Below are 125,389 nucleotides of genomic sequence, written 5' to 3'. Positions count from 1 at the left end.
CGTACCTGGAAATGTGAGAGTTCTTGTTGGTCTTGCTTGCTGATTTGCCAGACTGTATGCTGTGTTTGTCACTGGGTGGACCCTGGTGGTTCTCTGATTTAGGTCTGTAGGGGAAAGAAACAAACACACACAAGACATGTGATACGAGCACAGCAGAGGTGGAGCCTTGGCACACTTAGTGTGTAATCTAATCTGATGGATGGCAACACGACTCGACCTGGTGAAGGTGTGAACACACTAATTGAGGCGAGGATTGTAACGCACATGTGGTCGGGGACCTACTAAAATCACAGTGAGCAAAAGTAGAAATGCAAATGTGGTGCCAACACACATCTAATCACATATGGCTGAGCATCGGTGCGTGCCTCCACACGATAACGCAGGCCACAGACATTCAGTTCAGCAGCTTGTGTGGAGGTTTGATTTCCAGTCTGCATCTGGAGAGGTCTCCATCACAGTCTGAATGTTTGCTGGCATTAAGAGAGCTAGTGCTCACTGATGTCAGGTATCGGCATGTTGTCTATTTCTCTTACTGAAACACTGAATGAATCACGGAAAGCAGATGCAAAAAGATTGTTCAATCCCTCAGAGTGATGCCTTTAGTGTTTGATAGGTCCCCTGGTCTTTGAAGGGTTCTGATCTACTGTCACACACTTCAAACAAGCTTAAAGAGTGAGTTGTTTTTCTGCCTTATTTCTCCATTAACATTAATATTAACATTACTTCAGGTGTACATGTAATCAGATACAGTGTAGTGACTGCTGTGATGCGTTCACTGACCTGGTCTTTTTGCTGTTGGGCTTCTTCGTGACAGCCAGGCTGATGTCCTTCTCTCTGTCTGGTTTTTCTTTGATCGGTTGCTCCTTTTCGCTCTTCTCCTTCTCGAGGACATCTACCTCCGGCCTGACCGGCTCCGCAGGCTCAGCCTCCGGGCGTCCCTCTCCGTTGGCTCGCTCTCCGTCGGCTCGCTCTCCGTCGCCGTCCGGGCGCTCCTTGTCTGTGCGTTCGCTCCGCTCTCTTCGCTCCTTCTTGGGTGGTGGAGGCATGGGATACTGCTGGGCCACCTGCTGGGCGACCAGCTGGGAGTTGATCCTGGGTTTCCTGTGGAGAAGATCCAAGGCACAAACATGGATTAGCTTCTCGTAGTGGAGCGGCGAGCTGCCTCTGGCCGCACGCCGTCACTGCTGCAGCTGACAGAGAGGCGAGTGCAGCTCCAGGTCTGAGGCGGGGGGGGAAGTCATAAGCCGTGGCTGCACCCAGCAGTCACAGAGGGTCGGCTTCATGCCGCCACTTCCTGGTGGAGCGGCTCCGTTTTGAGGACTAATCTCATTAGCTGGCGGTTGTAATAAAATGAATGCACAGGATCACAAGGTGGGACATTTGCAGCACGTCACTTAGGTCCTATAATCTGATTACAGGCAGGGCTGGCCCCATTTGTCACAGACTGAGAATCAGCTGGATGTGGTGTTGCTGCCGAGCTCGCCACCAACCACAACCGCTTTTCTTTCCTTTTTTTCTTTAGTACTCATTTGAAACAACAATCTGGATTTATCACTGATCATTCTCCAGAAGCAAGAGTGATCAAAATCACAAGTAGCTGTTACCAAAAAGGGGAGGTTCATGAGAGATCTCAGTATGAAGTAAACACCAAGGAGCGGCATTTCCCTGTCAGCTGTGTGCAGACCAACGAGGCCTCAAGTTGTGAGGGGAAATGCTAAACCGCAGCCTGAGCCAACACACACACCTGCACCATAATGGACACCAGCTGGCAGCGTGTGTGTGTGTGTGTGTGTGTGTAAGGGGGGGACCTCATCAGGGTGGGGAGGATGGCTGCAGCTTCCCAGAGACCAAACTGCAGCCAGCAACATGGATAAACGCTGGGCAAGCATGGTGAGGAGTAAAACCACAAGTACGTGCAAACTGGCAGGGCTCGACAGCGACTGGGGAGGCCTTTCAACCCAGAGCCCAACCAGTTAGACCAGCTCCCTGAGTGTACCTGGCCCTTCTGCAGCCAACTCTCCTCTTGGCAGGAAGAGTTTTTGTGATATCCCGGCGGGGCGCAAGAGAGGAGGGCTCTTGATCCCTGATCCCAGACTCTGTTAAAGGAGACCTGCGGTCAATCGCCGAGTGGAGAAAGTTGAGGAAACGCTGCTTGTTTAAGCATCAGTGCAGATAAACAAGTGTTGCTGCTGGAAAATGAAGCTCCCACGAGTCGCCCTGATTTCAGAGGCTTGCTGCAGAGAGCCGTTTTCAGACGGCGGCTTAAGTGGTTTCCCTCAGCGCTTCAATTTGGCAGCTTCATATTGCCCATCCAGTTACTGCCGTTTTCTCGCACTTAAATCCCCGCACATCTTCCACAATTTACTCCCCACTCCCTGATTCTCTCTACCCTGTGATAACTGAACACTTATAAACTCTGCACTTCGTCCACCTTAAGCTCTCGGTGGTCTCCTCCTGCTGTGGTCTGCTCCACGCTGAGGGGAGTGGGAGGTGGAGCTGATCAAAAGGCAATCAATCGGGGTATAATAGAGCATCATGTTGTAATGCGCGCACTACATGTCAATCAATACACCAGCTGGGGTGAATACTAATGAGCCCCGGGCCATTAGCTGCTTAGCGTCTCGGGGTCTGGCCTTTCTTTCCCTTCTGTCTTTACAGTGGACAAGCTTTTCCTTTTCCCATCAGGCACGTCACAATGTCTCATCTCAACTTGTCAGTAATTACTTCCTCTGCTAAATATTACGGACACATTTAAACCCCTCTTGGAGATGTTGGCAATGTTTCAATATTACAGACAGAAATCTCGGTCACTGGTAGATTTACATATATGAAAATATTTTGACAATATAGTATACCCAAACATTTATTAGCAGCTTATACAAGACATTTTTTTTGTACTGACAACATATATACAATATGTACGACAATCAAACGCTGTTTGATCGCCTTTCCTTTAGAAGTTACCTGAATGTTTGGAGTCTATTGGTTAAAACATACAAGAAAAAAGAACACGTAAAAAACTATAAATTCCACAACCAAAACAAATATATACATGTGCGTGTGTATATATATAAGATACAAAATAATTATTAAATGAGATTTAATTTACTTCAAGGACCACATACAGTCTAGTTTCATCTTGAGTGGACCAGACTGGTAAAATATTGCTATAATAACCTTTAAATTTACACTCCAAAGTTTTTCTTTGTTGTGGCCACAGTGTATGTAATGAAATGGTCCATATTTTTGCAAGAGCCAACAGTTAGTACTGAAAATGATTACAATCCCAACATAAAGTCAATTTTAATGAGATATTGTGGTGCAAAATACAGTGAAATGTAAAAAACTCTTGTATATATAATAATGTAATAATATATAAATCCTATATAACCTCCTTGCTTGGTGGGACCAGATTGGAGCCTTTTACGGGTCGGTTTTGGCCCATGGGCCTTATGTTCTCTGCTGTCAAGGGAACCTCAAAGTAACGGAGAGGAGCTTCACAGAGCAGCTCCCTGCTGCGGAGAAGCTGCGATGATTCAGATCTCCAAACTAATCTCCTCACACCACAACATCTGAATATTCCAATAACCGGGTCCAGGATAAAGCTTCGAAGGTGAAGTGAACAGCTCTGCAACATGGCGAGTGGCGCATAAATCGCACGACACAGCGAATAGATATTGAAATTCGTTGCCAACACTTTTAATAATCAAATTTTATCGATTTTATCGATTCGTTGTTGCAGCTCTAAATACAACCACACTTTTAGATAGAGTCCTCACTGAAGGTGAAACAAAGCAATGCCTTCTGACTTGTTTTCACCACTTCTGGAGTATATCCAGGCCTACCCTGGAAATTCAAACCAAACTTTCAAAGTTCACTGATCAGGACAGAAATGTGAAAGAAATATAAATAAGAGACGAATTTTACCCCTCCAAAAAAATCAAGTGAATGAGTTCTTCTGTTCATCCTAAACACCATATATAAATAAAGCAAATGACAGCGATAAAGCCACTGGTAATCTATGGGATATATCAGGCAGCCAATGAAGGTCTTGTCCAAAGTTTGTTTTACCAGAAAAGTTTTAAAAGGATTTGGTGAGTTTTGTGATGGCTGCTTGACTGGCTCAGAGAAAACCCAAAACTTTAGCTCATTTGGGGGATTCCCGATCTGCAGCAGTCTATTAAAAGTTGTCTAAAGAAAGAGAAGTGGTGAACTGTGACAGGGTCATGGGCGACCAGAGCTCATTTTGGCATGTGGGGTCTGATCCAGCAATCTGCTGCTGGCGGTAAAATAACGGGGAATCTACACAATACCAGACAGGTGGTCATAATGATATGGGTGATCGCCACACACAGAAACAACCAGAGAGACAGTTTAGATACTCTTTAATGACGGGATGATGTCGTGTTTATAGTACCAGCTGTGTGCAGTGAATGCTACATTTGTAAACCACGCACTGAGCTAACACTGCCATTGAAAGAAAATGTCACATTAAGCCAATTCTCTCAAGGAGGGTAGTTTTCCCCATCCCGTCCCTCTTCTGTGAACATCCCGTGGGAGTGGAGCGGCTCCCCAGAGCCCACGCCAATCCAAAGTCAACATCTTAAGGGGGAAATTGCCAGCGTGCCACTGGTGAGAAAGTATGAGCAAGAATTCAGGTTTCTTGTGGGAAGCAGCTCGAGTTACCTCAGAATACAGTCGTGATCACAGCTACAGTGCTGACATGTGTTCACCCACATACAGTATACCCTCATGTTTCTCCAACCCACAGGCCATGAGTAAACACACCGTGATCGCACTCCGCATCCAGCGGGACCAGAAATAATCTGGTTTGGCAGTGAGAGCTGTTAAGTTGAGGAGGTGATGAATGAGCGGCTGACTGGCTGATTGACTGACTGATAAGCTGCGCGCCTCCTTTGCCTGTTGATGTCCCGGTTGCAGCCGGAGATTTGTATGTGCGGTGGCAGGCGCTGCCTTGGTGATTCAGTGCCAGCTGTAAGTCAGCCATGAGTGGCTCCTGGCATGGCAGAGCCACCACGCTCTTATTGCCCCATCATTTATTTACTGACCACACTCGCAGTACTGCTCTGTGGCTCATTAACATGGCTGGGGCTTTAGCTGCGACACCACAAGTGTGTGCCACTTTATTTTATTAAACAGCAGTGGCCCTAGACAGCTGGATAAAGACTCCCACTTACGAAAACACATTTTGCATGAATTCTAAATCCATCACAGATTATGTTTAAATTATGGTTCATGCTGTTGAGCGCAGGGCGTAGAATGTGCTAATTAAGCTGAAAATTACTTTGCAACTGAGCCGCACTCTTTCAAACGTCTATAGAGCAACCAGAGGAGCTGGAAATGACACTGGGAGGAGGACCAGGAGTGAACCCCAGGGCCCAATTGTACAAATTGCTCCAACCTCCCACTGCTGCCAATATATTCCGGGGGAATCCGTGTGCGTGTGTGTGTGTGTGTGTGTGTGTGTGTGTGTGTGTGTGTGTAGGTGTCAAGTGTGTAAAGCCTGCTGTTGAATCATTTCCCACTGTGAGGGCTTACAGCATATTACCTCCCCTTTGCACAACAATAGGCTGTGACTGACAGCTCCTCCTATGCTTACCCCTAAATTCCACCATCCGGGGGGGTGGGGGTGGGGTTGAAGGAGGAGGACAAGTGAGGAGCCTCCCTCTGCAGGAGGGCCTGAAATAACTATCATCATGCTTAAAAGCTCCTAATTCAGTCAGACTGACACCCGCAGTTAAGGCTGCTCCACACACACAACCTGAAGCCGTCACACCTCTCACTGGTCAGGAGCCGTCTGCTGCGAGCACGACAAGGAGAAAGCTGTCGTTTCAGGGAGAGAAGGAGGGACAGCCGACTCCACAGAAACCAAAAACAATGAGTCCCACTGCTTCATAGAAAGGCTGAGTAATACGGAGAGAGAACAACCGATTGAGAGTCTGATATATATATGGGGGGGGGGGGGGGGAGAGAGGAAAGGAGAGCCCTCATTAACACAGCTCTTTTATTTGAAGTGCTGTGTTGAGGACAAGCAATTATTTCCTGCCAGGCTGAGTGAATGCAACAGCAGACAGCTGAGTGCAGAGAGGACACACACACACACACACACACACACACACACACACACACACACACACACACACACACACACACACACACACACACACACACACACACACACACACACACACACACACACACACACACACACACACACACACACACACACACACACACACACACACACACACACACACACACACACACACACACACACACACACACACACACACACACACACACACACACACACACACACACACACACACACACACACACACACACACACACACGTAAATAACCACCTCCACCTTGCAAAATCTTGTCATCCTTTGAGGTGTTTCAAGAACCTGAATCCTTGATTCATGTTCGTTCAGTAGTGACCCGCTGTCTCAGTCAAACACACATGCACAGGAGGACAGAGCGACCATCACAGCTTCTGCCTGGAGCTCATCCCTCACATCCCACATGTGAGAATGCCACAGGGATCCAGTTTGATCACCCTGGCGTCGTGTGACGTGCCAGCAATCATCCAACCGATCGTCTACATGCACTTGTCTGTGTCAACACTTTGCTTTACGCCTTGATCATTATGTAGAAACACACAGCGCCCTTCCCCTCCCCCTCTGTCAGTGTGGAGGGCGATGGAGCAGAGCCCAGAGTTGCCTCTGCTGCACTGAATTTGTTAAGTGGTCAGCTGGTGGATTTATCTGTGTGCTCCATTGTTCTCTACGGAGCGGCCGAGATGCAGGGTTTCAACACTGCTGGGAAAGATGCGATAAACTGTATAGACTGCGTTGCGCAGTGTGTAAACTCACTTAAAATGAGTGAATCAGCAGAAAAATCAACTGACAGCTACTATCAATCATTGACTTCACATGGAAATCACTGTGGTTGTGCGGGTATCTTTACTTGTCAGTTATTTATTTGGCTAATACATAAACCATTCAATCAGAAACCAAGAACAATCTGACAAAGTGCTGTTAAGATACATGTAGGAAGCTGTAAAACTTTCACATATTGTACCAGCCACCCAGCACGTATAGCGACGCATTTAATCCCCAACAAGTTTTGTTATTATCTTGAAGACAAAAATACATCTAAAACTACAAAAACAATAAAACAAATGAAAGCAGGAGAAGGTTCTTCAATACAACACATGAGCAACCTCAGATCTTCATTCATTGACTGGGAGGATTGATTTGAAATATCAGTGGATGGTGGAGCTCAGGTTACCCTGAGAGGAGAGTGTGAATGTGTGAGTGACTGGGAGCGCTGCTGTCACCTCCAGCCATGCGTGGTGGAAGTAATGTGTGTGAGCGAGTGTACCGGGAAGGTCGAATGAGGATAGCACCTCAAGAGCAGCCTGGGGCTATAGCTCCTCTCCATTCATTCCCACTGCTCACCAGAGGCATTAAGCATTCATCCCTTCATCTGCCCCTTCCAGTCAGGATTTGGAGGGCTTAACGGTCACATCGATTCTCCCATTGCCCCCCCCCCCCATGTGTGAAGGCTAAAAACCGGAAAAACTGTTTTTAGTGGCAGCAACTAAATTGATAATCAGCATTTCAATGAAAATATATATTCATGTACTTCCGGAGCAACAATTGTGACTGAAGATGATTGCAGGTTTTGGTCAGTGATTGGCATTAAATATTACTGCTAACTGTGCATTTATGAAGGATAAAGCAGCCTTTTTCTGTTTCTTTGTCAATATAACAACAAGGGCGATGTGACATCTGTAATCTGACATCATTTTGTGAATCCAACTCTTTACAAGCAGCTTCATCCTAGTGTGTGTGTGTGTGTGTGTGTGTATGCACGCAGAGTGCATTAGCCCCTCTGCTCTCCCTGCTATCTTTACATTCTGGTCTATTTCTGGCAGACAGCTGAAGCCTGAAAACCTCTGCCGAAGGTTTCATAGTAAATGTTTGTATTCACCAACAGTTGCCTGGGAATCATTTTTTCCAATAGTGCGTTTGAGGTTTCTCAGACTGGAGGTGCATGTTTGTGTGTAATTACCAAAGTAAAGAAAACACACACATACAAAGGAGAAGGGAGGGGAAGAGATTAGATTAGCTAAGACAGTTTAATTGCTGGTAATGAACAAGACAAACGGAAGCCTTTGTTACACCACCCTGGTTAACCAGGATAACTTTTAGCTACGCCTCTGAAAACAGGTTACTACAGATTTATACTGAAACACACAAAACTTTCACAACTCACAACTGGAAAGTAATTGATGCTCAATGAGGGGGGTTTCCCAAGGATTAGCTCTTGTACACCCAGATGTTTCTATTAACACCTAAGACACTAATAATTTCAAAACGCAACACGATTGCTTTTGTGGTTGACAAACTGGACTGCCTGGAATTTTCCGCAACTCAACAATGATGAAACTTATTGCTGGTTGTAACTGAGCAAGCATGTTGCATCACTATTATCAAAAACCTTTAATACACATGTTAACACCTCAGTCCAGGCATGTCGTCTTCTTATATCTTAATAGAAGTGCCAAGTGTCTGTCTACATCGGCTTTTGATTAAAAGTATTTGGACCAACGTAGGTTTCTTTAAAAAAAGTATGATTTCAAAAAGGTATACATAGATCATTGTAAATCAGTAGCCAAACACCTCATGAGAACAGAAAAAAGAAAGAAAAATCCATTCTAATATTTCCTCCATGGCTTACAATTTACAACTACTTGTGAGCGACACTCTACTTACACTTGATGCCCAAAATGTTTATCCCAAACTTCCACGACAGACAGAGGGCTAAGAATTACCCAGGTCTTTCCTGTGGGGTGCCCGACTCTACCCTCATGTATTTTGCCTGTGAAGCAGTTTGTGGCTTGGAAGATTCTGGATAATATGAATATTATAATATGCCTGAAAAAAATGAAGTGAGACGGCAGTGCTTCATGTGCTGCGGTCAGCTGACTGTTTCACTATTCTTCGGAGAAACAAAATAACAGCTGATTGGTGGTGGCGGATCGACGTTACAAAGGGAAGCCTGTCGCCTCACATTGAGTGAATGAACCAATAGGGAAACATACATCTGAGTGTGTGTGGAGCAAATATCAATCAGCCACTTAATACAACACACTTTCTCTGAGAAAGTGCAGGTCAGCAATAAAAAGCTGTCTTTTCGCTCAATATCCATTTCTAGTCAATGAAAAATCATGACATTAGATTCAAATGTTTGCATGAAGGTTCTTTAGAGAAAAGGGCATAAAATATACTAAATATCATGTTTCTGGATTACTGACTAGTAGTGACTTGTATAAAAACTAGAAGCATAAAACAAGAACAAAATAAATAAATAAATAGTAGCATTAGTTCTGTGAAGTCGGATTTGGAAAAACAACCAAGTGGACATTTTGCGTTGAGATTTTGCCAACATTAAGCTAAAGAAAAATATTTTCTGATCATTCTTCAGATTTGGACAGCCCCCCCCCAAAAAATACAAAATTTATGAACTGTTGCATGATTTTAGGATATTTCATTGTGTTTTAAACTTGAACGCAACATTACAAATGAAATGAACAAATTAGATCACAATTGTACTTTTTTGTCAGTAAATTTAAACTGTTTTGGGTCTTTTTCAGTGGTTGTTTTCCCGGAAAGCACTTTTACTTACACTTATTCCTCAAAAATACATTTAGTTGCCCCAGCATTGAATGTCTGAACAGAGCAAAGAAGTTCACATGAGGAATTTCAACTTTTTGAAAAGTCAGCCGGCATGTTTTCTTCTGCTTCTATGGACAGGCTCCAGAAGTCACACCATCCAAGTGAGACATAAAGGAGGAAGGTAATTAAGTCTGTGATGGATAATCTTGGAAAGAAATGTTTCACTCTGCGTCTGCTTCTGTATAAAAGAGGCCTCACTCACACACTGACATATCTCTCCACGACTGACCTTTCAGACTACCAGCTGCCTGGGACAGCGCAGACGAACAACAAGTCACTGCAAAGGCACTGAGCACATTGGTGCTCCTTCCATCACTTCACTCTGCATCATTCATTTATTTACCTCCCTTCTTTGTCTGGTGCTTCGCTTTCTCCTCACGCCTCAACACCACCTTCCCTAAATCCCACTTTTCTGAGTCGGTCTCATCTGCCCCTCTGTTAGCCCTCTCCTGCTGCTTGCCCCTGGTGTGTGTGAATTGTGTGTGAAGAAAGCCCGGTCACTGTGTCTCTGCTGTTGTGTTGTTACGCAGCCTGGCTTGGACAAATAGAACACGGAGCGGCGCTTCTGAAGGGGAAGGCTCTGGTGTTCCACACCAGGAGAGCGACACCAAGCAGGCAAACAAAAGCAAGACGTAAGGGAAGCAAACACCAAGAGGTAGAGTCCGGGATGACTGCTGCAGCCAGGACTCAAATCTAAAAAGAACATGACCTTGGCTTTTACCTGAACGGACATCAACTGGATCAAAACACAAGGTTCTGATTCTGAGTTCATTCACTAACATCTGTAGTGAATGACAAGAGAATTGTTGTTGGTTTCTGTCCATTGATGTATGGATTAAACGGTGGAGCTGGTGGAAACAGAAGAGTCCGGTCTTTCTCGCTGTCTGGGTAATGATGTGCTTCGTTCTGCTTTAGCCCCTGGAGACTCTCGGCTGAGTGAGCATGTCCTCCCCCTCACAGCCAAACCCCCCTCTCTTCCACACGGGCAGACACAAATGTCCAGCCGCTGCGCTCCACTCTGTCCTTTTACTCTGTTCTTCTCCTTGTCCTCTTTTGCCCTCCTCTTCTCCTCACCCCTTCAGCTAACTGAAACTCCACATCTCCCTTAGTCCCTTTTTGTCCTCGCATGCCTCGTTCTGTATTTTCTGGAGCGTCCTCGCTCTTCCTCCTTGTCCTCATGTGCCTCCTTCCTGTATTATCCGGAGCCTCTTCTCTCCCTCGCTGTCACACTCATTTGCTTGCTTCATATTTTTTCCTGAATGGGAGGAGCCCCCAGATTCAACAGCTCTCTCTCTCTCTCTCTACATTTCTGTTTTGTCAGATTGCCAAATTGGCTATTGTATTTAATCACTCACACACTGCCAAATCCCATGAAGTAATTAAGAACTTTTAAATCCGGCAATTAACATGTAAAGATTAGGGCTACCCGCTCGTGCTCAGGGCTTTAGTGCAGATGCTGATAATGCTGGATAAGCAAAAGCAGTTTCCTCTGAGTGGGGGGGGGGGGGGGGGGGGGGGGGGGGGGGGGGGGGCAACGGGCCGTGGAGGAGGTGGGGGTGGGGTGGGTGGGCGAGGATATGAATTGAGCGCCAGCATGTCTCTCTTATGTAATTCCATTATCCCAGACAATTTGCCTTAATGTGACAGTGGTAGAATCCACAGATTATAATGACTCTATTCAATCATTGGAGAAGACAAGGCGGGCGCACATACCAAAACACACGCAAACACGGAGACGCACTGCAATTACTCCCCAATAATTGTCCTGCCTCAACACACACACTCACCCACAAAAGAGACACACTGGTATATTTCATCTGCTATGACTAATGAGTATCAGGCATGTTTCAGCCTTCGTGTTTTTTGCTTATTATCGCGTAATCTGTTTCCATGCTCTGTAGCTTTATGAGTTTCCTATTAAGTTCTTATTTTAAAGCCACAGACTAAATGCAATACCCATTTCCACCTGCAGTTGTGAAGAATTAAGGCTGCTTTAAGCTTGATGTGTCCACGAGCTCTGCACGGCTCCGTGCTGCCGAATCACGTTATTTTAGCCGCCACGGCCCTCCACGCGGCACTGTTCACGTGGACATCACCACTCCGTGCGCCTCCAAATTTCTCTGACTAGACGGACTGAAACATACGGAAAGAAAGGCGGAGCTGAAGAGGAGGAGGACTGAAGACTTGATTCTAAAGACACAAAAAGCATAAAGCTGCACATCTACACTGAAAACACAAGATTTGATTCAGAGATGCTGATTTGCTTCAGTGTCACACTTCAACAGAGGGAAAATTTAATTCAAAAGAATAGTTGCATGCTCCGGTCTGCGCTCCACTTGCAGGATCACCTGCTGGTGTCGAAGAGAAGAAGTCTACTTCTTCTGCTCTAATTTAATACTGCGGTGCAAGTGTCGGTGCAAGTGTAGTTGCGATGCACTGCCCCCTGCAGTTTGGGAGCGGGAGCCGGGTGTAGTATAAATGGTACACACATTCTCTCATGCTGATTCTGCACGTCACGCCAGTGCATCAAGCATAAAACAGCGTTTACAGTAAGTAGGTATTGCTGACCTACATGTGTTTACCGTTGTCATCTCCGATGTGTGACAGCCGTCTGCAGAAGCCTCAGGTGACTGAACAGATTTGTTTTCATTCATAGCACAGCCTTACCCGATAACTAAGTACTCCAAAAGCTAGTTGTCATTCCACAGAAGCCTGGTGACGTGAAGAGGACAAAGAACAGTTGTGTGGAAGAATGTGTCATATTCGCTGAATTCTGCTCAGAACAGCAGGTTGATGGAGCAGCATGCCCATGGGTATCTTTTTCTAATCTGATTCAGAAATCAGACGGTTCCATTTACATGAACACTGACTAAAGTCATCAGATTGATATATGCGCCAAGAATCTCATCCAACTTAGTGAAAAGAACAATCTACAGATATTTTTGCAATGCGATGCCGACCATTTGTGACGTGCACATAATCCAATAACCAACGTCAGTGTTTGTCTTGAGAGTGTATATCTGAAGAAACATTCACCATGTTCAAAGTCTGATCAAGGAGTGTTTTATCCGGCACCTTCACCAGGAGTCACGTGATGACATTACATAACTGACCTGTGCAGTAAGGATAACCTGACTTTAACAGCTCCAATCAGATCAGAATCTTCTGATAAGAGGCATTTACATGAAGAATTTTCATTGTGAACAGGCTTTTCATTCCAGCTATCTGCATCTACAAGAACACAGCTTCTGGCATTTAACACCTACAAATCATGTTTCTTGTTTTTTTTAAGACTGTTTGAACTCATTCTTATCAACAGACCTCTTCATTAGATTCCTCTATAAAAAAAAAAAAAAAATCATAGTAAAACAAACACACCGAGTAGCTTGGTTCATTTTGGATTTCTGTTTAAAATGATTCAATGGTTGAAACGTCCACACTGTGCTAATCAATTGCGACGGTTCAGGTTTTGCAGCCATGCAGCAACCGGAGCTTCAAATAAACTGAGCAGTATTTAACTTGTTTATTTAATGAAATCGCTGCGATGCATTTTGTTCACACGAGAGTCATCCATTTATACAGTTTGATATAAAGCGGAGATGAAAGAGTTGAAATGGTTGGCTACAGAGCAACAGAGCGCAGATAACAACACAGCAGTCAAAGAGCGAGGTACCTCAAGACTTCCTGTGATCCCCGCCATCAATCACGTTTAGAGGGCTCCTAATGGTTTCACTCTGGGCCTCGGGGCTGCCAGAGGTGCATACCAAACACTGCCACAAAGCAAACTCAGGCACAGCGAAACAGTGTCACATTCACACGGTGACCGGGTTCAGATGCCAGTAACATTTGAATATGATAGTAACCACTGCACGGGGGGATGCTAATGGAGGCCCTTCTCCAATTACCAAAGACGGGTGCACTGAATACAGGGACTGAACAACATGGGCTGCTTGGACTTGTAGATTAGCAGCGAGGTCAGGTGCAAAAAAAAAAAAGGGGGGGGGGCTCTTGTTTAAGAGTCAGAAAAGCGGAGGCTCGATTTTGCCTACTTGGGTATCATGTTTCATCACCGAGCTAGACTCGGTCAACAGGTTCATTAAGGCTGCGCTCGCCGAGTGAGGAAGGGGCCTCTCGCTGCATGCTGATGCCACCGCCAGAGTTTCGCTCTCATTAACAAACATTTTTGACTCTATTAGCACATAACACAGACGTAGCTTACCTTCCACTGGTAGGGAACAAAGTGTGGTGCAAGCCTCGGTAAGATTGTAAAGCACTATCTTTTAATCACTGTAAAATATGCTGGCTCTGTGATCCCAATCAACACCTATAGAAACAACTTGTTCTAATTGCTGGTGCCGCCCTGAACTTCAGCTCATCTTCTCCCTACTCTGCTTCAGTCGATACCAGCTGGCAGTAAGCATATGTGGACACAACAACAGTCATGTCACAGCGGCCACACAAATCTATACATAAGCTAACCCATCTTGAAGTAACACAAAATGATGATCCAAATTTAACTCCAATTTTGACTTCTTACCAGCAGCAAGGAACTCCAATTAGTGAGCACATGTGTCCTCGTGCATAAACGCTCATTCCAAGTAGAGCACCAGATAAAAGCGGTTGATACAAACATCCACACACAGCCTTAAGTGTAAATCATTTTGCTGAGAGCATCTCGCTTCGTCCGCTGCCTTGCTGGAATACATCAAACAGTGAAGAAAAAGACGGACTAATTAGCACCCATTTGAATAAGAGGCAGCAGCACAACTACACAACTTTAATCAAAGGTTTAACTGTTCAGATCAAACAGTGAATGTGTGACAACCACTCCAGTGATGTCATGTGCTGCCATTTACCAAATACAGACAAACTGGGCTGTTGCCAAAGCGCGTGGGGTGGGGGGGGGTGGGCAGGATGGCTATACGACGCGCTCGTCTCCGCTTCCTGCTTTCATGCAGCGTGCTCAGCCTACATCATCAGCTGTGGTCTTAAGATACACGCTGCTGGGAAAAGATCTCAGAGGGAGGGGGGAGGGGAACCAGACAAGTATGATGGACCTCAGTCTTTTTGGACTGCCAGTACACTGGCATTGTTGTGAAACTGCAGCCAGAAAGGTTAAAGAGCATGGGGACTTGTCAACAAACCCACAAATGACTCATCTGTCTGTCTTTCACCATGCAACTGATGTCATAAGCAAGTCGGAGCACTAAAAGAGTAGGTGTACGCATTCACCTACACACAAAACTGAAAGTGAATCCCAACACAATTTCATATTAAATGATGATTTCATCTGGGTTTCCCATAAGACGAGAACTTCTGCTGACATCATCGAAAAAGTGAGAAAAAAATGCCTGAGACACAGCATGGTTACTGTGTCTGAGCACAAACACGTGAATCCACTGAAGTGTTGAGAGAGTAAAGCAAAGATGCCGACTCAAGTTTAGATTGAAAATGAATACACCTGATGAGCATCCTTCTGTGTCTCACTGGGCTGGGCACAAAAGGTAAAAACAGAAAAACATTCTGTCACTGGCAGTTCTTTTAAGCAATCCCTTACAGTCCATCCTCATTCAGGACACACCTGATTGCCCAGTGCATTAAAAGGATCCCTGCAATCCTACAGGTAGGCGAGATGCTCATGCATGCATTCACCTTGTTTCACTCGTGGAAGCTCTCCGGATGGCTCCGTGTGGATGCACTGAAGCTGTACAGCCATCATGAAGTACGGTCCCTCATCCCCCCCCCCCCCCTCCCCCTCCTCCGGCTACAGTGAGGCAGCCAGCCTACCTACACCAAGCATTAAAAAAAGCAAAGCGATGAGATGGGCGAGAGTCGGGATAATCCAGACGATATTGTGTAAGATTGTCCATCAACAAGCGCCCCCCCACCCCCCATCCGCTCAAAGACAAACAAGGCTGTCGATCAAAGTTGTCATCCCCTCAAATTGCGATGCAATGCTGCTGCTGCAGCCAGGCAGGCAGGCAGGCAGGGGAAAAACGAGACGCTCAGACGAGAGAGGGAGAGAGGAAAAGAGAGAGAGAGGGGGTGAGGGAGCTACATTACCTTGTGGATGTGCCCTTCCTCACATCGCAGATGCTGCATTTGAAAGCCTCGGCGGTGTTCCTGAAGGTGCAGACGCTACAGTCCCAGTAGCCGTCGTCCGCGGTCTGTTTGGCTTGTCTTTTTGGCCTGGACGAAAAACACAAAAAGGTCAAGTTAGTTTGGTCAATACCACCAAACACACCTCGCGAAAAAAAAAAGGTATCGACTGTGACAATCGGAACGTCCCGGCGTGTAATAAAAACCGAGCCGCGGCGCGGCACAAAGCGCGTCCCGGCGGTTGTCATTGATATGTGGGCTCGGAGTCCCGGAGAGAACAAGCTCCCCGGTGGATCAACCTCCCCGGTGCCAAGCGGGGCGACTGTCCACACTGTCCGACTGTATCGCCAGCTAGGCTGCTAGCAGGCAGGCGAGCCTCGCTACAAAATTTCGGCACCGAAGGCTTAGCATGTCGGCTAACCAAACCAATATCAAACAATGACCATTTCGACATTGACCCTCCAAAAGGCTTCGTCGAGACGGAAGAGCGTTTCGGGGAATGCCAGGCGTCTCCTCGGAAAAAATTCCCTTTGTCTGTTAAGTGACGGTAGTAGGGAGCGAGAAGCCGCCATAGTGACTGCACTATTCTAGCTAGCTGTGGCATACCAAGTGAAAAAGGGAGAAACGATCCCTGCGTGAAGGGAGAGAAACGCATCCAAATATCGAGCCCCGCACGCACCAAACCGGCCGAAAACGACGGCTGGTGGCCCGCATTACCTGGTAGGGCTCTTCTTATCGCCCATAATGAAGAGTAGTCCTCGAAAATAAGCAGAAAAAGGGGGCCTCCGTTAATTGTCAGTGTAGTAGGATCCAGATAGAGCCGTAGCTAGAGCCGTTGCTGAAGCTGTTGGCAGACAGGCTCCACTCAGCGCTGGCTCGAGGCACGGCACAGCGACTGACTGCACCGCACCACGTGACCGGCCAACGGCCAATCAGAGCGCGGAGGGCTTTAAAAGTCTGGATGGATGTTTAGGAGCTATTTTAATAACCACGAGAGATGTTTGACAGACCTCATATCACCCAGACACACACACACACACACACACACACACACACACACACACAACTCCATGTGTTTCTATTAGTTTTAGTGCAAAAACTGACTAGATTAAAAAAAAAAAAACTGACATTTACAGCAAGTTCTTTAAAACAAATTGGGAAGTTTGACTTTTGTTTATGGAGCAATTTCAGCATTATCCATCCATCGTCTGTACCACTTCATCAAGTTCATAGGCAGTTTGCTGGAGCTCGTGCAGGGAAAATACTGGACAGGTCACCAGTCCATAGAGACCAACAAGTTCACTCACAGTCACAACCACGGCCCATTCAGGTCATCAATCCTTTGGACTATGGGTGGGAAGAAGAAAGGATCAGTCCAGATTCAAACATGTGATGACACCAGGGGCAGCAGGACATTCACACTTAACAAACTCAAAACACAGGCTAAATTTTTTTACATTTTCTTGGAATGCTACAGCTACTCTTACTAAAGCACGACAATCCCCACTAAATAAGTTAGAAACTGAGAACGTCAAGGTTGTGTGTGTGTGTGTGTGTGTGTGTGTGTGTGTGTGTGTGTGTGTGTGTGTGTGTGTGTGTGTGTGTGTGTGTGTGTGTGTGTGTGTGTGTGTGTGTGTGTGTGTGTGTGTGTGTGTGTGTGTCCTCTCGTCCATTGTCAACTGGGATCCGGCCCAGCTTCCAGTTGGATAAAGCAGCATACAATTTAGATGGCTCTATATTAAGTAAATTAGTAGGATCAACTTTATTGTCTTTTGGGGCAATTGGAGAAACGTCTTCAGAATAGCACTGCAATGCATTCCTTCAATAAAAACATCATCACAAAACAATCATAAAGCAGTTCAAAGTGCACAAAAGAGTGCTTGGTGCTAAAGTGCCCAAGAGTTCGTTTCACATTTATCTACTGCACTTTGATTTTTTTAAAACACTGCTCAACAGCTTACTGGAGACTGAGGACAATTATAGTTTCACACAATTTGTTTATCACTGGAAGTCTTCTTCCTAAAAGAGAAGTTCATTTTCAGAAGACACATGTGAGTCGAGTCAGAAGAAATGTTTATTGCTCAATTCATGAGTGACTGGTTGTATAGATTCTCTGTGGACTCGTATTGTTTGATATCATTATATTCATTGCTGCTTTGTGCATGTTAGCATCAAGCTGGCTTGATCAAATTAAGGACAGCAGAGATTTGGAGAGATTAGCACTCTCATATAGACTGTTGTGTTTTCTCATTCTCCTCATTCTCTGTGGTGTGTTCATGTTCTCCCTGTACTCATTTAGATTTTCCAGTCCACAGTCCAACAATATGCATGTGAGGCTAATTATTGAACCTAAAAACAATATTCCCACAGGTCCAAATAGGCTGAATAAATACAGTTATTCTGCAGTAATTCACAGTTACTGTGCAGACAACTGAAACGCTTATGTTAAGTCTCTAAAACAGGGCTTTTCAATTTCTGACTCAGTGAAGCTTCCCATAAACACACCTCTTTAGTTAACGTGTATACCCTCTCTCAGATCCTGGGTGCCAGTGAAATCATAATTACACTATTTAGTCCCATAGACAAACAGCAATTGTGTTCAAATAGCCCGATTTAGCCTGACATAACTGTTTACAGAGCTTCAGATGACGTCAAATGTGAACTGCACAAATTGATTTGGCAGATGCTTTCATCCAAAGTGATGTAAATCTGAGCGCACATGTGGCAAAGTGTCTGGATTATAGACGGACGGCAAGAAGAATCTCATCATCACGGCTGAATTTCAAGCTTCTATTTCAGAGCCCACACCAGTACGTCTTCTTTGTGTTTCGGCTGCTCCCTTCTGGGGTCTTCATGGCAGACCATGTAATCTGAGCAGCGGGGATTCGAACCAGTCGGCTACAGGCGAGAGCTCCAACAACATTTCAGGCAGCCTGGCAGGATGCTTCTCAATGTTTGGTGAGTTCCCTCAACATGTACAGGGCAGAAAGGGTAGAAAGCTCTGTGAGCAGAGTTTAAGCAGGACCAGGTCGGCACTTTCACAATCTGTTTCAAATACATAGGGCAGGTAAAGTTCAAAGGGATTGAATGTTTTAGGTTGTGGAAGAAAATTGGGGGAAATCCTGTTAATCTCAAAACGTTTCACAAATCACAAGAGATCTTTAATTCAGATGGGATCAGAGGGGATTGAAGAGTTTCCCAGCTGACAGTGGCCAAGGAGCTGAGAGCCCAACTGGGTAATAACGCATACGGTTAGAGGAGACAAACTACTTTGTTCAAGTCCTTTGTGTGTTCAGGTATTGACCTTTTTTGACAATTAACACCAGAATGTAACTCCACATGTCAAACTTTTTATCTTTTGGCAATTCCAAGAGAGCCTTTTCACTTTACATTTGAGGAATTAATGAAAAGTTGCATCTTGATCAAACTATGTGGACAGGTCAAGTATCCATGTAATAAAAGGATCAACTGGTGGGTCAATCATGTGTCTCACAAAAGACAGATTTAAAAAAAACAAAAATTCCCCCAAAAAAACAGAAAAAAGACAAGATGGAAAAGAAAAGGGAATTGCAGGGTGAAGTCACCCCTTGAGTATAATGTGACGGGGAGATCCAGTGATCACAGGGCTGAAACTGAACAAGATATCAGTGACGATGGCTCTATTTCGGAGAAAATATGTCAAGTTGCAAGTTTAGCTCTCATCTGGACCACTACTTTTGCTGAGAGGGATAATGTGTCGTTTTCAAGTGAAAACGCAAAACTTTTCTCGTGCTTTGGGTTTTCAGTTACACAACAGTGGTGTTCGGAGCCACTGAAAACACAACCTTTGAAAATGGCTCGCAAGGTGGAACCTTTTGAAAGGGTTCTGACTTCTTCCCTGTCTCTGTTTCCATGTAAACAGACATCATTTTAAAAATGCTCCTACGTAAATGGGAACATTTTCTGAAAGGAAAATGCAAAAAACGATGTGTAAGAAAGAGTGTAAAGAGGTGCTTAGCCACATTCAGTTAAACACTCCATTAATAGACAGATACTTGTGATAGTATTAGGAATAATCACACACGCAAAAAAATACATTTTTAACTCGCAAAGATTTCTGAACTATTCTGTTTTCAGATAAAAAAAGACTTTGGGTTGAGTCAGAAACCTTTTTCTTCATCCAGCTCTTCTGAGTGAATAAACTTCCTCTCGGACCTTCCCTCTCCTGGCTCTGACAGGCTGAATGGTGGAATGTGTTGGAGCGACTGCAGCACCTCTTGCACGCCTCCTCCCCGCCCGGGACGAGGCTCTCTGTGGGGGAGACCAAGTGTGAATCATGTAGGCTCATTAGCTGCTCCCCAAGACTCCTGGTCCTCCTGGTACCCCTCACCCCCACCCCCACCCCGCGCAGCTTAGAGCGAATATCTGAGCTTCCACATGAACCGGGCCTCCACCCAGTGATTACCTCTGCTTGGCTCATAGCATGCTGCTCTAATTGAGCTTCATCACGATGGCCTCCTGACAACTATAATTCAGTCACAACAACATTTAGACATTTCGACTGGCTGAATCTGTCCTGAGCTCCTGGGAAAACGCTTCTTTTTTTAGTTTTGATTTGATAGAGTTATTTTGCATTCAAAAGGTTGGCCTTTGCCACAGAACTGAAACAGTATCCATTCAGGCTTGTTAATTATTTTTTATTTGACAGGGGTAAAAAGTGTATTAAAGGAGGCATTTAGAAAGATTCTTTCCGGCCTGAAGGTGGTAAAAGTGCACTTACCAAGCATATTCTTCCCTCCCTCATCAACTGCACCCTTGAGCAAGGTGCTTACATTACTCACAGACGATTTCACAAGACAAACAGTTTGCCCTCATTCATTATTTATGAGAGGTGAGTGGCTGAGTTTGAACAGCATGGCATTAAGGTGCTGAAACAAATCGGGGGGGGGGGGGTCGAGTGCATCGAGTGAACTTCTGAGGAAGTTTTAAGACGTGAATGAGAACGACGGTCTCGCAAAGCTGCAAAAAAATTTAATTCCACGACGCTCAAAGAAGTATGAAGCCAGATTGTTGGTTTACCGACAATGCAGGAGTGTTCAAACTCAATCTGACTGCATCCCTCATCTCAAACAAGAGCTGCGTCTGAAGCGTGAAGCAGCCTTGAATTCCAATAACTCCAGAGAGCTGCAGAGTGTCTGGCAGTAAAAAGATTGAGGTTATACTGCTTCTAGGCATGAATGTGTAAAATCTGAGTAATGTCTGAGTGCGCTTGGAGGAATCCCAGGTCCAGTCTCTGCTGTGGCCAATATGTCCATCAAATGTAATCAGCTCAGTGTGACAAGAATTGGGCTACTCAGTCATGAGCAATTATGTCCATTGAACAACTACGGTCTTACTTTCTGCTAATGGCAACATTCATTGCCTGGACTTGAAGCCATGCACCTTGTGATATGGCAAGAGGGATGACATTTTGCTCACAAAGAAGGATTTTTGACTAGTTTTTGTGCAGCTTTGTTGGTAATATCAGCCTATTTACAGTAGGATGCAGTGTCAGCACGAGTTACAGGTTTTTTAGGAAACGCAGGTTCTACAGGAGTTATTATCCCACCGTTCAACCCCCAACCAGGAGGGGCAGGGGCTCACTCTTCGTCCGGTCTCTACCCTCCAACCAGTTTGGCATGGGTGGCCCTACCAGGAGTATGAGGTCCCAGTTTACACAACATTTCATGTGAAAATGCAGTTTTTTTGTTTTTGTTTCAGAAAAGATTTGCATTTTGAAAATGGGAATGTATTGAAAATGATGTTAATTTCTTTAGAAACAGCAGAAATGCTGAAAACCGAAGTAGCTGGTTCTCAATTATCTGGGTCTCTGTTTTCTCACCAATGACACCCCAACACAAGGGAGGGATATAAATTAAATCAGGACGATAATGGTGCACATTTTCAGACTGTCGCTCCTGGAAGGCAGGCAAATTGCTGCACTCAATTGTACCCGTATAAAAAAAGAAAAGAGAGATCTTCAGAGGTTCAGAGCCTTGGCTGCTCTCTCATCTCCACTCAGCTGGCAGTCTCCCAATCTGTGGCAAAAGATGGAGGAGAGGTGTGTTTCTGACCGTCCGGTGTGTTCCTCTGATGAAGTGGAGAGCAGTGTGGAGGACACACTCGTGCAGGAGACCACGGTTTACATGCTGTCACAACACCCGCGGTTACAGCTCACCCCTTTATTAACCTCAACCACAGAACCAACCGAGTGTTTTTCTGTAGCCTCGCTTTAACCATGATTTGTCGCAGGTTTTTTCCTAGTCCAAGAGGTTCGACTCTGCTTGAAGTGAACAAGTTTGTACAATGTGTCATCCAACCACATCTGAAGGAAAAGGTGTCTCTGGCTGTTCCAAATAACCCGCACTCAAAGGCAGGGTGAAAATGTTGCTGTCAGAAATAGTGGTGAGATGTGTTTTAATGGGGGGAGCAGCACACACGGTCTGACAATTCTCCTTCCAAGGCCTTTAAAGTGTTGAGCTGATCTGTACATGTAAAAAGAATGAGTAAGAGTCTCAATCCTAAAGTGAAAAATGACTGTGGGACTGTTTGTTATATTAATAGCTTGTCAGCTTTCATTATTGTTACAAATCTGGTTTGATGATTTCCAGGAACACAACTTAAAATGTGTAACTTCTCTGAAGTTGGTCAGAGATGAAAAAGTTCAATATCAAACCTTTTCAAAATGCTGGTGACTGGATGTAATAACAATGTTGAAACTGAGTGTAATCCAGGGAAGGTGAAGATGAAGGTGAATGTGCACTGTGATGTAATGGCTGAGGTGCTGCATGTCAATCCCACGCTGCACAAGGCTTCGCTGCATGAGAGTTTTGCAAATGGCAGAGCCAAAACCTAAATGTCAGACGGGTAAAAAGGAAAGCGCAGCCTCACTCTGTCTTTCGACCTGTAAAAATCCATGAAATTGAGATAAATCCACTGAATTCTGAATTGAGTTTTTTCTCCCACCGTGACAGCGTATTTAAACTGAAGGATTAAACCAGTAATAAGCAGGATCCCACTCGTGCAGTTGACGACTTGCTTACAGCCTTTATTAGGAGAACAAAGACAAATGACATTTCGACAGAGACTCAAGCAAAGCTCGAGTATTAAAAGACGAGACACAAGTGTGTGTGGCTATTAAATTCGGTGAAAGAATAAATCTGTTCAGCATCCCGAATGTCCTATCAAGTACGTCAGTTTGCACAGAGCTTCCAAAACTCCTCTGAACGGAGCCCAGTGTGTCACTCCAATGAACCACTCAATCATTTATGTGGGCACACACAGAAATGCGACGTTCCATGTACATGCCTGCTGAGCACACCCACCCAGGAAAAAGCAGAGGAGAAATCACTGCCTCCAAATCTCGGTCCAGGCCATTTCGCTCTGTTTACTTGCTCCACGAAAACATTAGGAGGTCGAGGAGTGGAGATAAGACGAAGGGAGCGAGGCACAAGTGGGAGAATTGGCTGCTAAAAAGGCAGTGGGACAGCAGATTGTGGACACCTACTCTCTTTTTCTCTCACTTTTTGTCTGGCACTGATCCATACGCACGGAGGTGAAAAGTGACTTATGATTAATCATCTCTCGCAGAATTCCCCAATGACATTCCCCAATCAATACTCTTGCTTGTAAGTGCAATTTTAAAGGATTTAAAGCAGGGGTCCTCAATTGTAGCGTACAAAAATGTCTGTAATGTTATAATATGCATTGTTATCACCATGTTAACTTCTCATCGGTTCTGAAACATTAAGATGTTGGTCAAAAGTTTAACACAGCCTCGTGTTTTGTGTCCCATGTTCAAAAATTTTTATTTTAAAAGAGACACAATTCCAAAATCATCTCCCCACTCTATGCGATGACCTCTGTTTCATTCAAATGACGCTATTCTACTATTAGAGCTACTTGATCTTTCACTTGCACTTTAAAGTCCAATGGGTATTGCTATATGCTGAGCTTCAAGGAACTACACACTTTGTATGTTTCCGAGAGTGCATGTTGAACAAATTTACTCTAGTATGGATACGTAACAGCCCTCCAGCTACTCTTGCTTACTCTTGACTGTAATGCTTGCTTTTCAGTGAAAGCTTTCATGGATTAACGGTTGTTTTTTTTTGAAAACCCTCAGAAGGAAAGAACCTCTCGTGTATGGAATCAAGTGGCTGATACGAACACTTAACACAAGTTTTAAAATAATGAGCCTTTCTTGTTGTCAAAATGTACACCCTTCCACCGGCGGTACATTGCATGCACTGTCACGTGCATGCAGGCGGTTGCATTGAAAGGCTGCAGCCTGCTGCCAGTTCTCATGCGTCTGTGCATGCTTGTGTGTGTGTGTTTATGTGTGCTGATTGTCCGGCGGTCAAATCCCAGCGGAGCCGTGAGGGACGTGTGGAAAGGTCTGGGATTTAGGGTAGGGGGTGGAGGGGTGGGGGGGAGGGTAAAGGGGGGAAGGAGGCGGAGGTGAAGGGGAGGAGGAGGAGGAGGTGTGTGAAACAGCTGAGGACACTGTTTCCTTCGGCGGTGGAATGTCTTGTTGCGTGTTCCTGTTTGGAGAGGCTGCTCATGGCTCCCAGAAGTTGGCAGGAAACCACATGCTGCTCACACGGCAGCAGATAAGAAGGAGGAGGACAGAGGAGAAAGGAGAAAAGGCGAGAGGAGAGGAAGGAGGAGGTGGAGGAGAAAGGAGAGCGGAGAGGAGAGGGAAGAGGGGGAGAAACAGTGTTGTGGTGGGAAGCGAGGGAGGGGGGGGGGGGTGCTTTAGCAAACCTTCGGGAAGGTAGATTATCCCACGAAATGCTGGCAGAGCTTCAGCCTTTGTGTGTATGTGTGGGTCTCTGTGTGAGTGTGTGTGAGTGTGTGCTGAGCAGAGAATGAGGGTGTGTGACAAAAAGCAGCTCCTTCAGCTCACTCAGCAGTGGAGAGTTTCAATGAATCCAGGGCAGGCTTCACAAAAGGCTGCAGAACAAAAGGCCTGCAAGCTGAGAATGTGCAGCGTGAAGGCACGGCCCAATCTCACGCTTTGTTAATTCTCAAACATAACGCTGAATAAAGACTAAGACAGTCACACCTCACTTGTCAATTACCTGCCTGTTGATTAAAAATCTGACAGTTCAACAGCTCGGAGTGGAGGATCCGTACACGACCTGCTGCCTTGAGCAGGATGGATGCACTGTTGCATTACTGATTCTTCTTCTTCACTGTTATTTCTGCATCTCAATCGCAAATCAACAAGCCAGAACATTTTGACTGGGGATGCACCGGTACCACTTTTTTAAAGAATGAGTACAAGTACAAGTACTAGCCTTTAGATACCTGCTGAGAATGAGTACAGATAGGAGCAGTAATATAAAGTCTTCATACATAAATGATACGTGAAGGCTATGTATTGCTTCGAATGACTTTCGCACAGCCTTTGCGTCGATGCCCGGTCATATCGTGGATCTTTTACAAGTACAAGTAATCCGGTATGTATGGAGTATACAGTATAGAACCCTATACCCGATAATGGTATCGGTGCATCTTTAATTTTGACACAGGAAAGAAAAATTGGCAGAGAAATAACCTCCACTGAAAGTAGAGTCTCATTCACTCTCATTGGGCCCCACAGAGCGTTATCATGTGCCAATCAGGCCTGCAGAGTGCCCTCTCTCTGATTGGATGTTTAGTTCCCACAGTTGACTGCTGTCACTTGGGAAATTAAATCTATTCTGTGCCAGATTTTGGGTACAGTCTATTTTTGTTTGCCTAATCTAATGCAAAACTTTTTATGAAAGTATCAAAGTAATGTAGAATGGCCCATTTCAGACTAATATCTATTACATTATTAAGATGGTCCACCGATTACTGATACTACATCACTTTGATGTTGTTGATGCTGCTGGGTATAATTATGATCTCTTTATACGATCATGAAAAGTTTGTTTTTTTAATTCCCTTTGTGAAACCTGATTCATAATTTTAGTGAACTATTTAGTATCTCTTAACCCAGTGGTTTCCAATCCTGGGTTCAGGACCCTCATGAGTGGATGCCAGGGATAACAGGTTTATAAAAAGTGTTTACCTAAACCTATAAGGTTGTGTAAATGGTAGCATATCTCGTCTCCCCTCTTGTGTGTGGAAATTGCATGTTCTTCCAATGCACACTTGGGTTTTCTCTGGGTACCTTCCACAGTCCAAAAACCTTTGTCAAAGACTAATTGACATCTTGAATGTGAAAGTTTGTCGTGTGATGAACCAGCAACCTGTTCAGGGTCAAGCTGTGGAAAAGATGGATGAATGGACGCATAAGAACCCACACTCATTTTCTCTTACAACAGAAGTAGAGGCAACCAAACTACTAAACCACATCAAACATATTCCTCACAATGTTGTTTATTAATGTAGTCCTGAGGAACTTTCTGGGCTTTGTAAAGAATGTGTGACAGCGACATCACTCAGGATGGAAAAAGCCTAAGGCCCCCTTTGCGTGGTGAAAAAGGTCGATTTTTGTCGTGTCTTGTGTGTCTGTGTACACGACGACAGTGCTCGGATCCACTGAATATGCAACTTTTAGAAAATGGCTCCCTTTTGAAAAAGCTCCAACTCCGTCTCTGTGGAAATAGGGGGAAAAGCAACTTTTCTGAAATGCTTCTACGATGCACACGCACCACTTCTGCACATATAGTTTTTCTGCACAAATGTTGTGGATGGACAATAATAAGAATGTTTGAATCCAAAGTGTCATGACTCCAAGCCCATATTGTCCCGGGACTTGGTAGTTTTATAGTTGAGAGTCACCGGAATAGCAATCCAACTTTGTCGTTTGTCCATGTTTTTTGTACGGTCCATTGTTAGAGTTTAAAGTCTGATGGGGCCGATTGAAGCATCATTAAACTCCGTGTGTTGAACATTTTGTCTTGAGACTGTCGTCTGTCGTCAGAATCATTTGGTGGTACATTTCAGTGTCCATGGAGGCGAGATGTGATAAAATCACTACCGTAAGCTAGTTCAGCACTTTCAGCAGCAGACACCACCTATAGTGCAAACAACACATTAAAAACTCTATATTGACTTTTTCACATCTTACCTGTTTTTGTCGATGATGTGGTTTTATTGCCTGTTTATTATCTTAAAGCTTCATGAGTCACTTCATATAATTTATTCAGTCCTGTGTTGTATGACTCATTGCACACCTGCTTTATCCACGAAGAAACTAACCTAACCAAACCGAACCTCACCGTCTCTATTGCGCAATCATCCACAGTTCCAAATCATCTCCTTTTTTGTTTCATAGTGTCTGTACATCTTCCATTAAAATAGATGAATCAGTCTTTTGTTTCCTCGTTCTTGTTGTCACACTGTGGCACTTTCTCTGATCGGTTAAAAGCCATTGAAGCTCAGGCCTCCTGTTGCGGGGCCTCATTTATGATTACAGGCTTGATTAAGGCGTGAGTGGCTTCTAACAAAATGTGATTCAAAGAAGCAAACTTGACAAAAACAGCAGAATGGCTGTGGCCCATGTTTACACGCAGTTTGCAGACTGGAGAAATTGTCGACACAGATGGTTAACAGTTGCATTGAAGCCAGGTTGTAGAAATAATAGGTGAAGCATTACAGAATGACGATAATATCACTTCATATCAACCATCACTTACAGATCCACTTTGCAAAACACAGCGGCAAGATGAGAATTGTTTTGTCCTTTGTTGCAGCCCCACAGCATGTGCACTGTGAACGTGACTTTAGCCACACTACATTTTCTTCATTGTCCTCTCAGACAAATAAAATCTGTGCATCAACATTCATGACATTTTTTTTCCCAGTTACGAGCCTCCATATTTCAGAACTGTTTTATCCAACCAAGGGTTTTCTGGGAGGAAATCCCAGTTAACGTTGGTTAAAAGGCTGAATCCCAATGGACAGGTCACCAGTCTGTCACACAAAATCTGAATTAGGGAGGCACACAAACTCTCACATTAACAGCTCTGGGCTGGTAGAGTTTCCAATTCCCCAATTCTCCGCCTCTGTCTTTTGGATTGTTTGAAGAAGCCAAAGAACCTAGTGAAAACATCATCACCTCCAAGTGGAAGAGGAACACTCAACACAGCAAGACCCAAACCTGGACTCTAACCAGTGTCCTATCACTGCAAGATGAGACTGTTTACCACTACACCAATCCTCCAGCCGTTACCATTGGCCTTTCATTGTTAAATCAGACTATATAAACAGTCAGATCAACCTGTTGAGATATCAAGGTCATCTGAGGATATTAAGTGTCAGATGAAGGATATTGTGAGTGTGAAGAATTTTACAAGCTGAACTTATTGAAACCCTGACCGGACGGAAGAACGGACAGAGAGATGGATGGATGGGTGGATGGATGGATGGGTGGATGGATGGATGGATGGATGGATGGATGGATGGATGGATGGATGGATGGATGGATGGATGGACGGATGGACGGACAGATGAACGAATGGATGGCTAGATGGATAAATGATTGGCCTGGGGGAGGCTGTTCCAATTATTTGCAAAACTTAGTTGTGGAAAAAAAACCCTGAAACCTTTCTCCAGGTACAGAATGTCCCCTCGGAGACTCAAAATTGAGCTATTATAAATACCAGAGTTCCTGGATTTATTACATTGCTACACCCTGTTTCTTAGTTTATTACTGTGGATCAAATGGGAAAATGAGCCTAATCTTCATAATGGTTGTGCAGAAAGAGACGTGACAAATGAGCCTGAATTAAAAGGTCGTCACGGGTCACCAGCTCCCACTTCAGCTACGTTGCTTTTAAGAAAGGTGATGGACCAAGAAAAATGGCAAAGACACATGATTTACTCTCCTGCCAGATCATGCTTATCTGAGTCCACGAGCCTTTTTAGCCCCACAATACGACGGCATGGGCTAAGCCCCGCATGTCCAACCACAGGCCGTAGTAATTCCCACAAGCGTATACACACACACGATCTGGGGATTATAAATCACAAGCACTTGGGAGAGGTTTCAGCTGGGTGTTTATGGTTTTCTATGACTGAATCCAGCTGTTTGGAGCTGCACAACGCTACGAGAGGCGCAGTCAATTTGGCAGATTAGTGTATTGACAGATGGTGCTCAATCTATCAAGCGATCAATATGTTTCATTTTAATCCCTTTAAATGTTTACTCAAGAATCTGGACACAGAACTCTTCTTGCCCCAGGCTCCAGCGGGTTGTTTTTAACAATACGCCCTCTTATCATACCTCTTTCTACTCCATCTTTATTTTTTTCTTCTTTCTTCTTCTGCTCATTTTTGGCCATCTGTGCAAAAGCAAACCAAAAGTGTAAAGGGGTCCGCTCCCAGAACCTCGAGCAGGGCAGCCAAATCCAGCAATCAGACAAGACATCTATCACTATCTCATAGGGTGGGGTAAATGACCTTGATGCAGTCTTCACACTCAATTTCAGATACCCTTGGGCTCCATTATGAGGAGATTTAAGCAGTGAGACGGGCGGACAGCCTTCACATTTAATTCTTAATGGACTAGATGTGATAAGAGCGTGATGCAGCGTGAGAGACAGAGAGTAATACAGGAGGTGGGATGAGTGTGTGTGTGTGTGTGTGTGTGTGTGTGTGGGGGGTGGGGGGGGGGGGGGACGAAAGCTGACCAAAATTAAGATGGAGCAACAGGACTCCGGGAGATGAGAGGAGGAGATGGTGAAAAATAGCGTCGAGAGCGAGCAGGTGGAAGGTGGCCGTGGATGGAAGAGGATAAATTGCTTTTCAAGGACTTTGTAACCCCCACGGAAAGAGAGTCCTTCCTCAACAAACCCGACCAACAGTACTGCAGGTAGAGTAGACAAAATATGAGGGTAGGTTTCAGGAATTTTGGGGGGGGGGGGGGGGGAGTCCATCACTGTGGAAGTGAAATAAGCACTGTGAAAGCCCGGCGCACTCTTTCCCTTCCCCAGTGCTCACTGATGGAGAAGACAGCCAGTCTATGAATGGTTAAGTACTCGCACCCCTCCCCCATCTTTTAGCTCTCTTCTCTCGCTGCTCTGAGGAGATCGAGTGCGAGTGGGGAAAAAAAAAATGTATGCACAAACGAGCGCGCTCAGATGAAAACATGTTTGTATAAACCACACAGGATTTCAGAAACATCCATTTTGATGGTGACAACCAAAAAAAAGAAAAAAGTGACTCAACAGAAAGAAAATAAATGAATAAATAAATGCACGCACACCCACTGGGTTGTGATGTAAATTGATTCCGACAATGGTTTCCTTTTATTCGCTCTCTTTGCCTTTGATTAAGTGCGCCTTCTTCCTCTCTTTTCCTGCCGGTCGGGACGAGCGCGCAGCGATGCACGCCGCAGTCGTCCCGCGGGAGTTCATTTGAGAAGCACCACCTGCAGGTTTGAGTGGCATCATTAACAAAGGTCAGATGTGCTCGCTGCGAAATTATACACACATGAATTTCTCATTGACTTGTTAATACACCTGATTTCCTTTGCCCAGGGTGGCGGTTTGCCCTTTGCTGTCTTGCCACCGGGAGGGGGGGAGGGGGTTGGCAGAGAATGCGCCACGTGGCCGCCGAGCACTTGATTTAATTAAGAGGCAGCTGATAACAATTTACACTTGGGTTAAGCAAGCATGTAAATAAAACTAACATCATTAACGAACCGAGTGGCAAAACAAATCAACGATTAAAAAAAAACAAAAATCTCACACAGCAGCGTGGCGGCTAAATCCCCATCAGAGACTTTACAATCCGAGCCGTCCTTGAGGAATTGTAGAATTTAGGACAGTTGCTGGGTTTGCTCCTCCGAGATGATATTCGCTTGAAATTTACTTTTTCATTTAATCTTACTCACACTATTAGTTTCCATCTAAACCGATTCAAGTGATGCAGGTCTGATATTGTAGCGTGTATATCGGAGGTGGAAAAACATGCAGAAACCAATTAATAACCAAAGTAATCAAGCGGAAAATAGTAGTTGCCTACCTTGTCTCTCGCCACTAAACTATGAAAGCTATCTTGACTAATGTCGCCATGGTGGGATTTGTCCCCTCTGATCGGCACATGTCTTCCACTGCTGTAACCTCAAATTCATCTGTGGTGGAAGTTTGATCTCAATTCATTTTTTATTTTATTCATTAATTTGTCACTAGACCATGTACAGAGATGAACTCTCGTTATGATAACGTTTCAAGTCAAAACGCATGGTTTTGTGTTTACACGGCAACGCTTCGAGAACGATGTCCATTTACATGGAAACGACAGAAAACGAGGTATTTCGCATGCCAGGCCACAGGTTGGCGCTGTTGCTTGTTTTTGTCACAAAGCCACACACACACACACACAGGAGTTGTTGGGTAGACGGCGCTTTGGTGATAAGAAGTGTAGATGGATGGGATTACATTTATTCTAAACCGAGGACATTTAAAAACAATCAGAACAAATGAGAACTAAAGGGCATCACGGGTAACTTTTCTCTTCTTTGGACATTTTACAAGAGAAAAGGACAGTCGGGATTTTGTCTTTCTGTGAAGGTTTTTCAGCATTTCAAATGTGACGTTTTCTGCACCCGTGTTAAGGAAAAGATTGTGATTAAGCTTCTATCACAGAATCAATCAGAAGTTGCACAAGCGTTATCAATGAGAATGAAGTTGGCAAAACATTGCTGCTTTTGTTTTGGGGGGGGTTTTCCCCTCGGTGAGGTTCATGAAAACATTATATACCAGACGTCTGCCAAATATGTGATAATGGCGGTACAAAGACCTATTTTCCCGAGCCAAGCAAGCTTGCACTAATTTATGCAGTCAAGATCTGTTTCTCGTTGGATGAAAAAAGACTTTTTTTCCTGAAGGGCCAAAAACATTTGGTGTAAGGTATTATTTTATTCAACTGTCTGAGGTTCAAACTGGACCATGTTTTAATTCTGTGGCTGAAAAATGAGAATATTTGTATTTTATTAGAGTGGCAGTTTGTTATGGAGGAGTGATGGTGGAACTCGACCGGTAGAGAAATTTCGCTTTAGGAGGAAAAGAATGTGGGCAAACCACAGAAAGAAAAGAAAAAAAACACCAGGCAGGAGCAAGCAACAACAAGAGGATATCTGGGAGCAATTAATTGATAAAACTTCTCATGAAAGTTTGGACAGCCCTTTGATGGAACTGGAGGAATCAAGCAGGAAAGGCTTGGAGAAGAAAAAAGAGGCAGACCAAACCAACCAGACAGGAAGTGCAGCGGGCGTCATGGCGCGAACATGGATGAAGGCTGCATTCAGACGAGCTTCAGCCCTGTGTGAAAAAAATAAGCTATCATATTCATTTGAATGGAACCAGAGCAGCAGGGGGGCCAAATGAAGGCAAGGCTGGAAAAACAACATCCACAAGTCCAGCTAAAAAGAAAGAAAGAAAGAAAGTTGTTTTGTGCGCTTTTGAGCTTTCAAAAGCGTTGGTCTGTTATGCTGCGTTATATTTTCACCAATCAACTTCAACAATAAAAGCCAGTGCAGCGTGTTTAACACACACAAAAGTCACAGTTGTTTTGCGGCAGGTTCAAATACAGTAGGAGGCGTAGCCAAAGGCTCTGTTTACGGGACATTTTCAAGCACAAATGGAAAACTTTCATGGTGTTTTGGGTGTTGTTTAAACGACAATAAAAATGGGGGGAAATGCAAATTTTTCAATGTTTCTGCTGTTTCTGTGTAAGCAGAGATAGATTTCGAACGATTACCATATAAACTCAAAACTTTTCTGAAATGAATACAAAAGAGACGTGTTTTTGAAGCCAAAGAGCCGACACCACTTAACAATACAGACATCGGCATCATTCGCTTCAGCTTGAGAACCTTACCTCTTTAATAGTGGGAAGTTCCCAGTTTGGTGGCAATCAGATGTATTTTTTTTTCCCCACTTGAAAATTTAGTCTTTCCCACAATTCTCATGAATGCATCCTGAGAATTTATTTCACTTTTAGACAACATGAATGTTTTTATTTTTAACAGCTTTAAATCCACAAATCAGGAATTTCTACTGACATTTGTGAAAAAGAAAATGTTTAAACCAGCATGTCCATTACAAGACGTTGTTCGCTCTGTTCCATTTTGTCCCAACACAAGTTTGTGGGGTTGTATGGGATTATTTTCTGCATGGTCATGGTTGCTGTGACACATTTAAGGCTCAAGCTCTTTAAACAATGATCAATATGTTTATAGTTGAAGAAACTTCTTTTGTATCAAAGCATTTATTCAACCGGGACCTAGAATGTCTGCAAAATGACTTCAGTTGACCATCCCCTTTAAATCAAGCGATTTCAACAAGCTGGAGCCGATTTCCCCACAGAAAGTCCCTGCCGCTGCTCGCAGATTCAACGCACCCTATAAGTTATTCACACATTTCCTTACATGTCACTGTCGTATATAACCAGAGGTGAACGAGGTACTCCCTAATGGCTCTACGCAGCATGAACAATTTGCGGTCATAACATTGTGAGAAGTGCTGTCATGAGGAGAAATGCCCCATTAGGAGTCAAGCGGCTGTGTCAGATCAGACTTTTACACAGCCCACTGCTTTGTCATGTAAGAGAAGGTTGCGGCTTGTCCTTGTCCACTGATGCAAGTGTTTGCGCAGCAGAAACAGGCCCAGGGCAGGTTGTGTGTGCAGCACTCATCCATGTGACTGGAACATATAAAATGCTCTGCGGTCCTTCTGCTGTTCTGCCTCATGAGTTCATTGTTTAGTCGTGGGGGGGGGGGGGGGGGGGGGGGGGGGGGGGGGGGGTTAGGCTTACGGAATCAACAGAGATGATGGGGAGAAAACGATCACAAGGGATGAAAAAAAACAAACCTGTAGGGATCTTTTGAGATGGTTAAGCAATAGAAGATTCAGGCTTGACTCAAAAATGTCATGACAACCGGAGTGGAGGCATGCAGGAGTCGGGGTTCAGGTCAGGTTAGGGTTCAATGGGGTGAGGATTAAGGTCTGTGCGGTCGGGTTTCCTGGAGGGCAGGACGGCTCTGTTGTAAACCGATCTTTTCTCAGCCCAGCCAAGAGTAGAGAGAGCTTTCTGTGCTCTAGCCGAGGGAGATGGTACAGTACGTTCCTGCTCTTCTAAAACACAATGATCTGCTGGAGATAAGACTTTGAATTCTCTGTTTCTGTTGGTATCACTCAGGCTGAGCACATGTAACAAATATAAAATGTTCACCACAGACGAATCTTGTTAAAAAAAAACAACAACAATTTTATAACATGTCCATAACCTTCATCACAATTCAATGCTCAGACTGTGGGCTACCACTACAGTGTAGATGGATATGGTTTAGATTCTGGACATATATTCATGGTTTCCCGTGTCTATTTAGTTTTTTCGTAACCCATCCTAACCCTGACTGAACAGACGTCCTCACATTACGATGTTACATGAGTTCTTTCAGATTGAGGGATCAGATTGTTCCATTTACATGAACATTGAATAAAGAGATCAGATTGAAGTGTAAATTCAGATCCACAAAGAATATCATCATGTTCAGTCAATAGATCATTGACTAGAAGATTCTACATTCAGGTTCACCCAGAAGTACATCATCAGTTCTGAAGATATGATAGACAATCAGTTCAACAAGATTTATTGATTACAACCTAAAATGTGCAGTTAACCTCTTAAACTGTGTGACGTTTCATCAACATTTAGGAATGACTAATATGTTGTATTATTAGGAGAATACAAGCACTGCTTTGTGTAATTGACAGTGCTACTGACAATATTTCTTTCTAGCCACAAATGACTTCTTTAAAAAGTCTCACCGTGCCACTGATTTAGAGCCAAGACCAAATGATTCCGCCACGATTCTCTCACGGCTGTTATCGTTGATCTGGGATGGCTGAACTCTGCAGTGTACAGCCGGCATAAAGCTCCACTGAGCATTCACACCATCTACATAAACCTGTGCAGGATGGCTGTCAACTCGGTCTGGTTCGGATTTGACCCGTGCACCTGTCTTTCACGTACATGCTTCTGTCATGGAAACCTTTAATCCCGGCAGAGTACGCCGACAACCGACTAAATACCATTATCCAAACACAAAATCAATATGATGGAGGAGTAATGGAGAAATCATCCATTTCAAAGTCAACAGACGGCTGGAATGATAAACTGCACAGTGCCTGCACGGTTGATTAGAAAGAAGGGCAGAGTCATAGAGGGAAAGGCTTTTCGTGATGTTGTTGCTAAGCGGTGTTGTCAGGAGAAATGGACTCTCAGCCATGAACGTTAACCGGAAGATGTAAATGCCAGGATAAAGTCTTTTACAAATCTAAATGAAATTCTCAGAGACTCATAGCTGGTGAAGGAGAACTCCCACCCTGACATCCTGTCAAGAAATCGACGGTATCGATGCCAAGCAGACAAAGTGATACGTAACAAGTTGACAGCAGCTCAACATACTTTCTCCATTGGGCTCCAAATAGACATGTCACAGTTTGGTGGATGACAAGATGTTTGTTTTTCTTCTCTGAAATTGGTGTCCAGAAGCAAGGTCTGTTCTCAATTAGAGGCTGTCATGTTGCCTTCTGTCACATACCGAATGGTCCAGCAGGCTGGATGCTGGTAAGATCTGCCAAGCTGTACATTTCCCAGTAGGGTGTTGTTGGCGCTTGGCTTATCGTTGCTATATGTTCTCCTCCCCGTCACTTGCCTCGCCTGATCCCTGAGATGAATACCGAGAATCATCCACTCCTGCATTTATTCACTGCTGCCTCGGCAAGCCTTTTGAGACGGGGAACATTTACCTGCCAGAGCTGAATGCTGAGTATTTGACGGACCCCTCTGCATGTAATAAGGTGTGAGAGCTATTTTGCTGAGGTCACCTATGGAATATCTGAAATGTAATGCTCTGTTCCAGAAAACCCCTTAGAGCCAGGTTATCAGTTATGATCAAATAAGCTCACATATGATTTGTCAGTGAGCTGCAGCTGCTCTGAGCTAAAATAAGGAACACGCAACCTTGACTTTGATTCTGCTGTAATTACATGATTTGCGTGACTGAAGTGAATATTCTGTAAATTGCACATCAGTCCATCCTGAACATTTGTTCTGCTATTGTGTTTTGAAGAAAGAGGCACCTATTATACGTTTTATTTTCTTTGTGCTCCTTTACAATTATGTAAGCACACAATGGAATGAGCTTCAGCAAATGTGAGGAAAAGAAAATAAGATGAGTGAAATAGAAAGAAAGAAAGAAAGAAAGAAAGAAAGAAAGAAAGAAAGAAAGAAAGAAAGAAAGAAAGAAAGAAAGAAAGAAAGAAAGAAAGAAAGAAAGCAAGCAAGCAAGCAAGCAAGCAAGCTATGAGTCTCAGATCATTAAGACCCTATTCACACAACATTTCAAGTGAAAACACGTTGTTTTTGTGTTCTGACAATGATGGAGGCCGTCACTGTTGTCAAGGCCAATCCATACTTTCTGCGTCGGCACGTCCACAGGCAACGAACAACAACAACGTACGTCTACTAAGCGCTAGTGTGAGGAGATCCGCCGGATATCCCCGTCTGTATGATCCCAATTTAAAAGAATAAATATATTCAGCCAGATGGCTCAGAGCTTTAGGAACGGAGGAGAACGCCGGTCACCAGAAGTGGAAATATTTTCAGGATTGTTATGTTAAGTTATGGAACGCATATCTATGTGAACCCTGAAATGTAGTATGAAAGGAGCCGCATGCACATCCACTGTCTGCTTAAAGTCAAAGCGGTCTGTGGACGTGCAATGCGCAAATAGGGAAGAGCCTTTATTGTCCATCTACTGGCACTTGTGAAGAACTATACAGCTGTGGTGCAGAGCAGCAGTAGCAGCAGAAGCAGCAGGAGCAGCAGTAGCAGCAGGAGCAGCAGTAGCAGCAGAAGCAGCAGGAGCAGCAGCAGCAGTAGCAGCAGGAGCAGTAGTAGCAGCGTTTACGCCGTCAACAGAGACGGAGCCTGAACATTTTCAAAAAGTTCCACCTGGGGAGCCATTTTATATAAGTTTCATTTTCAGTGGCTCCGACCACCGGTGTTGTGTAAACAGGTGCAAAACGCAAAACATTTGTTGCGTATTCACTTGAAAACATTGTCGTGTAAAAGTGTTCTTTTAGGTGTTCGTCAAGCTGTCTCCAAACGGCTCCCATCGTGCAACATCATGAAGCAATATTTACTCTTGAATGCATCATTCATCAGCGTAATGACCCCATTTGCATAAGCCGCGTGGTGGTGGTGATTTTCGTGGTTTCGTGGTGGTGCAGCTGGCAGCTCGCTGTGCGTTCACCTCTTGTCAGCAGCAGAGACGATTCGTCCCCCGGCACCTCAAACTCACGTAAGCGAGGGAAGTGCTTTGTTGTGAATAAACAGCTTTTTTTCTCTGTTCTCTCCGGTGGACCTCGTGGGGGAGAGTGACACATTATCTCACAATTGTTGGTTCTTGAAGAAGGTCCTGTTGTCTCCTGATAAGATTGGCAACAGAACATGCGGTGTGTCCTGACGTTACCCCGAGGCCGAGGGGAGGCGCGTGAGGCGAGTGGTATGTCGACACGCTGGTAAATCCGCCGCTGACGCTGTAACATCCCACCGATGTGCGAAGGCCAGAGTCCCCTGAGTCAACAGCACAACGTTGTGAGTGTGTGAGGGCGTCGCATCGATCGCCACGTTTAGAAAGATTAGTGCTGCGATGCTGCTGCAGATCGACGCTGGCTTGTGTTTAAAGAGGGAACGGACACTTCCAGCCTGCCTGTAAACACTCACACGCAGAGGACTGTCAGGAAACCAGGCAGCGAACATAAAACCGAAAATACACATCTCAAGCCTTTTGATCTGATAGAGAAAGTCAACGTTATCTGTGTGAAACAATCTGGGATGGAATAAACGCACATGGTTCTGATTCAAATCAAGAGATTTATTGCTCTGCGCTTCCTGTCTGACCTTTGGGGGAAAGCATATGTAACAAAATGTCGAAGCTCAGACTCAGACAGTAAACTGGCGTTTGGATCCTCCATCTGACAGTTTTTCACTTGTGTCTTTACATGAGAAATAAACTTAAGTTGTGTGATAAGATCAACATTATGTATTGAAGATCATAGTTTCTTCTGGTTACAGTTGTTTGATACTGAACGTAAAGGACCTCATGAACCTCATCTTGTTTAGTGTTGAGACTTCAGGAATGTACGAATCAAACACTTTAAAAAGGACTTCTTCCTGTGTAGTTTATCAGCTTTATTGCTTCCACTGGATTTAACATGGAGGATCCAGATGCTACTTTAGCCAGTCTGGACCAAGACAGCTCGTCTCAATAAGTTGATGTGAACTGAGTTTCCATGTTTCCTTCCAGAACGTTGCAGTCTATAAAGAAGAGCTTCCGGTTTTCAGAAGCTTCTCGTGTGGACTTTTCATTCATAACATTTTCTGTTGTTCCAGCAAAACTTTCATTTCTATTGCAGAATGAGTTAGTGACATTAATGGTCAAAGTCAACTCCCCCATCATTTCCAGCTCCTTAGAAATCTTTGAAAAGCAAACAGAGCAGTCTCGGAGCTGTTGCAGCACACCTACTGAGAGATCAAAGTCCATCCTCAGCCCACACAGGTGCTCCACAATCATCCACGGCCAGAACAGCTATAGGTCAGCTGAAGCTGCCGCACTGCCAGGGTTCAAAAGTCACCCACCTCCTTGTGAACGAGTAAATGGATCCAAGTACAAGGCGCTTATCTGATTCTTTTCTCTTTTTCTTTAAAAAAAAAAAAAAAAAAAGGAAAAGAAATGCTGACTCACGAGTCCCTCAGCGCACAGCCAGGCCGCACATAATTTTACCCACATTATCACTCCTTATCGGATCTGACACTTCTCCCAGTGCGTGACACGACATTTACATACAACGTGCACATTTCTTCGCTCTCGTGTCAGGAGAATCTAGTGAGCTGCCATTCACTGTAAGGTCGGTGTCTGTAGCGCAGCTGAGGCGCCGCATTCTGCACGGCTAACGACACTTCAGTCACATCCAGCTCTTTACTCTTTGTTAACACGCTTTCAGGAAGGTCTCATTAGCCACAACTCAGAGCTTTTCATGGGAATGGCAGAAATTGGAAAGTGAAATAGTAATAGTCAGGTTCAGACATCATCCTCCACTTCTTTGACCCCACCCCCACCCCCCACCAAACCCCACTTCTTTCACTCCATTGATACAGCGTGTCAGCTGGGAGGCACGGCGCTGCACCACGCAGATGTAATCTACACCTCTCCGTGCCAGACAACCGAGATTGAATCGCAGCGGGCAGCCGATCCGTGAAGTGCTGACAGGATCGGCATGGCGACACATGCGGGTATCTGCTTTCATACTACACGTCCCAGAGGGCAGGAATATGGTCGAAGGCCAACTCCTGTGATACAGGCGGGGGAGGGTGAAGAGGAGAGGAGCAGGAAGCGCCGCACAACTGGGGAAGATGGCGCTACTTTTTTTTTTTTTTTTTGCTGACAGCAGTGTTATGGAGATCCGGCTGAGCTGAACAGATATAAGAACGAAGGCTTCAAAGAGAGTTGAGGGAATGATGAAAGAAAAGGTTTGAGGGGCTTGTTTTGACTTTCTTGTTTTCATTCATAGATACATAAATAGATATAGATATACATGTACATATATATATATACATATACACACACATGGTCCATGTCAAAAGTCTGGCAGGTAATAACAGCAGAAGCGCAGCAGCTACTCAAATGGGGCTGAAGTCCAATTACTTGCAGCTAATGCTGCAATAGCAAAGTGACGATCGCCACTCTCGACATGCCCGCAATATTACCTGCGATATTTAAATATTTCATCAGCTGTAAACCCTCCCGTTGTTGTTTACATACACCATTTTGCACTCACTTGTTGTTTTGTTAACTTGGTTTATTGAAACGTCGGCGCTCCACAGCACAGTGGTCTTTCAATGAGGTGCAGACGCTCCTCTCAGTAACAGGAGAGGAGGAGCTTCAGGAGGAGCTGGACGCTGCTGTTCACAATGAGAAAGTTTATGCTGTGTCACAGAGAACGAGGCTCAAGGCTTTACTCGGACGGCCACGGAGTTGTGGTCGGGTGAAGCTGGCTGGTTTCTGCGTTCCTTGCCCGACACGTCACCGCGTTGTTCACAACCCCGCCAACATTTTAACCATACTTTCTGCAGAGGGACCGCGCGACAGAGTTGGATCCGGATGCACTTTGCCGTACCGTACCCTCCCGCTCCGGCACGTATTGCGGTGGGACCGCGGCTAAAACGTTATGTTTTCTATGGCTCTGAGAACCATTATCATGTAAACCGAAGAAGAAAGTTAGGGTTTACAGTCGAGGCATTGAAATGGAAGCTGAAACAGAAGATGAGCTAAAGACCTGCAGCAGATGACCATAATTGTTTGACCAATTTTAGTGACTGTATTGTGCGAGAAAAGCCTAAACTCGGAAGTGTGTGACATTCCTGAACAGTCTTCCTTACATGATTGATATTACGAGTCTAGATAGATGTTTATACAAGGTGAAACTTCAAAGATTGGTGGAGGAACTGAGTCAGTGATTCTAGTCTGAAACGCTAAGCTATGCTGCAATCCCAGAACAGAACACTAAGACACCTTGAACATGAGCATAATAGATCAGCTCTAAAGAAACGAGCTGAGAAAACAAGCCATGGAACGGACTAAGTCGTGTTCCACTCCGGCGGCTGCTTTCAGGATGGATGGTCCATGTGTTTGTTTGCACAGTTACATGTCAACAGAATCACCACAGTTGACACAGTGGAGAGAATCCAGAGAAGAATCCGCGTGCGTTTCTGTGTTTACATGCGAGCGGTAGCTTTTATCTGTGTCAAGATCTTGTGTCGGGAATGTCAAGGGAGCTTGTCTGCAGAGCGCTCGGGGCGTTGCGAGCACGAGAAACCTTTCTTCTGCTGTCTGATTGCAACGCGCCAACATCCACGAGGCATCGTTATAGCTCGCTCTGTTCTGAGGCTGGAGAGGGCAGAACGCTGGACTTCTGCACCCGGGCTTAAAGGGTACCGTTGGAGCGTGGACAGAGCAAACCCAGTCACCACTTCCACCTGCCTCCGGGGCTCAGTTTGCAGGTTCTTTGTCAAGGAAATATCAAACGAACCTGCGCACCGGTTGATCAATCTACTAGGTCTTGAAGCCGATGCCTTGAGGAGAGCGTCCCTCATTTCAGTTTGATGTCTGCCGAGCGCTGCTTCATTTCAGAAGTCAAAAAAAGAGTCGCTCAGTGGCATGAAAGCAGTCAAAGGGAGGCGCGGATATATCCAGCAGACGCAGCCCGAGAGCAACAGTGTTGGGTTTGTTGTTTCCAACTCCCCTAGCACTTAGAGGTTCCCTCAAGCAAAGTCTCTCACTGAAATATTAATAGTGTTTGACAGCTGTTTTAGCAAGCAAAAACAAACAGAAGACCGCAGCTTTTGGGGGGGGGGGGGTTGGAGTGGAGTGCCGGAGACATACACTGGAGCGAGGACTGGCTCAGATAAGGAACAACTGTTGGTGGCGAGAGGAGAGCGGGCTCGATACGGCACAATGTGGAAGCTGCCTCATTAGAAATGTGCTGTTGTTTACCAGTGTGAAATAATGACAAGCTGTAGCGTATCTCAGCTGTCAGGTCCTCGGGGAGAGCACTGTAATGCAATAAGTAGGGAAGGGGGTGTGTGTGTGTGTGTGTGTGTGTGCAGTTTACAATATGCATGCAATCAGCAGGACGACGTTGAGCCTCCTGCGTGGCTTTTCTTCCGGATGACTCTCTCCCTCCCTACCTGAGCACTTTTAACAACGTCCCTGCAACCCCGGCGCTCATAACAAGGCAGTGTGACGGCGAGCGGCTCCCCGGCTCGCACGGCGGAGGCAATTTGCAGCATTAAGCCGCCTGATAGCACATGTCCGCCGAGAGTTAGGGAGTGATTTAACGGACATTGCTCACACCAATTAGAGTGAATCAGCCAGGCAACGCTACGCGACGACAAGCAGATGCCGACGCTGTCAACGCACGTGCTCCCACACACTGCGGAAGGGGGGAGGGGACAGTGTTTGGGGGGTGTTTCACTGCTTCTTTTGTGATTAAGGGCATGAAAATAGCCCATTTAGATAATCCCTCCCTGTCAGCCGGAGACACACTGACACATCCCATGCACTCGCTCTCCCATTACCATACGCCAGCCATTTCAAGAGGGCCCGCCACAACAACAAAAAAAAACCAAAAAAAAAAACCCTGCAGGCTGATCCGAAGGGAAACGGCCACCTGCTTCCCTTTTTTGTCGCCAGCGTTCAGGAGCCGGCTCCTCGTCTTTTCGCCGGCCAAGCCTGGAGCAACATGACACAGAGAAGAGGGCCACAAAAGGGAGAGGGAGGCTGCGCCAAGGCGAAGCAGCCGCGTGAGAAATAGGGCTCACAAAAGGATTTCTATTTGCACGCCCATTGGAGGAGTCGGGCCCTGAAGAGCACCTGATTCATTTCTTTTGGAGGGCTATTAATCTTTTCAAGCACCAGAATCACTTTGGCTCTCAGGAACGGGAGAGGAGATTGAGTTTTCTATTACAATCAACCAGAGGCGGCATGTCGCCGGGGCGGGGAGAGTGGGTGGGGGGGTGGGTAGCGACCACACTGTCCTTGGATCTTGCCTTTACCCCATTTGGAAACAAAAACCAGGGAAGGGATGCATTATCACATTAGTGAGATTATTTCAACATTTCCATTCACAGTGGGGCAAGCAAGGTCACGGTTAATGCTCTGCTGTTATGGAGCTTCTTTATCTGAAGGGCCAAGCGGTTGATTTAATCTTAATAACCGTCAAACATGAATTACTTCAATCCTCCCTGTTTGAGCACGTGTGGTTAAATGTTTCCCATCGACACTTAAAGAGAGCAATTCAGCTCGGAGACATTTTGCTTTGGCCTGTGCACGAGTTCTGCTTTGGTCTCATGTGCCCTCTGTGACACGGCATTAAGCCCATGAGCTCAAGGACGTGACTGTATACACTCAAGTTTATACTGGAAAAGTAAAAAAATGCATGTGTACCACTTGTTTGACCACACACGGTACTTCCGATACCAACTAGAAACATGCTCTCTGCAATTATGATGCGTAAAAATAGATGGGATACAAATAGACAATAAAACTGCAATTAGATCAAGAACATTTATTACCTGTGGTGACATTCATTGTACCAGTTTTGATGAAATACCTTCTACCCATCAAGTAAATTGACTTAATAAGTCACCAATTTCAACCAAAGTTAGTTTTCTTGCTTTGATTTTGAATCTTCTTCCGTCACTGTCTTTTTGGTTTTTTTCTCCACCTCCGTTAGGGTATCCACACCAAGATAAACAAACATCATGAAGGTTTTTGACAAAGTGGCGGGAAGCTTCAATTCTCAAGCGAATGATAAAAACTATGAAACACTGTTTTTTCATATTTTCCAGTACACGGCAAGTTTACACACCTGTTACATGAACAGCCTGAGGTTTGCTCGGTATTTCTTTTCTCCAAACAGATATTTTAGATGCTAGGATCTGTAGAGAAGCTCGGCTGGCTGTTTAAAGGCCTCGTTTTGTACAACGTTTCAAGTGAAAACGCATCGTTCTTGCATCAATGTTCTGAAAAGGAGGGTCATCTATACGAAAAAGGTAGAAATGCTGACAATGATGTAATTAGCACACCAGGCCACAAGTTGTTGCTGTTTGTAATGAAAAATAGGCTATTAACTTTAACATTGTCGAGTAGACGGACATTCGTATTTACATCTATTATGGATTCTTTTGTAACGTCAGGTGGATGCAGGAAAAGTTTTTTACCTTGCTGACATGTTTCAGCTGCATCTGCAGCCTTCATCAGAGCGTCGTCTGACGTGGGATGACGTGTCGGTCTGTATCAGGTGACCGGCCTGACAGATCTGTCTGACGCCGTCAGGCCGGCCACGCCCGACAAGGTCTGGTGGTCTCTAGAGGATGGAAATCCCATGTAAATCGTGTAACAAAACGTACATTGGCGAAACGGGCAGATCCTTTAATATGAGAAAGAAAGAACATCAGAGTGTGAAAAACAAACAGCAGGACGAATTACAAGATCAAAAAAAGACGCAGCAGAACAAGAAAATGCTAAATCAGCATCACCGACCACTACAAAAGAAACAACCACATCATGAACTGGAATGAAGGAAGAGTCATTACATCGGCGGAAAACAAGCTCAATCAGTGGATAAAGGAGGCCATTGAGATCAGGAAGCGGGAGACCATAAACCGGGACGAGGGGTCCTACATCCTCCCGCACATGTCAGCAAGGTAAAAAACCTTTCCTGCATTCACCTGTTAAAAAAGAATCCATAACATCTGAATTTTGAATGACAAAATGAACATTATTCAACTATTCGTATGGACAGACGATCAAATTAATTTGTTATTACAGTGACTCAACAAAAAAACTACCAAGTCCCAGGAGAATATGGACTGGGAGTCATGATACTCTGGAGGCAAACATTCTTCTTATTGTCCATCTACGGAGCATGTGCAGAAGAACTACTTACTACGACTGCGGTGGGCATGCACAGGAGCAGCGTTTCAGAAAAGTTGCGATTTCCTGTAGAGTCTGAGCTTTTTCAAAAAGGGTTTCCCTCCATTTCAATAAAGACAGAGTCAAGAGCAGGTTTTCAAAGAGTTCTGTTCTCAGTGGTTCCGAGCATCGTTATCGTGTTCACGGACACCCAAAACACAAAATCCTTCTGTTTTCCCTTACAAACATTGTGAAAATGGGCCCGAATACTTTAACTGTATGTTTCCTCACAAGTTGTTTAATGATCTAACTCCTAACAAGGAAGCAAACAAGCAACATGCCAAACATCTGGTTATTTTGTCTTTGATTTGATGTGCATTAAAAGTTATTGGGGATAATTTGACATAGATCATGATGATTCTCTGGATACACATAAGGAGGGTGTGGGAGTATCAGACAAATGTGCTCTTGTCGCAATCCCGTGGCTACACAAGTCTGAATACGGCTTCCTTGAATATTAGACATCTGCTGTTGCTAATCGGCTCATTACGAGATTGACCCCAACAGGTCTTGAAGGCATTACGCTGCCTTCCTAGACCTTTCGGGGTCAAGGGCTTTTTGCTAGCGACACGAGTAAAAGGCTGATTTATAAAATCCAAGTCAAAACAGAGCACGGACTCCACATTAATTACGGTCTTGTATAATTTATCAGCAGCGTTCGTTTAATCGGGTCCCAGGCACTTTGAGAAATGTCCGTCAGCGAGGAGTATTAATCGCAGGAGAACGGAGAGGAGCGGTGGGCTCGGGCGTGGATTCCCCGGTCAGGCTCGGAGACGGCGACACTAATGGAGGAATATGGAGGCCACTTTAAGATGAAAAATGGCAATGGAGGCCCGTGTCACTTAATCAATGCGAAACCCCAACGGATGAAGTAAGATGGGGGGGGGGGGCACCGCCTGCAGAAGATTACACAGTCCCAGGACTCACGACTCCCTGAAGGAGGCGGGTTTCAAAATGTGAGGACTTTTACAGTGTTGCTCATCGCAGTCACAGTGACAATGGCACGCGTCCCTGAGGGGTGGGGGTGTGGGGGGGCTTCTTCTTGGGAGGCGCTGAACAACATCATCCATCTCCGTAACACAATACCACAGGCACTGCCTTCCTGAGGAGCCATCATCACCGCGGCTCTGGAGCTGCCTTCATTCACGCTGGATGGAATTCTTCACACAAACAGCTTGAGGCAACGCCGCCGCCGCTCCATCCGTCACCGTGTCGGCCAGCGAGAAGCCCCCCCCCCCCCCCCCCCCAACCCCCCCAGGATCACACATTAGGTCGTTTTCTTATACGTCTCACTCAATTAGTGTAATCAACCCACGTCAGCTCGTGGGATGCTCAGAGGCTCCAGCTGGTGGATATCTCTACGCCTAAAGCCGGGCAGGATTTTCGGTTTCGCCTCTTCGGGGCCCTGTAGCTCCTGGAACTCCGGGGCTGCCTCAGCCCCCAGAGCGCTCTTATCTCTCCAGCAAACAGCCCCCGCAGCGCAGCCTCCACCGTAGCCCTCATCTATCTGCCTGACATGTGTTTCCCTGTTTGTTTTCTCTCGCCTGTTAGAATGCGGCCGATGATATTGAGCCGTGTCGACGGCGCTCCGTCGTCCGCTCCAGATGAATCAATCACTCCGGCGTGCTCCGCTGCCCCGTTTAGCGCAGACAAGAGTCTTTTCCACTTCAATCAATGCCGGGGCTTTAGGAAGGGGTTAGTGCTTTTTCCTGCTATTTATTAGGAAAAGAATAGCTGCCTCAAAGTAGCGCTGCCAAACCACTTTAGCCGTCTGACACACAACAATGAACAATGACAAATGTTCGGCGGCTTCCCAGACTGACATTCCTCCTTTATTTGTCCAAGCCCAGAGTGGATATGCAGACTGAATGTGTAAATAAGAGAAATAAGAGAACAAGTGTAAAAGGGAACTTCTACACAGTCTGAGCTCGCAGATGCTGTTGGATTACAGTCAATAATTAATAAGAGGCAGAAATAATTGATATAAAATCAAACACAATGTGTTCAGAGTAAAAAAGCATTTGTAGAGCGAGCAGGCTGCTCGGATTATGAGCAGAATGATAAGAGGCGAGACGGAGAAGAGAGCTTACGTACGCTCATTAAGGATCCGTATGAAAGTCAAAGAAGACTTTTAATGAAGCTCTGCGAGTTCATTAATTAGTAATATTTCATTCATTGTAGAACAGAAGATTCCTTCAGGGTTACGGCACTAAAAGAAAAAGCGTCGTCCTCGATTTACAAAGGCTTTACAGTCACAAGTCAATCAGGATCCTCAACATTTTCCATCAGCTGAGAAAGTTCCCATGGAGATCCTCTCCGTCTGCCTGCGTCTGGATGATGAGCAGAGGATTTCTGCGAGGACTCGGCTCTAACAAAGTCCCACAGCTGTTTCTCCCAGATGTTCTCTCAGTGGCTGCCGGTGCGACGCCGCTCAGGCTGCAGTCCGGGGAGATTCTCAGCTCCTCTGCCACCCGCTCCCCGAGCTCCTGGATCAGCTGCCTGGAGCCCTGCGAGGTTTCAGGACGGGCGTCTGCGCTGCTCTTTTCCTCTGAGAGGAGTGCGCCGGCGGGCGCCTGGGGGACGTGCGAGATGTGAGAGGGGGGTTGTGGCTGTGGGGGGCTGTCCTTAGACGCCTCCTCTCGCTCTCCTCCTCCTCCCTCGTCAGATTCAGTGTCGTCTTTCTCTGACTCCTCACTGCTGCTCTCAGATTCCTGAGCTCCACTCGCCTCTTCTTCTTCTTCCTCCTCCTCCTCCGCCACCACCGTCGCCGCATGCTCCAGCTCATCCAGCTCCAGCTCCAAGTCCTTTTTCTGCACCGAGGCTTTTTGTAGCGCCTCAGCCAAGGACGTCACCTTCTTGGATCTGTGGAGACGAAGAAAGCAGAAAAAGTTGTTTCCACGAAGCTGAGAAGTTCGTCAGTGGAGAGAGAGAGAGAGAGAGAGAGAGAGAGAGAGAGAGAGAGAGAGAGAGAGAGAGAGAGAGAGAGAGAGAGAGAGAGAGAGATGGGGGGGGGCGCAATGACTGACTGATCGACTGGCACTGCGCACTAAAGACATAGCCACGGGATAACCATCTACAAATCTAATACCCATTAACCAAATCCCATTCTCGTATGAATGCTAAGTAGAGCGCGATTTGCAGAGGCGGCGGGGAGCGCAATGAAATATGGAAATATGGATGTTCAATAATGTAGGAAGATGAGCACTGCTGATACACAGCACTCAGGATCTTCCCCTCCCTCGTCGCTGCGCTCCCTGCGAGAGGTGATAAGAGACTGAGAGGGATTACGGAGTGGAGGCGGACCCCTCCTCCACCGCCTCCTCCGCCTGCACATACAGAATACACTTTCACCTGTGTATACCAGGCACAGAAACCAATTAAGTGGAGGCGAATGGTATTTGGTGACAATTAGGAGCCCGTTACAATGTCCAAGATGTTATCTATAAGGATAGTTTAAAACGTGCAAAATGCAAAATTTTAATACAATTTGCCTGCCTCATTCAGATCCCACACTTTTACAGTTCTTTGTTCCTTTGTAGTTTCTGAGAGAATCATTACCATTTTTCTTAGTTGGCTGCTTGTGCAACTTATATTTAGAAGTGACTTGTATTTTAAATATACTAGTACATAAAATCTGACACCACTAGAAGTTGCTTTATGCCAATAGAATGCTGCTGCAGTAGCACAGAATAAACTCCATTACTGCAGTGTTTCTCTCGTCTGAGCAAAATGCAACCAAAACGTAAAGTATGCAGCAGTTTGGTGACTACTGGTCGGCCAACATGACAACCTGCTGTTTTGCGGCAGAATTGCATCTATGGTCGATAAATTGGGCTTTACAAAGTGTGCAGTTTCTCAATCAGCCGTCACTTTTTAAAGTGAAACTTTCTGCCTCAATATTATCCCACTTGGTATTTGCTACTCTGTTGTGACATGCAGCTGCTCCGGTAAGGGAGTAAAAAAAACAAAAAAAACAACAACAAAGTAAACAAAACTGCAGCTGATAACAGGAGCCGATAGAACAAATGGTGCCAAGTGGGAGAAGGCGGGTCACCCAAAGAGAGTGAATAAACTGCGGACGAGCACCGAGACCGACGGCAGTACAGATAATAAAAACGTGGAGAGCGGCTGCAGGCCGCAGCCTCGTATAGCTAAATGTCTGCAGAGATTAAGAGAATTCCCTCATAAAGCAGTACATTAAACAATGTTCCCGTCCTGTCACTTCGGTTTTATAGTTGCGTCGCAGCAGAAGACACAACGGGCTGCTCGAAGGGAGAACGGGGTATTTTATTGCCGATGAGTGTCCTCCTACAAGACCCCATTTGTGTGGAGCCATCAGATTGTGGCGAGGCCCCCACTCGTGCATTATTCACGCTGCGACTGGCTGCCATGCTGCCAAAACCTTAAGTGGTTGCTATTCGTCCCCCCGGTGTGGCCGGGGCGTGTGCGCCTCCCCCATCGCCATGGTGATTACGAGCCGACCTCCGCGGGTCACTGCAATTTAGACTGTCCATTCAGGGTGGCAGAAAGTGTGTTTGAGAGCTGTGCTGGGGGCTACTCTTCCGCCCTGCCATTCATATTCACACACGCTCGGCTCCTGTTGCCCTCTCTGGCCCAATTAACCCACTGCTGAGCACCAGGATGGCTCCTCATTACCGAGCAGTCCTAATGAGCTGCCTATTCTGGTGAGCAAAGTGTTTATGGAAGCAAGGTTTGGGGCTGTGCATTCGTTTGGCTCCTCAGGAGGGACCGTGTAAACAGATCTCATAGTTGTGCTCTATCATACAGACACACAGACTCCAAAAAAATTGAACAAACACACTGGGTTAATGGAAGAGGGGGTGGATGTGCAGGGGGATTATCTCACGTGCACCTTAATCCATGACTGTTTCCCACATAATATTGCAGAATCTGAAAGTTGCCATAGCCAGGCTCCCTGCTAAATCACCTGGGCAACTTGCCAGCTCCAAGTCTGGGCAGATTTCACAGAGAATCTTGCTGGAAAATCTAATAAAGCCTCAAAGACGGACAAGAAATGAGCGACAGAATCACAAGAGCGATTCTTGCTTTGAAGGGTGGATTCAAAGAGTTCAACAAATCCAATGGAAAGATGAATAAACCAACGATGAATTGATCCTATGTGGGTCACTATATGTGAAATCAGGAGAAGCTTCTCAACTCAGCCTCTTATGTTTTCTTTATACTTCATTAAACGGCGTGTCAAACTGTGAGTGTGCAAAACGTTGGGCATGGATCTTCTTTCATATCAGCGATAAGGAGGCTTGAAAAGACCATCTTGGTGAGGAGTGTTGCTGCAAAACCATTATTTCCAACTCATCATTCCTCTTGAAATATTAATGGTTGAATTTCTTAGAGACTGCTCTTCATTATTAGATGTCCCTCACCTTAAAAAATAGCGACCCCTCCGCTCTGAAGACACCACATTTAAGGTTGGCCAAAATTGCAGTGCTATTAGAGTAATTTGGATACAGAGATACAAAGAACTGTAAGACATGGAAACTTCCTCTTACCAGTGGAAAACTGGACTTCATGGACCGGGTCCATATAGTCCAAATATACATCCATGCACCCAGGTGTTAAAAACACTATGTTAATGTTATATGACAGTGAGCCATATGGTTTAATCCTTTATGCTGCTGGTATATATGCATGAATTTTTTCCTCTGAAAAGTGCCTTCTAATCAAGAAACAGGTAAAACAAACTGGAACAAAACAGATTCTGTTAAGTGTTATTGCCGGTGGCGTATCGTTTCAGAGCCATGTGAAGCCCCCCACTTCAAACTTAATGAGCTTGAAGAGATTATTCACATATAGATAGCTAATGATTTACAATTCATGAACATTTCAAGCATGCTTAACTAAAAACTAAGGAGTTATGAAACTTTTGTTGACAAAAACATAATGTTGACACGTTATGTTGACATAACGACACACAAATGCACGCAGAGAACAATACACTATAAACATTAACAATGGGACTACGCGGACTGTTGGATTGTTCTTCCAATGACTGTCAACCATTAAACTACCAAGTCCCAGGAGAACATGGACGCCGTGACACACTGGAGGTAAACGTTGTTATCGTCCAACTACTTGCGCTTGTGCAGAACAACTAGTTACTTCAGCCTAGGTGTGTGTGTGTGTGTGTGTGTGTGTGTGTGTGTGTGTGTGTGTGTGTGTGTGCGCGCGCGCTATAGTGGCATTTCAGAAAAAATTGCGTTTTTCTTGTTTACAAAGACCGAGTCGGAGCATTTTCAAAAAGATGTGTTGTCAGTGGCTCTGAGCACCATTGTTGCGAAAACAGAAACCCAAAAGTGCAACAGTGCACTGTGCACTTTGCGTGGTCACTTGTAAAAACATTGTGTACACAGGACCTTAGGAAATCTCTTTATCTGAATACCCTTGGACACGGTGGATATCGTGCAGCATTTCCCAGTTCGCACAGAACCACATAAATCCACCACACCGGATACTGGATTTGCAAATGCAAACTGTTCATTATTGGAGGATGAAGACGAGTGCTGGAGATGGTTTGCATGGATCGAGCACCTTTTACATACGGAGCCGAGAACAGTCGTACATGACCAAACTTCACAAGACATGATGATGATGAAGATGATGATGACGACGATTATGTGTGTCATGTGTGGAGCTGGTTTGGATCCCCGGCTCAGTAAAACCCATATGAGAGCTTTCTGCAGGGAGTCTGGGGCTGAAGAGCCTCCTGCGGCACCGCCACTTCAAAGACTGCCCCGTCTTCTCTTTCCCCCCCGTGGGAAGTCATTATTGAGTTAGCATTGGAGAGGCGCGCTTGTTTTCTCTGCCCTCCCTCGCTCTGCGGTGGGAGAAGCCTGCGGTGAATACAAAGGGCTCAGTCCAGGAGGTGGGGGTGGGTATTGGGGGTGGTGGAGATAATGTTGTACACAATCCGGTCATTACTGCACCGCTGTTGTGCCTTGCCTTCATTAAACTGAGGAGGGTCTGCTTTTTCAAGGTTGGAAAACTTCTGGCGAGACAAAGACTTCTCCATCTGCCAAAGAGAGCATATAGTGTGTGTGTGTGTGTGTGTGTGTGTGTGTGTGTGTGTGTCCGAGCTAAATTACAATCTGACATTTCTTTCATCGGGCTTGTGTTCACTCAAAGAGCGACTCATCCAGTGTGGCTGTGCTCTTGACAACATCTCAGATAAAGCTTGTCCTCAGATGTATAAATCTGTGGAATATACGCAGCAGATTTCCTCAAAGCCAATGCATCATTCACTCGCCGTTAGGGGGGAGGGGTAAATGCCGCGGCTCGGAGATGCGATCCTTCAGTGTGTGAGTGAACAGTGAAGTGGTCCGAGTGACTGGTCGTCTTAAATGAGAAACGCAGATGTATTTATCCCACAGGCCGGCGTGTGAGTTCAGGCTGAGGGCGGATGCTGAAAAGAGTTACTGTCCCTTCCACGTGGTTCACCAGCTACATGGATTATCAAGCTAAACGTTATGCTCCATTGTTGTTGGTCGTCAGTCATGATAATCAATCATCTATTCATCAGCAATTACTTTAAAAAAAACAAAAAAAAAAAACGTCATGTATAGAGATATTCAGGTTGATACTAATAAACAACATTTATATTACCATATTGTTTGGACTATAAGGCACACCTGTCAAAAGAAATCCACCATGAAGAGGAATGGAGCAGCCAATAATGTAATAGCAGGCAATAATGTGACAATTTTTGTAGTTTTGAAAGTAATGAAGCCAATAACTTGGAACTCACCAAAGGTTTTTACAACCATAATTGACAAAGTGCTGCAAAGTATGTATCCTCAATGAATGAATATAATAATCATGCCATATCTTATACTCATTTATGGTAAGCAAACCACAAAAAATTGGCAAAAGAAAAACTCAAAAACCTTTTATCTCCAAGAAATGCATTCCTGAGTAATTACATTACCGGCAAAAGTTATTATGATAATGGATCAGTTATCCCATCAGACGTTTGGCAAGTTATTATGTTAACATTGTGAAAGAATCTAATCACTTCAATATTGAAAATATTGTTAGATTACTGGTTGTTAGAAGAAAAGAAAAAAAAGAGATGCACAGGCATCTAAGACGATGTCCAAGCGTAACTACACCATCGATAAACTTCAACCAGACGTTTTCTATTTGGTCAAATATGGTATTGATGAAGGTTTTTTTTTACTGTGGTAATGTAGCAGCATTCTATTCTCGTGCACTTTGTGGTCTCAGATGGTACTTATTAGTATATTTTAATAAACAAATTGAATGAGCAGAAAACAACTTAAAAGCAGTGCTACTTATAGACCAGTAATTACGGTAATCCTTGAGCACTGCTTGAGGGGGTCTACTGTCAACCTTGGTTTAAAAATAGGCATTAATATCCAAGATAGCTTCTGATGAGCTCAAACTTTATGATTTCGAAGCTTTTCTGTGGGTATTTTCACTTTTTACCTTCATGTTCAATTCAAAGTGTTTGTTAATTCTGTCCATTGTTCATGGTGTCCTTGAGTGGAATCGTGAACGCTTTTTGATGCTTCACACTCTGTGTTTGGAAGTCAACGCTTTATAAACACACAGTTCACTTCAGGTTTTCACTTTTTGCCTAAATCAAGTGAAACTAATCTATGGGAACTTTCATCCTAAAATTAAGCCGTTTAGCTTTTGCGTTCCTCTAAAGTTGCCATATAAAATTTCTGCTTTTTTTTCTTGTCAAGAAAAAGAAAAAATGTCTGAAACATGCCGAGATTAAAAAGTGGATTGATTGTTACACCTCAATCTGCAGTCATCAGTTTACAGAGATATGTTACTAACTGATCGGAGAAGACAGGGATTAATAGATTATCTGCCATGACCACACAACAGATTATAACTGAAACAGCAACAGATGTAACCCAGTTTAATTACTGTGTGTACAGACACATGTAAAGATTATTGATACAGACCTACTCGTCACAAATGTTCCCATATACTTCTTTTCAGACTATATAGCAGGTTTCAGTAATATCATAAATCTAAAACAAACATCCAAACTCTCAGGGAAACGTAGCCAGAGTAATCAGGAGTGTTTTCTTACTCTGATGTCTCCACACGTCATTTATCTTTATGACTCCTTGTTAATATGAAGGAGCCCAGTGTGGATCTGAATCCCTCATCACTGACAATCATGTGCTTCAGAGACAAATAAGCTGAACAGGTTTCGGATGAAGCTCTGAAGAGAGGCTCAACTCTTTATAGGGGAAATTAAAAGTAGAACATTTCAACACTGGGGGCTTTTTCAAGGGTATTTCAAGAGTCACATTTTACCCAAGACTTTCTTAAGTAACAAAAGTACATATTTAAAGCCATTGAGTGTCAGTTATTTCTATTAAAATCTATATGAAAAGTGTAAAACTGATCTAAGGTGTGCAACTTCATTGTGCAAATTCAATTCAAGGTCCCGTTTACATGGCACCGTTTCAAGTGAAAACCCATCGTTGTTTCCCATTTCTTTCACAAAAGTCTTGTGTTCATGTGGCAACATTTTGAAGACGATATAGTTAGCACTCCAATCCAATTCAATCTTTGGGAGCTGTTTTCAAAAGTTGCAAAAGTTGCATTTTTAGCATCTTTAATAATGAAATCAAAGTTTTACATTTTCACTTGAAAATGTTGTCGCATAAACCCCTGAAAGTGACACGGCGGTGTCTATTAGACAACCAGTGTGATTTGTGAGTGAAAATGTCAAGGATATGTGGAACACACTTTAACAAATTTGACGTGCTCTTACCGACTTTCATTTGTTTTGTCGGTAGATAAATTATGGGATAAACCTTATAAAGCGACACCTCAACTGAAAAACGTGTTGTAATGCTCATAGCTGATCATACTTATGGACAAAGTCAACGCCCTCAGGCTTCAATAGAAAACCTTTCTGGTTGGAGTAGCACTGCGACGGGACTACGGGAACTTTACCACAAACAACATTCGGCTCTGGGTTATCTGTTTTGACCGTCTCCGCTCCCACCTTCACATTTAGTGCCATCACTACTGTCAATCTTTGTTCTTTAAATACCCTTTGTTTATTACACTACGGTTTATTTGTACCAGCCTGTTGAGGGCAGAAAACAAAAGCACTATAATGAATTGCATTAAGTGGAGAGCGCACTGCAAGCAGGGAATTATGCAAACACAGTGGTCTGTGTTTAAGATGAGCTTGTGTATTCAAGATAAAAATCTGGAGTGGCTTCATGCTGAGAGGAAATCTGTACTACTTATCCCCGTTAGCTGCGACACATTTGCGTCTTTGTTCTCCCCAGCGGGGGTCTCTGAGGGTCTCCTTCAGCTCTGGGGCCGGCGTCACGTAGAGCCGCTCTATTATCCCGTTTCAAAGCGTTAAGTGACGGGTGGTGTGACAGGTTGTGCAACACTGCTGGGAGAAACCTCCACCTGCCAGCCAAACATCTGGGTATCAAAACAGCTGTATGATGGGGGAGGTACATAGGAGGCTGTGCACCTCGGAAATAGATCAATTTAGTTCACGAGTATAAACAAAAACAGTACATACTGAAATTTTAGGTTTTCACGTGCAAAAGGCGAGGACGTATAACATATTTTGTGGCTTAAACATAAAAGAAGTACAGTGAAACGGGATGAAAGAGTCCCTGTCTTGCCAACAAAGAGGAAGGAAATCTCCAGACGGGTCCAGATATTTAAAGGTCTCATGACACCTCAGTGTAGTACATTATATTGCCCGAAACTTTTACACCTGATAACTTGAACATTCACACGGATGCATTGCATATTGGGTGTCTGTTGATACAGCATTCAGAGTCATAACAGAACTTTTCAAAACAGCTTCCAAGGTAAACGACGGCGTTTCAGGTAGCTGCATAGTTTTTGGCCGATGACCCACACGCCGCTGCCTTGGCTTTGAGGTGTGGCCGGGCAAGATGCGCTGATTTGCTGAAAACTATGTCATCGCCCCCCACCCCCTCGACCTGGTGACCAGCAACCCTCGCCGCAACGTCACTTAACAACAATGGCAGACGACATGCAGGTCGTGCTGCAGAAGCTACTAATGCCAGTCGGGTTAATAAGAAAATATGTCTGAGTTCTCAAAAAAGGAGATTTTTGCATGCTCCCTGTCTTCTATAGTGCCAACTATAGGCTTGGCATATATACTACATTCTTTTGAGTCATTTTCATGGTGCCGTGTGGACGGTAAATATTTTAAGAACGACGGGGAGATAAAAGATAGTTTTGGCTTGCATGGACAGGGCCTCAGCCTCTGTGGAAACCGGTAAAAAATGATTCAGAATCCGTCTCCGTGTAAATGATGGAAAAAACAACGGCGACCTCCAGAGTGTCATGATCCCCAGTCCCAATTCCACCGGGACTTGGTAGGTTTGTAGTTAAGAATCACTGCGATAGCAATCCAACGCCGTCATCTGTCCATACGAAGGTGTACTCGGCATTGTTAATGTGTTTATGTGTGTTGTTCTTTCGGTGCACGTGTGTATGGTTTCATTACCGGAGGCCACATTTATTTTTACTGTGCATCTACTTCTGCATGTACAGAAGAACACTTTACGCCAGTCGAGGTGCGCATGCACAGTAGCAGCATTTAGGAAAAGTTGCACTTCCTCCATTTGCACGGAGACAGAGTCAGATTGTTTATAAAAAGTTTCAGTGGCTCCGAGCACCGTTGTCGTGTAAACAAAGTCCCAAAAGGCAACGGAAGCTTCCTGTTTTCACTTTTAAACATCCTCATGTAAACGGGACCTAAGGCTGCACATGAACCCTGAACTTAAATCAGTCTGACGCCCGCTGTGCTAAACCGTTTTGATCGCTAAAGTCGTACAATTCGTAGTGAGATTTGAGCGCCTGGCGGGGTAATCTGGGTAATAAGCGCCCTGCGCTTTAAAATAACAGCGAGAGGTGAGATGAGGGGGAAGTGCAGACGCGGGGGCGGTTGAGTGTTAACAAGTGCACTTTCAAGGCATTTCACCGCTCGCTGCAGCCGACGCGTTGACCCCGTGTTTGACCCCGTTGCCCCGAGACGCTCCCAGTTGTTAGAGGCTCCAGATGCTTTTCTTCGTGGGGGGGGGGGCCGGGCTGAAGCGTAAGATAACTCTCTCCTCTGCCCTTTGTCGGCATCACAATGCGGAGGATGAATGAGACGAGAGTGTGTATAACCACCGCGGGGCTGTTCGGTTCCTCTAAAGACCAAAGCACCCAGAAGAATGAACGTCTCCAACTTTGGCACTACTCATTGTTGTTTTCATGCGCTGCCCCACACATGCTTTTTATCCTGTGCTGCGTCAACACTCATTGTTTTAGAGGGACTGCTCACTTCACACCTACCATTCATAATTCCTGCAGCGTGTCCTTTCAGCTGTCACGGTTTGAGGCTCCGACAGGCTTTCTTCACGGTGCTCCTATGTGTGAGCGCGCATTTCACACATCTTACAGACAATTCTCACATTTTGTTCTACAGAAACAAAACAACACCAAAAAAAACAAAACTGGGGAGTAAATTATTTCTGATTCCACTAATGACTTCATCCTCCTTTCAGACTCACCCTGGAGCACATCACTTGTTTTTTCCCCTCCTTGCTAGAATCTAATTGACCCAATTAATGAAGGGTAGGTGGCTGTGAGAGAGCAGACGCTGGAAAAAGAAAGAAAAAAAAGGAAGTTGAGGCCTTTCTGATTTAACTGAGGCACTGTAACACAACACCAGACGTATAATGCTTTGTCTGGCTGCTGCCGATCTGTGCTGGCTCATCTCCAAGCTTTTTGATAAAGGGAGGGGAAAACAAAGAAGTGAGGCAACTCGCTTTCTTTCTTTGTTTGTTTTTTTTTTCCCCCCTCTTTGCAGTTCAGCAAACTCTGCAGTTTTTTTGGCAGCTAAATCCATGCAAGAAGTGTTTGCTTAAACGGATGGAATGGAGAATCTGCTGGTCCGTTCGATTTTTAGCAGAGAACGTTATTATCAGAGTCTGTGAGGGCTGAGTTGAAACGCTCTCAAACCAAAAAAAAGTCAAGTGTTAAAAGTCTGAAGTGGAGTAAAATTAAAATAAAACCACTATTAACTTTGAGGTTGTGCTCTTGATTTCTGCACGAGAGTGAAAGCGAGCGCCGGGCTTGCATCTTAAATCACGGTGATGTCTTTACGAGGTTGTAAATTCGAGGTCGATGTCAGAGGAACTTTAGGAGTTGGAATGCACGTAGGAAAGCGAGGGGGATTAAATAAATCACCCCCCCCACACACACACGCACGCACGCACACACAGACACCAATTAATCACTGTGTCCATCATAAGCAGCTGATCACGCCTTGTCGCCGGCGACAGAGTGACGAGTACTCGGATCTCACCGGGGGGATAGATTACATCTCATCTCACCGCCGGGCTCCCACAGACAACTCACTTAGCGCAGGATGACAAATCCTGCACGGGGGAATATCCCGCGCCGAGGAGAAAACAATGCCTACGCGATCTGTCAGACGACACGCGGATGCCACAACAAGGCGCGTGGTTGGATTGCGTTTGTGTGAAACCTCTGGGAACGGGCTCTGCTCTCCTGCGCGGCTGCTTAGCACGGCGTCTCCAGGCACCTTTTAATATCACATGAGCGCCGTTTAATAAACCACAAGTGGCGCTTGTGTGAAATTCCTGTCAAGCCTGAACCACAAAAGCCAAACTCCAGGAGCAGGAAAGATGTAAGGGCTTCTCTCGGGTGGGTTTGTCGATTTGAGTAGGAAAATCATGTAAACTTCTCTGTTTACCCAACAGAATGCAAGAACTCAAAGAGCACGGGCTGATTTATTTAATGGTCAATGCAGGACATCGTACGGGTCAGCACATTAAGTCAAGACGACATTTAGTTTCAACATGCAGCAGGAGAAACGGGACGGGAGGAGGAACAGAGCAGAGCGGGACTGAGGCCCTGTTTACAGGACAATACTGCTCTGAGCCACTCAAAACACAACTTTTCAGAAACGTCTCAAAATGTGGAACTTTTTGAAACCGTCTTCGTGGAAAAGGAGGAAAACGCAACTTTTTGAAAACACTTGGGCTCGGTCTGTGTAGATGGCGTGAACGCTGCTTCTGCACATCACGGTCACAGTGAATAGTTATGTTGCCCATGCACGAGTAGTTGGACAATAACAACGTTTCCTCCAGAGGGTCATGAGTCCCAGTTTATATTCTCCTGGGACTGCGTAGTTTTATAGTTGACAGTCTCCTGTAATAACAATCCAACTTGGTCTTCTGTCCATATGAATATTTGTGTACTCATCGTTGTTAATAAATGCAAAAACAATGCGTTTTCACTTGAAACATGATCATGTAACTGGCGTCTGAAAGGACACGGGCCGATTCATTTAATGATCAATGCAGGACATCGTATCATTCAGCACATTAAGTCAAGATGACCTTTATTTCCAACATGTCGCGGGGCGGGGGAGGGGAGGAGGGGCCGAGCGGAGAGTGATTGAGTTTTTCAGGGAGTCGACAGCTTTTGCGGCTCCCTGTGCTTACGCGGTGAGAAAAAGCTTGTGTCATCTCTCCAGTCTCTGACAGAGAAGACACCAAGAACCCAGCTGCTCAGTTCTCCCACTGCTTAGCATGTCAGCAGGTTAAAAAAAACAACAACAATTTTATTCCTTCCTCAGAGTAAAATTCAAGTCTTTTGTCGGGAAAAATATCGAAATGAAAATGTGAGGAAGGTCGGGGAGAGAGGGGGAGAGAGGGAGAGAGCACTAAATCCCTGCAGACCTTTTATCGTGTCTGCATCTGGGCGCCGAGCCTACAACATCAGGCGCACATTTTTCAACTGGGCTTTTTCCAGACGAGCACACCACTCCGCTGAACCCCGGCCAAGACTAAAACACAGCTCATTACAGAGTAATGTGCTCGCAGGCTCACATTTAAAATGTGTAAGTAATTGTTAAATATCAACACGAAGGAGGAAGTGAGAGGATCTGTATCATTGGGGAAGAAAATTGTCGAATTTGCATGTTTGCCGTACATGCACACACGCACTTTGATATGGAGGGAATCTGCAGAGTGCAGCTGGCTCTTTTAAGACCCACAAATGGTACTTCTGACACATGATAATACAGGCTGGAGGGAGATTGCTCTTTTGGCTGGCTCGGTCATTCATTCACTTGGGCCTGCAGTGACAAACAACTCGTCTAATCCTCTTCTCTGAAGTACTGATGCATCATGGGGGCCTGAGTGGCATTTCCCACGGCTCAGAAAGTAATTCTCTCAAGATGAAGGTGCGTGAACTTACTTGACCCTTTGGATCCAGATGCAGTAGTCTGTGATGTACAGATCGTTGAGTATGTACGCCGGGTCGTTCTCCCTGAAGACTCTGTGAACATCCAGCAGGCATTTGAGGACGCCGGCTCTTCCTGGGCATGGGAACACAGCGCGGAGAGAAAATGGAAAAACTGTGTTATGCGCCTGCAGAATTAAGGATGACAATGCGCTCCAGCTGCTGGCAGACGCAGCGTGCCTCCAAAGGCTGGCAGTCATTGTTCCATACATAAAAGCTGAGGTACGGGATCAGAGGGACATCTAAGGGAGCTGCAGTCATTTGATCCGTGCGCATTAAGACGGGTTCCTGGTTTAAGAAGTGCTGCTGCTTCTGAGACACGAGAGCCAAACAAGGCAACTATTTCTGGCAGTCGGCCTGTTGATTTCACCAGCGTCTCAGATCAGACTCTCCTCAAGACGTTTGTCTTATGGACTTTTTTCCGTCGATGTTAAAGGAGGTTGGTTTGTTCTGCTCATGTGTGTCATTTTGAAGAGGTGTAATGAACCTGAATGAATAAGCCTTTTCTATTGCATTAATTAACAGCTAAGAAATTAGTCAATATACATCCATCTAACATCTGCTTTATCCAAGCTAAGGCAGCAGGTTTAGTCAAATCTAGTAGTGGTTTAGAAGTAGTTGTTCTTGCTGTTGCATCATTGTGTTATTGCTGTAGTACTGCAGTTTAAAACCCTTCATAAGTTGCAAGTCAAACTCTCAGTAACTACAGTTGTACCACTATAATCTAATCATAGTGCTGTATGATCTTGTCTTTGATATTGACACATTTCTGTTACTACTGCATAAACAATCATCAACTTTGACCTGTTATCACTACTGGTATGCAGTAGGCTTACAAAGAGTATGGTTAAAGACTTTAAAATAGCAGTTACTTCAGTTCTCTTGATTTAATGCCCAAAACCAACAATGCAGACCTTTTTTTAACCAAATACCAGACTTTGTGCAGGACAATCTGTTCAGTAAGTGAAGGTTCACTTGGGAATGCCAAAAATAGTCAAGCCCTGGACTTAAAACAGTGGACTATTGAAAGTGGGCTGCAGGTCCGCAGTTATTGATGTATTATTATTCTGAGATATTACATTCGGTTTTCTTGGGTCCTAAGCTTCTAAAAACTCGCTGCATAATATTTATATACTGTACTCCATAGACATGATAACCATATATTTTGTCATAAAGAAATCAATCGTATTCATATGATTGATGGGTTTGATGAGCTGCATGTTGTGATCAGATTATCTGGCTGCTAAAATGGTAAAAATAAATGTGGATGTGGTCAATTGTACTCGAGATCTCTGTGACTACTGCGGCTTGAGTGAGTCGATGTAAATCTGTAAACAAGGCAAAAACACTACCACTGAGCTTATATTGATTCACAATAAACAGGGGCTTAAACAGGCTGACGTTGTGTTGACAGATACTCCAACTTATATCAAACCGGTATTTTTAGGAGGAGGCAGAAACAGAGAAGACGAGTTTTCACGTTTCAACCTCTTTCTCCATGTATTTAGATGCGAGAATCATGTGGGCAGCACATATAAATGTGTACTCTTAAACGCTTAACTTTTAAGTAAACAGCACAGTTGCAGCTCTGTGTGTTTACTGCCACCAGAAGAATGCACGCCTACACAGAGGCTGTCACAGAGAGCAAAGGATTTAGCCTTTAAAGAAACATGAATGGTACCATACTTGGTGGAGAGACTCTCAAAGTCAAACAGGTTCATAACGCAGTCTGAGACGCCTCACACGTTTACACGGCAACGTTTTGAGAATGGTGTCTGTTTGCACGAAAAATTATGTAGTTTGCCTGTAGTGCCAGGAGTTGGTGCCGTTTGTTTTTGTTTTTGGAATGAAACAACACACACGTGAGCAGAGGACAATAGGCTCGCGCTTCAGAAAAATTGTGTTTTCCCGCCTTTACCGTGGAAATGGTGTCGGAGCGTTTTTGCAAAGTGTCACCTTGGGAGCCATTTTCAAAAGGTTGCATTTTAAGTGGCTCCAAGCACCGTCGTCATGTGACCAGACCCCCAAAACACCAAAAAGTCTTCACTCTTTTCACTTGAAAATGCTGTTGTCTTAAGTTTGTAATCAATGTTAGGTGGATGGACAAGATCAATGAATATTAGAACTGTGGTTTCGTGTGTACGGTTATTCCCACATTGCAGAAATCTAATGTCTGCAGAATTTCCTCCTCTATTTCAGTTGTGTAGTAAATTCAATGTCACTTGAATCTCATGTGGTGCAAATCTGATATAACATGGATGTAATTACACCAGATTTCAGAGCATGTAAATGATCAGACATGTTTATCTATTAAATAACACCTGATCTTTGACAGTGTGTTTTGAAATCTTTAAAGCCGACACGCTGCAGCTTTCATCACACACGCAGAGCTGCAAAGAAACGGTTTTCACGATTCTGACAAATGACTTTCCCCTTTCCCTCCTCTCCAGTACTCAACAAGCCAAGCTGACACAGCCCCCCCCTTCCCCAAATCAGGCATATAAATAGTCTGTAATGTGGCCAACAATCCGGCGAGGGCAAGAGAAAATGTTTCTCTTCACCTCCGCGGAGCCGGGCTGGCATTGTCCAGAGACTTCTTGGACCAATCAAAACAAACAGCGCACTCACCACAGGGGAAAACCTTGAATAAACATTTGGTTCTCATTTAAAGCGTGGTGGGGAACTCTGCCCTGAAACGTCAGGACTTGGATTATGTCAGGCGAGCGCTCACTCGCTTCCAAGGTTTGACTTTGTTTTCAAAATAGAGTTTTCTGAGATGTGTGCAGGGAGACAAACTGGAGGAAAGGTTGCTCTCTGCACTTCTTCGACACTCAAACCCTTGAGAGAAATGCAAACGAGCTGGTGAGCGAGGTGTGCTCATTTGGTAACATTTGGTTATCGGGTGAATGGAGACGGCGGCGCAGTTCGAGTGAACAGCAGGAATTCCTTTATTGTGTCGGAGTGGGTCAGCTTGGCAGCTCTGGTGGGTGGGAAGTGGACCGTAAACAAAGACCTGCTGTGTCCTGAAGACCCAAACATAGATTCCAAAATAAAACTGCCCGGGCAGCAAAGTCAAATGACAAATTTTACATTTTTCCAATCCCATGCTTTATTTCAGGCACATTTGTCGTGTTTACGCTTGAAGAATCCTTGGTTTCCACTGGTGGGCTGCCTCCCTGGCTGCCTGCTGGGCCTAAGCTGACTCCCCGCCGTGGCTGAGCATCGGGGATTTTCTTTTCTCTTTTGATGCATTTTTCAGATGATTTTTTAGTTTATCTTTTTTTTTTTAAATACAGTTGCAAGTTGGTTGGAAGCACAGATGTAAATACTAGAAAGCTCACCAGCAATATTTGCTGTGAACATTTGCAGCTCTAAAAACAGAAGCCGAAGCTGGTAAAATATGGATAATAAGAATAACGCAACTTCAAGCAGAAGGACTGGGAAAACACCGGGGAAATTCCTCGACATATGGCCTCTATGGTTTCCCACAAAATATAAAGATCTCCCACAAAAAGAAACCAGACTGGACTTCCTATTCATCATTTTGACTGACATTGTTATAAATATTCTGACAAGAGTATTTTTCAACATTCATCCAACCGTCTTTCAGAATTTTATCTGAATTAGCGTAGCTGGAGCGGATCCCAGCTTGCATTGGACAAAAGACAGAGCCCACCCTGGACAGGGCTACAAATCCATTAAAACACATTCACAAGCAATTTACAGTCACTAATGAATCCAACATGGAAGCTTTTGGACTTTGGAGGAGAAACAAACACCACAGGGAGAACATGCAAATTCCACACCAGGAATACTCTAGAACTGAACATGTAATCCTGTTTTTCTCAACCCATTACTGTTACCAAATCAAAAGATTGTTTATAGAAGCATCAGGATGCAGAAACCTTTAAAAGTGGATTAGTATCACAGTAAACTGTGTCAAAAATAATATCTCATATCATAATACATAATCACATTATAAAATCGATTGTGCTGCAAAAAATGTTTTCATCCAGAAATGTTTATTATAATGCGACATAAGACAACGCTTTGGGATCAGAGTTAATGTTCTGACCTAATATTGAGTTTGTAGCCTGCAAGTTCTCACGTTATATTATAAAGGATTTTACATGACAACGTAACTCTGATTGGTTCTCGGTTCTGTACGACAGTTTTTACACTTTCTTGATAGATGTCACGACCAGTAAGATGCTGAATTCACAACACTGGACACATCTGCCCTCGGAGGGATTAACTCAAAATGATGAAAACGCTCTAATTAATTCAGTCACTAAGAGACGTCTTGTTTAAATCCCCTTCAAGAAATCACTGCAATCTAAGATCCTGCGCAAGCATTACTCAGAGATTAGTAACAACAGATTAAAACTGATGGTAATTTAAATGTGAGCAAGACTTACAAAATAAAAAAAAAAAACAATTGAGAGATTTGTTTCAGTGTTTAAGGGATGAAAATAAGTTGTGATGCTACATTTTTAACATTTCCACCCAGCAACAAAACATTAACCAGACGTGGTGAAAATGGCGAGATACAATGAGGAAATCCCTGCTTTGATAATTAAAGAAACAGCACTGCATGCCTGCTGTTTGACAAAGCCCCTTTAAACACTCCACCACTCTGGGAAATGTTTTGCGAACTGATGAAACTCACACGCCGTTTGCACAACGTTTCAAGAAAAGAAGTCAGTTTATCAGGGCATCCAACACAATAACGTCAGGGTAGCTGTCCTAAACATGGACATAAATCCACAACCGAATCACTTCAGAAAAAAAGCCTTTCGGGATTGGCCCAGTCAGCCAACACTCTAATCCATTAGAGCTGGAATTCACGTCGGAGTTCCCATCAGCAGCTACAAACAGTGCTTGGTTGAAGTTATTGCTACTTAATGAAGATCAACCAGGTATTAAATCCAAGAATATACTTTGTTGAACATTTTCATTAAAAAAAAGCTTGTATGGAAAATTAAATCTTGTGTGATATTGATTTGAGCGAGATATAGATTGGACCACATTTTATGGCCAATTAAAGAAGAAAACTAGGTTTAACACACTTTTTCCTACTATCATATATCGTCTGGCTTTCTTCCAATGCAAAAGCAATATTGAAACACTTAACAATTTCCAGGTTTTTCAAACAAATTGAGGAACTCTGACTAGTCGAGGGAACAGCATGAACTGATGAAGCCAATCAGTCATATGTCTTGGAAGATGTTCTCCTACTCATCCAAGCCGTGTTGACCTGTAACGTCTTCATCCTGGATACATAACAACATTTCCAGGTTCAGTGACTTGGGTTCCTCGAATTCCCAATCAGAAATGGCTACGAGCAAAACAAAGTCACAGAAATATGGAAATGAAAAATAGCACACATTTTAAAAGAGTTTGAATCCGTCCAGCTTCCTGCTTCTGCTCATGAGAAACTCCATGAACTACATCCAAGGCACTGACATTTAATAAGTAACTAAAAGAAGGCCACTTCAGCGAAACCAAACTCAAACTGTGTGTTATTCTTTCCGCTCACATTTCAGATTGAAGCACAGAGGCTGCTTTTGGAGCGCGGAGAGCATTTTATAATGACAAAGTGCCCGAGAGGGGTGACGGACACATTTTCACTCTCTATGTTGTTTAATGAGTCGGGACAAATAATCCAACATTGTTCTTCCAACGCCCTCCCACCCTCATCGCCAGTCACACATCCACAGACACAATCCGTGCTCATGAGCACCCTGAACGTACCCGAGCGTCGGTGTAAAATTACATTACTCTACCGTGATTTCACAAAACTAGGTCAGTGTGCCTTATTTGATCTAAAACTTGGATTCCTTCCCAGATCGGAAGCTTAAATTTTCCTTCATACCTCAGAAATTCTACCACCGAGGAACTGGCAGAGTGAACTGAAGCAGAAGAAGCAGCAGAGGGAGAAGATTTGTAACAAGAGGACGAATCTGACATCTCTTGTCTTGTCGCTGTCAGTCCGATCATGACCACGAGCTCCTCGTCCTCCCTCCGGCTCGGGCTCTCCGCTCTTCTGTACCTGCTCGACTCTCAGCCACTTCGGAGGCAGGTGAAGGAGCTCCTTGAGAACACACGGCGCACTGCCAGAGGGCTGTTCAAATATTTACCCTGCGGATAACATTTCCTCCCAGGCCCTAACCTGTTCGCTGTCGTTAATGAGTTTGTTTTGCTAATACCTGCGAATGTTTGCTTTTACAAGCCACTTAGAGCGAAGTGCCTCAAAACCGGAGCACGCATTTCAATTCGCCTTATCCTGACAAATTAATTAGAATGTAATGTAAGGCTGGGAGGACGCACACACTCAGACACCGAATTGCTGCAGTGTTACAGCTCATTAAGGAAAAGCCTCGTTACTCATCCTTCCATGATGGCGCTAAACAATGAAGAATATGAATCGTGAGTTGACGTTATGGAGAAAAAAATGGATCAAATAAAGGAAACCTTTTGTCATAGAAACAAACAAAGTAGGTGTCTTTGATGTTTGAGCGGAATATCGTTCCAACGCACAATCTGTTCACTCACAGCCACTTCGTTAGGTACGCCTAACACAACTGGCTGATGAGACAATCACATGGCAGCAACTTAATGTTTTACTGCGTGAAACAAGATGAAGAAAGGTGATCTAGGTGACTCTCAACGGTTATCAGTGTAAGATTGAGTGATGGAAGTATTTCACAAACTGCTGATCTACTGGGATTTTGACACAAAATCATCTCCAGGGTTTACAGAGAATGGAACGATAAAAGAAAAAAATATACATATAGCTGCAGTTCTCCAGGTGGAAATGTTTTGTTGAGGCCTGTGGTCAGATTAGAATGACCAGTCTGGTTTTAGATGATAGAAACTAAAGAAAAACTAACTAAACTAACCATACTCATGATTAACTAGATTAATTCGGACGAGCAGTTTTTGCGAAAAGTTGGTAAAATACATACATACATACAAACTATGGAAGGTATTTACTATGGATCCTCTTGGGGCAAATGTTTTTCCCACACTGACTCAATCTTTTCCTAGGATGCGGTGGGCAGCCACATTCAGGCGCTCTGCAGAGCTGTTGGAGTCAAGGGTCATGTTCAGGGACCAACAGTGGTGACCTGCTCGCTGTCCACTTCTCTAACCTCAAGACCACCACGGCCCCAGAAGACAACCATTATGTGCAAAAGACTGTCTCGGATGGCACAACACATTGGATCAGATTCACGTCACTAAAATCAGCTGGTTTCTTTAACACGATGATCAGTTCACTGTACTCAAATGATCTGGCGAGATGTCAGTCCAACAGAGCACCTTTGGGAAATTTGTCCAATAACACAAATGTACAGGAGCTGGCTGATGCCGTCACGTCATTATGTACCAAAACCTCTGAGGAAAGTTCAAACTGTGCTACCAAGAATGAAGAATCAATGTGATCCAACCTGGTACTAGCAAGATCCCGTTTACACAGCAACGCTGCTCAGAGCCACTGAAAACGCCACTTTTTGAGAGTGGCATCCAAGGTGGAACATTTTGAAAATGCTCTGACTGAATCAGTGTCTAAATGGAAAAAACACAACCTTTCTGACCTGCTGCTACACTGTGCATGTGCACCATGGCCGTAGTTAATAATGGCGTCCTGTGTCATGTATCATGACTCCCAGTCCAAATTCTTCTGGGACTCCTGGGAATGACCATGTACTACATCTTTTTTCAGGGTTTCTTCCGCTTGAGTGTAAAGGAATCTCATTTTCAAAATGTATTGATGTAAAAGCAAAACTTTGCTGAAACGAAAACGAAAAAACTCTGTGTATTCACTTGAAATGCTGTCATGGGAACGGGGCCTAAGTACTGCTTTGTCACAACCAGTGAACACTCTCTTTTAGGCCCTCTTTACACGTTTCCACTTTTGTAAAATGGTACTTTTTAAAAACGGCTTCCAGACTTCAACGATTTCAAAACTCATGGTTCTCCGTCCCAGTGTAAACAGAGAGAACAACTTTTATAAGCACACAGTAAAGTTGCTGTAAATGTTTCTTCTCCATATACACAACATTACGCTAGAATAACAGACTTCACTTTGAAGAATTTAACAGCCCTTCTCCATCAGAGTACATTCACTACACCATCTTCTGGATCAGAGAAACGTTTCTGACACCAGATACTGAGTCGGTTTGTACAACAAAGAAATACTAAAATATTACTAAAATAATTAGTTAGGTATAATTCAAGTAACTTAAATGGGCTTGAATGTTTCCATGAAACAAATGGTTGGAGTTTTGCTTTGATTAATGACATTCATTTGAAGTTTTTGTCAGCACTATTGTTTTCTAAGTAATAATTTGCTTAGACAGCTGAAGTTCTATCTCTTTCGTGTTTTCTGTTTAGCTCTCTGTGATCAGATGTTGTTTATAAATATGGTCCACAAGCAGCGAATCAATAAAAAACCAGAAAATCATCCCTCACTTCATTTAACCACATAATGTTGCTTTCAAGAAGCCTTGTAGAGAGCGATGTCTCACTGCCATGAAACACTGAGATTCACCATGGAAGTGATCAATAAATCTGATTACAATATTGTCTGTGCGGTAAGGATGTGTAAAATGTAAAATCTTGTTCCAAAGTGAAATAAAAGAAAGTGGAGGGAGGGAGCGACTCTGGCTGCCGTTTCCCTGCCTCTCCTGATCAACTCATCTTCCCACTTAATGAGGCGAGGAAATGCTAATCTGCAGCTTAAAAGGCCTTTAATTTGCTGTCATTTACCAGCGTTAAAATCACCACAAGCTGGATAATCTTAGCCCTCACACATCCTGAGTGTGTTTACACTGCTGACTCGCAGCTGTCTGTGGGGGCTTTTGATTTAAAGATTAGTCCGGGCTTGGAGATATCAAAGTCAACAGTCCGTTCTCCACTAATCCACATTTGGTCCCCCGAGGGGAGGGGAGCCCGGCCACTGCCTGGCTTATCTGGAGCAATATTACTTTCAAATGCTCGCTGCGGTGTGCTCACGGAGCACTTTCTCTAAACGGTGTCTGACCGGTGGGCTTTCACTGCGAGACAATACGTTATGAAAGCAGTCCGGGTGTACAGGACTGCATCCACATCCCACTGGTACCAATTGTCCTGACCGCACTCGCTGCAACCTCTTTCCCTGTGAAAACATTCCTCTGCACAAACCACAGGGCGGACAGAATCAATTAACACTAATTAGCAAAGATTGGGCGTTCGCAGAAGAAGCAAATGAGATTGGATTTGGCTTCTGGTTTGAACTCGAAACCACAGAAGCCACAAAGAGGCGACTGACTCTACAGCATGTGGCAGGCATCAAGGGGTCACTTAGCAGCCTGCAGGAGGGAAACGCCACTGTGGTAACGGATCCTTACCAGCGAATGGATGTGTGTAGACTTAATGGTGCAAACATTTCATACCATGCTCAATTGACAAACAAATCTGGGAATGTTTCTAAGGTATTAAGAAAACTGCAAAAAGGTGACATTAACAGTGTGATGCTTACTTGTAGTATTGTTTTTCTGTAGGACACTCTCTGAAATCTCTGGGCCGATAAATGGCATGTGCAAGTAGAAAATGTGCCTACAATGATACAGATAAACATATAGGGCATATGCAAGGCTAAAATATGGATGGATGGAGTTTGAAACAGTTGAGGGCATTTGTTTTTAAACAAGTTTCAATCTGTAATCAATACAGTAAATCACAATATACGGTATTTTCCAGCACATTTACACAACAACGTTTTCAAGTGAAAACGGAAAGCTTTTGTTGCGTTTTGGGTGTGCATTTACCTGACGACGATGCTTTAAGCCGCTGAAAATGCAACTTTTTGAAAACGGCCCCCAGGGTGGATCTTTTTGAAAACACAACTTTTCTGAAATGCTGCTACTGCACATGCACACAGCGGCCGTTGTGAATAGTTCTATTGTACATGTGTAAGTAGATGGACAATAGCAACGTTTGCCTCCAGAGTGTCATGAATACCAGTCCATATTCTCCCGGGACACGGTAGTTTTATAGTTGAAAGTCACCGTAATAAGAATCCAACTTGGTCGTCAGTCCATAAGAATGTCCGTGTACTCCCATTGTTAATATTCATAGTGTATTATTCTCTGCGTGCATGTGTTTGTGGTTTCATTACAAAAACAACAGCCCCCACTAGTGGCCCAACATGAAAGCTACACTGTTTTCAGCGTTTCTGCCATTTCCGTCTAAACGGTCATCAAACCGTTGTCGTGTAAACGCAAAAACTTTTCTCAAACAAAAAACAATGCCTTTTTACTTGAAATGTTGTATAAACAACATCTAAGATGGGCTTGTTTTGTGCCTGAAAACACTGGCACTGTTTCCAGAAGTTTCTGTGCCAGTAAAGAGTTTAGAATAAAGAGAAAGAAGAGTTTTGTATTTTCACTTGAAAAGGTTGTCGTGTAACCGGGGACATAAAAGTTTGAATGTTGCTTGAGAGTAATGTCTCAAAGTGTTATCCCACAAACTTCATGACAATTACAATTTTTAAGTGTTTCTAACCAGAGGAAAATGTCCCAGGGTTTGTCATTAGACTTGGTACCATTTCACAGTTAATTTACCTGCTTCATGGTTTGGTAATTTGATACGTAAGGACACTCACCTGACTGTAAAATCTTAGCCGCATCTCCAACAGCCGCAGAGACCAATGCAAAGTGTCTGTAGAGCGGGTAGCACAAAACCCTCCGTCCAAACGACACCAGGACGTCTTGCAGGCAGCTGTACGTCTGTGGGACGGAGAATACGATCGCCGTTAAAAACGCCCACAAAGAAAGCAGACAGCCGAGGGTCAAAGTGGACAGAAAAGACAAAGAGAAACATAAAGATGCAGCTGAGAGCTGGGCTCAGGCTCTCGGTGGTGTGCATTGCAGTTGATGGTGCTCTAATTAGTCCTTTAACAACTACTCATTTAAAGATCTGCAAAACAGGGGCTCACAACTCTTCAACACCTCTGCAGCGCTGACCTGTTAATTGCTGCTTCTCTTTTAATCACTGCCATCACTCTCACATGTGCTCTGCAAATAACGGACAAAAAGAATCCCGGAGATTTTGCCTTATTTATTTTGTATTCTGCTTTTTCTTTCCCTCCTCCTTCCGCGGGTCTTGTTAAGGATGTGTCGCGGGGCTCACGGGTGCGTGTCATCAGGGATCATGCTCTCCCCTGGGCTTGTTTAGTGGGAGTGTAGAAAAGCTCCACTGCTGCAGAGGTGGGGGAGGAGGAAGACTCGCGGTGACACCGGCGCAGTCGACTGAGGACAAGTAAACACGCAGCAGATGGAGGGAGTGCGGTGCGTGGGTGGGGCGAGGCGGCGGTGGGGGAAAAAAAGAGGGATCGTCAGAGAGGAAAGAGAGATACAGCAGCGAGGAGAAAGGAGCAGAGCGGATATCGACGGTGACACGCAGATAGACAGGCAGTCACAGACAGAAAGGAATCTATTGTGGAGGCAACTGTGAAGAGGAGGAAGAGGAAGGCAGGGGAGGGTGAGTGAGGGGCCCTGTCAATGAGAGCTGACAGCTCCACGGACTGACTGACGAGCAGTAAAGGGCTGCCAGGCAGGTGAAGACTGTTCTCTACTTCACTGTCACCGTGGCAGGAAATCTCCTTCCTCCCCTACCGCGGACATCCTCAGAGAAACCTGCATCTCGAACGCGGTGGGCCTTGCAGCACCTTTAATGAGCACACAGAGGGATCCTCCCGCTCATGAAATATTCAAATCAGCTCCGGGACACATTTAGCACATCTGCAGCGTGGTGTGAACCGAAACGTGCCCCTAATATTTATGACGGCTCATCTGCTCATCTGCATCATTCGTCTCGGCAGATGTACGAGTGCGTGTGCGTCGCTGTTGGTGTGAAACTACCCGCTACCCCCACGAGCCGTGGCGATAAAAGAAACTGATACAGGTCTGCGGTGAACAGAAGCGCTGCGGCTTTCGCTGACTGACTGCCAGTAGAGATTCAAGCTTGATTTATAGCTTTGCGTTATGGGATGTCGGTGCAGCAGCAGACATGCGCCTCCTCAAAACATGTGACGGCGCTTCGGGGGCTACAACTCAGTTACACATGGTGGATTTCAAAGTGAGCGGAGTTGTTTTCTTTCCAGGAGATAAAGAGACATCTGATTTCTGTAGATTTCCAGTAGAAATGCTTTAAAGTAGATGAGGCATGTTCTAGATTTCAGCAATATTGTCAGTAACCGATCGTGATGAATGTGCATTAAACCACAGACCACTTCCGACAGAGTGTCTGAAACCTAAGCTGCTTTTGGTACAGCGGAGACCGTGGATGCAAAACATATTGCAAACTTATCATGATCATGATCAACATGCACAAAATCTATTATTATCTCATTCAATAAATACTTATGTACTGTTGGGACATTCGAATTTCCCCTTCGAGGATCAATAAAGTAAATCGCCGAAAAACTAGACATTGCATGAAATTCCTTTGTTTATACAGTTTATACAGCGGTAGTCTTGGTACTAGAACAATTATTTTGTAAATCCATATACATCTGAATGTTTTTATAAATTGAACAATTCTCCTCAGTTAAATATCAAATCTCAGATGCATATCAGAGATTATTTAGTTAGCCTATTTGATCCTGATTCTCTAATTGAAACAACAAAACTAATGTTAATTTCAGTTCTTAATTTAAGACATATTAATTACTCCGACCAGTTTGATGAAGGATCATAGTTTTTTTTCGACATTTCATTCATGGAGCATCAAAACAATGAGAGTTAGGCATTACGTGATTCTTTAGAAACACAGAGGAGGAGGCGACAGAGCAAAAAGTGTTAGAAGAGAAGACAGAACGAAGAGCTGTGGGTTCTTTCAGCCGTGAAGCAGTCGTCATCAGCCCCGGGGGGAGGGGGGCACCGGGTGGACAGGGGGTTTAACTATTACCTGTTTGAATGTAATTTTGATGTGAAAAGTAAACTTCAATGAAAACAACAGCGTGGATGGACTCGGACTGATGGTCACTTTTGAAATCGCACGCAAGCGCACTACGGTTGTAGTACGTCGTTCTTCTGCACGTGCATGGGAAGGATTCCTGCACGACAATAAAAATGCTGTGTGCTGTTCACTCTTGAATCTAACAGCGCTTCGCCAATGAAATGTACATTTACTACATCATCATCTAAATCATGTGTGGAGCCATTTTATTCCGTATAAACAACCAATACTGAAATGGGCCAAAACAACAAAGAAAGACAGTTTAAAGGTGCCTTAACGTTTACAGGATACCGTTCTCTGCGTGCACTTGAAGCTCGTTTTATTACAAAAGCAGCACCCACTAGTGGCCCAACATGAAAACGACATCTTTTTTGTTTGTGTTGTTTCCATGTAAACAGACATCGTTTTGAAAAAAGTTAGTGTAAATGCAAAATTCTTATGAAACGAAAACGCAAAAATTATGCGTTTTCATATGAAACGTTGTCGTATGAACGGGGCCTCGATGTCCCAGGAAAATTACATTTAATCGGATTTATTCCTGGAATAAAAACATATTTGTCAACACCAGACACCGACTGCCCTTCACTTTGTTGCTATCGGTGCTGAGAGAATGGTGGTGGCGACAGCTTTTACATTTAAAGTGGAAGCTGTTTGTTATCCAGCTGTGCAAAAACTGCTTGTGCAGCTCGTCTCAGCATTTTTATTTTCTTTAATAAAAGCAGCTTGTATCCTTTGTGTATTGCAGGAATGTCTATGCTGGGTGTTTGTTAAAGGGGGCTCACAGTGATACATACCCGGTTCAAGCCTGGGCTGGAGCACAGTTCTGTGTCAAGTTTGCAAGTAGTGTGCAGGTGTGGGGCTTTTCTCCAGGTACAGCGTGCATTTGAGGTAGTCTGCAACTCTAAAATTCCCCTGCATGTATCAGTCTCGGCTTGAATGGAAAGTTTGAAGATAAACTTTTATCTTTTCCTTATGGAGTCACTAGTATAACCACCCAGCCTGGAGTTGAAACAAGGAAGTATGCTGGCAAAACTATTGATATTTTGAGGTGGATTATTCTCAAGTTTGAGGAACGTGTATATAAAGAATTAAGACAAGTATTTGGATATGACGCTCCTCAAGAGCTCTTTGGTCCTATGTCGATGTAAAATCCCCAAAAGAAATATCTGGTCCAAATATTGGTTGCGAACAAGAAAGCAATCACGAGAAATGGGAGTAAGGAAACACCCCCAGCAAAGAATCAATGGCTAAAGGTCGTGGACGACATCGTCTTAATGGGAAAGATAGCACGCGTACTAGAAGCACAACAACGAAAAGAAATGGACAAAGTAGACTGTATACAAGACTGAAATAGACAATACTGGATTATAATTCCTATGAAAAATTAAGACAATCTCAACATAAAACCAATTTTAATGAAACCTTCTGAGGAAAAATACAGTGAAATGTCCAAAAAACTTCTCCTGTCGCTGTGGCATCTTGTCTGTAAAGATCCGTTTGGAGAAGTGAAGGGACAATGAATACAAACACAGAGAGGATTGTGACGAAAGTCTACTGCAGAATTATAGTGAATGGGTACAATTCTTAGCATGACAACACTACACGGAGCAGACAGCCAAGAAGACAGCAGCATTGCTGCGTAAGCTTCCACTTTAAGCCACTTTGCTCTTTAAAACCAGTGCTAGACATGGAGCAGCATTGTATTTGGTTCTGCTTTCATTTTCCTAATTGATCAATTAAACAGCAGCCGATAAAAACTTCTGGCATCGGTTCACGCTGAACTTTTACAGGCGGCGGAGACCGAATCCGCAAATCAAAGCAAATATGGCGAGAACCAAAGCAGAGTTTTACTCTAAGACGTACAGGAGCGCCAAGCTTTTCACAGCGTGGCGGCGACAAGACCTTTCAACATGTGTTCTAAATACGGGTCTGTAACTCGATGGAAGCCAGCCCCGTCTGTGAGGGAGCGCTCGCCCGTGGATTACTGGAGGAGCATTTCAAAAGCAAAACGGAAGGAATATAAGGAGGGAACAAGGAAAACCTCGTGTGGAGGTTGTTATTTGCTCCAAATAACCAACAAATGGATGTTTTTCCTTGTTGAATCACTTTTGATAAGACCCCAACCGAGCCCCCCCTCACAAGGGCTCCAGTTAGAGATGGAGATGCTTCAGTTGGGTTGTCTCACCATCTTGTCTCAATCCTTAAACACTCGTCTTCTTTCTGACAGAAAAACTTTGACGACTTAAGGCTTCCCCACACGGTCAGATTTGAACAATCTTTAGTAGTCACAGCCTCTCGCAAGGCACAATTAGAATTTAAATAATCATGTCCGCAGACAAAAAAATTTAAAATGATTCAACAACCGTGACAAAGCTTTGAACCTCAAACTGGTTCATGCAGCTGGGAACTCGGAAAGTTACCAAGGAAATTACCATTTAGCAATTGAGAGCGTTCTCATATGAATGAGGAACATCCGAAAAGGTCCTTGTAATATTCCTATTATGAATAGATTTTCCCTACCTACATAATGAAATCCTGTTATAGATGATTATGGGCAATACAATGTGGCTGTTTTCTCTATAATTGCAATATGGTTGGGCTTATCTTCCCAAGATGTATCAGGAAATACGTCTGCACATGTAAACAGACATGTTTTTTCATTGGGTGACTTCAAGGTCACATTAGCTACTTGGAGCTTTTGAAACTGAAGGTTTCCGATGTATTTTTCTCATCCTAAAGTGGGATCTTACCCATTTACCAGTTACTTATGAAAGCACTGATAAGACTTCTTGCTTCTCAGACAAAACCCTGAAATAAAATCCCCTGATACAATTAAATTAAAAACCGCACTTATGTTGTTCACTTGCTGTAACTGCAGAACAGCGATGCTGTAAAACGTTACACGAGTGGGTAATCTGTGCCAACTTTAATAACCGTCTCGTTGCGAGTTATTAAAATCTCACCGTGTTCGAGCACATTTGTAATAATGTTTAACTATGTGCATCATCTCCATTAAACAAAGAGTGTAAGCAAACAGTTATAGGCAATAAGTGACTCACCTCCAGCCAGCACAGAGTCCCACTGAGTTTTCTGATCGTCCATGGCGACTCCACCTGCAGAACGAGAGGATTTCTAATGAAATGTACCAAGAACATTTGCTTCAATAAACAGTCTTTACTTATTGTCCTATTCCAAATCTAATCTGTAGAATTAAAGCAGTCAGAGGTCAGGATTCCAATGTGCTGTATGCAATATTTACACACGCAACCAAGTGCCTCTTACAATAATATCAGCCTTGTTCAGCTGGCCTCTCTGCAGCTACCTCAGAGGAGTGACACAAAGAGGCCCCGGACTGAGCTCTGGGATCTGCTGGTAATCTCTTAAAGCTCTGAACAAAATGGAGAGGGGCTTGTTCTGAAGGATGTGCGGATCCAGGGCTTTGTCATTCCAGGCGAAGTGCTGCTGAGCGCGCGCACACACACACACACACACACACACACACACACACACACACACACACACACACACACACACACACACACACACACACACACACACACACACACACACACACACACACACACACACACACACACACACACACACACACACACACACACACACACACACACACACACACACACACACACACACACACACACACACACACACACACACACACACACACACACTCCCACTCACGTTGTGATCGCCCTCAGTGGAGCGCACTTCGTAGCAGTAGGCCAGCAGGACGTCCAGCAGGCCGAGCCACGCGTGGTGACGGGACGCCTTGTCCAGCAGGTACGAGCGGTTGGTGAATTTCCTGAGCTGCTCTTTCTCGTCGTCGATGAATGACACGGCTGCAAGAGAGCGGGGATTTCACGGTTAAATGGCTGGTGTGAGGAGCGGTCACAGCAGTTGGGCTGAGGAGTCAGAGACACTTCCCGTGTATAACTTCATAACCTGCCCACGCTGCCGCGCACACATCGTTTCAGTAAAGCTCCTCGTCCGCGAGCGAGAGACACGGGGCAGCAATTTACACATTAAACACATACCAAAGCCATGATGTTTCAATATGGTTTCACTGGGAGGATAAACACCTTCATAAAAGTAGGCTTAGTACTCTAAGTCTTAAAGATTAAATCCACACTAAGCTGGATAAATAGGAGACACATGCCGGTTCGCTTTAGTTGGAAGCGAACTGTGATTTGTGATCTTGGGTTAAACAGGGACAGGTTTGTGACCACTGTTACTCTGGTTTTAGCAAAATCCCTCTGATTTGTAGCATTTAAGTTACTTGATGCCCCAGATAAAAAAACAACAAGCCCATTTTTAATCTCCCCCTTGCCATATTACCATCATTATAAATATAGTACAACACTGTAATGTCAAGAGGACAACAATAGTTTTCCAATGACTTTTTCATATTGAAACAAATCTCAGTTGAAGTTAGGCGATATTACAAAGAGTTCATGTAATTAGACAGCCGCCTGATTATATCTGATTTGATATCAATGCTTGTGATTTTTATGCCTTGCGTATTTAATTTTAACATAAGCATAAATTAATGGGAGCCTCGGCTTATTGTGGATGACGTTCTTTCTGGCACCATTGCACCAGTGCCTCAAGCACACACTGGAACACTTTGCAGCCAAGTGTGAAGCACCTCCAAGTCTGACTCAATGGTCTTTTACAGGAAATGATGGCTCGCTCACTTCATGTAGGGAAACTAACCAACCTAGCTGGAGGAGTGCATGTCTCTCAGACTCATCAGACACACCAGCAGGTATGAAATGGACTGTAAACAGATGGCAGCAGTAGTGAGGCTGCCGTACTAAATAGGGAGTCAAGCCAGGAGGCAGAGATGCAGGTTTACCATTCATCTTCAATACAGATCCATATAACTTAGGGGGATGGAATTGATCTCAAGCTTAGAATGAGCGAAAGGCAAGGTACACCCTGGATAGGTCACCAGAGAAACACAGACAACCACACACAGGCCGTGTTGCACTACAACAATGGACTGGAAATTGTAACGCCACAGCAACATTTTTTAAAAATGATACACACTGAAACACAGAGGATGGTGTAGTGAATGTGCACTTTGACAAAACAGTGGATAAAGTCAAAAGAGTGAGCTGCACAAACTCACCCTGGAACCAGACAACGTTAGTGTTGTGGATCGACTCAAACGTGCAGATCAACTTTTACCTGCAGCCACAGTGTGTGTGTGTGTGTGTGTGTGTGTGTGTGTGTGTGTGTGTGTGTGTGTGTGTGTGTGTGTGTGTGTGTGTGTGTGTGTGTGTGTGTGTGTGTGTGTGTGTGTTTTCCCTGTTCAAATGGAGAAGTGATCTAGTGCGTTTAGAAAATGTCGCACACTGGAAGCTGTTCTCAAAAAGAGCCGTTGTCACGAAAACTGACAAAACAGGAGAACGGTTGAAGTGAAAACGCATCAGGGTTTTTTTTCCGCTCTTGCACGGCAACATTTGTAAAACGACGTCTGAAAATGATGTAGTTTACATGTTGAGCCACTAGCGGTTCAGTCGTGGGGCACATGCACAGTCACAGCGTTTCAGAAAAGTTGTGTTTTCCTGTGTTTCCATGGGGGTGGTGTTGTTTTCCTGTTCCCTGTCTGTACTTGAAAATATTGAGTTTGGAAACACTGATTCACCTCATACACGCCCAGACTGAGGGAGGAAGCTGGAGTACTCACAGAGCATCATTACAAATACACGGGGAAAACAGGAAACTTCCAGACAGAAAGCTCTCCAAATCGATCCAGGAACATTCTCACTATGAGATCATCGACTCTTCATGTTAACATAGAAAGAAAATCACCAATATAAGCTAACAAAATACATTCATTGCAACTGTCTGTCACAAAGGGTGAGGAGTGTGGAGCAGATTCATTTATGGACCACCCTTATCAGAAGATGGTTTCTTCATCTGATTAAGGTGTCTGGTTGTCTTCAGTTGGAGGTGTACAGGACAAAACCTACATTACATCTCTCAGTTGATCTGGAACAGTTGAGTTTGGCTTGTGGGGCATGAAAGCTTGAAGACAATGAGAATATCCATGCAGGCAGAAAGGAGAACATGCAAAGTCCTACTTCTTTTATTAATTGGAGACTCTGAATTAGCCATCAGTAAGCATGTCATGGAGTAATAATGCGTCTCTTTGTCAGCCTTGTCCCTGTAGACTGGCCTCTGCCCACGTCAGCTGGAATAAGCTCTGCACATGGTTCAATGGACAGACACATGAGAATCTATCAAAAATACCACACAGAGATCAAGAAGTTCTCAGCTTTTCCTTTTTTGTCCCGTTGAGGTGGATTTCTGAAATGTGGATGCACATCAGTCTGCCATGTAAACTGCATCTGACAGTTGGCCGACAAAACGGCCCCACAAATCTACAAGCAACAGTCATGTGTGGTAACAATCTACAGCAGGGGTCTCAAACTCAATTTACCTGGGGGCCGCTGGAGGCAGAGTCAGGGTGAGGCTGGGCTGCATCAGGGATTCCACAAAAAAAGTTGTACAAAAAATCCTCAAACGTCATTAATAACAGTTTTAATGATTTCTTCTAAACATGTATGGAATGGACAATGGTACGGTCCGGTAAGGCAAAGTGAACCCAGACCAAGTGTGCTGCGCGGTCCCACGCCAGAAAGAGCGGTAAAATGTAGGCGGGGCTGCGAACGACGCAGGGAGGTAACGTCATTACGCAACAATAGTGGCGCGAAGAACATGGGATTGCAGCGGCAGTCTGAAGCTGTGAGCTCTGGGCAGCCACGGCTGTGTGAGTGCCACATTTCAATAAATCCAGTCAACAAAACCAGCAGTGTGTGCGAAGCAGAGTATATGACCAATACGGCATGAGAGTGCCGATCGTCACTACGTGTGGAGAAATGATGCTTCATGCTGACACTCACAGCCACAGAGAGCGGCAAACACTCTCTTAACTCTAAATAATAGGGACTCACACAACAACTAAAGGACATTGAAAGCCACACCACTCACGGTTCTAAAACCCCTGATCTCAAGCATATATCCGCCGTTTTAATAATATGTAGCAATCACGGAGCTGATCACTGCAATGCATTATGGGAGTTTCTGTTCGTCGTGTTTTAGATGTAATTATTAGGGGTTATATTAGGTTTGTAGTGTTGGTAATGGTTGTGTTGTGTTGTATTTTTGTTGTTTAGTTCATGTAGTTAGTCATTTTAGTTTATTAGTTGTAAGTTGACAACCGGGAGTGAAGAGGAGTTTTCTGTGTAGTGTCCTCCTGCCATGGTGTTCCTGTTGGTAAAAATGTCAAAATAAAAGCCAATGCCGCTTACAGCAGGCATAAAAGATAAGCTCATCTTCTTGAGTTCTTCTTGTACATGGCTCGCAACAATTTTAAAGCTGTTGTGAGTTTGTTTCATTCTATTTCTTCTTAAAGAACACGGAACCTCCTGTGTTTAAAGCCCCTGGATCGGATTTGGTTGATGCATTTCACAACAACAGACATCACATTGTCAAACTTCAGGCATTTGCTGCAACCAGTAGCAGTCGCCTTTCATTTTGTGCTTGTGATCATGGCATTTGAAGATGGTAGAAAGTACCGGGGTGGCGAGCTCTAAAAAGGTGACTGCTGTCTGGCTGTTCATTACACACCGTGCTGTTGTTGCAAGCGTGGAGCGCATGAAGCCGGTGTAGCTTAGCCTAGCCCCGACGAAGGACGGCGGGCGGGAGCTGGCTGGTTGGCAATGTCGGAGGTCCACTCCCCTCGCAAGCCGCATTAATATTATACTTTTATATCAAGGTGGTAGCCACAAAATATCGTCCTGCGGGCCGCAATTGGCCCGCGGGCCAGGAACTTGAGACCCCTGGTCTACAGGGCTCAGTCACATGAAATGATCTGAAAGACGTCTCCTTCTGTGCTCCTGAAAATTCACTAACTGTTGCCTTTTCAAACAGACATCTGCTTAATGGGGGATCAGTAGCAAGCCTAATGGGGCGACGCAAACACACTTCAATCCCATTCACACAATCTGCATCGTTCAGTATTGAAGGGCACGCCGAAATGTCTGCAGCAGAGCGCTGTAACTCAACAGTTTCCCCGCTCCCTCCTCCAAGCAGCTTATAAAACAGCTGAAACCGATTCCTCTCGCTGCATGCTCTGAAGCCCCCGATGAGCGAGGTGTGTATTGGCCGAGCGTGCACACACTACGTGTGTGTGTGTGTGTGTTCACGCTTGCAGCGCTTCGCAGCGATCTCCCCGGATGCAATGGGCGCGCGGCTCAGCTCTGCTGCGAAGGAGATTCCTGCTGCATTACGTCAGGGTTTTAGATGGTACCTGAACCCCCCCACCCCCCCTCGTTGTACAGCTGCAGAGGGAGAGCAAGGCCAAGCGGACACAATGATCCGTGCACATGTGCACCCACATCTGCTCGTGTTCTTCACACACGTCGAGACAGGGGATGGCAATATAAATATAAGACGCACAACTGAGACGTGAACTCACAGAGTAAAAAGCAACAGATATGTGCACCTGGAGCCTCTCAAACATGCAGAAACCATACCGCAGGGACTCCGGAAGAATAAAAGAATGAGAGTTAAGACCTATCCGGTATTAAATTGTATATGAGACAGCAAATCTGCAAATGTAGCACAAACACATTCAATTAAACTGAATATCCAAAGACAAAATGCCAAGTCTGTAGAGAAGCAGAGCCTCCGACACAGCAGCCAGGCGACACTGACGGATCTTCAATCAGCTCTGCAGACTTGATGGATTTACCCAGCGCCGCGGCCATTCGTCTCCACCACCCAGCCAGTCAATTCCAGTGGGCATTAGCGCGCCGCGTATGAGGGCTTCTGCTGATTGCAAATTAATTTCTGACCTAATTCCTCCAGTTGGAGCGGCAGCTTGGCTCGTGGCTGCTCTCTACAAGTCCAGATGGCCTGATGGCACGGAGCAAATATGCTTGGTCAAAAGCGCGACTGAGATTCTGGAGAGCTCTCGCGGGAATCCGCAGACGGTAGAGGTCAAGGAGTCACCTTGCGTGACAGTCACCGTTAATTTTGGCGTGTTTAAGGATCGGTCTACCCAAACTGTAAACTATGGGTTGGGCAGTGACAAAAGCCAACTGGTTTTAAACGGAGCTGCTTCATAGAGGCAGCAGGCAGACGGAGCACCGAGCCATCGAGGCTGTTTAGCTGGTCCGGTGCAATAATGCAGGACTCCTGTGGACAGCTGTGGCGTGTCAGAGTCCTGGCCTCGACACCGGAGAGCACAAAGGGGGGCACTTTCTACTTCATTAGCACTTGTGTCCACATCCATCTGTCAGGTGACATATCTGACAGCCTGAGCAGAAGTGAAAGGGGGGGGGGGGGGGGGGGGGCGTCTAAAAGCCTATAGAACAGGGGTCTCAAACATAAGGCCAGTGAGCCAAAACTGGCACGCAAGAAACTCTAATCCAGCGCACCAAACCATCAAGCAAATTGTAGAAACTTCACAGAAAAGTTTGTTTAGTTTTTTTTTTACACAAATGTTTTGACAGTCGAGGACACACCACAACACTGAGCCCAGCTGAGATATCAGTGATGCTGCCTGGAAGTTAGCAAACTAAGCATTAGCCTCAAAGCTATGCTGTAAGTTTGAAAAAACGCATAATGCAGCAGCTGCAGGGGAAGATTTGGGGGATATTTCATTGTGTTTTGCAACAGAGAGTTTCATTAAAATTTGCTTTATGTTGAGACTGCAGTAACTGTCCGACCCAATTGTTTAGTCTTGTGAAAATATCGCCATTTTTATCACGGAACCTCTGCGCCACAACAAAAGAAAACATTAAAGTTACATTTTAAAGGTTATTCTGGAATGTTTTTTTACACTCAAGATGATGTTGGGCTGTTGTGGCCCTTGAACTGAAATGTGTTTGACACCGCTGCTATAGAAGATGTAGTTTTCTGTGCAAAATGTACAGTGAATAGTTAAGATCAGACGGCGGCAAGCAGCTTACATCTCATGACCGATGTCGTTCTTCACACTAAGCTGGGGCTAATGCTATTCCGGCTGTCAATCAAGCCATTAAGTTTAATTTGACCCATTTATCTATGCCCTGGCTCCCGACTGAGCCACTCTGTCTTAGAATGCAGAATGAGGCGAGGGGGCCAGTGGGGGGGGGGGGGGGGGGGGTAATGCTCCACGCAGGCTAAACTGAAGCTGATGCTAATGGCCTCTGCATAGCCTGAGTGATGGCAACTTGTCAAGTGCGCACGCACGCGCGCACACACACACACACACACACACACACACACACACACACACACACACACACACACACACACACACACACACACACACACACACACACACACACACACACACACACACACACACACACACACACACACACACACACACACACACACACACACACACACACACACACACACACACACACACACACACACACACACACACACACACAGAGAGAGAGAGACACACACACACACACAGAGAGAGAGAGAGACACACACACACACAGACAGACAGAAGCCGGCAGCAGCACTCCGTCTCGCGATAAGGCTATCTGTTTAATCTAAATCCTCTCTTAAGAGTACAACACACGTAAGCTGTAGCTGTGAGAAGAGGGCCTGCTTAAACAGTGCAGGAATTAGCAGACTGCGAGGACGGAGCCGGATGGCAGAGCTTTGGTTCATCACATATCACTCCAGTGGAAGACGCTGCTTTAAGTCTGGAGACGACACGCAGCACATCTCAATCGGCATATATCGGTCGTTAAGTCATCTCCAGTCAGCCGTCTCCCTCAGACCGGTCAACAGGCAGCAGAGACTTGTGGTGATTAGAAAAGGTCCAAGTTCACCCCCTCATAATGGAGAGTGTCTTTCCTGCCTGGATCGCCCTCGGGCACTTCAGCGTGGAGCCGACAAGCTGACTCTGTCCTTCCTTTAGAAGCAGGAGGGAGGGGAGCTGGTGAAAAGACAAATGTGTCCTTTGGGAATTCATATATTGTCAGAGAAAAGCGTCTGTGTCGGTCAGACACAAAGCACAGCGATGAGATTCTTGTCTGTGGGGCCGCGTGCAGCATATTTCAATTAAGATTTGGGGAAATCTTTGAAATAGTGCTCAGGGGAGCAGTAAGATGATCACCAAGTGGAGTTTAATTTGGTCAACAAATGCATAATTGCTCCGCTATTTCTGCAACCTTATGCCACCTTCTGGTAGCCTGGTGTCACTGCAGAGTTGGAAAGATTAGGGAGTACTAATACACATTTACTAACAGGGGATATGTAACTCAATGTGTGTGACATTTTATGAATGAAGAATGAAGGTGTTCAACTAGAAAACACAAAGGAAAACTCACAGGTTCTCTACTTTAGACACGTCTAGAGTAATACTCTTGACTTAGGCCTGTAAAAAACAAATCTCCCCTCAAATAATTGCTCGAAACATAAATTATAGTATTTCATTGACCTTTCTGGGAAATTTGACAAAAGGAAAAGTGAAGCATGTGACTGACCAAGGTGGGCTTGGTACTGCAGGTCTTAACATGTTCCACATTTTCTTTTATCTTTGTTAAGACTGATGTTTTTTTCCTTTTCCTTTGGGTTTTTCCTGTGTGTGCTTTCTTTGATTGTTTATCTGTTTTGCTCTTTTTACCGTGATTAAAGTTGACTCACGTTATGTACTTTTTTCATCATATACGTATGTGTTTGAACATAGTCTGCTGAAAAAGCCCAATAAACAAAGTTTAACTTCAAAAGTTTAAAGGAAACTAACTTTAAAGGAAACTAAATGACAAATTGTATATACGATTTGATTTATTTTCCTTTTGCAAGTTATTGCAGATCTGTTTATCTTAAAAAAAAAAAAAAAACACTTCATATAACAATTAAGCTTACAATTTTTTTGTGTTTGCTAAAATTAAGTCATCATGCAACAATGCCAAACCTCAACAGCGGGCTCACAGCGATGGACGAGGACCTTTTCACTTAGTTTCACTCCCTTTTTGTTTCAGAACCTCTTTATTTTGCATTGTGTTGGACATGAAACCTGTCTACGTCTTTTACCCAGCTTTTAAACACTGGGGAATCTAAATACATACGTCACATTTTTCACATCAGCCAAACAACCTCTGGCTCAAATGACAGTTCTCCCAATCTTAGATTATAGTGGTTTAATATACAGATCTGCTTTAAAAACTCTCCTTCCCAAGCTATTTGCAGTGCTGCGATCCACTTCACGACTGGAGCTACATTCAGCATTCAGCACTACTGCCTGTCTTCCTGCTCATCTGTCCCTCTCTTGCTGGGAAAACTCTATATCTACAGTCCCTTCTCAATATTCTACGTTCCAGTAGATTCATCATTCAGGTCATACCTAAAGCCTGTATCTCCTTTATTTGCTTCTCATTTCAGTTTTCTGCTGCAAATGACTCAAATCATCTGTTACAGTCCTGAAAACTTTCTTCATTAAATCCACAAACACCATACAACCAACAATGAAGGATCTCTGCAGTTGCTTTTAGCCTTTATCAAGTTGCTTCATAAAATATAATCACTGTAAACACTACTTTCTTTTAAAAATGTTTTATTGTATCATTGGATGTCTATATTTGTTTCTATCTTTGTCTTTAGGTCTCTTTGCCAGCCAAGATGGGCAGCCAAATATAGGTATAATGGGTAAAAGATCTCATTTTCACAGGTTGTGACAGGATGTGTTGAACTCACCAGACTCTCCCTGCTGCTCTGTCGGAGGACTCAGCTTTGTCCACCACGGCTTGAATTTCAGCAGCCCTGTTATCTCATCATCCTCAAATAAATCCGCCCTGCAATGACAAGGTGTCAGCAGATGGAAACAGCATTTGGGCAAAGAAAGGCTTGATGTCAGGATTCAGCTTTGCTGAGCTTACAGGTAATGGTCAGGTGAGAAGGCGGATGTCTCTGCCTCCAGCCGGGCCCGCCTCCTCTCTGCCGCCGACGTCCCCTCTGGGTTCTTCAGGTCGATCACGTCGCCGAGTTCTTCCTGCCAGCACAGCAACAGCATGGAAATCTGACTTTACCAACTTCTTAGTTAAAAAGAAAATGTGAAGATATGCATTATTTTATGATTTCATTGATAGAAAAAGTGGTTAAATTCTAAGTCAAATCGATTGGTCAAGGTCAGAATATCCTGCTGTAGTGTACAGGTAAGGGCTTGGACAAAGCACAAACTGGGTGGACATGGTGGGAACTGTAACAAATGAGGCTATAAAGAAACCCAATGTGGGGTAAATACTTCATTTTCATGAATTACATTTACGCCTTAATTAGGCTTTGTTTACAAGTAAAAAGGGAAAACTTTGGGAGCGTTTTGAGAGTCTCTTCACGCGACAAAGCTGCTCGGGGCCACTGAAGATGCATGTTTTTGATAAAAACTCCCAGGGTGGAACTTCTTTAAAACACTGGCTGACTATGTGGAAACCAGGGAAAACGCTCAAATGGCGTCTCCATGTAAACGGGGGAAATGTAACTTTTCTGATACACTGCTACTGCGCATGTGAACCACGGCCGTAGGAAACAGTTCTTCTGCACATGCGCGAGTAGATGGACAATAACAACAATGGCGGTCTCTGGAGTGTCACGGCTCCCTGTGGCCCTACATGAAAACATAATTTTGCATGTAAACAGAATGTTTTTAAAAAGTCGTTGTATAAACAAGCAACTTTTCTGAAGGAAAAATGCAAAAACTAAGCGTTGTCACTTGAATCGTTGCCATGTAGACGAGGCTGAAGAGCAAACTACTGGAGACAGAGCAATGTACTCTCCCATTGATTATAATTAAAATTTCTATTCGTCCTCATGTTTTTCATATTTGCTTGTATTTAATGGAAGACTGTAAAAATAAATATTCACTTTTGAGGACCGAAATTAATTCAAATGATAAGTAGGAACAAACATAATCAGACTCCAGGTTTGGTCCTACCTGCAGTCTTGTGAAGACTCCGGACCTCTGACTGCCGAAGCCATATTTGTGCAGCGCCCCGAGCTCCGCCTCGGACGTCTCCTCATAAACCTCCTGCTCCACCTGCCAGTCAAACTCCTCTTCGTCTTCCTCTTCATTATCTGCCACACTCTCGCTGCATTCTTTAGAAATGTTAACAACCCCCAGTAAATTCAAGGTCCATGTCTCGTCTCCTACCTGCTGCATTTAAATTCAAACAAATAAATCGGACTTGCCTCCACTCATGTCTTCCACCAGCGGTTTGGCCGAGCGCGAACCTTTTGGAGCGAGGAGGCTCGTCAGCATCTGAAGCCCCTCAAAGTGCTCTCCGGGGGTCTGCTTGGGGACATGGAGGGTGAAGAGACCTACAACAGGGCAGAGCATGAAGACATCAAAACCAATCATTAGAATCTTCTCATTTATCAACATGCATTTTATTCAAAATACTTTGTTTGTGCAGAGGTCGTTAGATTAAACTGGAGACGTTTTGCAAAAAAAACCCACAAAAGCATGAGTGAAATCTATGATGTAGAATTGCTTTTTAATTAAAGTCTTAAATGACCAATACAAGATATGTTTGCTAAAGCTACAGCAAACTTATGATTGGTCACATAAATGTGTTTCTGTGACTGCACTATTGAGGGAAAACAGTTTATATCCACATACTTCCAAGAAGAGAAGAAAAATGGAATAAAATATGAAAATATTTACAGTTAAATCGTACCATTTGTACTAAACCTGAACACATTCCTTCTCATTTAAATTTAAATGAATTCAATAGTATTTGTGAAGCATAACTTTAACACTGTTATATCTTTGCTGTTTACATTTAAATAAAAGGGAAAAAACCGACCGAGGAAAGCAAAACTTATCAGGAGAAAACCTGCAAAAAGGAACCAATTCAGAGGTAACAGCGGTTTGTGTCACACATTTTTTGTGTGTTTTTAACCTTCTTTCAAAGATATTTCTTACAGGTGAATACCTGAGCTCCAGTTTGTAGATGAAAGAAATGCAATCAGTTTCTCAGTGCTGTGTGAAACTTTGATTTCAGAGCAGTGAGGACGACGAGCATGATTTGGAACTTCACAAGGGGCTGGGAAAACATTTCCAATTGGCTCAAATTGGCTCCGAGGTGTGTCTCTAAACTGTGAAGTACCAACAATTCAATCCTCCTTTTAGTTGGTATCCAAACTTCAAGGTCCTACCCACTGTGTGACATTGTGTTTTAGGCCCTGTTTACACAACAACATTTTAAGTGAAAACGAATCATTTTTGCATTTTTGTTTCAGGAAAGTTTTGCATTTACACGCCAATATTTTAAAAACAATATCTGTTTGTGGCAAAAACTCTGAAAACGATGTTTTTAATGTAGCGCCATTAGTCGGTGTTAGTTGCTGTTGTAATAAAAACACTTTTATGTGCACAGAGAACGATATAGTAGAAGCATCAACAAAGGCGAGTACACGGACATTCACACAGGTGAAGTCGATTACTACTACGGTGACTCTCAACTATAGAACTAGTGAGTCCAAGGAGAATGTGGACTGGGAGTCAAGACACTCTGGAGGCTGCCTTTGTTATTATTGTCCCTCTACTTGTGCATGTGCAAAAAAACATTTTAGTACAGCCGTGGTCCGCATACGCTGTAGCAGCAAACAGTTACCCCCCCGTCCCGTTTCCATGGAGACAGAGTCACAGAGTTTTCATAAGCAGGATTCAGTGGATTGAAGCACCGGTTGTCATGTAAACAGACACATAGAACACAACGTAAGATTTCGTGTAACAAAATGTTTTGTAATGTTTTCATAAAATGTTGAAATTGTTTGACTGTTTCGATGTCACATACAGTTTAATGTTTCAATTTGTATTTAGAAACAACTGATGCAAGAGCCTCTTCACAAGACGAGTCCATACTGTTTTTTCTGACTTTGTTGTAACGTGAAACACGACAAGTTATGAATATCGAGCTCTGAAGCAACTGGACTGTAGACCTACTCTGCAGTAAAAGGATCCTATCTGGCATCCGGCAGTAAAACCTTTCTCAAAGAAAAGCAGAGCAGGAAATGCCATCTAATGACATGCTTTATTGTTTTGTTTTGTCAAACTTACATCAGAGAATTCACACTGATTGATAAACATCATAAAGCACGGATCGGATGGGGTCTTTGAAATGCACATTCAAACAGATTGATCACTGAAACCAGATTAGAATTAAGCATCTTTAATCAATAAATTATCACTGATCAATGAGGCCATCTGCACACGCATTACTTTAAGCTTAAGGAGCTGCTATTAAAACTAAAGAGGCAGAGCACGATTGATGGCTTCAGTGACTTGGCCACACCGCAGAGATAATCCCACGGTTGCCTAAAGACCTCATAAAATCTCGACCCAGCCGAGTGTTACGGCTCAGAAGTGCTTTACAATGGAAGCTGACTAATTGCTCGAGTTGCAGAATGAAGAGAGAGCGCCTGGAAGTGGGATCTTAATGATTGCTCATTATAAGTCTAAACAAGGACACTCATTAGCCGAGCTTTATTAGCAGATGTTAGAGGCTTATTTAGACGCAGTGTGTTAACCGGGGACGTGCTGACAGACGGGCAAAGAGGTGTCAGAGTCCATAAGGCGGACGCCTCGGTTAAAGACGACTTCATTACAACTGATTGCGTTCCACAGAATGTCAAAGACAGATCACAGCGACGGAAAGTAGTGTACCATCATGAGCGTCCCGCCAATAGTCATTATGATTTGCTCGTTAAAGAGTTGAAGAAAATCCCACATGGGCCGCTACAGTCGCCGAGGAAGAAGACCTATTACAGGGAGCCTGCAGGCTATAATCATTAGGACACTACAGATGGTTCCAGTGGCCCTTTAAACGAGATGAAATAACATGATCAGTTAGGTTAATTTACCACGGCTGACTGACTGAAGCACAGACTTAAGACACCCCAAGGATCAATCGCTGACAGCTCCTGCAACCCAGTTTGTACATCTATTCTGAGAGTAGGACTGACTGGTCACCAGGACACAAAGAGGCTCCACTTTCTGTGATAAACTCAAAAACCAAAAGCAGTGATGTAAAGACAAGTAAGTACAGAGCCTGCCAGGTATCTAGTACACATAAAAACCACTCAAGAAGAGTTAGAACTTGTTTCTTAAGTGTCCTAAAACATCCCGATTGTAAAAGACTTTCTCAACAATAGAGCTGGGTTGGTTAAGCTGTTAATATTGACTTAATTCACAAATCGATTCAAGCAGACAACTTAAAACTAAACGCTGTCAACTTTACCAAGAAACTACTTAGTTTTGATATCAAAAGGGGCTGACTGAGGCCGTTTACTCCACGTTTGGGGGTCTGTTTACACGACAACGGTGCTCAGAGTCACTGAAAACCTCAACTTTTTAAAAACAGCTCCCAAGGTGGAACTTTTTAAAAATGGGAAAAACGCACCTTTTTCTGAAATGTCGCTTATTTAATCTATAGTTGATTTACCTGTAATATGAATTCAACTTTGTCGTCAATCCAAACGAATGTCCATGTACTCGCCATTGTTGGTGTTTATAGCGTATTGTTCACTGCCGCATGTGTGTGTGGTTTCATGAAAACATTTCTGCTGTTTCTATGGAAACGGACATCATTTTCAGAACGTTGCCGTGGAAACGCAAAGCTTTTCTGAAAACAAAGACACAAAAACTACACGCTTTCACTTGAAACATAATTGTATAAACAGAGGCGTAATATAGTGGACAGTTGCTAACATACTGACAAAAATATATTCTTATAGTTTTTAAATTGATATTTCTGCAAAACGTTCAAATTTTAAATGTGTCTTTGTTGAAATTGTCATTGGTAAACCAAATGATCCACTAGTTTTGTTCTCACTGCAGGACCTTCGAAATAAAAAATGCCAAAAACGGTACTTTTGAATTAATTCTGGAGTTTTTCTCATAACAATTAAAAATGTTAAGTATGACAGAGCAATATTAAAACCACTAACAAAAATGTATGTGTGCTTTCAGAACAAACTTCAACCCTCAACGTTATTGAGGTTTACATTAAAGATAACCATCCAGACCAAAATGAGCCCAATCATTACTACTACTCGGAACTTAGGTAAAGAGAACCAAGTTTATCACATTTAATAAAAGTACTACAATTTACATCAACTTCAAATGTGGTTTAAATGACCTTCCTTCCTCCATTACTTGTGAAACCAATAATTTATTGATTTCTGGAAATTGGCTTGCGGGGAGCACAGGATGAGGATGTGAGCCATGAGGTGCCACTTGATGATTTATCTAGCTCATACCGAGGCGTTATAATTGTTGCCTGGATTGAGTGGACTTCGTCCTGAGCTCAGGCAACAAACGATTCATCAATGTTTCAGACGTGCTCGGGAAAAAAAAATGTTGTTAGATTGAGATTCTATAAAACGTCCAAGAAATCCCTGAAACTAAGCCGTGTTTAAGATGACGATACAGATAACAGAGATTAGATTTTATCACACGGAGGAGGAGCAGAGCCCACTACTGTGCTTACAAACCCAAAAGTTCACAGGTCCAAACAAAAACCGACTGGGAGCTTTGATGAGCGCTGACGAAGAGAGAACAAACATTTCTGTTTTCAAGTGAGCTTTCTATATGTGGAGGGAAAATTGAGACGATATGACAGTTTTGCACATCACGCATACAAAACACCTATTTGATAATGTTCAACTGAAACCAACAACAACAAAAGGTATAAACTATATAATTATGTTTGAATGACCTTTTTATGGTACTGTTAGTAAGGATCCAGCCTCCAAAGATGGTTTCAACATTTTGGTGAAATAGTGAATTATTATTTAGCCAGGAGAACCAAATTGAGATTAATAATCTATTTTTCCAAGTGTGTCCCGGAGAGCTGGGGGGGCTAAGGGAGGTCTTGCTCAGGGAGCCCCAGTGCATGTTTTTGGGACTGTTGGGGAAACCGGAGAAAACCTACACACACAGGGAGAACCTGCAAACTCCACACAGAGAGGCCCTGTGTTTGAACCCACGACCTTCTTGCTGTGAAGCGACAGCACTAACAACCGCCCCAGTGCGGCCTAATGAATGGTGTGAGCTTCAGAGCAGACAACATCCACAAGGGACTGTCCAGTCTCAGATCTGCAGGGATAAACATTGACCATGGTAGAAGTCTCCGAGCCTCAACACAACTGAGTGTACTGATTGGCTCATGACCTGGCTTTCTGGAGAGCCTGGTGTGACCCAGCTTGTCCTTGATTTTCAGCCAGTTGAATATTCGATCATTCGAGCCGCATTCAGAATCTGCTGGGTTTCGGCGAGCTGGACTGGCTCCGCCCCACATGCCCATCTTGGGAGGAGGAGGAAGTGCTTCTTCCCCTGGTGCCATGCGGTATTGTTTACCTTCTATCTGCCGCTATGTCACGGAGAAACGCTGTTCAACCAAACCAATTTGAACCCGAATCTGACCCACATACCTCAGACTCTGCAAAACCTACATTTGCTCTTCAGTCTCTACCAGCACAACTTTGCAGACATAAACAATACCTCACAATAAAAAATAAATAAATAAATAAATATAAACGTGGCCTTGGCTGTTGTGAACTAACCAGCCTGGTGCTTCGAAAAGTAATATAAAGGCATATGAATGCCCGTATCTTCAGCATGTTTGTTTACCTGCAGCAGTAGCGAGGGCAAAAAACGGAGCGCATGCGGAGCGCCCTGGTTGTGGGGCGGGTCAGAGGCAGGGTCTACCTGGATTGGGGTTGGCTAAGAAACCCTGGTGATGCTACACAGGGCTTGCTTTCCAACTCGCTTATTGGAGCACACACTTTAGAAAATAACAAAAAAGCCAGAGATAGAGACGACAGACTTTCTTCCCTTCTGGAGTGTCGTTCCCGGGTATGGGGACACATATTACTGTAGGAAAACCATTAGAAAGTGAATTTTACGTGATATGTCCCCTTTAAACTACAATGATGCAACAAGTGAAGACGTATTGTCTTTACATTTTCGTTTCAGAAAAGTTCTGTGTGTACACAGCAATGTTTTGAAAAGGATGTCCGTATGTGGACTGGGAGACATGACACTCTGGAGGCCGCCATGTTTGTTATCGTCCATCGACTCATGCAAGTGCAGAAGAACTATTCACTACAGTAGTATGTATATGTACAATAGCAGCGTTTCAGAAAAATTGCATTTCCCCCCATTTGCACAGCGACAGAGTCATAACGTTTTCAAAAGTTTCCATGGAGACAGACTTCTGGAAAAGCTCCACTTTGAGACCCATTTTCAAAAAGTTGCATTTCGAGCTACGTTGACATGTGAACGGCCCCTCTATAGTTTTCCGTTTCCACTTGAAAACATCATGTAAACGGGGCAGTAGACTTCTAAACATCTAAACCAGGGGAGTCCAACTTCCGTCCTCAAGGGCCACTGACCTGCATCTTTTCCACGTCTCCCTGCTTCAGAAAACCATGATGATGTCATCGCCAAGCTTGTTAAAAACCCCAAGAACAAACCCCTCATTGCAATCAGGCATGTTGCAATCGGGAGAAAAGTAAAACATGGAGGACAACGGCCCCAGATCTAAGCAAACTAATTAAAAGCTACTCATGCATTTGGTTTAACAACATCCTTTTTTTCCTCGCTGCCTTTGCAGGCTTTGTTAAAACTCTGCCCACACGGAGAGAAAGCTCTTCATCTCCAGTCATGGAAACTCACTTGGTTTAACCATTTTTAAATGTTCCCTCCTTGCAGCTGGACGTGAAGCAGCTGTCAGACATGTGCCATCCTTTCCTTGCTTTGCCTTGAAGACCCACAAGCAGGTTTAAGTAGCAACATGTTTCACACACTGTTTCAGTTCCCATTCTCCTACTTTGGTGGTCTGTTTGGAAAAAGGAGAACGATTCTCCGAGGGAGGCCCCGCCTTTGAAACTCTTCATTTTGGTAGTTACTACAAACATCGCATTCGGGTGTGGAACTCACTATTCACCGGATCCTTTCGTCAAAACGTTGCACTGCAGCCAAAACAAAACCCTGTGATCATTTCTCCGATGACATTCCCATCCATCTCGACGATAGTCATTGACCTTGTATGTCCAATAATAAACATGTACTCTGATTACAGCAAATTCTTTGTGTTACTTTTGTTTTGCTTTTAATTCTACTTCTATCAGCTGGTCAAGTCAAGCATTTCCTAACTGAAACCGAAACAAATTGATTAGCTCGAAGCAGGACGCTGGTAGATGTGAGAGGACTTTTATCTGTTTGGGTTCAAGTTGGTTGACACGGCACCATTTGGACCACCTCAGTGAACAAGAAGCATGAAACAACTTTTGAAAATGTCGTGACTGTAGCTAATGATGAAAGAGCATATCGATAGGAAACCATTTTCTAAAAATTGATTTGACCATTTGTATTGCGGTTGTTTATTACATATAAATACAGTGGAGGAACTTGTGGACATGCAGGATTCGTTAGTACTATATGTCCGCAGCGTTTTAAAATTGCTCTTCTATGTTTTCACTTCATATTGTGGTGGCAAATAGAATTTCATGATGAAGGAAGCATGTTTCTACAGTTTCTTATTCACTTTCAGGACATTACCAAAGGTGAAAAGTTCCTGAACTGTAGTGTGAGAAATCGACTACTGAAATCAAATCTATGCGCAGGTTTTCGTATTTTAAGACAGTTTCAAGTGTGTGAGCAAGCCAGAGTGTGCTTTCTCTCCACAAAATGTGCTCATACTTGCTACAATCCCCGTATAGATTCTCTTTTTTCAGAAGCAGTTGCCATGGTCAAGTGAAAATGCATCACTAATGAGAGCTGTTTAGTTTCTAAGGTTTAAATCAGGGGGCGCAGCCAAAAGGTGGTTGAACTGAGTCTGATCAGCTGATCTGAAACCAATAAATTCAGGTCAAACCTCATTCAGCTACTGAAATCTTTTTAAGCTGAAGATCTCTCTGCCTTCAAATGACTGTCTTTATGCTCCGTTCCATTTTAAATTGAGAATGTTAAAGCTGTTTCCCTACTCATCTACACAAGGTGTATGATCTGTAGCTCAAAATACTGATGCTCCATTTACATAACATTCCAAGTGTAAACACAAGTTGCGTTTTTGTATCAATAAAGTTTTACGTTGAGGCGACAACATTTTGAAAACTATGTCCGTTTCCACAGAAACTCACTTTAGCCCACAAGTGGGTGCTGTTGGTTTTGCAATGAAACTACACACATACACAAGCAGAGAACAATACCCTTTGTTTTTCCCCGTTTCCATTGAGACGGAGCCCAAAGTTTTCAAAAAGTTACGTTTCCAGAAGCTCAGAAGTAATCGGACATCCAAAATGCAACCAAAGTTTTTCATTTTCATTTGAAAAAACTGATAAAGTGTATCTGTTGATCTCTGCTGAAACTACAAAAAAACCCTGATTGCTTTCAAAGTTAAACCTTTGAAAACAGAATAAAACAATGCATTTGTTTTTTCTGTTATCAAATAGGTGAAAGACATCAGATGCTCCAAATCTATCTCTCTGACAGGACTAAAAGTGCCAAAATTAAATAAACAAATATACCATTAAATAAGCATTTATATGCATCATTAATTAATTAGAATTGGAATTAAATACATAAATGTGTCATCCATTCATTAAATTACCAATTAATTTAATGTTGTAAAAACATAACTAGTGAAATGATAATTTTTTTAACATTAATTAATTGGTATGTTATTAAATTAATGACACGTTTAAGTATTATTTAATAATGTATTCAAATACTTAATTTTGACACTTTTAGGCTTCCATATGTGTCTGCACCCAGAAAGTAATTTACAAAATGTTATGATGGAAAGATCAATTAAATTCAATAAGCTTTTTTTGAACTCATTCAGTTAGAATTTAATGTAATTTATTGGCTTCACTTCTCAGATTTTGTTAAATTTTGGGGTACAAATTGGACCTCTATTCGAGAGCCTTAACTTTTTGTGGCCCCCTCGATGATCAATCTTGCTCGTCTCATTCAGAAGTGATTAAATCTTAATGTGGAGAGAGATTCAAAAAAAACCCAAAAAAAACAGTTTGTGTGAAATCAAGATATAGTACATCACTTAGATTTCCAGACAAAAGATGAAGTGCTGCCAAAATGGAATGAAACAGCTGCCAGTGCTCGCTCACGGTTTAACAAGTCACACTGTTTCTCTGCCAGTATTCATACATCATGTCATCTTGCAGCCTACCTTTATCAATGTCAAATTTGGCCTTTTCCCGCCCATCCTCCACAATCCGCCCAGGGAGAGTTAGTCTAAAAAATAAAAGTAAATTTCAGTTCAATGCACGTGGCTCGACATGCAAACAGCCACATCAATGCGTGTGTTTACAGTAAACTCGCCTCAGAAAATAAGGCTTTGCGTAGAATTTGAAATCTGTTCCGTCGATGTAAAGGTCGAACTCTGACGTTCTGGTGTAGGGAACCCGGAGGCTGAGGATCAGGAAGTCCGTGTCCTGGCTCAGGTCAAACGCAGGGGTGATCATGATGAGTGGAGATGAAATCCAGACCTGTGAGCATCATGATGAGAGTTACCATGAATTCCTCCACGTTGTGTCAAGCTGCATGTTGACTGCAGGGCGCCACCTGCTGGATGACTGCGCACACGCACATCTGACTGTAAACACAGCTTTTTGGAAACACTTCGGACAGCTATACCTTCCTAAACTTGAGAAAACTATCAATTACAAACAGTTTCCGGTTTGCATTATGTTCGCTTAGAGATCCTCGCACCAGACTCCATTCAAAAATCTACACATTTACATATTTTGAGCTTATTTAAGTCACATTACGCTCATTCTTAAAATGAATTTTACTGTGTATGAGCGTACAGTCAAATGCAAGAATCTTCGGCATTATTCTCATATATAGATAAGCAATTATTTTAATAAAAACAGCGATAGAATAAACAAATCTGGACGTACACGAGCAAAACTTCTTATACTTACTGTCTGCCACATACAAAAAGTGATGTGTTTATTTACCTCTAATCTGCCCGTAATCAACCAGACAACCTCACACACATAATGTACGACGCGTCCATTCTCCGCAATAACGCTTTTGTCCACATTTTTCACATTTAATCGTCTTTTTGTACAGTTCGTCGTTAGCTCCAGTGCAGCATGCTAACGCACGTTTCCTCGTGTTTGGTTGTCGCAACCCCGACAAACACTACGACGCCACAACAAAACGACAGGCATCCACTCTCATACACACACACTGTGGAGGCTGTTTCAACGACAGTCACTGAGCAAAAAGCTCCGAGAAGAAGGGAAAAGTGAATGTTCACTCACCCAAACAGTGCCAGTCTCTCCAGGATGCTCTCAGTTCTCACTGACGGGGCGTCCATGTTTTACCGTAATACAGGTAGAAAATAAGCACTACAGTTTCTACGGGGGAGGGAATATAAAAATGATCAAGGGGGGGAACTAATAACTAGTTACCAAGAGTTAAACTTTGTGTGTGTGTGTGTGTGTGTGTGTGTGTGTGTGTGTGTGTGTGTGTGTGTGTGTGTGTGTGTGTGTGTGTGTGTGTGTGCACGCAGCGGCGCTTCGGGGACTGTTGGAACAGTGGAAAGTCATTTAAGAATACAAGTGAGCATGTGAGTCATGTTACCTTCTACCCCTGAGATAAAATCTAACAATTCTCAAGTTTGTTGAAAAGCAATTATTAAACTTCCATGGGTACACTGAGGTGTTTGAAGGTACCTTTGGATTTATCACGCATCCGTCCATGTATCTTCTATACTGCTTTAATCTTGTTGGGGGTCGCAGGCCACTAAAGCCAATCCCAGCTAACTATGGAGGAGGGTAGGATGCACCCTGGACAGGTCACCAGTCCATCACAGAACAAACATATAATAGTGAGACAGACAGCCACACACAGTCACATTCACACCTCGGAGAAATTGATAACTTTTTGTGGATAATGTTGTCCTTCTGGCGGCATCACATGAGGGCCTCCAGCGTTGATTTGAACAGTTCACCGCTGAGTGTGAAGCAGTTGAGATCAGCACCTCCAAATCTATGGATGGATGGATGGATGGATGGATGTATGGATTGAATGGATGGATGGATGGATGGATGGATAATCGGAATACAACAGAAATACAGTACTTCATTAATCCCAGAAGAGAAATTATTTAATAATGATGATGACGGTAATAATAATAATAATAATAATAATAATAATAATAATGATAATAATAATAATAATAATAATAATAATGATGATAATAATAATAATAATAATAATAATGATGATGATGATGATTATAGGAAGAAGAAGAAGAAGAAGAAAAAGAAGAAGAAAGAAGAAGAAGAAATTTTATAAAGATAACATTTTATACTGACATGAACCCTCATCCCCCCGGCTCGCCTCCCGCTGCGCTCCTACCACAGTCTGTTCGGTAAACCACGGAGGCCCCTCCCCTCTCCCCCCCCTCCACTCCCCTCCACTCCCCGGCTCGGAGCCTCCATGGACTGTGAGCAGCAGCTCTCGGCTCTCCATCATCATCTGCAGGAAAATGCGAGCGGGGAGCGGTAACAAAATGTCAACTAAGACCGCCGTGCCTCCGCCGCAGACATGAGCGGACTCCCGCCCGCTTCCTCCAGCCGCAACAAGTCGCCCTCAACATGCGGATCCACTGTAAAGTAGTTGTGATCGCCGTGTGCCTCGGACTTTTCCTACTTTTCTACTTTTTGGGGGGCAACGCCGCGGACGATCCGCTGCTGAGAGAAGTTGGAGGGGAGCGGCAGAAGCAGCAGCGGGTGGAGAACAAGGAGGAGAAGAAGAAGGAGAAGGAGGAGGACGCCAGGTCTCCCCCGTCGTCCTCCGAGCTCGGGCGCGATGTTGCCGCGAAGTTTGCCCGGAAATCGCACGCTGGAGTCGGCGTGCGCGCAGAGGAGTCCCCGAGGGGGCGAAAAGAGGCGAGGGCGATCAACAGAGGGGGCAACGCAAAGAGGTGAGGGGAGTTTGATTCTGGCTTTTCCTCAACACTTCGTCCACATGTTTTCCTAAAAGAGAAAAACCCTCCTCATCTATCGTCCTCATCATTTCAAGTTACAGTGGAGAGTCTGAATCAGAGGTAACCCCTCCATCAAACTGCTCAAGGACGAAGGCTTTCGCCATGCACTGGTGATTCAAGCTTGGCTTCATTTGATCTGTGTTATTCTATTTTTCCCTCTCATTTGTTGCAATCACTGCGCTGATGCTTGAAATGTGAGCACTCAGCGTGACTAATGTGATGGAGTGGAGATGCTGTCAGTGCCTGCAGAGAGGTCGTCAAATCTCCCAACAGCAGGGCGATAAAACCATTACCTGACCGCCAACATCTCCATCCTTTGACCTTTTCCTTTACCCTTACCCAGGCCCATCCTCTCGATGCTCACAGAGGGTAAAGGTCACCTTGAATGACATAAATTGCGAGTAATGAGTGAACGCATAGCGTTCTGAGATATTACGCCACATGGCTTCAGCTCGGAACTCGTCCTGCTGAGCCTTGTCTTGTCGAAATCTGCCAAAAACTATTTACTGTGAAAAACCTCATCAGGTACCAGTTTCAGGGTGCTGCAGATCTGATTAAGTTGCAGTCACATCACAGCCTCTTAGAATTAGACCAGCGGATCATCCTGACAGCTGCTATTCCTGTCCGAGGGTGGAAGATTTTCTAATTTCGGCCCCTGTGTGTCCCTTGGGGTTCTCCTTCTGGCTTTGAATGCCAGTGTTGCCGTAATGGCCACTTGCGGAGGAAGCCACGCTGGCAGCGAGGCGGTTTTTATGTATTCTGCTCTGGAGCCAGACTGGAGCTCGGGGACGCTGGTTCAGAGATAAGAACCATCAAGGCGTCGCGTCGAGAAAAGGACCTTTGCGTCCTCGAAGAAACGGCGCTCCTCTGAGTGTGCTCAGCACTGATAAGGGAGATGAGGTTGAAGGGGTCACCGGTGGCTGCTTTGAAAAAAGAAAACGCTCGCATGTTGGAAAAAGCTCAACGTTGACTGCCGTGATTAGAGGATGCACGCTGAGCTGCTGGCCTGAGCCTTTAAAACACTTCCTTTGGCTAATTGCATGAGCAGAGATGAATTGACTCGAGGCGAACAGGGAGTACCTATGAGGTTGCAGACATTAAAAAAAATTAAAAATAAATAAAAAAATCCAGTAAAAATAGTCACTGCTAAACCTCCTTACCAGTGATACTCGTACTGTAGTGGTGTCACAAAACCTGTTTCTCAATAGGATACTAGAAAAACCTCAAATACTAAAGGTGTGATGGACAAAACATAAATGCAAGCAGGATGCAAGAATGTGCAATCCTCATTAATCAATATTTTATTTCCAGTAGATCTGAAACTATATAGAAATGATTGGAATTAAGACATTTTAACATCTCATGTTTGCTCATTTTGGATCAGGTGGCAACACCAAATCACAGACAAGTTGGGAAAGAAGCAACACGATACTAAAAAAAAAGTTACTGGCATTATTAAAACCAATTAGGTTAATTGAAGGAGTATTAAAAAAAAGCATCTTAGGCCCAGTTAACATGACAGTGTACTCAAGTGAAAACCAAAGACTTTCGTTTTGTTTTGTGAGACGCTTGAAGCCACTGACTACGCAACTTTTGAACATTTCTCCCAAAGTACAACTTTTTGAAAACACTCTTACTCCATCTCCATGAAAACGGGGGAAAATGCAACATTTTTTCTCCACATGTACGAGCAGATGGACAATAAGAACAGTGTTTCCCTCCAGACTGTCATGACTCCCAGTCCACATTCTCCTTGGGGGAGGACAGAGTAGCGTGAGTTCCACGTCCGGCTCCACACCGGGGGCCCGCACTCCGAACTCAAATCACCAATGCGCTCGCGGCGGCCCGGCACCGGGCCGTCCCCTCTGGGTACCCAGCCAACCAACCGCCAATGCTCCAACATCTCCCGCATCTCGGCGAGGGTCCCCTCCACCTTCCGCGGTAAACATAGCAGAAGACATGCTCCAAATTAGTGTGGCTTAAAAGACTGGATTCAGAAAACAAACTTGACCCAAGTTATAATCTGCCTGGTCGTAAACGTTTAGCAGAGAAAGCTCTACCTGCGTTGTATATTCAAGTGAGAGAAAGAGGGAAAAAAGACAACGTAAGCGTTGATGGAGCCTTTCCAGATGTCAAAACTGCCCCTGCCATAGGCAGCTCATACCATCAGAGACGCAAAGATGGTTCTTGATGGTTGACATCAACCTCTCTCTACTGTGTCCATATTTGTGAGCGCATTGCATGCAATGGTTTTTACCACAGAGTCCGATTCCAATATGAGCCGTTGGTCTTGTCCTCCGCTTCCAGGGAGTTTTCCAGTAATACTTACCAAAGCATCGTGTCACATGCTTTTGTGGCCACGCCGTTTGATATTTTCAGGCTTCACAAGTCTTACATTCATCGGAAGAAAGCACAAAAAGAAGTCGATTCATGCTTTATCATTTGCTCATCATGAAAGAATTTTCTCTTCTCCATTTTGTTTAGTTTTAGTAAGAGCAACAAGAGCTGAAATCTCAGTAATATAGACAACGTGAAGGTCGTGTGGAAGCATGAACGACTAGACGACTGGACTGTGTTGGGATAAACAAGGAGTTTTTAATTTGTAACAATGCATAAAATTGTGATTTCTGGCTTCACATGGTCAATCCCTGTACTTCCTGTCCTTGCAGCTGAAATCTGGATTGGGTTGGTTGGGTTTTTTTTTCTTTTTTTTCTTTTTTTATAAGCATCTTTCTGACTTTTTTTTCAGTTGTGAAATCTGTGGATTAAAACTCAAGGCGTTGGTAGAAAACAGTAGGCAATCCTAAAAGAGGAAAATGTGACTCAGATGTGAAGCTTCTCCAGGTTATCTCTTCATTGAGCTTGATGGCACGCTTGTCTTTTCTTCTCTCTATGTTTCCCATATCCGTTGTTGTCACCCACCGTTTGTCTGTAAATCTGAGCGTTGGGACAGATTTCCTGAGTCGTCGGCTTAATAGACAAACATCCCTGTTTTTCCTAATCATATCATTTCCTCTCGACACATCACACTCCTTCCTGTGGCCAAAAATACAGAGAGAAGCACTCCAGCTGCTCACGCCCACCCCCCCCCCCCCCCCCCCCCCACGCCACAGACCCCAGAAACACAGTTATACCACAGCCTTGTCATATCAGTTACAACACCAAGACATGTGCTCCTTCGACCATCGTCAGATTGTTGCTTGACACAGTCGCAACACAGAATTAGACGTTACTCACTCTATGAGAAATTGTGACGGTCACTTTTTCTGTACGGCTGGAAAAAAAAAAAAGCTTTAATTGACAATATTGTTCAATTTGATCATGGAAATAATTAACTGCAGACGTATCCAACTCAAAACCATGATTTGCTTTCAACAGGTGTTTCACTTGTAGCTTCCGTCAGTATTTTCTCCACTAGTGTAAGAATGCAGCTGGAACCCGTCAGTCTGCTTGACAATACAGCGTTGCATTACGCCCTGCATCTGCGAGATTAGATTACATGTTGATACTTTATGTTGAGGCAAATCCCCTGCTCTGTCACTTCAGATACAGCTGAGCAGCCTCGCTTGTGGTTAAAGAAGTCACTCTCTCGCGGCCCGGCGTGGTCGGAGCGGGTGCTCCCGTCAGCGGTGGGGGAGTTATGGCTGCCTGCGAGTTTGGCTGACTTTGAAATTACTGGCGAGTGACTCATTGAGGGTGTCGAGGCAGAAAGAGCTGAGGGAAAGTTGGGCTGGATGAGATCCCACATTTCTCAGGAGGAGGGACTTGAAAGTCTGAACTTGGAAAGAGATGAGTCATGAATGAAAAATGGCAAGATATCCTTCTGAAAACAGATCAATCTTTGTAATAGTTGGTTATTGAAAGCAGCATTTATTTCACAGTGTGGCAATTGACCAAGTTGAAGAGCCAAACAACCTGAGTTTAGTATTTAGGACGTTCATCAAGACGCCGTTGTAGTCCTACAAATTTGATATGAATCGGCAGTTTTGGCAAGTGCTACAGTAACATAATAATTCGGGGTATCCTCACTGGGGGAAACTTTGGAACCTCGGTCCTAATAACTCCATTTAGTGGGAACTTTTTAATCCCTACTCCTGACTAAGTGCTCTTTAGCTCTCTTAGGGGGCAGCTTGCATGACGTAGGGTACGATGAGTCGTCGAGCCGTATGAGCATACGCCATGTTTAAATTCCAATATAAATGGGAGGCTAGCGAGTTAACACAAAACAAGCGATGACATTGGGAGGGAGTTAGAAACCACAGTCCTTCAGAGCTACCCTAGGTCGGACCCTTTAAGGTCCTACTCCTGACGTTTTAATGTCTTGAGGGAGAACTGATGCAAGTACAAAGCACTAGCTTCCCACCACCTTTAAGCTGTACATACGTTAAGGCCCAAGGCTATATGGCTGTTACTCAGACAGAGATGGTTTCATCACCGTTTACATGTTGTTTCAGTTGAAAACACACATTGTTTTTGTGTTTTTGTTTCAGAAAAGTTTTGCTTCAAGTTAGGCCACTAGTGGGCGCTGTTGTTTTTTTTTTTTGTTTTTTTTTTAATGGAACCACTTGTGCGCGCGTGCAAAAAACAATACCTTATAAACATTAATAATAAAGAGTACACAGACATGGACAAGGACAGGCTACGAAGTCGGATTGTCATCACGGTGACTCTCAACTATAAAACTACCAACTCCCAGGAGAATGTGGACTGGGAGTCATGACACTCTGAAGACAAATGTGCAGAAGAACTATTTACTACGGCCGTGGTTCGCATATGCAGTGGGAGCGTTTCAGAAAAGTTGCATTTTCCCCCCATTTCCAAGGAGACGGAGAGTTTTCAAATAGTTGACTTTTCAGTGACTCTGAGTTGTTGTTATTGTCCATCTACTCGTGCATGTGCAGAAGAAGTTACTACGGCCACAGTGTGCTTGTGCAGAGGCAGCATTTCAAAAAAGTTGCATTTTCTCAATTTCCACGGCTTCAAAAAGTTTCACCTTAGGAGCAGTTTTCAAAAGTTGCCTTTTCAGTGCCTCCAAGCACTGTTGTCGTGTAAAAGACACTAAATGCAGTAAAAGTTTTCCATTTGCGCTTGAGAATGTAAATGGGGCCTTTGGGTGGAGTTGAAACTTTAGACCTCATAGTGACCTTTGGGTGGAGCTTTTTTAGTCTCCACTCTAAACTGCGTGTTTTTTTCCTACCCATCAGTGAGCGGTCCAACCATCAAGTTTAAATCCCCACGTAAACGCTAAGCTAGCAAGCTACAACAAGTGAACCATCTAGAATTTTATGGCAACAGAATTCGGGCTTTAAACTTTTACTCGGGAGTGATTCTGACTGAGATGCAACCAAAACAAATTAAAGAAAGAAAGAAAATACATAGTTCTGTTGAGTGCAGAAAATGAAAACCTTGTAAAGATACGGAGCAACAGTTAGCAGTGTGATTGCAGACCAAAAACCAAAAAAAAAAAAAGGCCAGGGTACGTTTTAGTTTAGTTAATTTCAATGTTGCAACATCCTCACTGATAAATTGAGCAATGCACTTCCAAGAACTAAACTGATGGGAATGAGGTGGATACCAAACCACAGCTGTTCTCCTGCCAAAGCCTTCCCAGTAGAACACACACTTATAAATATAGGTTCCATGTTAATTATAGATAGTGCAACTGTAATTACTGAGTTCATGTAGTGTAATCACCTGAAGGTAATTGTTTATCAAACAGAATAACCAAATATGCTTTCTAGTAAATTACTATTTGACATGTTTTGATTCAAGAGCATTTTTGTTGTCGTGCGACTCTCTCCCAAAGCAAGGGTATTTCATTAGTGTTAGTCCCCAAGTCTTGGGCAAACAAAGAAAGGAACTGAACGGGTTTTGACGATTGTAAGACCAAAAGAGCATCAGAAAGGAAAACAGTCATCTCGCTGTGGTTCCCGTCAACAATTGTTTCTGAGCAATTTGAATGCAGTCAGCAGAAACAACCTCTCTGCCTCGTGTTCCAGCAACTTGTTGAATAAAGTGCAAGCCAAGAATCCGGCTCGTCAGTCAGTGTGACAAAGTGTTTTTGTTGTCGAGGCTCTGATTCAAAATGTTATCTTTGATCTAATGACCAGACTGTGTATCGACACTTAATCATCACCTGCACTCGCTGGGTTGAATGGCTGACTTTGATATCCACAGCTTCAAAACCGCCGCCAGCATGTCGGATACACGGCCGACCCAGTTACGCTCTGATTAATTAAATGCCTTTAAGGTGTCCTTTGGTGCGGTTCTTCTTCCAGTTCTTTCACACCATGTACGTGTACGCATTTTCTCTTTGACGTTATCTTGAAAGGTACCGCTTCGTTCCCCAACCTTGCTTGATTTGAAAGGGTTGTCTGTGGTACTTTGTAGACAGAGGGCTCTTCTTCTGCACACTATGCAGCCAGTAATGAATTCAATCCTTTTGTACCTCCTCTCTGCTTTCTGACTGCTTCCAGATGTGTAGGGAACAGTGCCACAACACAAATCATGGCGTGTGCTGAATACGCTTTATACAACTAAGACTTTCTTTTTTTTTCTAAGTTATGTTTCCTCATTTTATGCAGAAGGTAATCATTTTTTCAACCTAGTGTAATGTAGTTGTGGATATGGATACCAGAGTTTTTTGGTTTTTTTTGCGGTAAAATAAGGAATGTGGGTTCGGAGCAGTAGCCTTTGAAGCGTGGCGGACAGATTTCTCAGCACCTTCTCGTCGCTCCTAATCCGCGCTTCATCATTGTCCCTCAGCCATGCAGAAAACGAACTGTCACGCTTGGAGACTGCCCTGCAACACACCTGTCAAATTTCACTCTTCTCTCCTCTCCAACCTTTTTTTTTTTTTTTTTATTATCTACTCTTTACTTCCTGTAGACTCTGAGGAAATTCATGCCTTTTAGTAAAACCATTTGCCTTCCTCTGTTTCGCCTCCCTCCCCCCACCTCCCCAAAAAAAGAGTGAAACAAAAGATTCCCTGTTCTTTTTGTGTGCAGCTCTTTTCCCCCCCTACGGCTACAACAACATTTATGTTGAACGTGTTATTACAGCCACTGCCGTGTGTGTGTGTGTGTGTGTGTGTGTGTGTGTGTGTGTGTGTGTGTGTGTGTGTGTGTGTGTGTGTGTGTGTGTGTGTGTGTGTGTGTGTGTGTGTGTGTGTGTGTGTGTGTGTGTGTGTGTGTGTGTGTGTGTGTGTGTGTGTGTGTGTGTGTGTGTGTGTGTGTGTGTGTGTGTGTGTGTGTGTGTGTGTGTGTGTGTGTGTGTGTGTTGAGATGTTGGTCTTCGCTTCAGGCTTCCTCAGTGTACAAATGTTTCCCTATCATAGTGGGATACGCTCTGGACTGCTGAGTGGATTTTAACTCAACGGCAATGATGGCTCTGCAGAGGCTCCATTTTTTTTCTCTTTTTTTGCATCAGATAACGGACCTCCTTTCCTTTGAGCATGGAAAAACAAAGTCCAGTGGGGAACTGAGTTTCAGATGAAAAGACGTGTGTGTGTGTGTGTGTGTGTGTGTGTGTGTGTGTGTGTGTGTGTGTGTGTGTGTGTGTGTGTGTGTGTGTGTGTGTGTGTGTGTGTGTGTGTGTGTGTGTGTGTGTGTGTGTGTGTGTGTGTGTGTGTGTGTGTGTGTGTGTGTGTGTGTGTGTGTGTGTGTGTGTGCGTGTGCGTGTGCGTGTGCGTGTGTGTGGTACTCTGCATGGGTTGTGTTGAAAAGTATACAAAGGCACAGAATGTCAGGTCTTTGAAAAAAATTGTTTGACTTTGTCCCTCCGCTGTTTGACGGGAGGACGATGTGCTTTTATCTCGTTTTCTCTTGTCTTGATTTCCCAAAATGATATCTTTCAGCGCTGCTGACATATTGATGAACTGACGAGCCGTCATCTATGAGCAAGGTCATGTTGGCAGGTAGAGACAAATCTCACACAGGACGGAAGCATTAGGTTGTTGCAAAGGGGGGAAAAGACATATTATCCAAATCTGTAGGGCTGGGCAATAAAACAATCTTGAAATGGGGCATTTTTTTGACTTATACACTGGATAACGGCAAAAGACGAGGCAAAAGTTCATACATCTGTCTAATATCTCCTCCTTGATGGATTCACAAACTTTCTAGTTTGAGCAGTCGTGACAGACGGTGGCAGCACTGGCAGGAAAGATGAGTGAAAATGGTCTATACGTTAATTTAAAAAATGGATCACCTTTACAGCTATTGCTTGTTATGATAAGAAAATGAGTCTGGCAGACCAAATATAAATGGGCTTCACTCACATAGCGCCTTACAACTGCGTGAGCAGCCCCAAGACGCTTTACATAGTTCATTACATTCACCCATATGGAGGCTTCAGCCCTGCAAGGCGCTGTCACTCCATTGGGAGCATTTTTGTGGTTCAGTGTCTTGTCCAAGGACACTTCAGCGTGTGGAGATGGGAATCGAACCCGCAACCTTCCTATTGGGAGACGACCGCTCTACCAACTGAGCCATATAGGAAGTGGTTTATGGCTTTATTTCGGGGTACAGGGCCACTTGAGTATTTTGCTTTCGTCTTTTCAGGCAAGGAGATGTTTAAAATGTACCTCTGACATATTTCAAAGGCATGTTTCCATTTTTTGGATCAAAGATGCCTCATACCAACAGATGGCGTTTCTGATCAAGATGGAGGCACGTCATTGAAAAATACTTTCCGTAATAACAAATTAAAGGAATATTGAAGTTATTTGAACTACAGGGTAACCAGCTGGAAAACTCAGTGACTCGCCTGCCTCTCAGACTGGGCAGCTTCTTGTGAAAGAGCAATGAGGTTTAAGTGGGAAACTAAAAACGGAGACACCAGAACAGCACAAAGTTGTTGTTGCAGCATTGTTTTATTGTGCTATTTGTGAACAAGCATGTCAAATGGGATGGATTATCACTAATTGATGAATCGTGCTTTTTTTTCTGTCCTGGTGTTTATTTCTGGAGAGAGCGCTCCAAATGAGCAGTTGTTGTAATCGCATGACCTTTTACCTGCAGCTTCATCCCCTTTAAAAAAGTGCAGTATGTAAGTGAACCAAACCATATGAACATGGGAAATCTGTTCATCTTCCCCACCCAATAGAACCAGGTCCCTGAGCTATCCTGGTGTGAAAGCGTCTTAGGCCCTGTTCACACAACGTTTCAAGTGAAGATGCATTGTTTTTGCCATACAGAAAAGTCGAAATGCGGAAAATGATGTGGGGCCATTAGTGGGTGCTGTTTTTATACACTAAAACTTCAGTGTATGCATGTAGCGAACAGTACGCTGTAAATATTTAAGCCTCTTTAAACTGTGTTTCTTTGTCATGTGACCCACAAGAAATAAAATGTGTAATAATAAATACATAATAAAGACACCGGTCCCCAGAAGTGCACAAGGGACAAACATGCTGGTGTTAAGAATGTTAGTTTTACTATTTTCCTTCTAGAAGATGTAGTCTGTCTGTTGCTTACAGTTCCTGCAGCATAAGGGCCAATTTACAAGTGATGAGTGAGGGATGCAAGGTTTGTGCGGTCTGCAGATCTAATCCCTTCACGTCCCCTGCACAGTGGCCTTGGTTGGTTCAGAGCGGAAAACCAGTGGAGAAAATCTGTTCTGGAATTGGTGGCCAGTTTTCAATTATTACGTGTTGGATTTGATTGACTAGCTCAGTTGGTAGAGCATGAGACTTGCAATCTCAAGGTAGTGGGTTCATGTCCCACGCCGGGCGCCACCTTCCCGTGGGCTCACCACCCGCAGGTGCAATGTGATCTGGGTGGCAGTCTGAGCACTGCCACCCGCCTGGAAACGGATAAGTTGGAAAAGAAGAATGGATTTGATTGAGAAGATAATGAGTTTGACAGTGTTTCTGTGACTGTTTCAATGATGATCAGTCCTTTGCATGCCACCATTGGTAGATGTTCATTCCAGTGTGTTGCCGTCTTTTCCAGTAAATCGCGCGGCAATGCGGCCCGACCTCTGACCAGGCGTTCCCGGGTGGAGGAGGTCATGCACCTGGCCGTAGTGGCCTGCGGGAGCCGCCTGGATGAGACCCTCACCATGATCAAATCCGCAATCCTGTTCAGCCTGAAGAAGATCAAGATCCACATTTTTGCCGAGGACCCGTTGGCGCCGCAGTTTGAAGAAAAGGTGAGCCATCTTTACTGTGCCGATGCCCCCAAAAGAATGTATATTTGCAGGAGTCTCATCAGAGGTGCTTTCATTCCTGCTTGTCAGGCTTCTGTGAATTGTGATTTAATGCAGCATGTGTTAAACACTCCTCTCTTTGTAATAGATGACATCAAGATCAGAGCAGTTTCACCTCGGCCTCTCTGGCTGGCTCCAGCACAGCGGTGTAACCCTTTTATCTCAAGGCCGGGCCGTGATATATCACCAAGACGCACAGCGTTTGCTACAGCGCTGCGTATCCCTTCAAAGTCACCTTTACTGAGGTGCATGGCGTGACTTTGATTAGCTCCACTGATACCGGAGCTTAGTCTGTTAATGCTACTTCAATTAATGGAGCTGAAGGGTCACGTCTTGATCCAAAACGTTATGAGCCTGCTGTCGTGTGCAGCGAATCATTGCCACGTGTAGACTTCTCCCTTCTGGAAGATGGGAAGTCGTGATATTCGGGGCTCCGCATATGCGGCACATATGCTACGTCCTCGCTATGGCTAGCTCACAGGCGTTGTTCAGAAAGGTTGGCGGCTTTTGATCTGTGGCCCCGGTCACCGCAAACGCCTGAAAATGCCTGAGGCTTTCGGCACTTTTCAAAGACTCAGACAGTTGAACGATTGATTCAAAAGATTCTGGGTTCAGCAGTTTATGTAAACAAAGTTAAGGCTCTTTTAATTCTTTCCTTCCTTTGGAGCAAGCGTGGAGTTTCAGAGGGAGGGGCTGTGGGGGCAGGAGTTTGTGACAAAGGTTCATCAAGAAGATGAACGTAAGCCAGGTCAGGAAAAAGAAACCTGGTGGAAAATCACTCTATGGGAGCAACACATAACCGTATTGAACTCAATATGTATACAAGAAGCAGCTGTTGCTGTTAGCAGTGCCAGTCAGATACACTAAGGCCCCATCTATACTTGGATGGACATAAGGATGGACATTTACAAGATGGAGAGGATAATAGCATATGTTAACCATAAACTGCAAGTATTTCTATCGCGATGGGAGAAATGGGTGAACTCTGCAACACCGCAAAGACCAGACTTTAGTTTTACAAATTTATGAATGTATAAATAATGAGATGGCTCACCCTCTTTTGTTCACTTTGTTCATCTTGTTCATCTTGTTCAGTGTATTATAATACATTCAACTATAAAACTACCAAGTCCCAAGGGGTATATGGACTAGGAGTCATGATACTCTAAAGGCAAACATTGTCCTTATTGTCCATCTACTTGTGCATCCCCCCCCCCCCCCCCCCCCCCCCCGTTTACACACGCATTTTCAAAAAGTTGCGTTCTCAGTTGCTCTGAGCACTGTTGTTGTCACAGATAAGTCTGCGAGGATGAAATGGTAGCTTAGCCTTTTAGCGTGACGATCCGGATTGTTTCACAAGTTGTTGATTTATTTCCAGCTGCGCCAGTTGCCTCGCTCCATCTCGGCCAAGCTCCAGTACAGCATCTACCCCATCTCCTTCTCCGTGGGCAACGCCGACGAGTGGAAGAAGCTCTTCAAGCCCTGCGCCGCTCAGAGACTCTTCCTCCCCGTAAGGCCGTCGATAGCTCACCTCATACCTTCACCCTGTTAATGTAAAGCAGCATTACACAAAAGCACTTTAATCCATAAATAATTTAATAAGAACATTTTCTGTTTGTTATGTTTTCATGGTTAATTACTCAGATGATTAGTAATGATTTTGGTGTGGTTAACAGAACAAATCTCCACAGACCTGATCTGGTAATTCAATCTGTCTGAGCCTGTTATTGATTTCTTCTCTGTTTAAGAAACAGCCCCATCACTTACCATGTAATGAACATTTTGCTGGTCGAAGAGATCCATACTTGTTTTTTTGTCTTGCTAGATGCTGATCAATAGACACTCAATAGCCACTTTATTAGGAACACCTCCTGCACACCTGCGTTCTATCACCGCTGCAGTGATTAATTGATGCAATTCCCGTACTTCCTTGGTGTTGCGCTCCCTATACTCAAACCCGTCAGCCTGGCTTGAGCGCACTCGAGGTCAACTCATTATAAGTGTCAGACATGTTCGCGACAGAGCTAGAACTGCTTGATGTATGCAATTCCCTCTAATTATATGCCTTACAAATTATATTATGCATGGAAATTATGAGTCATTAACACTTTGCAATGAGTATAATGAGAATTTCTTTGATGTATTTTAATTCATTCAGCCTCGTAGACTGGAGACGTCTGCACAGTGAAGTACGGTTATCTAAGGCCTGGTTTACACGGCGAGGTTTTCAAGTGAAAACTTTCCTTTCTTTTCGGGTAGCCGTTTACATGATAAGTGTTTGTTTGGTTATTTATTTATTGTAATTTATTCCATCCATCTTCTATCCCGCTTATCCTGTTCAGGGTCGTGGGGCACTGGAGCCGATCTATGGGGAGGATACATCCTGGACAGGTCGCCAGCCTGTCACAGGGCAAACACACATATAGACAGACACTCAAATAGGACGTATCTTTCTAGTAAATAATAAAAATCTACCAAATGTCCCAAAATGTAGACAGATGTCCACTGTATCAGTCCACACAGTTTTTGTTCCTTCCATCATCTAGGGACTTGTAGTTTTATAGTTTTGCAGTTATATAGTTGCATAGTATTATCCATAGTCTCCCAGGACCTGGTAGTTTTATAGTTGAGTCACCCATAATAGCAATGCAACTTGGTCGTCTGTCCATACGAACGTCTGTGTACCCGCCACTGTTAATATTTATAGCCATTTGTTCTCTACTGCCTGTTTGTGTCCTTTCATCACAAAAACAGCACCCACAAGTGGTCCACCATGGAAACTGCATAGTTTTCAGCATTCCTGCCGTTTCCGTGGAAATGGACATCTTTTTCAAAACTTGCTGTATAAAAGCGAAACTTCTCTGAGACGAAAATCCCAAAAAATCGTCCTGTAGTAAGGGCCTATAGAAACCGAAGTCGAAGCTTCTTACAGGAACTAGATCGGCAGTTAATGTGTGGGGAGCTCGTTCTTTTCTCATTAGCTCAGTTTCCTCCACGGCGTCCACCTCCCAGCACATTGGCTCCTCCATCACTTAATCACACTGACATTTAAAAGTCATTGGAAGTAAATGTGAAAGAAAGTCAATAACTAAGTGCCACTAATTGAAGTCACCTACTGAACAATTCTTTGTGTGAGCTTCACATTTTGTAATGACATACAGTCAGGTGGAAAATTAACTGTATGACACAGCCATTGTCTGTATTTCTTATTTTGACACCAGTGATCTGGGAGAAAGTGGCAAGCATGAAGAAGATTGGGCGTTTAATTAAAAAAAAAAAAAAGGGCCCCAATTCAAAATTAAATGGTAAGATGTACAAAATATAGACATAAACATAATGCAGCAATTGTAAAAGCTTTGTACATTTAATGAATTTAATTTAATTATCTCATCTATGTTATTGTTTCTCTAACTTTTTGTGTGTACCACCTGTGAACATGTTGCGCTGTCGGATTACCACCCCTATGATCAACTTGAACAAACGGTTTTTCTTCCATTCACACATCCAGACAGGATGCTGTCAGAGCCATCAGCCTTCATTTTCTCATCTAAATTTAAACTTTTTGTTATTAAAGATGATGAAATGTGAAAAATCTTGATTTAAAATCACAAACTTGTAATTAGAATGAATATTATCACTGAAAATGTGACATAACTGAAGGAAAGACTTGAAATTGTATATGTAGCCTTGCAGTTATTTATTTAATTTGTTTTAAGTTTTGTACTATTTTGGTGAAAATCAATGCGTTTTTATTACTTCCACTTTTAGAATAATATTTATCACCACTCGAGAGGGTTGGGGAACCACTGGTATCACGTGTACCAGACAGGGCTTTTAAACAAACAACTAAAATGGAGAGAAAATAGCTAAAAACCTAAAGAAGTGCCGGAAAGAAAAACCTAAAACAGGTTTGAGAAAAACAAAACTAAAATGGCTTAGGCTTAAAAATGAGTGGAAAAAGAACACTAAAGTGCTTCAAAAACAGGTAAAATGTCAAAATTGTCTAAAAAATAAATGCTGAAAAAGAAGGTTGAAATCTGTAAAATCGGGTGCAAAACAGCTCAAAATGTAATTGAAACTTCACAAATGTAACGTTAGACAGTTTGTCTTCATATATGGAAACTATATATGAAACGTTTAAGCGCTATGTGAGCCGCATCTCAAAGGTTAAACATGTTTTGTGGCTCCAGTTAAATTTGATTTGGTGGAAAGTGACAAAAACGGTTCTCTTGATCATAAATGTTGCGGTCCATACGAATGCTCTTGTACTCGCCGTTGTTAATGTTCATAGCATATTGTTCTCTGCGTGCATGTGTGTGTGTGGTTTCATTCCAAAAACAACCAACAGCACCCACTAGTGGCCCAGCATTCTTACTACATTGTTTTCAGAGTTGACATTGTTGACACGTCAACGCGGAACTTGAAACGTCGTTGTGTCAACAGGGCCTCAGTTACTTCTCATGCTAATGTGAGAAGCCTGACTTGGTTTAATTTCCTCCCTCGGTGATTTCTTCCTCGAGGGAATAGTTGCGTATATAATGAAAACAGCTGGTTTCATAACAATGTTGAATAGATAAACCTAATGTTGTTTGAGGGTGACTGTAAACTTAGACAGCAGAGAAGTAATAGTTCAACTACTTCATTTCATCCATACAGTGACCCTGAGCCTTTCTCTTTCTGACCCTGCGGAACATATTTCAACGTGTGGATGTGCACAATGTGACGGAAGGGAGACACTAAACTGTAAAGTGTTACATAATGCACTTCTTCCCCTCACACTTGCCATAGTTTGAACCTTTCCTGGCCAGCCGACATCCAGTTTAGCCTCTTTGAGGAGAACAAACCCGATCTTCTCTCTATGCGCTGTCATTTTTCTGCCATCTTTGGACGGGACGATTCTTCTGGAAATTATAATCTCATCTTTTGGATCGTGGAAATCCGCAGTTTATTCTGATCCTGCGTGGTACAACCTCAGGGATGGATGATATCAGTTTGGGACGCTGCTCTACAGGCCACCTCCAACTCCATACTGGCTTCTTTTTTTTCTTCTTTTTTTCTTTTTTTAACCAGATAATAAGCCCTGTTGAGCAGGAATATACATCACTGGCTGGCCGAGTTGTGTTACACAATTGTCTGGCAGAAACTGACTTTCTGCATCTGTTTGAAATAAAAATCCTTCAGTTTTTTTTTGGTTTGTTTGTTTTTCAGTTAAGCCAACCAAGCCATGTAAATTCTTCAAATCTTCAGTAAGCTTGCTTTGTAAAAGGAGGTTTGTCTACAATAATGGTGACAAACCCATGCCGGCACAAGTAGATGATGCAAATTATACATTGAAAATCTCGGATTCTGTCTTCTTGCTCTTAAAAGTATTATTCCAAGCAGCAATGAACTGCAACAGCTGAGCTTGACAAGTTCTCGAAAAACAAGCAACCATCCAGTCCCTTCAATCAAACTGTTTTCACACTTTCATCTTTATTCAATTTAGGCCCCCAGTGAAAACGAAACACTTTCGTAGTGTTTGTGTGTCCGTTTACACGAAAACGGTGCTCGGAGTCACTGAAACTTTTTGAAAACTCTCCGTCTCATTGGAAATGAGGGGGGGGGGGGGGGAAACGCAACTCTTCTGAAACGCTCTTCTGCACATGCGTGAGTAGACGGACAATAAGAAAAACGTTTTCCTCCGTAGTGTCGTGACTCCCAGGTCACAGTCTCCTGGGACCTGCTAGATTTATAGTTGGTAGTCACTGTAACATCAATACAACTTGGTCATCTGTCCGTATAAATGTCCGTGTACTCGCCGTTGTTAATCTCTAGAGCATATTGTTGTCTGCACGCACATGAAATACATACCATACATGAAAACTCCATCTATTTCAGGGTTTCAGCCATTTCCGTAGAAATCGACGTCCTTTTCAAAACATTGGCAAGTAAACGTGAATCTGAAACGGAACGCAGAAATGTTGCGTTCCAATTTAATTGTCGCATAAACCAGTCGAGTGGTCAGTCGGTGCTGCATAAAGCCGCCGTATCAGCACTCGTTCATCTGCATAGCAGACGCTCCTCGTGCGCCAGACACAAACACAAAAGCAACATTATCTTCCCCAATACAGCTGCTTTCTTATCTAACCTTCACACTCGAGCGCGTCCTTTTTGTGTGACGTGAATCGTGTGCTGACGGCCGGATCTCCGCTCCTCAGGTCATCCTGAAGGACGTGGACTCGTTGCTGTACGTGGACACGGATGTCCTGTTCCTGCGGCCCATGGACGATATCTGGAGCCTCTTGAAGTCCTTTAACCAGACCCAGCTGGCCGCGATGGCGCCGGAGCACGAGGTGCCCAAGATCGGCTGGTACAGCCGCTTCGCGCGCCACCCTTTCTACGGAGTGACGGGGGTCAACTCCGGGGTGATGCTGATGAATCTCACCAGGATCCGCAGCACGCTGTTCAAGGTAAGGACACGTTGGTCTCGCCCTGATCTGCCGAGCGCTAAAACAAGCCAGCGTTTCCCCTGTTTTGCATTCTGAAGGGTTTGTTTCTTTCAGCTCCAGTCGCAGGCTGAGGGCTTTGAGGAGGCTGTGATTGAAGCTTTCCAGATTACCACGCTTGCATCCCAGTTTTCTGCCCTCAGAACACAATTTAGTCGCTTTAATGCTGGCAACAGATTGCAAAAAGGACCCGGAATATAAATGTGCTCCTCCTTTTGATGGTGATGTGTTGTTGTTTTTTTTTCTTCCCCCCTTCCCATGTTTGAAAAGCTGCTTGTGTTGATGTCGGTATTTCAGAACAGTATGATCCCCAGCGGCCTTTCGTGGGAGGATCTGCTCCATCCACTGTACCAGAAGTACAAGAACCACATCACCTGGGGGGATCAGGACCTCCTCAACATTATCTTCCACTACAATCCAGGTACGCTGCTTCTCTGTGAAAGACACACCGTTCAGCTCGTGTTCCAAAACTGTTGATAAACCGGCCTGCACTGTGAATCTGGCTGGGTAAACACGCGGGGGCCGAGGCTGCAGGCGGCAGCAGATTGACTTCCAGCTGCAGCGGACAGATGTGGGCATTAGGCGTTCGGAGCCATCGGCGGAGCTGGCGTCGCCGGTGTTTACTCGGCAGAGCGTCTGTCTGCTGCGTGGAAGCTCCGAGCTCTCTGCTGTCACAGGAAGAACATTTGAATTTGGGCCCTTTTTACACAAGAACGATCTTCTGGAAATGTTGTGTCGCCGGAGTAACACATGCAGCAGTTTGATAACGATCGCTGTGCAAACGGGACCGCAGAGGAAAGCGTGTTGTTTTCTCTGTGGAGGGATGAGTTTTCAAAAACATTTCCCTCTGGAAGCCGGTTTCAGGGGCTCAAAACGCTGTTATCCTGTAAACAAACAGAAGTTTACCACAGCCTGAGTACATCAGCTTTCGTCTGTTTTCTAAACTGCAATGCTCTGTGTGTTATTTCTGTCAGAGCCAACTTTAGCTTCTGCAGCAGTTTGGGCTGTTGGGTCACACCGCACCGGTTATCCATGGTGCCAACACATCTATGGAGAATGTCTGACACGATTTGATCCTCGTCACACTTCTCTCAGATCCTCACGCATTTTCTTATCATTATTCATTTTCGTGTGCATGTTCCCGTCTTCGTTGTGAAGCGGGGCTCTTTTATTTTAAGTCCCCGTTTACACAACGTTTCAAGTCAAAACCCATCAATTTTGCATTTTCATGTGAGAAAAGTTTCAATTCAACGACATTTTCAAAAAGTTGTGTTTCTAGTAGCTTCGAGCATCCGGAACGCTCCGAAAGTTTTCTGTTTTCACTTGAAAACGCCATGTACACGGCGCCTAAGCCACTATCAGTTTAAGTCTGCACAAACTACAAATCGGGGGAGGGGTAGAATTAAGGACCTTTGATATTTGACATCAGGCAGGCTGATAAGAGCAGAGACACACTCTGGAATATAGCTGAGCATGGGCCCGGAACATTTCTTTGTACAGTATATTTCAGCAACGGGGGCCACACAAAGTGCTTTTTTTTTTTTCCAACCATTGTGGACTTTATGAAAAAATAACACAGACATAGATTAACCATAAGTCCTGGAAACGGCAGCTTGAGTCCTCCATCAGACCATATGTAGCATTGAGCCTTGGCCGTGTCTGTATTTTTCATTCCCTGAATCCATTTTTATAGATGCAGACTGTTACAGACCCAAAACATCCAATAAGAGCTCCGGTTTTAGAGACACTCACAACTCGGTCCTTGTCAAACTCCCTCAATTTTCAGTATTTCTGCATCGAACGCATCGAATCCTGAAGGACAAAATGTTCACTTACTGTCTAATAGAGCAGGGTGATAAAGAAGTAAATGTGTAATCGTCACATAATTAAACCAGGCGGAATTAAGGAGCCAAAATGTGAACATACTGTACATGACAGTGAAATATAGGGTGTAGTATAGGCTGAAATATTTCCTGGCAGCAGCGACTGGAAATATGTGTTCAGCCTCTTCCTGCAGTTCTCTTGGAACTTAATGAAGTTTCTGCATGTTCAGTTTGAACTCTGGGGACAGAAAGCAGACCTGCTCTAGTTGAGACTTCATAATGCAGCCGAAGATCAGAAAACTACAATCTGGAAACTAAAGTATTTTAAAGTCCATTCTTTGAGTGACAAGAGGCCGGTGCAAAGGCTGTATAAGACTGTTTTCTTTAACAAACATGCTCCAACGCAGCGTGTCTTTTCGGGGTTTTATTAGCTTGTTGTTATGCCAAGTCTGAGGGAGAGTTGGCAGAAATGCTCAAAGAAAAAGAAAAAACATGGTGTGGTTGTTCAAAGTGATGGGAGAAGGAGGTTGGAACAACCAGGGTTGTACAGCACTAAGAGTTCCAAGATGACAGATATGATGTGACACAAAAGCTGGTTAAAATACTTAACATACTGAAAAATAACCACATTATAGTATGTTGACTTAATATCATGCAGCACTATTTCTTTCACGGTAAATCGAATCCAGGACCTCAGAACTGGACTGAACCCGATCGGCTGCTGTCTGATCATTTGGCCCCGTTTCCACAACGACGTTTTCGATTGAAAATGGAAAACTTCTGTCGCATTTTTGGGAGTCAGTACATGGAGTACACTACATGATTTTTAGAACACGTTGCGACTCCGTCTCTATGTAAACAGTGGAAAAGACAACTTTACTGAAACGTTGCTACTGTTTATGCACACCGCGGCCGTTGTAAAAAAAAAAATCACTTGAAACCTTGTCGTGTAAACGGGACTTTAAAGAGTCTGATCCTTCCTCTGCTGCTCCTGTGGTGCCAATAAATCCCACAAGCTGCGTGTTTGATCGTTGTTTAAGGAACGTCGTGTTCTCATGCAAATAACAGACGGGGCATGTGGTCACATCTACATGGCTAATTAGGATTATCTGATTTATCGCCGCAACGATAACTCATCCTGAACGGCGGCCCTTTGTATGAGGAGATTGTACATTTTTCTGCAGTCTGAGAGTGAATGTGGAGGAGTGTGTTGCATGAATGTTTTATTTTGTTGTAGTGACATCATTCATTTCCTCATTTGACCTTGTAATCTGTAAATAAGGAGTCACACTCCTGAAGTGTGCTTTCATACTTTTGCTTTGGAGATGCAACCTGATGCATTTGAAGAATTACTATCAAATATTTAAGCCACAATCCTCACTCTGTCGTCATAGCAACGACATCTGCGATGTGAAAGGGCCACGTTATGGCAGAATGGATCACTAATAATATGTCCTTGTGTGTCCTCCCAGAGTGTCTCTTCATCTTCCCCTGCCAGTGGAACTACCGGCCGGACCACTGCATGTACGGGAGCAACTGCAAGGAGGCCGAGGAGGAGGGCGTGTCCATCCTCCACGGCAACCGGGGGGTGTACCACGACGACAAGCAGCCAGCGTTCAAAGTCGTCTACGACGCAATACGAGACGTGAGTTTTTTCCAGGTTTGGTTTCGAGCCCCGCTGTGGTGAAGCTGGAGCGCAGCGCCCTCTGTTGTACACAATTGTACCACAAAACCTGCACAATAACCCCATCTACACGTTGTTGATCATGTGTTCGGATGATTTAATCTCCCGGAGGGAGAAGCCACAGATTAACCCTTTAAGGGGTAAATGATCATATTTGGGAACGCTTCATGTTTTCTTCTAAACCAGGGGTGTCAAACATAAGGCCCGTTTGCCAAAACTCGCACGCAAATTGGCTCCAAACCTGCCAAACCACCAAGCTAGAAAACATCGATTGATTGATTTTTTTTTTTTTTAACAAATTTCTTAAGAGTAGCAGACACAACACAACAGTGAGACCCGAGCTGAGATGTCGGTGATGCTGCCATGAAAGCGAGCAAACTAGTTTTAGCCTTAAAGTCATGCTGCCAGAGTGAGACTGTAAAAGCATGCATAAATAAACAGTTATAGGGGGATTTCTTTAGACATCTCACTGTATTTTTCCACCTGACGGTTTCATGAAAATTGGCTTCATGTTGAAATTGTAGTCATTTCTAGTAGTATGTAGCGGTTGGGTTTTGTGAATATTCAGACATTTCAAATGGAAAGATTCTGGCTCTATTTTACCGGCCCGGCCCACTCGAGATGAAATTGGGTGGTCTGTGACCTCTCAACTAAAATGTGTTTGACACCACTGGTCTATAGAACGCTGGTAACTCCATACATACTATATTATAGAAATTGCGATATTGATAAAACTGTTATTTTAGTGGCATTTCTTAGTTGTTAGTGTACTTTAAAATGATGAAAGTCATATTTACAGTACTTTTTTTTTTGTAAGTGACACACTCTTTTGTAGGATTTTAGAACTCAGTCATGTTGAGGTAATCTTTATAAAGCACATTTTCAATCCTTTTTTTTTTCTTTTTAAACCCCAATGAAAGTTCTCCATTTTCACTTGGAAACGTCGTATAAACAGGGCCCTAGAAGTATTTTCCCACTTAAAAAGTAGGAACTTTCTCACTTTCCAGTTATTTCTGAAAGCACCGTAAGTTTCCTGTGTTTTCAGTCCATTCAAGAGATGGAAGAAGAAGAAGAAGAAGAAGCAGCAGCCGCTCCAGGATGATATTCTCCTGTCTCTTTAACGGCTCCCCGCGGCTCAGAGAAAGAGCATCTCCGCCTGTTTACTGTGTCGTGCAAATTCTCTCCTCTTTGCCGGCATTAAACAATCTGGGTCAGTTTTTAAATTTAGAATTTGTTTTCCTGCACCAGCTGAGTCGGTTCCCTCTGCTCCGCCGAGATAAGCCTCTTAAAGACGGAGCCAGGTCGTAATTTATGATTAATAGCGAGCCCCGCCCCGCCCCCACTGGCAGAATTTGTAAATGGCGTTTAGCGAGTGATATGTTTCATTAGGAGAAAAAGAGAGGAAAAATAACGAGGCGAGGTCTCTGTGTCCGCAGTTTCCCTTTGAGGACAACATGTTCCAGTCGCTCTTCTACCCCATCCAGACCAAGTTCCTGGACACGGTCAACACGCTGTGCGGACGCATTCCCCAAGTCTTCCTCAAGCAGGTGGAGAAGACGATGAGGAAGATGTTTGAGGAGAAAGTGGTGCATCACGCCAGGCCGCACAAGTAAAGTGAGGAGGGAGGAAGAGGACTCTCCTCTGGAGTAACGAAGTAGAAGAACGAACCGAACGCTGACCACGCAAGGTTCTCGACCTGTTGCCATCTTTATTATTCCTGCATCCCTGATGCGGATTTAAAAAAAAGAAAGAGAAAAAAAACAGTGGGAATGTTGAAAAACAGCAGTAAAAGACTGAGTTATTGCTTCTTTTCCACCAACAGTCATGAAACTATGCCGTCATCTCAAGTGTAAAAGACAAACTTTTTTTTACTTTTCCTCTGGAATCATTTTTTTCCTCACACAGGTAACTTGGGAAAACTACTTGAAACAGTAGATCCACAAACCACTCCACTAAAATCGTGAATGTTTTACCTTGTAATGTGAGCCTGTGCGAATGAAAAGACTTTGTGGTTTGTTCCGCAGCTGCCAAAAGAAACCACTGACAGTATTATTAAATACAACACAGCAGTAAAAAAAAATGCTAAATGTTGAGTATCGAATGTGAAAATGCACTTTGAGGATGATATTAGGACTGGATATTATTTGTACACATGTAAAATGCAAGATTTTCTGACTGAATCGAAACCAAAAGTGCTAGCAGTTCGAAAAGAGAATCATATCACGAGCGATTATGTGCCATATAAATGTTCATGTCTGCCATGTTTACTATTGAAATGAAGTGAATGTTAAAGAAATCAGTCCCTCCAGGATCTATCAGCATTTTTCTGTGGTTTTTACAGCAAAAACAAAAAGGATTACGCTGCCAGATAGCCCAGACTTTTTCTGAATTTTATGTATTTATTCCTAAATTGAACGTAAAAGGTGAAAATGCAATGACGTGGCCAGAAAATGACATTGGTTTGACTTGTTTCCTTCACATCATCTGAAGATGTGTTGACGCTCTTTACTGATAGAGCATATTACTACACCTTCATGTAAACCTACATTTGTTCAGCATCGGTGGGAACCTGAGGTTAAGACCCAGTTTACGCGACATGGCTTCCGAGTGAAAACGCATCGGTTTTGCTTTTTCGTTTCCGAAATGTTTTGCATTCACAAAACGTTTTGAAATCGAAATCCGTTTACACGGAAACCACAGAAGTTGTTCTTGGCCGTCTATTCGCACATGGGCAGAAGAACTCTCTGCTGCGGCCGTGGTTTCAGAAAAGTTACGTTTTCCTTTGTTTCCACGGAGTTTGAGGTGGTTTTTGTTTTTTCTTTCTTTCATTTATTTTAAGTTGGGTTTTCAGGACTCTGAGGACCGTTGTCATGTAAACGGACGCCCAAAACACAATGAAAGTTTTCCGTTTTCACTTGAATGCATCACATAAACTTTATAGCTTTATAGCAACACTGCAGTCTGTTAACTATTGTGAAAAGTAAATAAACCACAATGTCAGAAAAATCTGATATCTATCTCATAATGGTGAAATGACATACTGTGAGTCTATGTCAAAGAAATTTTCTGAAATAAATCACTACAATGATGACACTGCGAATTATTGGAGGCCATGTGACTGCAGGACTACTTACAAGCTTCATTCTCCGGAAACAAAAACACAACACAGATTTAACGACAGTAGAGACAGAGCATGCTATCTGGCTGTGTTAATGCATTGTATTGTGAAAAAACAAACAGGAAAATGCATAAAATTGCAAGCACCTGTAAATGTTTTTGACGTTTCGGGGAATTGCCGTCAATCACCTGGTGGAGATCTGGAGGGACGCGTGTGTGTGTGTGTGTGTGTGTGTGTGTGTGTGTGTGTGTGTGTGTGTGTGTGTGTGTGTGTGTGTGTGTGTGTGTGTGTGTGTGTGTGTGTGTGTGTGTGTGTGTGTGTGTGTGTGTGTGTGTGTGTGTGTGTGTGTGTGTGTGTGTGTGTGTGTGTGTGTGTGTGTGTGTGTGTGTGTTTTATTGTGAACACTTTCAGCATCACTCTCTGTAATGATCTACATGTATCGAATCCTTCAACCTGGAAACTGAACATGTCAGTTTCTAAATAAAGCAATGCAATGTACTGCGTGTGATTCTCCCCACTGCACACACGATCCAGACCCAACGGATGCTGGTATACCTGTTTAGTTACACGTTAAATGAAATATCTCGTCAACCAATCACAACTGAAACTCAGCGTATTCATGCATTTGTTCAACTGCATCTAGACTGGTCCGAATGGTATGCAAGTCATTTTGAATTTGGTGAGCGTTCCCGGAGGACTTTCAGTGAGAATCATCTCAAGGATTCATGGATTAGTAAACAAGAAATAAACATCCAACAAGCTATGTTGATGTCATCTGTGAGAGGAATGGAGGCGAAAGGAATGAGAATATGCAAATTAGACCCCAATGATGTGACAATGTTTCAAGGGGAAGTGCATCATTTTTTGCCTTTTCATTTCCGAAACATTTTGCATTTGCACAGCAACGTTTTGAAAATGATGTCCATTTACGTGGAAGCAGCAGGGAATCTGAAAATGATGTAGTTACCATGTTGGGCCACAAGTGGTTGTTTTTATAATGAGGGGGTTTTTATGTTATAAGTCGTATTAAACATTTTATGTTTAATACGACTTATTGTTTGCTTCTTCGTGTTTTTGTGTTCACCTGTCAACCTGCCTCATGTGCAAGTACTATGTTCACCCACTAGGGGGAGTTTGGGTAAGGTGAAGAGCAAATAAATCCTCCAGGTGTGCAGGACTGGGGAGCAGACAGTTTTTGTACCATGTCAGGGAGATGTGTCAGGTTGGCTGATGTGCAGTATTTATTTGGTGTTTGTTGGAATATTGGAATCTAGGAGCTCAATATTGGGCTGAGTAGAACAAAGATGGAAGGCATCAACTATTCGACTGCGAGAAACTGAATGCCAATAAATGGATTGACATATCCAAGGACAAACGGCACATTGGACCCTGATCATTGTTGCTCTGTACACGCATTCTAAACCAAGTTACCCGTCCTCAGCAGAGCAGCACTTTAAATTGGTTAAAGTGCTGCTACAGTTCCTATGCTCTTGGATATGACGGTCTTGAATTCCAGCTTATATAAAGCATTTATTAGGAGACACACTTGTAAGAAGAAGTAGCGAACCACCAGGAAGTACAACCTCGATGAAAATGCACATTAATTAAAGAATAGTAACAAGCAAGTGAATATTGAAATTGTAACATGAGAAAAACAGGCATACCTGATTTCGTAAGTCGGGACGTTTTGGTGTTGATCTGCTCAGCAGATTGACCAGCAGCAGATTCGTCATCAAATTTTACCTGATACTCATGATTTGAATATTTTTGGCACCAAGTGACTGATTTCCAACAGAGGTGCAACATTTGCATTACAGCTATGAAAGACAAAACATGTTCACTCCAGTGCAGCCATCGATCAGTCGGAGCTCATCATAGAAGCTTTCTGCATGCCAAAGGCTCGGTTGCAATTCCCTTCTAATTTCCAGAAACTAAAAGGAAAAGGCTTCGACACGTTGCCACGACTCTCACCGAATTTCAAGTGACGCAACCTGTCCCTCACTGCGAATAATTTCGGATATCTTGGAAACTCCTCTCGTTAGTGTGTTGCAGCTCAGTGAGAGCGGAGGTCATGTGGAACTTTGATGAGCCGCTGCTATAAAAAGACGCCACTGACTGACACACCTTGCAGCTAAAAATAGAATCCCATGCTTCTGTGGATCAACCAGACAATGGAAGACTGGAGAAGCATTGCGGCGCGTAAATGGTCTCAATTACCACATTCAGATGTCACAGATCATAATTGGATGCGAATCACACGGCAGCACGAATACGTCCCGACTTATTTCTGCAACTAAAGCTGCAGATCAGAATGTAATAATAACACATTATTGTCCCAGGCCATGTTCAATTCAATCAATTCAATTCAAATAACTTTATCCATCCCCTCGGGGGGAATTCAAAAGCATCAAAACACCATAAACCACATCATAAATATCATCAATACCTATCTAGATTGTTTTTCCATTTTTATTTCAGAAAAGTTTTGCGTTTACACAACAACATTTTGAAAATGATGTAGGTTATGTTTACATGGGAACGGCAGAAACGCTAAAAACAATGTAGTTAGCATGTTGGGACACTCGTTGGCACTGTTGATGTTCACACTCATGGGCACAGAGATCAGTGTGCAATAAACATTACCAATGTCAAGTATACAGATATTTGTGTGGACAGACAACCAAGTTGGATGACTATTGAGGGTGACTCTCAACGATGAAACTACAAATTCCCAGGAGAATATTGACTGTGTTTTCCTGTTTCCATGGAGATGGAAGTGCCACCTTGGGAGCTGTTTTTAAAAAGTCGTTTTTCAGTGGCTCTGCGCACCGTTGTCGTGTAAACGGAGCACCAAAGAGGAGCGAAAGTTTCCTGTTTCCCTTGAAACCCTTATTCCTGATTTGAAGAGCCTTTAAATGCTAATGTAACCAGTTACTCCACCACGATCAATCAATCTGCATGGTCAGCATATTACCAGAGGAACCATGCCATGTTAATACTGCCTTTAAATTTGAACAATTGTGTGACACTTTTATGTTAGCGTGGCCCACAATCTCTGGAGAATGGTTCATGCATCACGGTGAATATTGGAGCTGTTAAAGGCTTAGAAAGGCTTCGAGCTACTTCAAGTCCAATGTCAAGTGTTCACAGTCAGAGAGGATTAACCGCCATGTTTTCTGCCGCTGTTGCTTCCCTGTGAT

At 43.9% G+C, this 125,389-nt stretch overlaps 3 protein-coding genes across 4 annotated transcripts in view; 1 reads left to right on the top strand and 2 right to left on the bottom strand.

The window, feature by feature from the left end:
• rybpb (RING1 and YY1 binding protein b) overlaps positions 1-16,742 on the bottom strand; it is a 21,157-nt gene extending 4,415 nt beyond the window's left edge. Inside the window, exons 1-4 of the mRNA XM_080462527.1 lie at positions 16,587-16,742; positions 15,834-15,959; positions 781-1,101; positions 6-104 (exon numbers count right to left, since the gene is read on the bottom strand). Of these exons, the coding sequence (XP_080318653.1) occupies positions 6-104; positions 781-1,101; positions 15,834-15,959; positions 16,587-16,612 (572 nt within the window). The 5' untranslated portion in view covers positions 16,613-16,742. The remainder of the gene's footprint in view (positions 1-5; positions 105-780; positions 1,102-15,833; positions 15,960-16,586) is intronic.
• Positions 16,743-46,239: 29,497 nt separating this feature from the next.
• Positions 46,240-97,203, bottom strand: shq1 (SHQ1, H/ACA ribonucleoprotein assembly factor). 2 transcript variants are annotated; one of them, XM_080460825.1, is made up of 12 exons: positions 97,138-97,203; positions 96,188-96,354; positions 96,036-96,100; positions 87,028-87,156; positions 86,774-86,934; positions 85,722-85,834; positions 85,540-85,637; positions 76,501-76,658; positions 75,858-75,911; positions 70,442-70,565; positions 59,749-59,869; positions 46,240-47,298 (listed from the first exon to the last, which is right to left on the bottom strand). In XM_080460825.1, the coding sequence occupies exons 2-12, from the start codon at positions 96,328-96,330 to the stop codon at positions 46,722-46,724; spliced, it is 1,743 nt and encodes a 580-aa protein (XP_080316951.1). In that variant the 5' UTR covers positions 96,331-96,354; positions 97,138-97,203; the 3' UTR covers positions 46,240-46,721. The 2 variants fall into 2 exon arrangements, with proteins under 2 accessions (XP_080316951.1, XP_080316952.1); XM_080460826.1 differs by having other exon boundaries at positions 96,188-96,441; positions 97,138-97,193.
• Positions 97,204-98,306: 1,103 nt separating this feature from the next.
• On the top strand, positions 98,307-122,688 carry gxylt2 (glucoside xylosyltransferase 2). Its single transcript, XM_080461570.1, has 7 exons — positions 98,307-98,807; positions 108,824-109,022; positions 110,458-110,589; positions 115,277-115,528; positions 115,862-115,985; positions 118,860-119,032; positions 120,508-122,688. The coding sequence occupies exons 1-7, from the start codon at positions 98,479-98,481 to the stop codon at positions 120,682-120,684; spliced, it is 1,386 nt and encodes a 461-aa protein (XP_080317696.1). The 5' UTR covers positions 98,307-98,478; the 3' UTR covers positions 120,685-122,688.
• Positions 122,689-125,389: the final 2,701 nt, after the last annotated feature.

This window comes from Lipophrys pholis (assembly GCF_963383615.2).
Source record: "Lipophrys pholis genome assembly, chromosome: 4".
NCBI lineage: Eukaryota > Metazoa > Chordata > Actinopteri > Blenniiformes > Blenniidae > Lipophrys > Lipophrys pholis.
This window is presented reverse-complemented; position numbering and strand designations above follow the sequence as displayed.

Coding starts and splice junctions, on each gene's coding strand:
- shq1 (XM_080460825.1), bottom strand. CDS start 96,330: ATGATCACCCCTGCGTTTGACCTGAGCCAGGACACGGACTTCCTGATC. Junction 87,157..96,035: donor CAAATTTGACATTGATAAAG/GTAGGCTGCAAG, acceptor GCCCTGTTGTAG/GTCTCTTCACCCTCCATGTC. Junction 85,638..85,721: donor TTCTCACCTGACCATTACCT/GTAAGCTCAGCA, acceptor TTGTCATTGCAG/GGCGGATTTATTTGAGGATG.
- gxylt2 (XM_080461570.1), top strand. CDS start 98,479: ATGCGGATCCACTGTAAAGTAGTTGTGATCGCCGTGTGCCTCGGACTT. Junction 109,023..110,457: donor CGCCGCAGTTTGAAGAAAAG/GTGAGCCATCTT, acceptor ATTTATTTCCAG/CTGCGCCAGTTGCCTCGCTC. Junction 115,529..115,861: donor TCCGCAGCACGCTGTTCAAG/GTAAGGACACGT, acceptor TCGGTATTTCAG/AACAGTATGATCCCCAGCGG.